Raw genomic sequence first — 144,179 nt, 5'->3', positions numbered from 1 at the left:
GTTAGTTTTAAACACGCAGTCGTTCAGCCTTTACTGAAGAAGCCTGGCCTCGACAACACTGAACTATCAAACTTTAGGCCTATCTCCAAGTTGCCATTTGTCTCCAAGATCCTGGAGAAAATTGTCTATGCACAACATTTAACTTACCTTGTTGAACATAACATTTCAGAGGTTTTTCAGTCTGGTTTTAAAATGTTGCATAGCACAGAAACTGCCCTTTTAAAGGTTTTTAATGACATTTTAATGGCAAATGATAGTGGTAACCATGTCATTCATGTCCTGCTTGACCTGACTGCTGCTTTTGATACAATTGACCACAACATACTGATAAATCGTTTGCAGCAGCTTGTGGGCATCGGTGGTAGTGCTCTGGACTGGTTCCGGTCCTACTTAACTGTTAGGACTATGTGCGTTGGCCTCGGGGTTTGTGAGTCCTCCTCCGCTCCACTTTTATATGGGGTCCCACAGGGTTCAATTCTTGGACCCCTACTCTTCTCCCTGTATTTGCTTCCCCTGGGGTCCATTCTCAGAAAGCATGGCATTAGCTTCCACTGCTATGCTGATGACAGCCAGCTATATGTCCCCCTAAAGAAAAATGATGCCTCTTCTCTTCAGCCCCTTTTGTCCTGTCTTGAGGATGTTAAAGCCTGGATGGCATTGAATTTTCTTAATTTTAATGAAAAGAAAACGGAGGTGATTGTTTTTGGCCCTAGCAGCTCCTGTTCTTCCTCACCTGTCAGTCTGGGGCCTTTGTCAGCCTTTTCGAAATCTACTGTCACAAACTTGGGTTTTAAGATGGACAACAATTTTAAACTGGACCACCAAATCAGTGCAGTAGTCAGCTCGAGTTTCTTTCACTTAAGGCAGCTTGCTAAGGTTAAGCCTTTTCTTGCACATCAGCACTTTGAAACAGCAATCCATGCTTTTATTACCTCCCGGCTGGATTACTGTAATGCTCTTTATTATGGAATTAGCCAGTCCTACCTTGAACGTCTCCAGCTAGTTCAGAATGCTGCTGCCCGTCTGCTAACTGGTGCACGTAAGAGGGAGCACATTACACCTATCCTGGCCTCCCTCCACTGGCTGCCTGTGCATTTTAGAATTCATTTTAAGATTTTTATTTGTTTTTAAATCTTTAAATGGCCTTGCCCCGCCCTACCTCTCTGAGCTGTTTCATTGTTACGCCCCTGCTCACCACCTCCGGTCAGCTGATCAGCTCCTCCTGGAGGTGCCGAGGTGCAAGCGTATGCTCAGAGAGGACCGAGCTTTTTCTGTTGTGGCTCCAAAGATGTGGAACGAGTTACCGCTCCACATCAGGCAGGCCTCTTCACTTTTTGTTTTTAAAACTAATCTTAAAACCCACTTTTATGCACTGGCTTTTAACCCGGAATGAGATCTTGATCTGTTTTGGTTGTTTTAACTGATTTGACTTGTTTTAGTTAAATTTTTTTTGGGGGGGGGGCTTGTTTTTTTTATTTGTACTTTGTGGTTTGTTACCTTTTATATGTCCCCTTGTGTACAGCACTTTGTTTCAGCTGCAGCTGTTTTTTTTTTTAAAGTGCTTTATAAATAAAGTTGATTTGATTTGATTTGAACATGCACACAATATAATAAAATGAGCGCACATTCTCTCCACATGCAAAACATTTTGCGATGACACTTCCAGGGCTCCATAAATGCCTGTTTTTACAAATAAAAAATGGAATATTTTACAAAAGCACATTTATCTGTAAACACCAACACACGACACACGTCACATTGTGTTGGTTTACATAATGAATGACTCAACCAATCATTGGTTAGCAGAGGCACATTTTACCCAAAATCCTTTGCGATCTGTCTGTGCTTGTTACAAAACTTCAGAATTAGTGCATTATTCAACATTAAAAGATATATGTTATATTTTAACTTTGTACAAATGACAGAATTGACATTAATGGAGTTATTCTATCAGTATTAATTTTATTTATACACCAAACCTTAACTCATCATTGCTTTATTTTCCAAGACCTCCGCCTGACCAGAGCGTTGTGATTAGGTAGAGAGCTGGGCTTTGTGGCTCCGCTCAGCTTGCTTCTGTGCTGGAAGCCATGTAGTAAACAAAAGCTTCCAGCAGGAAGCAAGATGTTCAAAGACAGAAGTGTGGGCTCATTGTTTGGGTCTGTTGTCGCTTTTGATGCTACCAGAAGTGATTGTGGTGTTAAAACTCAAATTCAGGTTGTTAGTAGTTGCAAAGGTACCAGAGACAATACTTGAATTTATCGGTTGTCTGTAACTTCTGATACATTTTTGGGTGGTTTAACATTTTATCTTTATCAAAGATAACTTTTCAGTTATCTGATTATCTGTTATCGAAGTTAATTTTTTGGTTATCTGTGCCCACCACTGTACTTCACTATACTATTCTTAAGTATGTAAAATATAGTTTATAAAAAGTCACCTTCAAGTACACTTCCTCAATTTTAGTAAAAAATAAGTATACTCATAGTACACTTGAATAAACTTCTTTTTGCTAAGGGATCTCTTCACTAGCTTCCTGTCTCTGGGAGATCAGATTTTAAGGTTCTGCTACTAACCTATAAAATTGTTCACAGACTCCACCATTGTTCACAGACAGCACCTCCCTATTTAGCTGATCTAGTCAAGCCCTACATACCTGCCTGGGCTCGGCGTTCTCAGGGTGCAGGGGTGTTTTGGTTTCCTAGGGTGAATAAAAAGTCTGTGGGTCACGGAGCTTTCTCTTATAGTGCCCCAGTTCTGTGGAATGATCTCCCTGCATTAATAAAACAGTCAGATTCTGTAGAGACTTTCAAGTCCAGATTTAAGATGCACTTATTTTCCATTTTGTATGGCTAGCATACTGACATAGTGTGTTACTATGCTTCCTACCCTTGTAAATTAATTTTATTAGTAAACAGAGCAGGTCTCTGCTTCAGCTTTGTCTAAAGGGAGGTGATGGTCTAGCGGTTAATGCGTTGGGTTTGAGACCACAAGATCCTCAGTTAGAGTAAGGATCCTCGGTTCAAAATCCCAGGCTGACTGGAAAATCACTAAGCCTAACCCTTGGGCAAGGTCCTTAATCCCTAGTTGCTCCCGGTGTGTAGTGAGTACCTTATATGGCAGCACCCTCACATCGGGGTGAATGTGAGGCATTATTTGTAAAGCGCTTTGAGCGTCTGATGCAGATGGAAAAGCGCAATATAAATGCAGTCCATTTAAAGTCTGTGTCTGTTAGTGAAGCTTACCTGTTGCTTAATGCTGGTGAATTATACCTTAAGTGTAGCTTTTCTGTTCTGTAATGGATGCAGAACAGACTCTGCCCCCCCTCCCTAACAGTGGACTGGATACCTGTATGGACTCTCATCAAGTGCTGTTGTGTTGTGTTCTGGATTGTAAACCTTTTTGGTAGAATGGCCTAAACAGTGGGTCACCCCTTTGAGTCTAGCCTGCTTGAGGTTTCTTCCTCAGTATCATCAGAGGGACTTTTTTCTTATGGCTGTCACTTGTGTTCTTGCTCTAAGGGGTCAATAAGGTTGGACTTTACTTGTGTGAAGTGCCTTGAGGCAGCTTTGTTTCATGCTTTCATCAGCTCCAGACTTGATTATTGTAATGCACTTTATTCAGGCATTAATCAGTCGTCTCTTGCACGTCTCCAGTTGGTGCAGAATGCTGCTGCTCGTCTTTTAACAAACACTTTTAGACGTGAGCATGTTACGCCCGTCCTGCACTCACTCCATTGGCTTCCAGTTCATTTTAGAATTGATTTTAAAATTTTAAAAGTTTGTTTTTAAAGCTATTTATGGCCTTGCACCTCCCTACTTGTCTGAAATTTTAACTTTGCACACTTACAGTAGGACATTAAGGGCATCTGGCCAGCTTTACTTAGATGTTCTGAGGTCAAGCTATAAACGCTGGGGTGATCATGCTTTCGCGGTAGCTGGCCCCAGACTGTAGAACAACCTACCTCTTGAGTTACGTATTATTCCTGACCTAGCACTTTTTAAATCTAAGTTAAAGGGTTATTTATTTAAACTCGTTTTTAACACTTAGTGGGGAGGTGACATGTTCTGTTTTTTATGTGCTGTTTTAAAATTTTATTCTATATGTGTTTCATTTTTGTGAATTTGTGTTTTTAATGTTAAGCAGTTTGGATACCAGTCAGTGCTGTAAAGCGCTTTATAAATAAATGTTTATTGATTGATTGACTTGTTGCGATTTGTCGCTATATAAGCTAAATAAATGTAAAATTTAGCAAAGCAACTAAATTGGGGGATCAGGGTGAGAAAATAATCCGACATCAAAACCCCAAGATTTTGAGCAGAGCCCCTGCTGACAACAGTCCACTTTCACCAAAAAAGACCTCACTTATTTCAGATCCTAGCTACAGGCCTGAGATTGTATTTGGTACTGAATGAAGTAATTACTGTAGATAAGTGGTGCCCATAAATTGTGTTTATCCTGAAGTATTTAAATAATGTGGAGATTAAAGTTTTCTACAATATGATGCTGCATTAATCAAGAGCAGCAACAGTTCATGAGTGCAATAGAATCTGTTCACAGCAGGACAACAATTTGCTCTTTTCTTAGCTGTCTCCACCTTGTTTTACCTTAAACTCTAGGACGCCATCACAAAAGGGTTTCTAGAAAAAGATCAATGATGAACAGTTTATGATTTGGCCGTGAAAAAAAAATTCAGTCCGATTTATTTATTTTTTGCTTTAATCCCTGTCTCCAGCATGGGAGGTGGATGCTCTGACCAGTTGGCCAAAAACCTGGGCTGTGACCTGAGTCGCCAGAGTGTCCTTTGGCTGGGTAGTGAGGCCTATTGACAACCACATGCAGTGACCCCTGCTGGTGGCCTCTGTCACATCACTGAAACTGTGTGCTTTGGTAAATGGTGTAGTAACACACACTGCCAGCAGGGGATAACAGTCATGTGGTTACTTTCCTTTTCCAGGGTATTTACACTTAAATGTTTCTCTGTAAGTGTAACAGAGTTAGAAATGACCTCTGCTGAATTTCTACAAAATTGATGTGAATGTTTTTCTATATGTTTTGTATTCGCCATCTGGTGGTTAAACCGCGCAACTGCAGCTGCAGGGCTCTGGGCTGTTTGCCATTTGACCTCAGCAAAGGAAATCTCTCCTGAGCTGATGGTAGGTGTGTGTGTGTGTGTGTGTGTGTGTGTGTGTGTGTGTGTGTGTGTGTGTGTGTGTGTGTGTGTGTGTGTGTGTGTGTAATGCTCAGATCGATGTTTAATATTTAAATTCTTTAAAGTTGTTCTAGGAAGCTTCTGTTACATGCATGTTGACTATAAATACAAGTGGAATTTAACGTAGAAATAGTTACTTTATTGACGAGCTACACTTTGTGTCTGAGCCGAGCTAATGCTAACTAGCTTAGCATGTGTCTGATGCCTCGTGTGCAGCCGTGATTCACATGTTACAGATGGTGATCTTTTGTCTGCATTATACAGATGTGTGCCTGTTGCAGTTGCATTGAACAGCACTAATGACTGCACTGCTGGTTTTTACACCAGTGGGGAAAAAAAAGTGAACCAGGCTGAGAGCAGCTCCTGTGTGGCCGTGATGTCCTTCCTGCACCATAGACACGAGTGACATCGTCTATAGTCCAGTCAGATAGACAACACCAGTATATGAGGGCCGAGCACTCATAGCAGCATGGTGGATTAGTGGTTAGCACTGTTGCCTCACAGCAAGAACATCATAAGATTGATTCCCACCGGGTGGCCTTTCTGTGTGGAGTTTGCATGTTCTCCCTGTGTTCGTTTGGCTTCCGACTGGGTGCGACATGTAGGTTAGGTGAATTGGACACTTTAAATTGTCCGTAGGTGTGAATGTGTTTGTTTGTCTATATCTGGCTCTGTGACAGACTGGCATCCTGTCCAGCGTGAACCCACCTCACGCTCTATGATTGCTGGGATTGGCTCCAGCCCCCTTGTGACCCTTAATAAGAGTAAGCGGTCAAAGATGAGTGAGTGAGTGCGTGAGTGAGTGAGTGTCTCTCTGTACAACTTACAAGAACAAGTTTATGGACAAGATTAGATTACTCGTTACTGAAAAAAGCGGTCAAAAAAGAGTAATGCATTACTAAGTAAGGTGTCCTGTTTTTGGTCTTCCTCCTCTTCTTGTCATCATCTGATGACAGATGACAGATGATACAGTAAAATAAATTACCTTTGGTGTACAACCCAGTACAGTTTGAAAATTTGCTGTCTGAAAACTTTGTATTTTCACCACTTATGACAAGACAGAAAAAGCTGTCAAGATGCATAAAGGTTAAAGGTAAGACATCTTTTACTTTGTAAAGACACAATTAAGGGCAACCAATAATTTAATGCCTTAATCTATTCTCTTTATCTATTTATGGAGGTGGGCTTCATAGATAATTGGCAAAGCTTCTGGGGAAAACCTGGTCTTGTTAGGAGAGACGGCATCCATCCCACTTTGGATGGAGCAGCTCTCATTTCTAGAAATCTGGCCAATTTTCTTAAATCCTCCAAACCGTGACTATCCAGGGTTGGGACCAGGAAGCAGAGTTGTAGTCTTACACACCTCTCTGCAGCTTCTCTCCCCCTGCCATCCCCTCATTACCCCATCCCCGTAGAGACGGTGCCTGCTCCCAGACCACCAATAACCAGTAAAAATCTATTTAAGCATAAAAATTCAAAAACAAAAAATAATATAGCACCTTCAACTGCACCACAGACTAAAACAGTTAAATGTGGTCTATTAAACATTAGGTCTCTCTCTTCTAAGTCCCTGTTAGTAAATGATATAATAATTGATCAACATATTGATTTATTCTGCCTTACAGAAACCTGGTTACAGCAGGATGAATATGTTAGTTTAAATGAGTCAACACCCCCGAGTCACACTAACTGCCAGAACGCTCGTAGCACAGGCCGAGGCGGAGGATTAGCAGCAATCTTCCATTCCAGCTTATTAATTAATCAAAAACCCAGACAGAGCTTTAATTCATCTGAAAGCTTGACTCTTAGTCTTGTCCATCCAAATTGGAAGTCCCAAAAACCAGTTTTATTTGTTGTTATCTATCGTCCACCTGGTCGTTACTGTGAGTTTCTCTGTGAATTTTCAGAACTTTTGTCTGACTTAGTGCTTAGCTCAGATAAGATAATTATAGTGGGTGATTTTAACATCCACACAGATGCTGAGAATGACAGCCTCAACACTGCATTTAATCTATTATTAGACTCAATTGGCTTTGCTCAAAATGTAAATGAGTCCACCCACCACTTTAATCATATCTTAGATCTTGTTCTGACTTATGGTATGGAAATTGAAGACTTAACAGTATTCCCTGAAAACTCCCTTCTGTCTGATCATTTCTTAATAACATTTACATTTACTGTGATGGACTACCCAGCAGTGGGGAATAAGTTTCATTACACTAGAAGTCTTCCAGAAAGCGCTGTAACTAGGTTTAAGGATATGATTCCTTCTTTATGTTCTCTAATGCCATATACCAACACAGGGCAGAGTAGCTACCTAAACTCTGTAAGTGAGATAGAGTATCTCGTCAATAGTTTTACATCCTCATTGAAGACAACTTTGGATGCTGTAGCTCCTCTGAAAAAGAGAGCCTTAAATCAGAAGTGCCTGACTCCATGGTATAACTCACAAACTCGCAGCTTAAAGCAGATAACCTGTAAGTTGGAGAGGAAATGGCGTCTCACTAATTTAGAAGATCTTCACTTAGCCTGGAAAAAGAGTCTGTTTCTCTATAAAAAAAGCCCTCCGTAAAGCTAGGACATCTTACTACTCATCACTAATTGAAGAAAATAAGAACAACCCCAGGTTTCTTTTCAGCACTGTAGCCAGGCTGACAAAGAGTCAGAGCTCTATTGAACCGAGTATTCCTTTAACTTTAACTAGTAATGACTTCATGACTTTCTTTGCTAATAAAATTTTAACTATTAGAGAAAAAATTACTCATAACCATCCCAAAGACGTATCGTTATCTTTGGCTGCTTTCAGTGATGCTGGTATTTGGTTAGACTCTTTCTCTCCGATTGTTCTGTCTGAGTTATTTTCATTAGTTACTTCCTCCAAACCATCAACATGTCTATTAGACCCCATTCCTACCAGGCTGCTCAAGGAAGCCCTACCATTAATTAATGCTTCGATCTTAAATATGATCAATCTATCTTTATTAGTTGGCCATGTACCACAGGCTTTTAAGGTGGCAGTAATTAAACCATTACTTAAAAAGCCATCACTTGACCCAGCTATCTTAGCTAATTATAGGCCAATCTCCAACCTTCCTTTTCTCTGAGAAATTCTTGAAAGGGTAGTTGTAAAACAGCTAACTGATCATCTGCAGAGGAATGGTCTATTTGAAGAGTTTCAGTCAGGTTTTAGAATTCATCATAGTACAGAAACAGCATTAGTGAAGGTTACAAATGATCTTCTAATGGCCTCAGACAGTGGACTCATCTCTGTGCTTGTTCTGTTAGACCTCAGTGCTGCTTTTGATACTGTTGACCATAAAATTTTATTACAGAGATTAGAGCATGCCATAGGTATTAAAGGCACTGCGCTGCGGTGGTTTGAATCATATTTATCTAATAGATTACAATTTGTTCATGTAAATGGGGAATCTTCTTCACAGACTAAGGTTAATTATGGAGTTCCACAAGGTTCTGTGCTAGGACCAATCTTATTCACTTTATACATGTTTCCCTTAGGCAGTATTATTAGACGGCATTGCTTAAATTTTCATTGTTACGCAGATGATACCCAGCTTTATCTATCCATGAAGCCAGAGGACACACACCAATTAGCTAAACTGCAGGATTGTCTTACAGACATAAAGACATGGATGACCTCTAATTTCCTGCTTTTAAACTCAGATAAAACTGAAGTTATTGTACTTGGCCCCACAAATCTTAGAAACATGGTGTCTAACCAGATCCTTACTCTGGATGGCATTACTCTGACCTCTAGTAATACTGTGAGAAATCTTGGAGTCATTTTTGATCAGGATATGTCATTCAAAGCGCATATTAAACAAATATGTAGGACTGCTTTTTTGCATTTACGCAATATCTCTAAAATTAGAAAGTACTTGTCTCAGAGTGATGCTGAAAAACTAATTCATGCATTTATTTCCTCTAGGCTGGACTATTGTAATTCATTATTATCAGGTTGTCCTAAAAGTTCCCTGAAAAGCCTTCAGTTAATTCAAAATGCTGCAACTAGAGTACTAACGGGGACTAGAAGGAGAGAGCATATCTCACCCATATTGGCCTCTCTTCATTGGCTTCCTGTTAATTCTAGAATAGAATTTCAAATTCTTCTTCTTACTTATAAGGTTTTGAATAATCAGGTCCCATCTTATCTTAGGGACCTCATAGTACCATATCACCCCAATAGAGCGCTTTGCTCTCAGACTGCAGGCTTACTTGTAGTTCCTAGGGTTTGTAAGAGTAGAATGGGAGGCAGAGCCTTCAGCTTTCAGGCTCCTCTCCTGTGGAACCAGCTCCCAATTTGCTAAAGCTTATAGTTAGGGCTGGATCAGGTGACCCTGAACCATCCCTTAGTTATGCTGTTATAGACTTAGACTGCTGGGGGGTTCCCATGATGCACTGAGTGTTTTTCTCTTTTTGCTCTGTATGCACCACTCTGCATTTAATCATTAGTGATTGATCTCTGCTCCCCTCCACAGCATGTCTTTTACTTGGTTCTCTCCCTCAGCCCCAACCAGTCCCAGCAGAAGACTGCCCCTCCCTGAGCCTGGTTCTGCTGGAGGTTTCTTCCTGTTAAAAGGGAGTTTTTCCTTCCCACTGTCGCCAAGTGCTTGCTCACAGGGGTCATTTTGACCGTTGGGGTTTTTACGTAATTATTGTATGGCCTTGCCTTACAATATAAAGTGCCTTGGGGCAACTGTTTGTTATGATTTGGCGCTATTTAAATAAAATTGATGATGATTGATGATCTTTTATGGTTATTGAACCTGACACTCTGGATGACCAGGTCAAAGCTGCCCTTTGGTCACACTGTTCATAACATATGTGAGTTGGTGGCCAAAGTCTTTCCAAACCTCCACTGTAACTACCAGAACCACAACTGGCTGAGCGGGTGTGCTATCCTTGCTCCAAAGAACTTGGCAGTGGTGACGTCAATGCTAAGCTTCTGACCCAGCTTCCAGGACAGGCCTCCAGCTATATGTCAATTGACACAGTGCCTGATCCAGATGAGGTGGGCCTCCCACCACACAGCTTGGTGCTCAAAGTTGGTGCCTCAGTCACGCTCCTGCGGAATCTCGACCCACCCAAGCTCTGCAATGGAACGTGACTCACAGTTAAGAAGTTGATGCCAAGAGTCCTGGAGGCCACAGTAATAACAGGCAAGGCCAGGGGAGAAGATGTCTTTATACCATGGATTCCACTTTTCCCATCAGACATGCCATTTGAGTTCAGGTGTCTGTAGTTCCCAGTCAAATCCAGCTTTGCATTGTCCATCAACAAGGCTCAGGGACAGTCCCTTAAGGTGGTTGGACTGAATCTGGCAGCGCCTATGTTCTCCCATGGCCAGTTGTATGTCAGGTGCTCCAGGGTTGGTAATCCAGAACAGCTGTACATCCACTCGCCAGGTGGCATGACAAGGAACATTGTCTATCAAGAGGCTCTTCGAAACTAATGGTCAGAAAACACTAAGTGAATTTCATGAAGAAATATATCTCCATTCTAATATTTACATTTGCTATTTGAATCCATTTTATGTTTGTAAAATTTCAATGTAAAAACAGTGAAATACACCACTACCTCAATTATGATTCATTGATATTTACATTTACTGTTACCTATCTTTTGTGTGTAATTTTGTTATAAATTTGATTGCAAAACAAAGTTTGCATGAAGGACTTCAAATGTGTTTGTCTTTTAACCAAGTATTTCCACTTAGTTTGGGGAGTTGACCTCTTATACCTCTTTCTGTTAAAAGGGAGTTTTTCCTTCCCACTGTCGCCAAGTGCTTGCTCACAGGGGGTCGTTTTGACCGTTGGGGTTTTTGCGTAATTATTGTATGGCCTTGCCTTACAATATAAAGCGCCTTGGGGCAACTGTTTGTTGTGATTTGGCGCTATATAAATAAAATTGATTGATTGATTGATTATAGTTCTGCTGGACAAACTTTAGCCCATTAAATATTACATTTGTAAGACATCAGCATTACAAAAACAAATGTTGGGCAATTGTTTTGATTAAAATGATTGCCATTTGGCTTATGTCTAAAACAGGTTAACCGGGCAATGCCGGGTACCCCAGCTATATATATATTGTTATGACCGGCTCAAAGCCATAAAACAATGGAGACCATACTGGAGTAGCGTGCACAAAATAAGAATTTATTTAACAAAAACAAAGATGAGGTGTGAGTGTCAGTGTCAGTGGTGAAGGCAGGTGTTTGGATGTATTGTGCGTGTATGTGTGAGAAGATGTATGGTATGTGAAATTAAAAAACAAACACAAAAGTGCATGTCAAAGGACCCGGAGCCTGGCAGCAGCACATCAGGACCCGAGGCAGCAGAGAGGGAGACATAAGCAGAAGAACAGGCGGAGTTTTATAGTGCGTCTTCCGGAAATGAGCACCCTGCAGACAAAGAAGAGGGCAGAAACAAACACAACCAAATACCCAGCCCACAAGGCCCAGAGCCATAACTACATATACATATATATATATATATATATATATATATATATATATATATATATATATATATATATATATATATATATATATATATATATATATATATATATATATATATATAGGTACCAGAAATAATCAAGTTATCTTGATTTGCTTCATTATGCGTCTTAGCTTGTAAATTTTGTACACTCATAAAATTTTGCTGCTTAAATAATGCACTACATTCCTTCCTCAAAATATGAAACATTCATGGACTCAATTAATTGGAAAAGCATTTACCATTAATCACAGAATCTTACTGAATTGAGCAACAGGAAAAGCCACATTTTATGTGTTGTTCTCCAAAAGATTTCACTACAAACTCTACATCCTTTGTCCACAGCCTTTGAACTGGCGATTTGTGCAGTTTATAGCTGCACGTGCAGGCACTTTGCAGCAAAATCGCCAGGGAGTGGTTTCAAGAGAATGGTAATATGGCAGCCACGCCGCTTCAAAAATATTACTCATTGCTAATTAGCTTGTTAGCAGCTCTCGAGTAAGCAAACAAAAATACAGTTACTGCTTGTTTCACTGCTTACTGTATTTTCCGCTGTTCCCCTCTCCTCATTGGCATGGATGCGTTGTTCCTGAAATGTTCCTGTACACCATTTCAGCCATCCTGTTGATGATGACATAACAGCGAGACGGAGAGCATTCAAGCGGCGCATACGCAGGGCGCGGCACCAGTGGTGGTCCTTGGGAAATAGTCTTCATTTTAGAAAAGTTCACAAAAAGGCTTAACTAGCTAATATGATGAAGGCAAAGCCTTTGACCAAGCAGCTTCTCTATTGAAAAATATTGAAATTGACTGATTGAAATTGAAGATTCAATTGGGCAATATTATTTTAATAAATTTCTTCAGGGGTTGATGATTTAATTAAAAAAGTGATGTTTACACAACAAAAGATATTTATTCTCCTGACTTATGTGACACTGACAACATGTATAACATGTATTATAGTCCCTGCCATTATGAATAAGCAACAAATTATGAACAGTTCGTACTATTTCAGTATATATCATAGAAATTTGATTCTTTCTTCAAGAGCTGTAATCAATGTCACAATATTTATGCCTAATTCACAAATTTGATTAGAAATGACTAATTACCACTGAGCACTTTTTAAGAAGCTGATCCATTATAGTCAGATTTCAGGTGGATTCCTGGGATATTTCGACACTGAGAAGACGTATGCGATACATGAATAGATTACTAACAGGGCCTCATATTTATACTTCCTTTATATCTGACTTTCAGATAAAAACATTACTAACCTGAATGTAGGTCCAGAGGGCAGTTTCATTATTGTTCCGTTGCCTTTTAATTAGTACGCAAACGGCTCATTAATAGCCTGATAATTTTGTTACTTTGTTAACACTGGAAGTGGCTTGTCATAGAATGGGGCGTATGTGGTACAACTACTGACTTTAGAAATGTTTTCATACCATTTTATGTCCACAGTCTAACTTCTTTCAGCTCTTTAAGCTGTTATGTTGCTTCAAAAACACTGTCTTTTTACCAGCGTGAACTGCGTCGGCAGCATGTTTGTATGCATTGACCTGTGAACCGAAAGTGTTAGCTAGCTCACTGCGCATTACCATCGGTATTAGCAACTGTGTGAATTATACATGCATTGCACAACTGGTAAATCATTTATCCAGACACTTCCTAATCATTAATACATGTCTAAATCATGGCGTAATAACACATACATACATGGAAGGCAAGGCAAGTTTATTTATAGAGCACAACTTATACACAAGGCAATTCAAAGTGTTTTACAGTTACAGAAATTTACAGTCAGATATAATCAAATCAAATCAATTTTATTTATATAGCGCCAAATCACAACAAACAGTTGCCCCAAGGCGCTTTATACTGTAAGGCAAAAGCCATACAATAATTACAGAAAAACCCCAACGGTCAAAACGACCCCCTGTGAGCAAGCACTTGGCAACAGTGGGAAGGAAAAACTCCCTTTTAACAGGAAGAAACCTCCAGCAGAACCAGGCTCAGGGAGGGGCAGTCTTCTGCTGGGACTGGTTGGGGCTGAGGGGAGAGAATCAGGAAAAAGACATGCTGTGGAGGGGAGCAGAGATCAATCACTAATGATTAAATGCAGAGTGGTGCATACAGAGCAAAAAGAGAAAGAAACACTCAGTGCATCATGGGAACCCCCCAGCAGTCTAAGTCTATAGCAGCATAACTAAGGGATGGATCAGGGTCACCTGATTCAGCCCTAACTATAAGCTTTAGCAAAAAAGAAAGTTTTAAGCCTAATCTTAAAAGTAGAGAGAGTGTCTGTCTCCCTGATCCAAATTGGGAGCTGGTTCCACAGGAGAGGAGCCTGAAAGCTGAAGGCTCTGCCTCCCATTCTACTCTTACAAACCCTAGGAACTACAAGTAAGCCTGCAGTCTGAGAGCGAAGCGCTCTATTGGGGTGATATGGTACTATGAGGTCCCTAAGATAAGATGGGACCTGATTATTCAAAACCTTATGAGTAAGAAGAAGAATTTTAAATTCTATTCTAGAATTAACAGGAAGCCAATGAAGAGAAGCCAATATGGGTGAGATATGCTCTCTCCTTCTAGTCCCTGTCAGTACTCTAGCTGCAGCATTTTGAATTAACTGAAGGCTTTTCAGGGAACTTTTAGGACAACCTGATAATAATGAATTACAGCAGTCCAGCCTAGAGGAAATAAATGCATGAAGTAGTTTTTCAGCATCACTCTGAGACAAGACCTTTCTAATTTTAGAGATATTGCGCAAATGCAAAAAAGCAGTCCTACATATTTGCTTAATATGCGCATTGAAGTACATATCCTGATCAAAAATGACTCCAAGATTTCTCACAGTATTACTGGCGGTCAGGGTAATGCCAGCCAGAGTAAGGATCTGGTTAGACACCATGTTTCTAAGATTTGTACAATAACTTCAGTTTTATCTGAATTTAAAAGCAGGAAATTAGAGGTCATCCATGTCTTTATGTCTGTAAGACATTTCTGCAGTTTAATTGGTGTGTGTCCTCTGGCTTCATGGATAGATAAAGCTGTGTATCATCTCCGTAACAATGAAAATTTAAGCAATGCTTTCTAATAATACTGCCTAAGGGAAGCATGTATAAAGTGAATAAAATTGGTCCTAGCACAGAACCTTGTGGAACTCCATAATTAACCTTAGTCTGTGAAGAGGACTCTCCATTTACATGAACAAATTGTAATCTATTAGATAAATATGATTCTGATATGATAATCAATTCATAAAATCGAAATAATCATTAAAAATTACATTAAAAGGAAAACGTGCAGATAAAATACTTTCAATCGTCATATGCACAGGAAAAATAAACTGTTTTCAGCCTGGATTTGAACATTGTCAGAGTTGAGGCCTGTCTATCCATTTCTGGAAGTTTGTTCCAGATTTTAGCTGCATAAAGCTGAAACGCAGCCTCTCCGTGTCCTGACTCCGGGAACCAGCAGGAGACCACTTCCTGAGGTTCTCAGAGCCTGAGATGGTTTATATGGTTGTAACAGGTCACAGATGTACTTTGGGGCCAGACCATGAAAAGATTTGTAAAGAAGCAAAGCTGTTCTGAAATCTATTCTGTTAGCGACAGGAAGCCAGTGCAGAGACCTGAGACCTGGACTAATGTGGTCGTATTTCCTGGTTCTAGTCAGGACTCGAACTGGAAAAGCATTCTGCATTCTGAATGTACTGCTGCTGTCGCACAGCTCGTTCAGAGAGGCCAGTGAGTAGGCCATTACAGTAATCTAATCTACTGGAGACGAATGCCTGAATGAATCTCTCTAAGTCTGGTTTAGACATTATGTTTCTGATCTTAGCAATGTTTTCAGATGGTAAAAAGCTGTTGATGCTATTGATTTAATATGGCTGTTTGGATTCAGTTCTGAGTCCATGATTACTCCTAGATTTCTGACCTGGTTTTTAGGTTTTAGAGACAGAAACTCAAGGTAACTGATAATACCTTCCCTTTCTTTCTGTGGACGAAAAACAATGATCTTAGTTTTGTCTGAGTTTAGCTGGAGAAAGTTGTTTTGCATCCACACACTTATCTGTTCAATGCAGCTACAGAGTGAATACAGGCCCATGTTCACCTGCCGTCAGTGACACGTAGATCTTAGTGTCATCTGCATAATTGTGGTAGGACACATTGTTGCTGCATATTAGCTGACCCAATGGAAGCATATATATAGATTGAACAGGAGGGGTCCCAAAATAGACCCCCTGCGGAACTCCACAGGTCACAGCCATTTTGTCTGAGACATAGTTACCAATTTCAACAAAGTACGTCCAGTGTGACTGGAGGGTTTGTCAGTCTATTTACTGTGGCAAACAGGACTCTGGAATTATTGCTGCACTTTGTAATGATATCGGAAAAATAGCTCTCCCTTGTTCCACGCAAAGTTTGGTTGAACACACAGCATTTCTTCATATGTTTCATAATGACTCTGAAACTTTGACTTGTGCCATTTCTGCTCGGCTTTCCGGCACTCCCTTTTTTGTGCCCTCGCCAAGTCATCATTTCTCCATGGTGCCTTTTGCCTATTTTTAACTATTCTAACCTTAACAGGAGAAATGATGTCCAAGACATTAGAAACACTTGATGCATAGTAGTTCAACACTTCATCATCATTAGAACATGGGCGGTTTTCAAGACTGATCATTTCCATAAACTGTATTTATTCATTTATGTGTCTTCTCTGGATCCCTGCAGACCCAAATGCTGGTTTAGGTGCAACAGACAGGTCAAAGAAGACACAGAAATGATCAGATAAAGCAACATCAACAACATTCACATTTGAAATATTGACACCTTTTGTAGTGAGAAGATCTAGTATGTTGCCTCGGGGTTGGGTGGCCTCAGTCACATGCTGAGTTAGACCAAACATTTCAAGAACAGCACTAAGTTCTTTAGCTTGACTATCGTCCACTACAGTCACATGCACATTAAAGTCACCCGTCAACAACAAGCACTCAAATTCTGTGCACACAATTGAAAGTAATTCAGTAAAATCATCATCAAAACAATTCTGAGGTGTAGATGTGTTGTGTGGGCCGCTGAAGAGGAGGTACTGCTGGCCCACCACCACCAGAGGGCGCCCTGCTTGGAGTGTGGGCTCCAAGCACGAGAGGGCGCCAGACCCAGAAGAAGTGACAGCTGTCACTCATCCTCTGCACCAGCTGTCACTCGTTCATCATCACCACCATAAAAGCCGGACTGCAACTCCACCTCCCCGCCGAGAAATCGACTACCATTACCAAGGTAATTTCTCTGTGAACTTAAGACTGTGTATCTGTCTAAACTCTTCTTTGCAGCCGTTTTCCTGTCGGTGAGACTCGTCTGTGGAGGTGGCGTTTGAGGTGTTCAGCGACGGCTTCGCAACACCTCCCATCCAGATACGTGCTCAAACAGGAGATGCACGAGTGTGTGCTTGGAGGTGGAGGCGCTTCCTCCCTCGCTAACTGTGGATTTACTGAGTGTGCGGACTCACACTCACTCATCATATTTCTGCTTTCTGCCAGCAGTACCAGGGTCGACAGCCGAAGACAGAGGCCACCTGGGGACTCGGGACTTGGCGGCTCCGGTGTTCTTCAGACCGTTGGTGGTGAAAGCCGTGTGGGACGCAGCTTCTCTCTCGTCGGGGGTCTTCTATCTTCGAGCCTGCCCACACGTCACCTGGTGTTAAATTGACTGTGCAGATTACAGTACGTTTCGTTGTGTATTATCACAACATTAAATTGTTACCTTTTTGGCTTATTCATTGTCCGTTCATTTGCGCCCCCTGTTGTGGGTCCGTGCTACGACACCTTCCCAACAGGATTTCTCGGCCATCGTCATGGATTCCGAGGGGCGTCAACCCGAGCTTGAACGGCCAATGGAAGAGCCAGGAGCGCAGGCATCAGCGGGAGGCGTGTTGAGTGAGCTGCAGCAGATCTTAACCGCCTTCACGGCTCGGTTAGATTTAGTGACCGAGCAGAATGTCCTCCTTAATCGGAGGGTGGAGGCTCTCACCGCCAGGGTGGAAGCGCGCGATCAGGGCGCTGCTGCAGCCACTCCTCTGGCTGGTCCTGGACCTGTATCAGACGTTCCACTGGTCGTTCAACGAACCCCCCCACCGTCCCCTGAAGCATACATAAGCCCTCCGGAACCGTACGGGGGCTGTGTCGAGACGTGCGCGGACTTCCTCATGCAGTGTTCGCTCGTCTTTTCACAGCGCCCTGTCATGTACGCATCAGACGCTAGCCGGGTGGCTTATGTTATTAATTTGCTTCGAGGAGAGGCACGCGCATGGGCTACGGCGCTTTGGGAGCAGAATTCACGGCTCCTAACGTCTTATACTGGGTTTGTACGGGAGTTCAAACAAGTGTTTGATCATCCCAACAGAGGCGAGACCGCTTCGAACGTGCTGCTGTCGATGAGACAGGGGCGCCGTAGCGCAGCCGAGTATGCAGTCGACTTCCGCATCGCAGCAGCGAGGTCCGGCTGGAATAACGTTGCGCTCTGCGCCGCCTTTGTAAATGGACTGTCCCCGGTCCTTAAGGAGCACCTACTGGCTAAGGAGGAACCGCGGGATTTTGACGGGCTTGTCGATTTAGTTATACGCTTAGACAACCGTTTAAACGAGCATCGTCGGGAGCAGGCCGGGGGGCATGACCGGGCACGAGCCGTCCCTCCCCCTTCCGGTTCCGACAAGGTGGCGTCGTCCCCACGCTTCACTGCCAGAGGGCTCCGTGTGGCTACAGCTCCCCCTGCTGAGGAGGCTATGGACACGAGCAGGGCCAGATTAAAATCAAATATCAGACAAAGGAGGCTGGCCCGCGGGGAGTGTTTTGTCTGCGGCTCTTGCGAGCACATGCAGAAGGACTGCCCCAAAACGGTCAAACTACAACGCCCGTCCTTAGAAACTGGGCTAAGGGTGGGCCATAACACGCACGCGGGAAAACCCCGCAAATCTGCACGAATCCCAGTAACAATCCTTTGTGGGGATTTAACCCTTCACGCCCCAGCACTGGTAGACACAGGGTCTGAAGGGAATCTGCTGGACAGCAGATGGGTAAAGGAAGTAGGGCTCCCTCTGGTGGCTCTGCCAGCACCATTGCGGGTGTGAGCACTAAATGGCACCCTGCTTCCATTAATCACACATCAGACACAACCAGTGACTTTGGTTGTGTCTGGGAATCACAGGGAGGAGATAGTGTTCCATGTAACACCATCTACCTCCCGAGTGATTTTGGGCTTTCCATGGATGGCGAAGCACAATCCCCGGATAGATTGGCCGTCCGGGGTTGTCACGCAGTGGAGCGAAACCTGCCACCGGGAGTGTTTAGGATCCTCGGTCCCTCCCGGCACTATGGCTAATGAGGAGGTCAAAGTCCCCCCCAATCTATCGGCGGTGCCAAAGGAGTACCATGATCTTGTGGACGTTTTCCGCAAAGATCTGGCGCTCACTCTTCCCCCGCACCGACCGTATGATTGTGCCATCGATTTGGTCCCGGGCGCTGAGTACCCGTCCAGTAGGTTGTACAACCTCTCACGTCCGGAACGCGAATCAATGGAGACCTACATCCGGGACTCCTTAGCTGCCGGGCTGATCCGGAACTCCACCTCCCCGATGGGTGCTGGTTTCTTTTTTGTGGGTAAAAAAGACGGCGGACTCCGTCCATGCATTGATTACAGAGGGCTGAACGAGATCACGGTTCGCAACCGATACCCATTACCTCTGTTGGATTCAGTGTTCACGCCCCTGCATGGAGCCCAAATTTTCACTAAATTGGATCTTAGAAACGCGTACCACCTGGTTCGGATCCGGAAGGGAGACGAATGGAAGACGGCATTCAACACCCCGTTAGGTCATTTTGAGTACCTGGTCATGCCGTTCGGCCTCACTAACGCCCCCGCGACGTTCCAAGCTTTGGTAAATGACATCTTGCGGGACTTCCTGCATCGGTTCGTCTTCGTATATCTGGACGATATACTCATCTTTTCCCCGGACCCTGAGACCCATGTCCAGCATGTGCGTCAGGTCCTACAGCGGTTGTTGGAGAACCGGCTGTTTGTGAAGGGCGAGAAGTGCGAGTTCCACCGCACTTCTTTGTCCTTCCTGGGGTTCATCATCTCCTCCAACTCCGTCGCCCCTGATCTGGCTAAGGTTGCGGCGGTGAGAGATTGGCCCCAACCAACAAGCCGCAGGAAACTACAGCAGTTCCTCGGCTTTGCAAATTTCTACAGGAGGTTCATTAAAGGTTACAGTCAGGTAGTTAGCCCCCTGACTGCCCTGACCTCCACCAAGGTCCCCTTCGCCTGGTCGGATCGGTGCGAAGCCGCGTTCCAGGAGTTGAAACGCCGGTTCTCGACTGCACCAGTTCTGGTGCAGCCTGATCCTGATCGCCAGTACATAGTAGAAGTGGACGCCTCTGACTCAGGGATAGGAGCCGTGCTGTCCCAGAGCGTGGAGGCTGATAAGGTTCTCCATCCTTGTGCCTTTTATTCCCGGAGGTTGACCCCCGCTGAACAGAACTATGACGTCGGCAATCGGGAACTTCTTGCGGTAAAGGAGGCTCTTGAAGAGTGGAGACACCTGCTGGAGGGGGCATCGTTGCCCTTCACGGTTTTCACGGACCATCGGAACCTGGAGTACATCCAGACGCCAGGCGGCTGAACCCCAGGCAAGCCTGCTGGTCTCTGTTCTTCGGGCGCTTTGACTTCCAGATCACGTATCGCCCCGGGACCAAGAACCAAAAACCAGATGCATTGTCCCGGGTGCACGAAGAAGAAGCCAAAGCGGGGCTGTCGAACCCCACCGAGACCATCATCCCCGAGTCCACTGTCGTGGCCACCCTCACCTGGGACGTGGAGAAGACCGTCCGGGAGGCCCTGACAAGGAGCTCGGACCCGGGGACTGGCCCCAAGAACAGACTGTACGTCCCACCAGAAGCAAGAGCTGCCGTATTGGACTTCTGTCATGGGTCCAAGCTGTCCTGTCATCCCGGAGTGCGTAGGACCGTGGCAGTAGTCCAGCAGTGCTTCTGGTGGGCGTCCCTGGAAACCGACGTCCGGGACTACGTCCAGGCCTGTACCATCTGCGCCAGGGGCAAGGCAGATCATTGGAGGACGACGGGCCTCCTCCAACCCCTGCCAGTGCCTCATCGCCCCTGGTCTCACATCGGCCTGGATTTCATCACGGGCCTCCCGCCGTCCCAGGGCAACACCGTGATTCTCACGATAGTGGACCGGTTCTCCAAGGCGGCCCACTTCGTGGCCCTCCCGAAGCTCCCGACGGCCCAGGAGACGGCAGACCTCCTGGTCCACCACGTCATGCGGCTGCATGGGATACCATCGGACGTTGTATCAGATCGTGGTCCCCAGTTCTCTTCACAGGTGTGGAAGAGTTTCTGCAAGGAGCTGGGGGCCACCGTGAGTCTCTCGTCCGGGTACCACCCCCAGACCAATGGCCAGGCAGAGCGGGCCAACCAGGAGTTGGAGCAGGCCCTTGGGTGTATCACCTCCGCGCATCCGGCGGCCTGGAGTCACCATCTGGCCTGGATCGAGTATGCCCACAACAGCCAAGTTTCGTCTGCTACCGGCCTCTCCCCTTTTGAGGTATGTTTGGGGTACCAGTCCCCATTGTTCCCGCTGGTGGAGGGAGAGGTCGGTGTGCCCTCGGTCCAGGCCCACCTCAGGAGGTGCCGCCGGGTGTGGCGGACCGCCCGCTCTGCCCTATTACAGGCCCGGACGAGGGCTAAGACCCATGCGGACCGCCGACGTTCCCCGGCCCCCACATACCGGCCCGGGCAGGAGGTGTGGCTTTCAACAAAGGACATCCCCCTTTGTGTGGACTCCCCTAAGTTAAAGGACAGGTACATTGGACCATTTCAAATCCTCAAGATCATCAACCCGGCCGCAGTGAAGCTCCGACTCCCGGCTTCACTGCGGATCCACCCTGTATTCCGCGTGTCCCGCATCAAGCCATACCGCACCTCGCCCCTCTGTGCACCTGGACCTACGCCGCCTCCTGCCCGGCTCATCGACGGGGAGCCTGCTTGGACGGTCCGCAGGCTCCTGGACGTCCGTCGTAAGGGCCGGGGGTTCCAATACCTGGTGGACTGGGAGGGGTATGGACCTGAAGAACGCTCCTGGGTGAAGAGGAGCTTCATCCTGGACCCGGCCCTCCTGGCCGAGTTCTACGCAAGACACCCGGACAAGCCTGGTCGGGCGCCAGGAGGCGCCCGTTGAGGGGGGGGTCCTGTTGTGTGGGCCGCTGAAGAGGAGGTACTGCTGGCCCACCACCACCAGAGGGCGCCCTGCTTGGAGTGCGGGCTCCAAGCACGAGAGGGCGCCAGACCCAGAAGAAGTGACAGCTGTCACTCATCCTCTGCACCAGCTGTCACTCGTTCATCATCACCACCATAAAAGCCGGACTGCAACTCCACCTCCCCGCCGAGAAATCGACTGCCATTACCAAGGTAATTTCTCTGTGAACTTAAGACTGTGTATCTGTCTAAACTCTTCTTTGCAGCCGTTTTCCTGTCGGTGAGACTCCTCTGTGGAGGTGGCGTTTGAGGTGTTCAGCGACGGCTTCGCAACACCTCCCGTCCAGATAAGTGCTCAAACAGGAGCTGCACGAGTGTGTGCTTGGAGGTGGAGGCGCTTCCTCCCTCGCTAACTGTGGATTTACTGAGTGTGCGGACTCACACTCACTCATCATATTTCTGCTTTCTGCCAGCAGTACCAGGGTCGACAGCCGAAGACAGAGGCCACCTGGGGACTCGGGACTTGGCGGCTCCGGTGTTCTTCAGACCGTTGGTGGTGGAAGCCGTGTGGGACGCAGCTTCTCTCTCGTCGGGGGTCTTCTATCTTCGAGCCTGCCCACACGTCACCTGGTGTTAAATTGACTGTGCAGATTACAGTACGTTTCGTTGTGTATTATCACAACATTAAATTGTTACCTTTTTGGCTTATTCATTGTCCGTTCATTTGCGCCCCCTGTTGTGGGTCCGTGCTACGACACCTTCCCAACAAGATGGTCATATAAAGTATGGAAGACTGTTTTATCTCCATTTTAAAAGACACATACTCAAATGATGAAAACGACCCAAATGATAATTTGTGGGTGGGTATGTGGTCCCTGAAAATGGCAGAAACACACCCACCCTGTTGATTCTGTCGTGTTTTAGACACAAAATTGAAATGAGGTGGATTACATTACTACGGTCTTTGTTTAGCCATGTCTCAGTTAAAAACATAAAATCAAGATTATTAGAGGAAATAAAACTATTAATTAAAAAAGATTTGTTACTTAAAGACCTGACATTGAGTACAGCATGTTTGAAATTAATTTGTGTTTGACTGGAAGTAATCTTCTTACAAGAGATATTAACAATGTTTCTCTTTTCGGACATTCTGACTGCCCATATTTTATCTAATCTGTGTTCTGGCAGTAGGAATTGTTTTCGAATAAAGAGAAACACTTCCCTCTCTGGACCTCTGGTCGACATGGAAGCTGCTATGTATGGTAGCTACGCAGAGGCCCTTAGTGCCCTAGACAGCAGCAGTGACGCTGTTGGAGAGAGCAGCATGTACAAATAGTTTATTCATGGTTTATTAAGTTTGAAAACAATGAGTAAACACATAATGCAAAGCAAAGCATTAATTAAATGTATTACTTAATTACTTATTTAGTATGAGTCATTCTTAATTAATTATTTGTTACTAATTCATTATATATTTATTCATGCTTCATTTAGGCTAAATAAGGTATAAAGTGCTACCTAATAGTCATTATGCCAACTTCCCATAAAGACACAAATACATGTATATTTTGTTAATGTCAAGTTGTCATAATAAGGACATCCCAAACAAATTTAATGTCAAGTTGTCATGACAAAGACATTATCTGGTAATGTCACTTTGATTAATTGACTAGAAGGAGAGAGCATATCTCACCCATATTGGCCTCTCTTCATTGGCTTCCTGTTAATTCTAGAATAGAATTTAAAATTCTTCTTCTTACTTATAAGGTTTTGAATAATCAGGTCCCATCTTATCTTAGGGACCTCGTAGTACCATATCACCCCAATAGAGCGCTTCGCTCTCAGACTGCAGGCTTACTTGTAGTTCCTAGGGTTTGTAAGAGTAGAATGGGAGGCAGAGCCTTCAGCTTTCAGGCTCCTCTCCTGTGGAACCAGCTCCCAATTCAGATCAGGGAGACAGACACCCTCTCTACTTTTAAGATTAGGCTTAAAACTTTCCTTTTTGCTAAAGCTTATAGTTAGGGCTGGATCAGGTGACCCTGAACCATCCCTTAGTTATGCTGCTATAGACGTAGACTGCTGGGGGGTTCCCATGATGCACTGTTTCTTTCTCTTTTTGCTCTGTATGCACCACTCTGCATTTAATCATTAGTGATCGATCTCTGCTCCCCTCCACAGCATGTCTTTTTCCTGGTTCTCTCCCTCAGCCCCAACCAGTCCCAGCAGAAGACTGCCCCTCCCTGAGCCTGGTTCTGCTGGAGGTTTCTTCCTGTTAAAAGGGAGTTTTTCCTTCCCACTGTAGCCAAGTGCTTGCTCACAGGGGGTCGTTTGACCGTTGGGGTTTTACATAATTATTGTATGGCCTTGCCTTACAATATAAAGCGCCTTGGGGCAACTGTTTGTTGTGATTTGGCGCTATATAAAAAAAATTGATTGATTGATTGATTGATTAATGTCAAGTTGTCATAATCAAGACAACCCAAAAATGTCAATTTGTCATGACAAAAACTGAATGACACTTAATGACAGCACTTACGAGGTCTGTCAATAAAGTATAGGTCCTGGCGCTTTGTTTGATCAAAATTTTTTCTAAACCTGTGAGGCACATTGAAGTGGACACGGTTCGAAAAATTAAGCTGGTTTTCGGTGAAAATTTTAACGGCTGATGAGAGATTTTGAGGTGATACTGTCGCTTTAAGGACTTCCCATGGAGCGGGACGTCGCGCAGCGGTCCCAGGCGCCGTCGTCAGCCTGAAAACCTCCACATTTCAGGCTCTATTGATCCAGGACGTCGTGAGAGAACAGAGAAGTTTCAGAAGAAGTCAGTTTCAGCATTTTATCCGGATATTCCACTGTTAAAGGAGATTTTTTTAATGAAAGACGTGCGGGCGGATTGCAGCGTCGGCTCGCAGCCGCTGCGATGCTCCGCCACAGGAAAAACACCTCTGTTGGAAGCCTTAAGGACAAGTTGGAACATGTCCAGCTATTAAACAATTTCTCATATACTCACTCCACTGAAAGCCATCAAAAGCCGCCTGGATTTTACAAATGGTTATCAACACGGAGGTGTTTTTCCTGTGCCGCTGCACCGCGCCGGCTGCTTCCCGACGCGCAGACCCGTCCGCACGTCTTTCATTAAAAAAATCTCCTTTAACAGTGGAATATCCGGATAAAATGCTGAAACCGATTTCTTCTGAAACTTCTCTGTTCTCTCACGACGTCCTGGATCAATAGAGCCTGAAATGTGGAGGTTTTCAGCTTGAAACAGGATGACGACGGCGCCTGGGAGTGCTGCACGACGTCTCACTCCGTGGGAAGTCCTTAAAGCAACAGTATCACCTCAAAATCTCTCATCAGCCGTTAAAATTTTCACCGAAAACCAGCTTAATTTTTCGAACCGTGTCCACTTCGATGTGCCTCACAGGTTTAGAAAAAAATTTTGATCAAACAAAGCGCCAGTCTCTCAGCAACTTCTCAGACAAAGGAATTCCGACGAGGGGCTGGACGACTCCTCCCACAAGGAGTGCTCACAGGCGAATGACATCACCGACAGGCGTGGAAAAACTCACACGTGCACGAGGGTTCAAGCATGTGTGACGTAAAAACATATGAATGAAATCCATATAGTTTTTGAAAAAAAATAAAAAGGACCTATACTTTATTGACAGACCTCGTATAAGCATTTATGATATTGACATAATGTTTATGACACTTCCATGACTGTGTCATGTCACAATTATGACGATACTAGGGTTTGTAAGAGTAGAATGGGAGGCAGAGCCTTCAGCTTTCAGGCTCCTCTCCTGTGGAACCAGCTCCCAATTCAGATCAGGGAGACAGACACCCTCTCTACTTTTAAGATTAGGCTTAAAACTTTCCTTTTTGCTAAAGCTTATAGTTAGGGCTGGATCAGGTGACCCTGAACCATCCCTTAGTTATGCTGCTATAGACGTAGACTGCTGGGGGGTTCCCATGATGCACTGTTTCTTTCTCTTTTTGCTCTGTATGCACCACTCTGCATTTAATCATTAGTGATCGATCTCTGCTCCCCTCCACAGCATGTCTTTTTCCTGGTTCTCTCCCTCAGCCCCAACCAGTCCCAGCAGAAGACTGCCCCTCCCTGAGCCTGGTTCTGCTGGAGGTTTCTTCCTGTTAAAAGGGAGTTTTTCCTTCCCACTTTGCTCCACAGCCTGTCTAGTGGATTTTTATTTTATTTTAGCACTGTTGTCGTGCGTTACCTGTGCTGCTCCACAGCCTGTCTAGTGTCGGATTCCCTGTTTGGGAATCCGCTAGCTTAGCGTAGCTACTAGCGCTTAGCCGTTTTAGCATGGCGGCTTCTCCTGTCTCTCCCGTACTTTTCTGCTCTGGGTGTGAAATGTTTAGTTATTCCTCGGCCTCTTTTAGCAGTAACGGTACATGTAATAAGTGCAGCTTATTCGTAGCTTTGGAGGCCAGGCTGGGCGAATTGGAGGCTCGGCTCCGCACCGTGGAAAATTCTACAGCTAGCCAGGCCCCTGTAGTCGGTGCGGACCAAGGTAGCTTAGCCGCCGTTAGTTCCCCCCTGGCAGACCCCGTGCAGTCGGGAAGGCAGGCTGACTGGGTGACTGTGAGGAGGAAGCGTAGCCCTAAACAGAAGCCCCGTGTACACCGTCAACCCGTTCACATCTCTAACCGTTTTTCCCCACTCGACGATACACTCGCCGAGGATCAAACTCTGGTTATTGGCGACTCTGTTTTGAGAAATGTGAAGTTAGCGACACCAGCAACCATTGTCAATTGTCTTCCGGGGGCCAGAGCAGGCGACATCGAAGGACATTTGAAATTGCTGGCTAAGGCTAAGCGTAAATTTGGTAAGATTGTAATTCACGTCGGCAGTAATGACACTCGGTTACGCCAATCGGAGGTCACTAAAATTAACATTGAATCGGTGTGTAACTTTGCAAAAACAATGTCGGACTCTGTTGTTTTCTCTGGGCCCCTCCCCAATCAGACCGGGAGTGACATGTTTAGCCGCATGTTCTCCTTGAATTGCTGGCTGTCTGAGTGGTGTCCAAAAAATGAGGTGGGCTTCATTGATAATTGGCAAAGCTTCTGGGGAAAACCTGGTCTTGTTAGGAGAGACGGCATCCATCCCACTTTAGAGGGAGCAGCTCTCATTTCTAGAAATCTGGCCAATTTTTTGGGATCCTCCAAACTGTGACTGTCTAGCGTTGGGACCAGGAGGCAGAGCTGTGGTCTTATACACCTCTCTGCAGCTTCTCTCCCCCTGCCATCCCCCTATTACCCCATCCCCGTAGAGACGGTGCCTGCTCCCAGACCACCAATAACTAGCAAAAATCTATTTAAGCAGAAAAATTCAAAAAGAAAAAATAATATAGCACCTTCAATTGCACCACAGACTAAAACAGTTAAATGTGGTCTATTAAACATTAGGTCTCTTTCTTCTAAGTCCCTGTTGGTAAATGATATAATAATTGATCAACGTATTGATTTATTCTGCCTAACAGAAACTTGGTTACAGCAGGATGAATATGTTAGTTTAAATGAGTCAACACCCCCGAGTCACACTAACTGTCAGAATGCTCGTAGCACGGGCCGTGGCGGAGGATTAGCAGCAATCTTCCATTCCAGCTTATTAATTAATCAAAAACCTAGACAGAGCTTTAATTCATTTGAAAGCTTGTATCTTAGTCTTGTCCATCCAAATTGGAAGTCCCAAAAACCAGTTTTATTTGTTATTATCTATCGTCCACCTGGTCGTTACTGTGAGTTTCTCTGTGAATTTCAGACCTTTTGTCTGACTTAGTGCTTAGCTCAGATAAGATAATTATAGTGGGCGATTTTAACATCCACACAGATGCTGAGAATGACAGCCTCAACACTGCATTTAATCTATTATTAGACTCTATCGGCTTTGCTCAAAAAGTAAATGAGTCCACCCACACTTTAATCAATCAATCAATCAACTTTTTTCTTGTATAGCGCCAAATCACAACAAACAGTTGCCCCAAGGCGCTCCACATTGCAAGGCAAGGCCATACAATAATTATGAAACACAGTCTACGTCTAAAGCAACATAACCAAGGGATGGTCCAGGGTCACCCGATCCAGCCCTAACTATAAGCCTTAGCGAAAAGGAAAGTTTTAAGCCTAATCTTAAAAGTAGAGAGGGTATCTGTCTCCCTGATCTGAATTGGGAGCTGGTTCCACAGGAGAGGAGCCTGACAGGCTGAAGGCTCTGCCTCCCATTCTACTCTTACAAACCCTAGGAACTACAAGTAAGCCCGCAGTCTGAGAGCGAAGCGCTCTAATGGGGTAATATGGTACTATGAGGTCCCTAAGATAAGATGGGACCTGATTATTCAAAACCTTATAAGTAAGAAGAAGAATTTTAAATTCTATTCTAGCATTAACAGGAAGCCAATGAAGGGAGGCCAACACGGGTGAGATATGCTCTCTCCTGCTAGTCCCCGTCAGTACTCTAGCTGCAGCATTCTGAACCAACTGAAGGCTTTTAGGGAACTTTTAGGACAACCTGATAATAATGAATTACAATAGTCCAGCCTAGAGGAAACAAATGCATGAATTAGTTTTTCAGCATCACTCTGAGACAAGACCTTTCTGATTTTAGAGATATTGCGTAAATGCAAAAAGGCAGTCCTACATATTTGTTTAATATGCGCTTTGAATGACATATCCTGATCAAAAATAACTCCAAGATTTCTCACAGTATTACTAGAGATCAGGGAAATGCCATCCAGAGTAACGATCTGGTTAGACACCATGCTTCTAAGATTTGTGGGGCCAAGTACAATAACTTCAGTTTTATCTGAGTTTAAAAGCAGGAAATTAGAGGTCATCCATGTCTTTATGTCTGTAAGACAATCCTGCAGTTTAGCTAATTGGTGCGTATCCTCTGGCTTCATGGATAGATAAAGCTGGGTATCATCTGCGTAACAATGAAAATTTAAGCAATACCGTCTAATAATACTGCCCAAGGGAAGCATTTATAAAGTGAATAAAATTGGTCCTAGCACAGAACCTTGTGGAACTCCATAATTAACTTTAGTCTGTGAAGAAGATTCCCCATTTACATGAACAAACTGTAATCTATTAGACAAATATGATTCAAACCACCGCAGCGCAATGCCTTTAATACCTATGACATGCTCTAATCTCTGTAATAAAATTTTATGGTCAACAGTATCAAAAGCAGCACTGAGGTCCAACAGAACAAGCACAGAGATGAGTCCACTGTCCGAAGCCATAAGAAGATCATTTGTAACCTTCACTAATGCTGTTTCTGTACTATGATGAATTCTAAAACCTGACTGAAACTCTTCAAATAGACCATTCCTCTGCAGGTGATCAGTTAGCTGTTTTACAACTACCCTCTCAAGAATCTTTGAGAGAAAAGGAAGGTTGGAGATTGGCCTATAATTAGCTAAGATAGCTGGGTCAAGTGATGGCTTTTTAAGTAATGGTTTAATTACTGCCACCTTAAAGGCCTGTGGTACATAACCAACTAACAAAGATAGATTGATCATATTTAAGATTGAAGCATTAAATAATGGTAGGACTTCCTTGAGCAGCCTGGCAGGAATGGGGTCTAATAAGCATGTTGATGGTTTGGATGAAGTAACTAATGAAAATAACTCAGACAGAACAATCGGAGAGAAAGAGTCTCTCCGATCTCTTTAATCATATTTTAGATCTTGTTCTGACTTATGGTATGGAAATAGAAGACTTAACAGTATTCCCTGAAAACTCCCTTTTGTCTGATCATTTTTTAATAACATTTACATTTACCCTGATGGACTACCCTGCAGTGGGGAATAAGTTTCATTACACTAGAAGTCTTTCAGAAAGCGCTGTAACTAGGTTTAAGGATATGATTCCTTCTTTATGTTCTCTAATGTCATATACCAACACAGAGCAGAGTAGCTACCTAAACTCTGTAAGGGAGTTAGAGTATCTTGTCAATAGTTTTACATCCTCATTGAAGACAACTTTGGATGCTGTAGCTCCTCTGAAAAAGAGAGCTTTAAATCAGAAGTGTCTGACTCCGTGGTATAACTCACAAACTCGTAGCTTAAAGCAGATAACCCGTAAGTTGGAGAGGAAATGGCGTCTCACTAATTTAGAAGATCTTCACTTAGCCGGGAAAAAGAGTTTGTTGCTCTATAAGAAAGCCCTTCGTGAAGCTAGGACATCTTTCTACTCATCACTAATTGAAGAAAATAAGAACAACCCCAGGTTTCTTTTCAGCACTGTAGCCAGGCTGACAAAGAGTCAGAGCTCTATTGAGCTGAGTATTCCATTAACTTTAACTAGTAATGACTTCATGACTTTCTTTGCTAACAAAATTTTGACTATTAGAGAAAAAATTACTCATAACCATCCCAAAGATGTATCGTTATCTTTGGCTGCTTTCAGTGATGCCGGTATTTGGTTAGACTCTTTCTCTCCGATTGTTCTGTCTGAGTTATTTTCATTAGTTACTTCATCCAAACCATCAACATGCTTATTAGACCCCATTCCTGCCAGGCTGCTCAAGGAAGTCCTACCATTATTTAATGCTTCAATCTTAAATATGATCAATCTATCTTTGTTAGTTGGTTATGTACCACAGGCCTTTAAGGTGGCAGTAATTAAACCATTACTTAAAAAGCCATCACTTGACCCAGCTATCTTAGCTAATTATAGGCCAATCTCCAACCTTCCTTTTCTCTCAAAGATTCTTGAGAGGGTAGTTGTAAAACAGCTAACTGATCACCTGCAGAGGAATGGTCTATTTGAAGAGTTTCAGTCAGGTTTTAGAATTCATCATAGTACAGAAACAGCATTAGTGAAGGTTACAAATGATCTTCTTATGGCTTCGGACAGTGGACTTATCTCTGTGCTTGTTCTGTTGGACCTCAGTGCTGCTTTGATACTGTTGACCATAAAATTTTATTACAGAGATTAGAGCATGTCATAGGTATTAAAGGCATTGCGCTGCGGTGGTTTGAATCATATTTGTCTAATAGATTACAGTTTGTTCATGTAAATGGGGAATCTTCTTCACAGACTAAAGTTAATTATGGAGTTCCACAAGGTTCTGTGCTAGGACCAATTTTATTCACTTTATACATGCTTCCCTTGGGCAGTATTATTAGACGGTATTGCTTAATTTTCATTGTTACGCAGATGATACCCAGCTTTATCTATCCATGAAGCCAGAGGATACGCACCAATTAGCTAAACTGCAGGATTGTCTTACAGACATAAAGACATGGATGACCTCTAATTTCCTGCTTTTAAACTCAGATAAAACTGAAGTTATTGTACTTGGCCCCACAAATCTTAGAAGCATGGTGTCTAACCAGATCGTTACTCTGGATGGCATTTCCCTGATCTCTAGTAATACTGTGAGAAATCTTGGAGTTATTTTGATCAGGATATGTCATTCAAAGCGCATATTAAACAAATATGTAGGACTGCCTTTTTGCATTTACGCAATATCTCTAAAATCAGAAAGGTCTTGTCTCAGAGTGATGCTGAAAAACTAATTCATGCATTTATTTCCTCTAGGCTGGACTATTGTAATTCATTATTATCAGGTTGTCCTAAAAGTTCCCTAAAAAGCCTTCAGTTGGTTCAGAATGCTGCAGCTAGAGTACTGACGGGGACTAGCAGGAGAGAGCATATCTCACCCGTGTTGGCCTCCCTTCATTGGCTTCCTGTTAATGCTAGAATAGAATTTAAAATTCTTCTTCTTACTTATAAGGTTTTGAATAATCAGGTCCCATCTTATCTTAGGGACCTCATAGTACCATATTACCCCATTAGAGCGCTTCGCTCTCAGACTGCGGGCTTACTTGTAGTTCCTAGGGTTTGTAAGAGTAGAATGGGAGGCAGAGCCATCAGCTTTCAGGCTCCTCTCCTGCGGAACCAGCTCCCAATTCAGATCAGGGAGACAGATACCCTCTCTACTTTTAAGATTAGGCTTAAAACTTTCCTTTTCGCTAAGGCTTATAGTTAGGGCTGGATCGGGTGACCCTGGACCATCCCTTGGTTATGTTGCTTTAGACGTAGACTGTGTTTCATAATTATTGTATGGCCTTGCCTTGCAATGTGGAGCGCCTTGGGGCAACTGTTTGTTGTGATTTGGCGCTATACAAGAAAAAAGTTGATTGATTGATTGACTGTAGCCAAGTGCTTGCTCACAGGGGGTCGTTTTGACCGTTGGGGTTTTACATAATTATTGTATGGCCTTGCCTTGCAATATAAAGCGCCTTGGGGCAACTGTTTGTTGTGATTTGGCGCTATATAAAAAAAAAATTGATTGATTGATTGATTGATACCTTCAAGGTCAGTATTACAGTTTTTTTCTTGTAAATGTGCATGTTTATTGTTGTATATTTGTGACTTTAAACTCAAAAATATATTATCAGATTTTTTTTCATCTTTGAATGGCCCTGATACTCTGTGGTACACCAGCGCTTGCTCTTTCCTAAATATGGAGGTATTGGAGGTATGCTAGGAATCATGGGTAACCACTCCCAGAATGGAAAGGGGTCTCTTTACAGGCACATAGATTGTCATCAAAATCCTATAAAGATTTAATATATTTAAATGTTACTTTTGTTTCTCCACTAATCATAATTCAAGGAGCAGAACATAAAACAAGCATTCTTCCTTTACTTTTTCCTTTTTCCTTTCCTTAACGTGTCGTGCCGTTCCTATCCTCCTCCTGCCCCCTCTCGACTGACGTCGTGTTTTGCAGTGCGCAGCAGCTTGGATACAGACCTGAACCGCAGAGGAAACGTGCTTTGCCTCGAGGTCTGCTGCAGATGATGCGCAGTGCACAAACTGCCGCATAAACACAGAAAGGCCAGACAAGGCAGCATCCGTTACCATGTAACCCTCGGAGCGTCGTGTTTCGTGCGCAGCGGTTGTGCGCCGCCGTGGCTGACAGACACCTTCAGAAGATGCATCATGTGCTTCCCGTTCTCTCGCGGCTGATCGTGAGCTGATCATTCTCTTCAGAGACTGTTGTTTGCCACGACGATCAAGATGAAGTTTCCCACCGAAAACCCACGAAAACCAGGGACCATGAACCCTCCGCCAGGTCGGTTTTCAGTGAGTGATGTTGATCACATTTATTTTTCTCAGAGTGTCGCAGCGTGTGTTCAGTTTTGTGTTGATGCTGCAGAATGAACTTTACTTTCAGTGGCACGTGCACGCGCTGTGGCCGTGCAGGGGAAGCCAAACGGAAGCTTTCAGACAACAGAAATGATATTATGTGGTGTGTGGTTATGACGTCATCCAACGTGGGGAGCGCGTTTCCCTAAAATCCCGCATGTTTGTCACGTGCACATCGTCACCGTGATCGTGTGGTGCTCGTGCTGTTTTGACCTTCTGCAGACAAACTGCCTGTCTGAGTCGAGATTTTATGATCCATTTCTTCAGGTTTATCTGAATGCACAAACTCGAACCCTGACAGAAAGCAGAAGATTGTATTGATTATACATTTGCAATATTGATCAGTGTTACATAATATTTACTAAACAGAATGAGAAATGCAAACTTAGTTATTCACACAAAGTTGTTGCTGCAGCAAGTTAAGAACTACATGCTTTTTGGCGGGTAGTAGATTTGTTCCAAAATTTACAATTTAATTACAGGTTCTTTCTCGAATCTGTTTTAGTTTGCTCATTTTCATGTCTGCTGTGACAGAACAGAGTTATGGTCAGAGGTGGGAAACCCAGCTTCAGCGAGTTAAAGTCTGACCACGTGTCGCTTCTGCCTGTTCAGCAAAAACAGGTGATTTCGTTAAGCTTGTCTACATGCTGAACTAATTACAATTTGCTGATTTAGTGGGAGGATGGAACAAATACTCACTGAAGGCCAGGCTTTCCACCCCTGTTTGAGGCTTGCCCTATAGTGTCCAGTGGGCTGACCTTAAGACCAGTGTGCAGCTATCAATCACTACCAAAGACTAAATGATGGTGGGGCGTGGTCAAATAGGACAGGAGTGGAACACACACAGTGAACTTCACCGTGCTTGTAGAGCACAAACCTCCGCCAACCTAGTTTCCAATTCCACAAATTTTTACCTTGCAAAAATTTTTCAAGGTCAAAGTCCTGTTAGAAGTAACATTTCAGAAGCTAAAACATAATACAAATTATAGATCAAAAGGGCTTTTCAATGTTAAAATCAAATATCCACTAAATCCGCAATATGGATCAGATGCAGATCAAACTTTGTCTATTCAATGAGTGTCGATTTGCACCTCATTGTCACAAATGAGAGTGATTGAAGCATTTTTGATTGACACATGAAGCCCTGCAACAAGAGAGAGCATCGCTAGCAGGGTTAGCTAGCATCCGCAGCGACATACAGAGTTTGAAACAGGACTTAGGGGACAACTTCAACATGTTAAAACAGGAACTGAAGCAAAACATGGCTACTTTTAGACAAGAAATAGATAAAAAAAAAAACCTTGTTGAAAGTACAATGAAGATGCAGCTACAAAAAAACGAAACTTTCAGAGGTTCAAACACAGATTTCAGAGCTGGAGGAATGGAGCATTGAAGCCGGGGATGCTTTGACAGAGCTGTGGGGAAACTTACCCGTAGGTTGGAAGAAAAAGTCATCGACTTACAACCCCAGTTCCAATGAAGTTGGGACATTGTGTAAAATGTAAATAAAAACAGAATACAATGATTTGCAAATCCTCTTCAACCTATATTCAATTGAATACACCACAAAGACAAGATATTTAATGTTCAAACTGATACATTTTATTGTTTTTGTGCAAATATTTGCTCATTTTAAAATGGATGCCTGCAACACGTTTCAAAAAAAGCTGTGACAGTGGTATGTTTACCACTGTGTTACATCACCTTTCCTTCTAACAGCACTTAATAAGCATTTGGGAACTGAGGACATTAATTGTGAGTGTCATGATTGAGTATAAAAGGAGCATCCCCAAAAGGCTCAGCCGTTCACAAGCAAAGATGGGGTGAGGATCGCCACTTTGTGAACAACTGTGTGAAAAAAATAGTCCAACAGTTTAAGAACAATGTTTCTCAACGTTCAGTTGCAAAGAATTTAGGGATTCCATCATCTACAGTCCATAATATAATCAGAAGATTTAGAGAATCTGGAGAACTTTCTATACATAAGCAGCAAGGCCAAAAACCAACATTGAATGCCCGTGACCTTCGTAGCACTGCATTAAAAACTGACATCATTGTATGTAGGCTCTTACTGCGTGGGCTATAGAACACTTCAGAAAACCATTGTCAGTTAACACAGTTTGTCGCTACATCTACAAGTGCAAGTTAAAACTCTACCATGCAAAACGAAAGCCATACATCAACAACATCCAGAAATGCCGCCGCCTTCTCTGGAAACGCAAAGTGGAAAAGTGTGCTGTGGTCTGATGAGTCCACATTTCAAATTGTTTTTGGAAATCATGGACGTCGTGTCCTCTGGACAAAAGAGGAAAAAGACCATCCAGATTGTTACCAGTGCAAAGTTCAAAAGCCAGCATCTGTGATGGTATAGGGGTGTGTTAGTGCCCATGGCATGGACAACTTACACATCTGTGATGGCACCATCAATGCTGAAAGGTACATCCAGGTTTTGGAGCAACATCCAAGCAACGTCTTTTTCAGGGACGTCCCTGCTTATTTCAGCAAGACAATGCCAAGCCACATTCTGCACGTGTTACAACAGCGTGGTTTCGTAGTAAAAGAGTGTGGGTACTAGACTGGCCTGCCTGCAGTCAGTCAATCAATCAATCAATCAATCAATTTTATTTATATAGCGCCAAATCACAACAAACAGTTGCCCCAAGGCGCTTTATATTGTAAGGCAAGGCCATACAATAATTACGTAAAAACCCCAACGGTCAAAACGACCCCCTGTGAGCAAGCACTTGGCGACAGTGGGAAGGAAAAACTCCCTTTTAACAGGAAGAAACCTCCAGCAGAACCAGGCTCAGGGAGAGGCAGTCTTCTGTTGGGACTGGTTGGGGCTGAGGGAGAGAACCAGGAAAAAGACATGCTGTGGAGGGGAGCAGAGATCAATCACTAATGATTAAATGCAGAGTGGTGCATACAGAGCAAAAAGAGAAAGAAACACTCAGTGCATCATGGGAACCCCCCAGCAGTCTAAGTCTATAGCAGCATAACTAAGGGATGGTTCAGGGTCACCTGATCCAGCCCTAACTATAAGCTTTAGCAAAAAGGAAAGTTTTAAGCCTAATCTTAAAAGTAGAGAGGGTGTCTGTCTCCCTGATCTGAATTGGGAGCTGGTTCCACAGGAGAGGAGCCTGAAAGCTGAAGACTCTGCCTCCCATTCTACTCTTACAAACCCTAGGAACTACAAGTAAGCCTGCAGTCTGAGAGCGAAGCGCTCTATTGGGGTGATATGGTACTATGAGGTCCCTAAGTTAAGATGGGACCTGATTATTCAAAACCTTATAAGTAAGAAGAAGAATTTTAAATTCTATTCTAGAATTAACAGGAAGCCAATGAAGTCCAGACCTGTCCATACATATTAACTTTATACAACATGAAATAAAGGAAATGATCATTTAAAAAGGCTGGCAAATGAAGGTGTTTGTTAGAGGAAAGCATGTCTGGTTTGATCGTGATTATCTCACCCAAGTTGTCCTGAAGAGAAAAACATACAACAAGATGAAGAAGTTAAAGGAAAATCTATCTGTTTTCAAACAACATTCACGAAAATGAGGATTCTTTGGAGCAGCGGAGTCCGCACATATGAGACAGCCAGGAAGGCAGTATTGGACAAGAGGGAATGGGGATACCAGATCAAGGTTCAAAGCGAGGTTACACGTGTTTCAGCGAAGATGACTGCGGGATAGCTACGTGTAACAGACCGGTGTCCTGACCAGAATACCACTGAGAGCGATGGAAAAACTTCAGGACGACCAACTGGTTAAATGATTCCAGCTCGCAGGCCCAACAATAATCATCACACCTTGTCTGATTTGTGAGGGAGCTATGCAGGCCACACATAAAAAAGGGAATAAAAAAGTCATACATAATATAGATAAACAATGATGAGGGAAAAGGGGAAAGACGGAAAATAAATATATGTGTGGTTGGAATGTTATTCCTAATCCGACTGAGAGAGCATGTTTGGAGTTGTTGGAGTTACCCAGAATTAGTGGAACTTTTTGGACTCACAAGTCTAGGGGAGAGCCCCCGCTTCAGGTGAGCATTCACCCTCCACCCACCAGCAGGGAGCAGAGGAGGGTAAGGCAAACTCTCCTTCAATGGAAGCAGGGAGCTCGCTCATGGTGCACTGTGTCTATAACAGGAAGTGCCAAATTTTGAGTCCCCAATAAAACAGGAAATGTCAAATGTTGAACACTTTTTGGATCAGAGCTTCCTGGATTGACAGTAGATGAGATCTCGTGGGAATTTGGTGGCGAGTTGAGACTGAAACAGGAAGTGCCAAAGTTTGAGTTCACAATGAAACAGGAAATGACAAATGTTGAACACTTCCTGGCATGGGCAGAACTAGAGGGGAGGCCAGGATGTCACTGGACTTCCCTGAAATCTGATTGGACACCCCAGGTGCCACCCCAGATGATTGACATGTCATGGCACTGCACGTCTGGTTGAAAAGAGCCAGCTGCATTTTGAAATCGGTGACACATATTGACTTCTAAGACCCTCCTGTACAGTAGTTGGCACTGTGTACCACAAAAAGTTCAAATCCACCTTAATAGATGAAGGAAAATCTTCAAGCCAGATTTGAACCTGAACACGTTGTCCGAACCATGGACTCCTAATGATACCAAAGTTATATCGGTGAGTGCAGGACCATATTTTATGCCAGAAATGTGGTCCAGGTTGTTAAAAGTGGCATTTCGCCTTTAATTCAGGTTGCCTTATACAGTTGTATGTAAAAGTTTGGGCACCCCTGGTGCAACTTCAACTTTGTCACTGATTCATGAACATTGTTCTCAAGAATCTGTTGATATTGACTGGAATCCATGTGACCCTCAACTTTAACAAGATTCCCAGTACCTGCACTGGTGACACAGTCCCATAGCATGATGGAACCACCTCCAAATTGTACTGTAGGTAGCAGTTCTTGGAATGCTGTGTTCTTTTTCAGCCATGCATACCGCCCCTTGTTATGTCCAGATAACTCAGTTTTAGTTTCATCAGTCCACAGCACCTTATTCCAAAATGAAACTGGCTTGTCCAAATGTGCTTTGGCATGCCACTAAATGTGTTTTAGTATGCAGAAAAGGCTTCCTCTGCATTACAGCATCATACAGCATCCCTTTGTGCAGAGTGCGCTGTATAGTTGAACGATGCCAGAGACACGATCTGCAGCAGGATCATGTTGTAGCAGGTCGGTGGGTTGACTATGACTGTTCTCAGCATCCTTTGCTTCAGCATATCTGAGATTTTTCTTGGCCTGCCACTTAAGGCCTTAACTAGTACTGTGCCTGTGGTCTTCCATTTCTTCACTATGTTCCTTGCAGTGGAAACTGATATGCAGTGGAAAAGATATATATATATATATATATATATATATATATATATATATATATATATATATATATATATATAAAAACACAAGTATTGACACAACTGTTTACCACCAAAAATACTGCAGATCAAATCTAAATTCATTCATTTGTAATATGAAGGTAATACAAAATTTTGGAGTCATGATTACACAAAATGTAATTTTGTGTGAAACAATCAATCAATCAATCAATCAATTTTTTTATATAGCGCCAAATCACAACAAACAGTTGCCCCAAGGCGCTTTATATTGTAAGGCAAGGCCATACAATAATTATGTAAAACCCCAACGGTCAAAACAACCCCCTGTGAGCAAGCACTTGGCTACAGTGGGAAGGAAAAACTCCCTTTTAACAGGAAGAAACCTCCAGCAGAACCAGGCTCAGGGAGGGGCAGTCTTCTGCTGGGACTGGTTGGGGCTGAGGGAGAGAACCAGGAAAAAGACATGCTGTGGAGGGGAGCAGAGATCGATCACTAATGATTAAATGCAGAGTGGTGCATACAGAGCAAAAAGAGAAAGAAACAGTCCATCATGGGAACCTCCCAGCAGTCTACGTCTATAGCAGCATAACTAAGGGATGGTTCACGGTCACCTGATCCAGCCCTAACTATAAGCTTTAGCAAAAAGGAAAGTTTTAAGCCTAATCTTAAAAGTAGAGAGGGTGTCTGTCTCCCTGATCTGAATTGGGAGCTGGTTCCACAGGAGAGGAGCCTGAAAGCTGAAGGCTCTGCCTCCCATTCTACTCTTACAAACCCTAGGAACTACAAGTAAGCCTGCAGTCTGAGAGCGAAGCGCTCTGTTGGGGTGATATGGTACTACTAATATGCGCTTTGAATGACATATCCTGATCAAAAATGACTCCAAGATTTCTCACAGTATTACTAGAGGTCAGGGTAATGCCATCCAGAGTAAGGATCTGGTTAGACACCATGTTTCTAAGATTTGTGGGGCCAAGTACAATAACTTCAGTTTTATCTGAGTTTAAAAGCAGGAAATTAGAGGTCATCCATGTCTTTATGTCTGTAAGACAATCCTGCAGTTTAGCTAATTGGTGTGTGTCCTCTGGCTTCATGGATAGATAAAGCTGGGTATCATCTGCGTAACAATGAAAATTTAAGCAATACCGTCTAATAATACTGCCTAAGGGAAGCATGTATAAAGTGAATAAAATTGGTCCTAGCACAGAACCTTGTGGAACTCCATAATTAACTTTAGTCTGTGAAGAAGATTCCCCATTTACATGAACAAATTGTAATCTATTAGACAAATATGATTCAAACCACCGCAGCGCAGTGCCTTTAATACCTATGGCATGCTCTAATCTCTGTAATAAAATTTTATGGTCAACAGTATCAAAAGCAGCACTGAGGTCTAACAGAACAAGCACAGAGATGAGTCCACTGTCCGAGGCCATAAGAAGATCATTTGTAACCTTCACTAATGCTGTTTCTGTACTATGATGAATTCTAAAACCTGACTGAAACTCTTCAAATAGACCATTCCTCTGCAGATGATCAGTTAGCTGTTTTACAACTACCCTTTCAAGAATTTTTGAGAGAAAAGGAAGGTTGGAGATTGGCCTATAATTAGCTAAGATAGCTGGGTCAAGTGATGGCTTTTAAGTAATGGTTTAATTACTGCCACCTTAAAAGCCTGTGGTACATAGCCAACTAACAAGATAGATTGATCATATTTAAGATCGAAGCATTAAATAATGGTAGGGCTTCCTTGAGCAGCCTGGTAGGAATGGGGTCTAATAAACATGTTGATGGTTTGGATGAAGTAACTAATGAAAATAACTCAGACAGAACAATCGGAGAGAAAGAGTCTAACCAAATACCGGCATCACTGAAAGAAGCCAAAGATAACGATACGTCTTTGGGATGGTTATGAGTAATTTTTTCTCTAATAGTTAAAATTTTGTTAGCAAAGAAAGTCATGAAGTCATTACTAGTTAAAGTTAATGGAATACTCAGCTCAATAGAGCTCTGACTCGTTGTCAGCCTGGCTACAGTGCTGAAAAGAAACCTGGGGTTGTTCTTATTTTCTTCAATTAGTGATGAGTAGAAAGATGTCCTAGCTTTACGAGGGCTTTTTTTATAGAGCAACAGACTCTTTTTCCAGGCTAAGTGAAGATCTTCTAAATTAGTGAGACGCCATTTCCTCTCCAACTTACGGGTTATCTGCTTTAAGCTACGAGTTTGTGAATTATACCACGGAGTCAGGCACTTCTGATTTAAAGCTCTCTTTTTTAGAGGAGCTACAGCATCCAAAGTTGTCTTCAATGAGGATGTAAAACTATTGACGAGATACTGTATCTCACTTACAGAGTTTAGGTAGCTACTCTGCACTGTATTGGTATATGGCATTAGAGAACATAAAGAAGGAATCATATCCTTAAACCTAGTTACAGCGCTTTCTGAAAGACTTCTAGTGTAATGAAACTTATTCCCCACTGCTGGGTAGTCCATCAGAGTAAATGTAAATGTTATTAAGAAATGATCAGACAGAAGGGAGTTTTCAGGGAATACTGTTAAGTCTTCTATTTCCATACCATAAGTCAGAACAGTGTTGAGGCTGTCATCTCAGCATCTGTGTGGATGTAAAATCGCCCACTATAATTATCTTATCTGAGCTAAGCACTAAGTCAGACAAAAGGTCTGAAAATTCACAGAGAAACTCACAGTAACGACCAGGTGGACGATAGATAATAACAAATAAAACTGGTTTTTGGGACTTCCAATTTGGATGGACAAGACTAAGAGTCAAGCTTTCAATGAATTAAAGCTCTGTCTGGGTTTTTGATTAATTAATAAGCTGGAATGGAAGAGTTGCTGCTAAGCCTCCGCCCCGGCCCGTGCTACGAGCATTCTGACAGTTAGTGTGACTCGGGGGTGTTGACTCATTTAAACTAACATATTCATCCTGCTGTAACCAGGTTTCTGTAAGGCAGAATAAATCAATATGTTGATCAATTATTATATCATTTACCAACAGGGACTTAGAAGAGAGAGACCTAATGTTTAATAGACCACATTTAACTGTTTTAGTCTGTGGTGCAGTTGAAGGTGCTATATTATTTTTTCTTTTGAATTTTTATGCTTAAATAGATTTTTTGCTGGTTATTGGTAGTCTGGGAGCAGGCACCGTCTCTACGGGAATGGGGTAATGAGGGGATGGCAGGGGGAGAGAAGCTGCAGAGAGGTGTGTAAGACTACAACTCTGCTAACCCTAACCCTCCAGCAGAACCAGGCTCAGGGAGGGGCAGTCTTCTGCTGGGACTGGTTGGGGCTGAGGGAGAGAACCAGGAAAAAGACATGCTGTGGAGGGGAGCAGAGATCGATCACTAATGATTAAATGCAGAGTGGTGCATACAGAGCAAAACGAGAAAGAAACAGTGCATCATGGGAACCCCCCAGCAGTCTACGTCTATAGCAGCATAACTAAGGGATGGTTCAGGGTCACCTGATCCAGCCATAACTATAAGCTTTAGCAAAAGGAAGTTTAAGCCTAATCTTAAAAGTAGAGAGGGTGTCTGTCTCCCTGATCTGAATTGGGAGCTGGTTCCACAGGAGAGGAGCCTGAAAGCTGAAGGCTCTGCCTCCCATTCTACTCTTACAAACCCTAGAACTACAAGTAAGCCTGCAGTCTGAGAGCGAAGCGCTCTATTGGGGTGATATGGTACTATGAGGTCCCTAAGATAAGATGGGATCTGATTATTCAAATCCTTATAAGTAAGAAGAAGAATTTAAATTCTATTCTAGAATTAACAGGAAGCCAATGAAGAGATTTTTATGCTTAAATAGATTTTTGCTGGGTTATTGGTGGTCTGGAGCAGACACCGTCTCTACGGGGATGGGTAATGAGGGGATGGCAGGGGGAGAGAAGCTGCAGAGAGGTGTGTAAGACTACAACTCTGCTTCCTGGTCCCAACCCTGGATAGTCACGGTTTGGAGGATTTAAGAAAATTGGCCGGATTTCTAGAAATGAGAGCTGCTCCATCCAAAGTGGATGGATGCGGTCTCCTCCTAACAAGACCGGTTTTCCCCAGAAGCTTTGCCAATTATCTATGAAGCCCACCTCATTTTTTGGACACCACTCAGACAGCCAGCAATTCAAGGAGAACATGCGGCTAAACATGTCACTCCCGGTCTGGGAGTGACAAATTATCACAATATTACCAAAGAAATCCAAAAACATTTACAAAGATGGTACACATTACCTTTAGACTTCAAGTTTGAAAATAGAAATTATAAGAATGAATGTTTTTCTGGGGCTTCTCAATTTATTACAGCCTTACCAGTGAGGAGTGAACGGAAGTTACGGTAAGGTGTATAAGGTGATCCTTTGTTATAACAATTTTATAAGTTACACAGTAAAATCACCAGTGTAAAGCTGACACTGGCAGTGTTAAATTGACACTGCCGGTGTATATATGGTACTACTCTGGTCAGAGTGGGACCATATGTTCACTGTCAGTGTTAATTTAAAACTGACAAGGAAGTCAGTGGAGAGAGGCCAGCACCGGGATAATATGCTCATATTTCCACAATCACAACGAAATTTGAGGATGCACAAGCAAATTTCGTTGTGTTGATCGTTGTGCAATGACAATAAAGGTGATTCTGATTCTGATTCCCTGCTTTTGTCAGAATACGAGCAGCAGCACTTTGAACCATCTGCAAGGCACGAAAGCTTTTCTTCAGGAGTCCTGACAGAAGCACATTGCAGTAGTTCAGGCGAGATGTCACAAAAGCATGAATGAGGACTTCTGCATCCCTAACCCTAATCTTAGCAATCCTAAGATTAAAGAAAGATGCCTTTGACACCTCCTTGATGTGTTTGTCAAACACAAGAGTCTGGTTAAATATAACCCCAAGATTTTTCATTTTTCACTGCAGTGAACCACACAATCATCCAGAGAAAGAGTAACATTTTCAAATAATTGATGTAAATTCTGAAGTGAAATGTTCATCATTTCAGTCTTTGTGTCATGGTCTGCCCTGATCCTTGGCTCTTTTTAACCTTGTGTGTAGTTTGTTTTTCCACCAGATTGTGCACTACAGAGCAGAGGCACACCTGCAACTCATCTTCTCCTCGCACCTGAAGCTTATGATTGGCTCATCAGGAGCAGGCTACTTGAACCCTGGTTTTAAGCACAGTCTTTGGTGGATTCTTGCATGTCCTTTCCTGAGTCCAGATTCATCCATGACCTTGACCTTGTCTTTGCTGCCACTTCCATACGCTCTGATGTTGGAGCTTTCCGCAGCTCGTTTCAAGGTAACCTGGCCAGCTCTAATTCCCGTATTAGAGCTTGTTGATTTCTCTGGTGTTTCCAAACACTCTCCTGCGTAGCTTACATGTCGCATATGCTATCAACTATCTGCACCACGTCACTTTGGAACTCTCCTGCTCTCAGCTACAGAGCGCGTAGCTCTGCCACACAACTGCAACTGTCTCCAAGAACTATTTCCAAGAACTGTTTTCTAAGAGCTGTATGAACTCTGATATTGAGCCACAAGAACTTTCCAAGTCGTTTCTAAGTCAAGTCCTGCTTAATTGGAACTGCATCACCAGACGCACAGCACTTGACCTCTGACCTCTGAAGATAACTCATGAACTGTGAACGATTCCTGAACAGCAAACCTTATTTCCTGGACTGTGAACATTATTTCCAGAACTGTGAACATTCCTGTTTTAAGCCTACAGTGAACTGTTTGTTATTAAAGGCTTCAGTGTTATTGAGTGCAAGCCCTCTCCATTCTACTAGTTCCCGTCCTTGGCTCTGTGCACCCACCTGGCTCTGGATCCAGTTCCCATATACTCCAGGATTCCTGCTTGTTCTCAGACTCCCAAGTCTGTCCGTGTGTGCACTGCAGCTCCCAGATGTTCCACCGCTACAAGTGGGCCCTGTCTTGAGTCAGCAGGCCATCTAACCATTGCAGCATTGTTCACTTGTTTAAATCTCTTTTCGTTCACAACCATTTCTGTTTCTTGCTCCCAGCGTTTAAGTCCATTACCTGTAACGGTCCAGTTCCGTTCGGACCCCTAACATAACAGAAGAATCCGGCCAGAAATATGGACTTAGCGGGAGCAGATTCAGTCCAGCAGGCTCTCAGTCTTCAAGGTAAATTCCTGGGAGAAATACAGCAATCCATAGATTCCATGGGGGACCACGTTCCGAACCTCTCAGCCCAGGTCACACACTCTGACACACTCATTTTACAACTCGCTGCTCAAATCACTCAGTTGGACACTCGCTTAACTCAGCTAGCTCTCTCAACTCTCTGATTCCTCTGCCACACCGGCTTCTGTGTCTACATCCGCCTTGAAAATAGTTCCCTCATCTGCGTCAGTTAATGTGGCTTCCGAGCCATGTCTCTGTCATCCAGAACCTTATGCTGGTTCTGTAGAAACGTGTGCAATTTTTTTGATGCAGTGTCCTCTCGTTTTTCCAAGAGACCCTCGCAGTATTCACGTGGCATTGGTTCCAGGTCCGCATGTTTCTGTCTGCATTTAGTTCCTAGGTTTTTTGTTGTCTGGTTCTCAGACCAGTCCTAAGGTTTTGTCCCCTGGTTCCCAGACCAGTCTTAGGATTGTTGTTTCTGGTTCCCAGACCAGTTCTAGGTTTTTTGTTCCCCTGGTTCCCAGACCAGTTTATTGGCTGGTGGGTGCTGCAGTGCATTTTTTTTAAGGGGGGGGGGGGGGGGGGGGGGGGGTCTGTTCCTCAAATTTATCTATTCCCTTAAACAGGACAGTTTTTTTTTTTTTTTGGCTGGTTTGGTTCCCGGTCATTTTTTTTTTCAGGACAGTTCAATCCACTATCCCACAGGTGACAGTGGGCCTCAAACCCCCCCCAGTCATGGGCGTGCTTTTCCAGGAGGTGGAGGATTTCGTCTGGAAGCATTGGATGGACTCCCCACAAGTAACCTTGGGCCACATTTTCCCCGGATAGGTGAGTGTTTTTCTGGGAGCATTGGATTGTTGTCCTGGACCCTGAACTTTTTTTTCCTTGGCTGACCTAACCTCCAAACAGTTCCTGTTCCCCTGTGGGCCCTGGAGAGCTGCTCGACCTCTGTGTTCTTCGCTGTGGGCTCTGGGTGGTTCTGTCCTGCCCCGTTTAGTCGCCAGGAGGCGCTCTTTGAGGGGTGGGGTGGGGGGTACTGTCCTGGTCTGCTTTAGTCCTTGGCTCTTTTTTAACCTTGTGTGTAGTTTGTCTGTTTTTCCACCAGATGGCGCACTGCAGAGCCGAGGCACACCTGCAACTCATCTTCTCCTCGTACCTGAAGCTCATGAGCGGCTCATCAGGAGCGGGTAACTTAAACCCCGGTTTTAAGCTCAGTCTTTGCCAGATTCTTCCATGTCCTTTCCTGAGGCCAGATTCATCCATGACCTTAACCTCATCTTTCCTGCCGCTTCCATGCGCTCTGATGTTGAATCTTTGCGCAGCTCATTTCAAGGTAACCTGGCCAGCTCATATTCCTGTATTAGAGCTTGTTGATTTCTCTGGTGTTTCCAGACACTCTCCTGCGTGGCTTCCATGTCGCATATGCTCCTGGCTGCATGACTATCTGCACCACGTCACTTTGGACCTCTCCGGCTCTCAGCTACAGAGTGCGCAGCTCTGCCACGCTTCAGTTAAGTTCCTTCATGTTCTGTGGGATTCCGCTGTCACGCAACTCCTGTCTGTGCATGATTAAGAACTGTCACCAAGAACTATTTCCAATAACTGTTTTCCAAGAACTGTATGAACTCTGATATTGAGCCACAAGAACTTTCCAAGTCGTTTCTCAGTCAAGTCCTGCTTAATTGGAACTGTGTTACCAGACACACAGCACTTGACCTCTGACCTCTGAAGATAACTCATGAACTGTGAATGATTCCCGAACAGCAAACCTTATTTCCTAGACTGTGAACATTATTTCCAGAACTGTGAACATTCCTGTTTTAAGCGTACAGTGAACTGCTTGTTGTTAGATTTGATTAGTGAGGACGACGCCACTGAAGCGCCGACGATGTAACCACCAACGTGCATGAGGAGGCGGGGCTGGCAGGTGTCTTTGTGTATGTAGATCCAGATGATTCCACGAGAGATACTGCAGCCAGACGCACTGAAGCTGAGCTGGCAGGAGCAGCAGAAGATGTGGAGGTTTCCAGGGCGGATGGGATCATGGTTCTTTTGGTCAGAACCACAGGTCGTGACTTGCACGTTCCCAAAGGCCCAACTGGCAACTTAGCGATCTTGGACTGTCCCAAAGGACTGCTGGGTATGGCTGCCAGCGGGAGGTCAGGCAAAGCTGGTGCATCGGTATTCATTGACAGAGCAATCTCCGAGGCAGGTGCCAGCGATGCCGGCTGGGGCGCCCGTTCTTTCCGAGGCGCAGGAACTGGGATGTCGTGGAACTGACGAGCTGCGGTGCTTGAGACCGGGACGTGCTGCTCCGCTGGATCAGAAGGCATGACTTGGGACATCACCCGGCTTCTTCGTGGAGCAGGTTTTGGAGGAATCTGGAGCGAGGCTGGCTTCACAGAGTGCATTTCTGGAACTGACGGCAGGAGGTAAGTGGTCAGCTTCTGTGTTTCCGCATGCCGATGAGGTGCAATGGCGGCATCTGAGAGTGTGATTATACGTGGTTCATCACAGTAAGCGGCAGTAATTTCAGACTCAACCAAAAAGTCCATCAAGTCTTCTATACATCGAGGCACCCAACCCTGCTGGAACTGCGTTTTAATGTCCTTCAGTTCTGGGAAATTGATTAACAACTCAGGCTCAGAATAAATGATCTGTTCAAGAGCTGAGAGAATCTTCTGTGTGCTCCACTGACTGCGGCAGTCCTGATACTGAAAATATAAGTCCTGTATTTTAAATAATACAGTAGCCATGTCCTGGAGTGCTGTCTGCTCTGACTCTGAATTATTATCCTCTTCCATATCAACCCAATCAGTTTCATCATCAGGCAGGTAGGCCTCGGGGTGCTTCATTCAATCTGGGAGTTTTTGTTCACAAAAAAACATCATCTAGGCTCAGTAGCTCAGGGAAAAAGTCAAAAAGCCATGGGTGTGAATTCACCAACTCCCAGGCTTGCTCCAGATAATCAAACTTTTCTGTGGGTGCATAACAGTCATGAAAACAGATTTAAAAAAAAATGAGAGGTCAGAAAAAATCCTCTTCGTCTCCTGAATGTCTGGATTCGTGGCAAAAGCATCTGTGGATGGAGTGGAGCCTGTGGGGACCATGTTATGACCAGTTTCTTCTGTCAGGACGGGCGGCTGCCCAACAACCATAGTGGCTGGACTCGCAATGCAGACTCCCAAACACGGCTTTGGTGTGAAAGAAATCTTTGTCTTTATTCCAGGCTTAGGTTCGGTGCACAGGCAATCAAGCAGCGAAGCGTAGGTACAAACAGGATCAGGCATAAATGCAGTCATGGTACAGCAAGGGTCAGAGGCACAAGCAAACACAGTTGTCAGGGATGAAGCAAAAGGCGTGGTCGAGGAATACAGAGCAAAACACGATACATGGCAAGGCAAGAAATCAGGACTGAATACAAAGGGCTGGGATGTGTTCATGAAGCGACAACAAACTGGCAAAAGTGTGGTTGCCAGAAGGAGATGAAATAGGTAGGTGTTAAGAAAGTGCACGTGAGGAGAAGATCTAGAAAGGGGGCGTGGCTAGTGAACAAAGGGTATGGATGGGGCAAGATGGTGAGGAAGGGAGTGTGCAAAATGAAGTGATGTAATAGACAAAGACACGTGAGCTGGTGCAAGAGCGTGAGTGAATGGAAACAAAACAGACTGAATCAAAGTGAGGGAAAAAACATAATGGTGCAGGATGTGGCGTGAACATAATTAACTGGGCGTGAGGGAAACTGAGAACTATGGACAAAAGTAAAATAAAAACTGAGGGCAGAATAACATAACCAAGAGCAGGGCATGAACATGAGAACTGAAAATGGAACATAAATACTTAAGCAAAACTAAACTAGGAAAACAAGGTGGTAAACAAGCTATAAGAAAAACAAACTACCTGAAAACAAAGCAAAACAAACAAGTGATTAACAATGATCAGTAATGCAAACACAAACCGGCAGAGCAAAACTAGAATGGAACTGGACAATGAATGAAAAGAATGAAAAGTAACAAAACAAAGTAACACAGCAAAACGAGAACAGAAAATAACCACATGATGAAAAAAATAACTAATACATCAAAGCTGGGGCAGGAGGTGAGCCAAAGGGAGAGGCAAAATAAGGAGTAAGGCCTAAACCCAGGCCGGGAATGACAGTTCTCAGACTTCCAAATCTGTACGTGTGTGCACTGCAGCTCCCAGAGGTTACACCACTACAATCGGGCCCTGACTTGGCTCAACAGGCCATCTAACCAGCGCAGCATTCTTCACTTGTTTATTGTAAATAAATCTCTTTTCGTTCACAACCAGTTCTGTTCCTTGCTCTCAGCATTTAAGTCCATCACCTGTAATGGTCTGGTTCCATCCGGACCCCTAACCATAACACTTTGCAGAGTTAAGGAACAAAAAATTCTTAGAAAACCACCTCCTGACAGCCGAAAGACATAGCTCAATTTAGACCCATTTTCACAATTTACAGGCATATATAGTTGCAAATCATCTGCATAACAGTGAAAACCAAAAACAAAAGAACGTAATAATTGACCAAGTGGTGCAAGATAAAGAGAGAAAAGCAGTGGACCCAAAACAGAGCCTTGAGGAACCCCATGCCTGACTGCACAAGGCTCAGACAGAACACTATTAAACAGAACACACTGAGATCTGTTTGATAAGAAAGATTTCAACCACATCAGCACCTTTTCCGAGATGCCGAACTGTTGTTATAATCTATCCATGAGAATATAATGATCGACCGTATCAAACGCAGCACTGAGGTCCAGCAACAAAAGAGTAGAAGCACGATCAGAATCAGCGTTTAACAACAAATCATTCACCACCTTTGTCAGCTCAGTCTCTAAAGGCAGACTGAAGATGTTCAAAGAGAGCTGTTAAATACTCAACAAGCTGATTGGAAACCACTTTTTCAAACACCTTTGATAAAAATGCAAGGTTTGAAACAGGTCTGTAATTTAATAGCCTATCAACATCAAGTCCAGGCTTCTTTAGCAAAGGTTTTACCACGGCAGATTTAAAACACTCTGGAAAAATTCTTGAAGACACCGAATGATTTAAAATGGATAAAATATATGGACTAGTGTATGCCAAAGCTCTTTAATAACCCAAGAAGGAAAAGGGTCCGAGGAGCAGGTTGTTGAGTGTGCTGGTGTAACAGTCTTTGACAGTCCAGGCATTGAAGGGAGCTGGAAATCCATCAGTGCCTGTCCACTATTAATAGGAGGAACAGGAGCACATGCTACATCATAGTGGTTAGGGTTAGGGTTAGTAGTTAGTATTTGCAGTCTGATGTCCTCAACCCTGTCATTAAAAAATGAAAGAAATTCCTGTGCTGTCAGTTGAAAGCAGCTGGCCACCTGATTGGTCTGGGTGAGTTTTGATACTGTATCATACGGCAGCTTTAAATCATGCCTATTACTCTCAGTTAAATGAGAATAGAATGATGCCATTGCAGCTGACATGGCAGACTGATATGCAGTCAAACTGCCCTTCCAGGTGTCATAAAATACATTCAGTTTGGACTGACACCACTGACGTCAAACGGAACTGAAATAACTGAAATGTTTACTGCTGGTGTAAGCAGTAGTGGGCACAGATAACCAAAAAATTAACTTTGATAACAGATAATCAGATAACTGAAAAGTTATCTTTGATAAAGATAAAACGATAAACCACCCAAAAATGTATTGAAAGTTACAGATAACCGAAAAATTCCAGTATTGTCTCTGGTACATTTGCAGCTACTAACAAACTGAATTTGACTTTTAACACCACGATCGCTTCTGGAAGCATCAAAAGTGACAACAGACCCAAACAATGAGCCCACACGTCTGTCTTTGAACATCTTGCCTCCTGCTGGAAGCTCTTGTTAACCAGGTGGCTTCCAGCACAGACGCAAGTTGAGAGCAGCCACAAAGCCCAACTCTCTACCAATCACAATGCTCTGGTCAGGCGGAGGTCTTGGAAAATAAAGCAGTGCTGACTTATGGTTTTGATTTATAAATAACATTAATACCGATAGAATAACTCCATTAATGTCAATGTCAAGTAAATATATAACATATATCTTTTAATGTTGAATAATGCACTAATTCTGAGGTTTTGTAACAAACACAGACAGATTGCAAAGGATTCTGGGTAAAATGTGCCTCTGCTAAACACTGATTGGTTCAGTCATTCATTATGTAAACCAACACGTTAATGTGATGTGTGTCGTGTGTTGGTGTTTACAGATAAATGTGCTTTTGTAAAATATTCCATTTTTTTATTTGTAAAAACAGGCATTTTTACGGAGCCCTGGAAGTGTCATTGCAAAATGTTTTGCATGTGGAGAGAATGTGGGCACATTTTATATTGTAAAACGTGCACTCAATATTGTCTTGACACATAAATGTTGGCTATTCGCCCTATTGATGTTTCAAATCCCGCAAAACCTTGGAGAGGTCACCGCACTGCGAGATCTCAGTAACATTGAGAACTGCACTGAGATGCTCTGATCACGCTGCACTTTAACCTCTGCACACAGACAACACCATTAACATCACAACATAAAACTATTTTTATATTGTGCCTAAAACTCTTGTGAATATATTCTCTGGGTTTATAGACGTTGTTATTGTGTTTGTTTTATGTAAACATGTGAGAATCACAGTCTGTCTCTGTTATTTTCAGTGGGAGCTGCTGTGAGCTACAATCGCTTCCTGATCATGTTGTTCTGGGGGAAAGTGAAGTTTGCTCTTTAACGTCTTATTGTTCTTTACAACACTGTTTGTCCTGTCTGAAATTTGGTTTGCATTTATTAAATTCCACGCAGATTAAACATAACAGACACGGATTATTTGTTATAATTGTTTTGGCAAGTTTTCAGGGTATCATGCAGCAGTCTCTTATTAATGTGACGAAAAGCATAAAAAATACATTTTTGTAGTATAATATTAATTTACAACTGTCATCGTGTTGATTCTCTATATGTTGTTGTCGACTGCAGCGACTCTCTGGCACGCAAGGGATTATGGGATATGTCAATAGGGCGAATGAACACTACTGGCCAGTAGATGGCAGCAGAGACCTTGAAAACTTGCCAAAACAAAATTCCAGATATTCCCTGTCTGCTACATTTAAGATGCGTGGAATTTATTAAACGCAGACACACTAACAATGTCTATAAACCCAGAGAATATATTCACGAGAGTTTTAGGCACTAGAGTTTAATGCTGTTGTCCATAGAGCCTGATCAGAGTGTTTCAAATGTATTTCTCATGTCGTGAACGTACTGAGATTACCCTAACCTACCCATAATGCACTGCTGGGCACAGCATATATCCACACTAAAACCTTAAAAATTAGCGCATTACTTTAAAACTAAAACATATATCTGATATTTTCACTTTAGAAAACTTCAGACACGACATTAATTTAAATAACTTGTCCAACATTAGTTTGGTTAAAAGTTGAACCATAAGTTAAAAATGTATGCCTCTGGATGACTTGGGTGATATTGCCCGTGTATCAGTATGGGGTTAAGAGAAATGAGTTTTTTTTTTTTTTTGGACCAGTTCTCCTTTGTCTTCAGAGGATGGAGCGGTTTCTTCTTAAAGCAGCTCTTCTCTGTTTTGCAGAGGGTAGATCTACACTTCAGCTATGAAACATTTAACAACTGATTTTAAGTTTTATAAATATTTGTAGCTGTTCAATTTTATTTACCACGTTATCAGTCCAAACATTATCGGCCAAAAATTTATCGCCAGATAATTAGTCCGATAATATACAATTATAGACTTTTGATGAGGTGTACCCGTGATTATGCGGACCTGGTCTGGATGGGGTTCACCGAGGCCAACCCCATCTTGACCAGGTCCGCATAATCACGGGTACACCGAAATTAAAAGTCTATAACTGTTTTATTATCTGGTAAACAAGAAAATTGGGAGTTTCTCAAACATACTAAAACTGAAAAATCAATCTCAAGTTTCAGCTCTTTATTATTACTGTCATACTGTACCAACAGGTCCAAAATACTTCATGAGCACAATCTCTAAAGCCCCTTTCACACCGGGGCTGCCTCGAGCTTCCTGTGGCGTCATGACGACGCAGGAATGTCTGCGTCAGGTGCGCGCTGCAGGGGGCAGAGAGGAGGTGAGAGCACAGAGTCTGCATGCAGGTTCTCTGCACAGAAGAATCAGAGTGCACTTTGGCTGCAGACAGACTGTGCACTCTGATTTATCTTCTAGTTTATATTTGTGCTGAGTTGCAGGTCTGTGCTCTGAGTTCTGTTATAGTTTCTTTCCTACTTTCAAATCAAATCAAATCAATTTTATTTATATAGCACCAAATCACAACAAACAGTTGCCCCAAGGCGCTTTATATTGTAAGGCAAGGCCATACAATAATTACAGAAAAACCCCAACGGTCAAAACGACCCCCTGTGAGCAAGCACTTGACGACAGTGGGAAGGAAAAACTCCCTTTTAACAGGAAGAAACCTCCAGCAGAACCAGACTTTGGGAGGGGCAGTCTTCTGCTGGGACTGGTTGGGGCTGAGGGAGAGAACCAGGAAAAAGACATGCTGTGGAAGACAGCAGAGATCAATCACTAATGATTAAATGCAGAGCGGTGCATATAGAGCAAAAAGAGAAAGAAACACTCAGTGCATCATGGGAACCCCCCCAGCAGTCTAAGTCTATAGCAGCATAACTAAGGGATGGTTCAGGGTCACCTGATCCAGCCCTAACTATAAGCTTTAGCAAAAAGGAACATTTTAAGCCTAATCTTAAAAGTAGAGAGGGTGTCTGTCTCCCTGATCTGAATTGGGAGCTGGTTCCACAGGAGAGTCTTTGACCACGAGATGCGCGTGTGAGATGCACGTGCACACGTGCGCGAACGAACCTGAGTAAATGTGGAGATATCTGGCGTTATACATGATGTGGACATGTCCTGTCAATCAGTCTGTGAGCAGGACTTTTATGGACTGTATTCAAACACATTTGTGAGAGAAGACCGAGGAGCTGCTGCAGCCAGCAGCGTTTCTTTTCTGTGCCCTTAGTTTTTACTGCATTGTGTACACGGCGTCGTCATGACAACGCACGATGCAACTCGAAGCGGGCCAAAGTAGGCGTTGTATCGCGTTATCGATAGAAGGCGTCGTTCAATTGGCTAGCACTACGCTGCACGTGAGGTTTACTCAGCTCTACCAGCAGTCAACTCGGCATGTGGTACAGCTCAGAAAGTGGCGAATGGGACCATCAGAAGTTGGCAAAATCACATACCATATAATAATGATTTTTAAAGTTATCTAAAAAGATAATTCGATAATGAAAACATTATCTTCGATAATTATCGGTTATTGGATTATCGGAACTGTGCCCACCACTGGGTGTAACCCAAACTATAAAGCAAAGTGGAAAGATATAGAAAAATATGTGGACAATATCCCAATAGAGAACAATACAATAAATTGAGAAGAATTATAGAGTTATATAAAATAAATAAACTACAGAAACATATGAACGCATTAAACTGGATAGCATATGTTACTAGTTTCAAACCTATTCAAGGGCTGGGATTTAAGCAATGGCTAATAAAAGGAATCACAACGTGGCGGCTGTTGGAAAAGGAGGGTGAACTAATGAGTTTTGAGGAGATGAAAAATAAATTTAGTTTTGATAAATATGATTTTTTTTTTCATTATTTGCAAGCAAGAAATGATTATAACAGGGAAATCAAAATGAATCCTTCCATGGAAGAGAATACAGTGATCAAAATGATGAATAAAGCATATATGAAGGAAAGATGAGACTTGTATTCAAATTTTTCCAAGCACTCATAATGAATACAGAACATAGACAGTGAGGAAAAGGAATTAACTACTGAAATAACCAGTAATGATTGGCAAAAAGTGGGAAAACCACCAAACAACCACTGGTTCTCAAAATGGAGGGAGTTTTCATGGAAAAACCTGATCCGCTTTTTTATTACACCTAAGATAAAAAGTAAATATTTGAATCAACTTCCATGTTGGAGAAACTGAGGATTAGTAAATATAAATCATAGCCATCTATTCAGGAAATGTTCAAAAATAAATAGCCACTGGGAAAACTTTGGCCACAATTAAAAAAATTGTTCCTATAGAAGGAATCGCGATGATGACACGCGCCAGGCGGGGCCACACCGGTAGGCAGAAAGCTGTTAATGCAGCCACTGACTGTGTGCACTTGGTGATCCATCACACGCTGACAGATCAGCGCCGTGCATAAAAAAAACACATCACATGCAGATGGATGACAGTGCATTTGAAAAATTTTAATTTTGCAGCATTTAGTCTCAAGGATCAGATGTGGTTTGGCTCAGAATTGTGTCCAGTACAGGTGGAAGATGGATCACATGAGCTCACCCTGTGTTCCAATAGAAATCACTGGTTCCAACACATCACATTAAAAACAAACCTCCCCTTCTGTATTTTTTTTCTTTTTTCCTTTGGTTTTCTCTGTGCAGCTCCACATTTAGGCGATAAGCTGTGACTTAAGTTATTATAAGGGGTGCAAACTAACAGTCTGATTTTCGTTTCATTTTGAAATCAAACACAGTTTAACACGTGCATAAAAGCGATTTTGCAGACAAACGGATGAACACAAAGTGTAAAGTTGGACTCACCGCGTCAAAATGACTGTAAGCCGCGGAAGAAATAAAACCGGCAAGAAGAAACACAGAGGAGACTGTCCAGGAACCCAGGGTTCGGTTCTAGCTGGTCTGGTGGCTTTCAGGTTGTTAAAATGTATAAATGTATGAATACATACATCACACACACACACACACACACACACATATATAATTTTTGGGAAGTCGTGTGATCCACACAGGTGTATGTACCGTGCGGGTGTACATAATTAAAGCTGCCACCTCCTTATGGTGGCTTTTTTTTTTTTGGTCAAAGAGAAACCTTTGGTTCATTGTTTTTTCTCCATCACTTTTTCAACCATGGACGCACATGCAGAACTGCATTTAATGACTCTGTCAACACAGGTGAACTGCAGCCTGCATGGTTGGGTAGGATTATTTTGAAATGTAATCCAAAAGTAATCCAAAAGTAATCAGATTACAAGTAATCCAAATGTATGTACATACATACATGTGTTCTTTCAAAGTAATCCTACTCAACCTTGAGCCTGACACACAATGTGCACACCGGCCAACTGTGCACCAGTGTGTTTTTTGGACCACGTTTAAAAAGTTCCTCAACTTCAGAGCACGTCCTGCTATGAAGGGTCAAAGTGATCAAAATTAATTGAAATATTGAATGTGGTAAATATGAACGCAGTAAAACAGAGTGTGGTAAAATGAAAGCAGTAAAACTTTGAATGTAGTGAAAATGAAAGCAGTAAAACAATGTGGTTAAAAGTGAAAGCAGTAAATACTGAATGTGGTTAAAAAATCAAAAGGGTAAAACTGGAGCTGATAAAAATGGAAGGTGTGAAGTACTAAACATGAAAATGAGTGATGTAAAAAAAACATCTGATTAATATTGCCCCTTTGAAAATTAGAATTGTTAAATTTGCATGCCATTAAAATGACTTAAAAATATAACATTGGTTAATTTAATTCACTGCCTCGATTTTAGTACCCCTACTTTACCCACTTCAATTGTATCATTTGCTGTACTCAATCCAATGTTGAATGTTTTCATTCACTGCCTCAATTTTAGCAGGTCCACTTTACACACTTCAGTTGTATCATTCACCGCGTCAACTGTGCAATTTTGCTCACTTCCGGTGGATCGGAATACGGCAGCAGCCACTGTTGGGACAGCGGAAATTTGTAGTCCAGAGCCACTGCGCATGTCACTGACCACGGGGTGGCGCCATTGGGAGTCGCAGGCGAAGAGCGCCCAAATCTAAAAGCGCTTTTCTACTTCACAAAAGTAGCACTACTCGGCTCGATTCCAGGCGCATCCTTTTCCACTACAAATAGTACCTCCTCGACATGGGCGGGGTCAGCAGAGCAAACTGCAGTGACGTCGTTTTATACGCGACACAAATATGAACAATGGTGGACTCCGTGTGATTGCTGCTCTGTGAGTTTTTAAGAGAAAGTTGCTGGCGACGAGACGAAACGCCTGAAAAGTACAGAAGACTTTGGGAATTCATACAATATGAAGATGAGAAGATACGAGCTGCTACAGACGAAGAGACAAAGCATGACGGTAAGCTAATCGTTAGCTCATAAGTAATAACTGCAGGCTGTCGCTATTAAGTATTAAAATTGTGGTTGTCAAAATAAAGCGTTAATTTAGACTAATTCATTACATCACCTATCACACCTTCAGTCACTTTGCTCCATTTTGTTTAGACGTCAGTGACTTGGTCTGTAAATAAAGACGCGTTTCTGAGAGCAATAAATGTCTTAGATGTCAATACTTTTTATACTGAAGTAACTTGCTTTGATAACTATTGTTAAAAATCAAACATGGGAGTTTGTGCATTTACTGACGTTCATGCACAAAATGTTAATTGGGTTTTAATGACCGTTAATTAACGTCGTCACTAAACTCGAACAGGTTAAAACGCATTAAAAACGTTTGATTTGTTTTTCATCCAGATTTTAATGTTCAATGGACAAATTTAAATATGAAATTTCATAAGATAATTATTAAAGGCGTCATATTGTGCAGAAAGAATCAGCCTCGAAACTCCCACAATTCTGTTTTTATAGGCATTCTTTATAATACAGCCTTTTATTGTCATTGTACACATAAATACAATGAAATTTGTCTGCATTTAACCCATCCAAATTACAGATAGACACTTCTCCCACTTTAAGATCAATTTACAGCTTAATACCTGCTTGATGTGTAACAGAAATAACCCACACCCTGTTTACAGATTATTAAATGCCCCAAACACAGATTTTTTTTAAAATATACCTGCAATTAAATGATTCATTTTGATTAACTAATCACAAACCCTGTAGTCAATTACATTATTTTTAATAACCTGACAGAACTAATTAAAATATGTATGTGTATGTTTCAGATGGTTTTCTCAGAGACACCACTGCAAAAGTTCATGCCACGGAATGGGATACCTGTCATCATTTGCCTACACGTTATGCACTGGTTATGTTTCACTGTGAATTTTGATTAAACGTTTGTACTTTTTGCTAAAATGTCTCCACTTTTGTGTAACATCACAAAACTACTTTTTGATTTGTAAAAGTTACCAAGGTTTACTGATTTAAATTAAATTCTAACAATTTGAAAAGCCGTTTAAGCAAAATCCAGTAGTAAAACAAGTTTTACATTTAACAGGGCCATAAATGTAAATGGAAGTAAACAGACAGTAAAACTGGTTGTTCAAAATATCTGAATTAATTACTTCTGGTTTGGTATAAGTTATCCAGCAGAATTATACACCACAGTACAATAGTTTGTGGTAAAATGTTACACCAGTCCCACCAGTAACCAGTCCCAGCAGAAGACTGCTACTCTCTGAGCCTGGTTCTGCTGGAGGTTTCTTCCTGTTAAAAGGGAGTTTTTCCTTCCCACTGTCGCCAAGTGCTTGCTCACAGGGGGTCATTTTGACTGTTGGGGTTTTTCTGTAATTATTGTATGGCTTTTGCCTTACAGTATAAAGCGCCTTGGGGCAACTGTTTGTTGTGATTTGGCGTGATAGAAATAAAATTGATTTGATTTGATTTAAAATTGAGGCAGTGAATGAAAACATTCAATCAATCAATCAATTGAATCAATCAATGAAAACATTCAACATTAAATCGAGTACAGCAAATGATACAATTGAAGTGTGTAAAGTAGAGGTACTAAAATCGAGTGAATTAAATTAGCCAATGTTATATTTTTAAGACATAATATGTATAAGATTAATATTTACCATAATGTGATTTTAATGGCATCCAAATTTAACAATTCTAATTTTCGAAGGGACAATATTAATCAGATGTTGTTTTTTACGTCACTCATTTTCATGTTTAGTACTTCACACCTTCCATTTTTATCAAGTCCAGTTTTACCCTTTTGATTTTTTAACCACATTCAATATTTACTGCTTTCACTTTTAACCACATTAATTGTTTTACTGCTTTCATTTTCACCACATTCAAAGTTTATTGCTTTAATTTTTAAAACACTCTATGTTTTACTGCGTTCATATTTACCACATTCAGTATTTAAATTAATTTTGATTCAAATTTCAAATGTATTAATTTATATAGCGCCAATTCACGTCAAAATCGTCTCAAGGCGCTTCACAACATAAAAAACAATTAAAAATTTAAAACACAATAAAAACAACCATAAAAGAAAAACAGCAGTAAAAGAATACAAGATTAAAAACACATCATAACACTAATGATAAAACAGGGAAAATAAATGAGTCTTTAAACGTGATTTAAAGGTCTCCACAGTGTCCGACTGCTGAATGTGTGCCGGCAGATCGTTCCACAGAGCTGGGGCACAATAGGAAAAAGCTCTGTGACCGGCAGACTTTTTATTCACCCTGGGAACACACAGAAGTCCTGCACCCTGAGAACGCAGGGCCCGAGCCGGTACATAGGGGCTTATCAAGTCAGCCAGATAGGGAGGTGCAAGTCCATGAACAATTTTATAAACTAAAATCAGTACTTTAAAATCCGATCTTGCAGAAACAGGAAGCCAGTGCAGGGACGCCAAGATTGGCATAATGTGGTCAAACTTTCTGCTCCGTGTCAAAAGTCTGGCAGCAGCATTCTGAACCAATTGAAGACCCCTGATCCTGGACTGCGGTAAGCCAGAGAATAGAGCATTACAATAGTCCAATCTAGAAGAGACAAATGCATGAATCAAAGTCTCAGCATCAACCATAGACAGAATAGGACGAATCCTCGCTATATTTCGCAAATGGAAGAAGGCAGTCCTTGTAATGTCTCTAATGTGGAGATCAAAGGACAACGCTGGATCAAAAATTACTCCAAGGTTCCTCACTTTATCCGTATGATGTATAACACACGGACCTAAGCTAAATGCTAGCTGATCAAATTCAATCAATCAATCAATCAATCAATTTTTTTATATAGCGCCAGATCACAACAAACAGTTGCCCCAAGGCGCTTTATATTGTAAGGCAAGGCCATACAATAATTATGTATTATGCCGATATCTCACTGGACCAAAAACCATAACTTCAGTCTTATCAGAATTTAAAAGTAGGAAGTTACTAGACATCCAACTTCTTACTGATGCAAGACAATCTTCCAAGGATTTTATGTGAGTAAGATTACCAGCAGTTATTGGCATATACAATTGAGTGTCATCAGCATAGCAATGAAAGGGAATCCCAAAATGCCGCAGTATATTCCCGAGGGGTGCTACATAAAGAGAAAAAAGCAAGGGGCCCAAAACGGATCCCTGAGGAACCCCAAACTTCATGTCTCTATGATCGGAGGAGGTTCCATTACACAATACACAGTAGGAACGACTGGACAGGTACAACGTCAACGTCAACCATGCAAGAGCAGTTCCAGTAATCCCAAAGTGATTCTCCAGCCTACTGAGTAGAATATGGTAATCCACAGTATCAAATGCAGCACTAAGATCCAGCAGCACCAGGACTGTAGTGATATCCGAGTCCATTGCTCGCAAAAGGTCATTCACTACTTTAGTAAGTGCTGTCTCTGTGGAGTGAAATTTTCTAAAAGCAGACTGCAGTGGCTCAAAAAGATTATTCTCAGTGAGGTAGTCCACGAGCTGTCGCGAGACTACTTTTTCCAGGATTTTAGAACAAAATGACAGATTTGATATCGGTCTGTAATTCTTCAATACACTAGGGTCGAGATTAGATTTTTTAAGTAATGGTTTGATCACTGCAGACTTAAAACACTTAGGAACAGATCCAGAAGTTAATGAGAGATTTATAATTTCCAGCACATTTGGTCCAAGAATGGGCCACAGGTCCTTAAACAGTTTTGTTGGTATAGGATCAATTAAACAGGTTGTGCTTTTAGTAGACGTCACGAGCTTCGTCAGTGCGCCTAGCAAGATACCATCAAAATCTGTAAATCTGGATACCACCTCAGTGGGCGCATCCACCTCCACAGCAGTATGCAGTGGTTGAGCCAAAGCCTGCTGAGATATACTTAACCTAATATCCTCAATTTTCTTCTCGAAGTAATCCAAGAAGTCCTGTGCTGAGAAAGGAGAGTGAATAACAGGTGGCTGTCCATGAATAAGAAGTGCTACAGTTTCAAACAAAAACTTGGAATTATGCTTATTTTTATTAATCAAATCAGAATAATAGGCACGCTTTGTAGCCAGTAGTGCCTGCTTATAATCCAAGACAGCATCTCGCCATGCAAGATGGAACACCTCTAACTTAGAACTACGCCATTTCCGTTCAAAACCTTGAGCCTTCTGCCTAAGGTCACGCAGGTAACCATTAAACCAAGGTGAGTATGCCTTGGGAAGGCGTGTCCTTAAGAGAGGAGGCACAACCTTGTCCAGTGTGGCCTTGAGTGCTGAGTTCAAGCCATCCGCAAGACTATCCACTGATTGAATATTCTCTAACCCCGAGGCCAAAATTTCAGGCAGTCTGGCTTCGAGTTCTATCATAATTGAAGGAGTAATGCGTCGCCGCAAAGAAAGACAAGGCTTTCGATCCACTAGGCGCGGCAACATAAATGCATACCTAACAAATGAGTGGTCAGAGATCACCGAGGCAAGAGGCAAAATGTCAGTGTTTGTGACAGCAAGGCCACATGTGAGTACCAGATCAAGGGTATTTCCACTAGTATGCGTTGAATCCTGAATGCATTGCTGGAATCCCAGCGCATCCACAAGTTCCATAAATGACTTGCAAAGGGGATCAGAAGGCTTATTTATGTGAATATTAAAATCACCAATAATCAAAATGTTGTCCACACTAGCTGACAGGCTAGAGATGAATGCACCAAATTCATCTATATGGGCCAGGAGGCCTATAAACAGTGACAACATGGCATGACTGATTTCCATACTTCTGACCCTGACAATATGTAGCATCATGGGCAGAGCAGAGAGTCAGATGCTCAAACGAATTATATTTATGCCCCCCGACAGTCAAGAAGGTAAACTTGGATTTATAGATAAAAGCAACACCCCGCCTTGCTTCGCACGAGACGTGACTGAATGTGTACCCTGGTGGGCAGGCCTCATTCAGAGGAAGAACAGCTGTGGGTTTGAGCCAGGTTTCCCATAACCCAATCATGTCTAAATGATGATCCATAATTAGATCGTTAATCAACAGCGATTTTGAGGACAAAGATCTGATGTTAATAAGACCCAAACTGAAGACTTCTGTCGGTTTGACAGACTGACATCTTTGAATAGGCCTGAGTATCTTAAAATCCACTCCACGTTTTCCATCCAGCGCCCGGAGAGTGTCAAGAACCGCTGTCGTCACATCAGGACTACAATTCCCAGAAGCTGCAGCGCTCTGATGACGTGGGCGCCGAGCGCCAATGCGCTCAGCTGACCAGATTACCAGCACAGAGGACCCAGTTCGATGGAACACAAACTTTCTACGGGAGCCTCTGTGGACACAGCGACGTCGGCGGAACAAGCCAAGCTCTCTGATAGCGAGAATGTCCTGAGGGACATTATTGTTGTTCAAGCTTCATAGCTCAGCTGCAGAGTAGCTTAGCATCACGCCAGCCGAGGGAGTGAAATGCGGCATCGTACAGCGCAAAGCAGGCAATAAACAATCAAAGATAACTAAAAATGCACACTGAAGGACCAAAAACCACGTTAAGTACATATCCAAAATAAAAATTACACTCAAGCCACTAAAAACCGAATTACACACGAGAAAACTGGAGAAAATCAGACGAGCGGCGAACACACAACGCCAGCAATGTCACTTGTTTGATCACTTTGACCCTTCATATCCTGCTGCTGCACTCAGCCCATACAGATGGAACCAGACAGCAGAAAGAACTCAGACATCAGTAGGCTGATAACAGCGATCCCTCACGTGACCACTGATAAAATAACTGTATGTCTCCAGAAACTTGAAATCCTTCATGGACGTCGTCTCCAAGATTGAATTTCTCACAATATCGCTAATAATATATTTTCTAATAATATATTTTCTCATCGCATCTGCTTGGTGTCTGGAGTTTTCTGTCTACTGGTCTGTGTGCGCATGTGCTGGAAAAGGCAGAAGTAAATAACATCAGCGATCCCTTCTATATAATATAATTCACAAGTTTTAAATTCAGAATTGCATCAGAAATGACAGACATTAAAATGCATCAGCAAAGCAAATAGTAGAATTTAAACTAACATCATTTTGGATGGCACTTGGACATGGGGGAGGGGTGAGAGAGGCAAACCTGATTGCATTTGATGGATGTCTAAAAAATGTAAAAATGTGTATTAAGTTTTGATGATGAATTGTTGTGGTTTCTATCATGGTTATCACCAGGGATGGCTGGCATAAACGGGTTAACAGGGCTAAGTGATTATTGATGTATTGTGATAGCTTATCACAAAACATCAGTCATTTTATAATTAAATAGTGAGGTGCCCACCCCTAATGGTTTAGATTATAAATTGATGTGGTTTCTGTTGTAATTATCAACATGCTGTATTGTGACTATATGTGTGCAGTTTTTAATTTTTTTTTTGTTGTATCCTTTCATACAGTGGCAGTCCAGACGAACTTGGTACCTCCAAAGAAAGTGGGACCAGGTATGCTTCAGTCTAGCCTGGTTCATGCCAGTGTGGCCACCATGCAGAACCCCATGGGCTGCCCTGTTCCACGGCTCTCAATCTGCTCACGTCCTGCTGCTATGGTGGGCAGTATGGAGGCAACAGCTGATGGTTCTGCCCCTTTCACCATGATGAAATTGAAAACCGTTTTGGCTGTTTTTGTTGTGGTGGTTACATATCTGGTGGCTGGAGGCCTAGTGTTCCGAGCACTGGAACAGCCCTTTGAAAACAACCAAAAGATCACTATCACTGCGGAGAAAGCAGCCTTCCTCCAAAAGCACCGCTGTGTGCTGCCAGAAGAGCTCGAGGCCATCATCAAGGTAAGACGGCACCTAACTTGCAAGTCAGTGCTCGATATTCCAGGATTTCCTCTGGTGTAGATTTGTTCCCAAGTGAGGGCTCACATTTCTTGAAAACTGAGCTTTCTTATTGATCTTCTTACATTCATGTTCCACACAAAACCCAAACTCTGCCGGACACCACTGAAGTTTGTTCAAACCAAACTGAAGTGCAGATTATTTCATAACATCTCTGGAAGTTAAAAGATCATTTTCAAAATATTTTTTTGAGTGTGGTGACCAAGCAGTTAGTGCACTTGTTAGTGCACTTGGAAAATGCACCGGTCTAGTCTTATTAGAGTAGACCGGTGCATTTTCCTTGGCATTTGACACTGTCGATCATAAAATCCTACAAACAAGACTGTGCAATTCGGTCGTTTTGTCAAGGACTGTTCTAGCGTGGTTCACCTCTTATTTGTAGGGTTGTAGTTTTAGTGTCACTGCAAATCAGATCATTTCTGACTCTGCCAGTTTGATGTGTGGTGTACCCCAGGGTTCCGTTTTGGGCCCAATTTTGTTTCTGCTCTATGTTTTCACTTTGGAAAATTTATCCAGGATTTTGTTGATATTTCTTATCATTTATTTGCTGATGACATCCAAATTTACTGCTCATTTAAAGCCTCTGAGATCCAGAAATTGGACTCTTTACTGAACTGCCTTGAGAAAATAAAACAATGGCTCTGGGCAAATTCCCTACAGTTAAATTTGGATAAAACCAAGGTGCTGGTGGTTGCCCCCGAAGATGTCATTCCAGGGATTAACAGTATTTAGGTCTTTTGAGCTCATCTGCAAAATCAAGCGTTCAAGTGTTATCTTCGATAAAGAAATGTCATTTGAGCATCATTCCAAGCAGCAAACCAAAAACCAGTTGAGGAAGATTTCCAAACTCAGATCAACTGTTTCAAAAGATGATCTTGAGTTGATTATTCATGTGTTTGTATCTTCTCGTTGAGACTACTGCAACAGTTTGTTTTCCTGTCTAAACAAAAAGGAGCTGTCCCGTCTGCAGCAGGTCCAAAATTCTGCAGCAAGGCTGCTGTCTCACTCGAACAGAAGGACTCATTTTTCTCCTATTTTAAAGTCTCTTCATTGGCTCACAGTGTCGTTTCGTTTAGAGCTTTGTATGGCCAGGCTCCCTCCTACATTAGAGACCTGTTATGTCCCTACACTCCCGCTCGGAGCCTGAGGTCAGTGGATCAGAACCTTCTGATGGTCCCTCGTACCCATTTTAAGACCCGAGGAGATCGCTCCTTCCAGGCCGATGCGCTGAGGCTCTAGAATGATCTCCTTTTGTCTCTTTGTTCACTGGACTCTGTTAATGTTTTTAAGAGCAAACTTAAAACCCATCTGTTTCCCCAGGCATTCAAACCATAGCAGTGAGAGGGCTCTTTTATGACCACTGTGTGTGTCTTAATGTTATTTTATTGTGATGTTAATTGTATTTTTCACAGAATTTTTATCTGCGTGTGCCTTTTGTAAAGCACTTTGTGACTTTCTTTGTCTGTGAAAGGTGCTATATAAGTAAAAATTACTTACTTACTTACCTAAGCCCCCCTGACATGAGCATGCCTTTGACTCACGCAGTAGCACGACGTGTGTCGTGCTGGAGAGTAAACTCGTCTTTAATGGGTGCAGACAGGACGCCAGAGGGGTGCCGGTGCGTGCTATTGCGCACAGAGAATTTTGAAATGGTCATGCGTCATGAAGTGGGTACCCCAAAAAGGTGGATTTGTCACACCTGAAAATTTTTTGGGGCCAAAAAATTCAAAATTCATAACCAAAAACCAGGCCTATAATAGCAAATAAGGTGTCAATTTATAGCTTTGGATCTTTCCTTTCAGATGGTATTAAACTCACACCTCTCTGCAGCTTCTCTCCCCCTGCCATCCCCTTATTACCCCATCCCCGTAGAGACGGTGCCTGCTCCCAGACCACCAATAACCAGCAAAAATCTATTTAAGCATAAAAATTCAAAAAGAAAAAATAATATAGCACCTTCAACTGCACCACAGACTAAAACAGTTAAATGTGGTCTATTAAACATTAGTCCCTGTTAGTAAATGATATAATAATTGATCAACATATTGATTTATTCTGCCTTACAGAAACCTGGTTACAGCAGGATGAATATGTTAGTTTAAATGAGTCAACACCCCCGAGTCACACTAACTGCCAGAACGCTCGTAGTACGGGCCGAGGCGGAGAATTAGCAGCAATCTTCCACTCCAGCTTATTAATTAATCAGAAACCCAGACAGAGCTTTAATTCATTTGAAAGCTTGACTCTTAGTCTTGTCCATCCAAATTGGAAGTCCCAAAAAACAGTTTTATTTGTTATCTATCGTCCACCTGGTCATTACTGTGAGTTTCTCTGTGAATTTTCGGACCTTTTGTCTGACTTAGTGCTTAGCTCAGATAAGATAATTATAGTGGGCGATTTTAACATCCACACAGATGCTGAGAATGACAGCCTCAACACTGCATTTAATCTATTATTAGACTCGATTGGCTTTGCTCAAAATGTAAATGAGTCCACCCACCACTTTAATCATACGTTACATCTTGTTCTGACTTATGGTATGGAAATTGAAGACTTAACAGTATTCCCTGAAAACCCCCTTCTGTCTGATCATTTCTTAACATTTACATTTATTCTGATGGACTACCCAGCAGTGGGGAATAAGTTTCATTACAGTAGAAGTCTTTCAGAAAGCGCTGTAACTAGGTTTAAGGATATGATTCCTTCTTTATGTTCTCCAATGCCATATACCAACACAGGGCAGAGTAGCTACCTAAACTCTGTGAGTGAGATAGATTATCTCGTCAGTATTTTTATATCCTCATTGAGGACAACTTTGGATGCTGTAGCTTCTCTGAAAAAGAGAGCCTTAAATCAGAAGTGCCTGACTCCGTGGTATAACTCACAAACTCGCAGCTTAAAGCAGATAACCCGTAAGTTGGAGAGGAAATGGCGTCTCACTAATTTAGAAGATCTTCACTTAGCCTGGAAAAAGAGTCTGTTGCTCTATAAAAAAACCTCCGTAAAGCTAGGACATCTTACTACTCATCACTAATTGAAGAAAATAAGAACAACCCCAGGTTTCTTTTCAGCACTGTAGCCAGGCTGACAAAGAGTCAGAGCTCTATTGAGCCGAGTATTCCTTTAACTTTAACTAGTAATGATTTGGCGCTATATAAATAACATTGATTGATTGATTGATTGATAATTTTAGAGATATTGTGCAAATCCAAAAAAGCAGTCCTACATATTTGTTTAATATGCGCATTGAATGACATATCCTGATCAAAAATGACTCCAAGATTTCTCACAGTATTACTAGAGGTCAGGGTAATGCCATCCAGAGTAAGGATCTGGTTAGACACCATGTTTCTAAGATTTGTGGGGCCAAGTACAATAACTTCAGTTTTATCTGAGTTTAAAAGCAGGAAATTAGAGGTCATCCATGTCTTTATGTCTGTAAGACAATCCTGCAGTTTAGCTAATTGGTGTGTGTCCTCTGGCTTCATGGATAGATAAAGATGGGTATCATCTGTGTAACAATGAAAATTTAAGCAATGCTGTCTAATAATACTGCCTAAGGGAAACATGTATAAAGTGAATAAAATTGGTCCTAGCACAGAACCTTGTGGAACTCCATAATTAACCTTAGTCTGTGAAGAAGATTCCCCATTTACATTAACAAATTGTAATCTATTAGATAAATATGATTCAAACCACCGCAGTGGAGTGCCTTTAATACCTATGGCATGCTCTAATCTCTGTAATAAAATTTTATGGTCAACAGTATCAAAAGCAGCACTGAGGTCTAACAGAACAAGCACAGAAATGAGTCCACTGTCTGAGGCCATAAGAAGATCATTTGTAACCTTCACTAATGCTGTTTCTGTACTATGATGAATTCTAAAACCTGACTGAAACTCTTCAAATAGACCATTCCTCTGCAGATGATCAGTTAGCTGTTTTACAACTACCCTTTCAAGAATTTTTGAGAGAAAAGGAAGGTTGGAGATTGGCCTATAATTAGCTAAGATAGCTGGGTCAAGTGATGGCTTTTTAAGTAATGGTTTAATTACTGCCACCTTAAAAGCCTGTGGTACATAGCCAACTAATAAAGATAGATTGATCATATTTAAGATCGAAGCATTAATTAATGGTAGGGCTTCCTTGAGCAGCTTGGTAGGAATGGGGTCTAATAGATATGTTGATGGTTTGGAGGAAGTAACTAATGAAAATAACTCAGACAGAACAATCGGAGAGAAAGCGTCACTGAAAGCAGCCAAAGATAACGATACGTCTTTGGAATGGTTATGAGTAATTTTTTCTCTAATAGTTAAAATTTTATTAGCAAAGAAAGTCATGAAGTCATTACTAGTTAAAGTTAAAGGAATACTCGGCTCAATAGAGCTCTGACTCTTTGTCAGGCTGGCTACAGTGCTGAAAAGAAACCTGGGGTTGTTCTTATTTTCTTCAATTAGTGATGAGTAGTAAGATGTCCTAGCTTTACGGAGGGCTTTTTTATAGAGCAACAGACTCTTTTTCCAGGCTAAGAGAAGATCTTCTAAATTAGTGAGACGCCATTTCCTCTCCAACTTACAGGTTATCTGCTTTAAGCTGCGAGTTTGTGAGTTATACCACGGAGTCAGGCACTTCTGATTTAAGGCTCTCTTTTTCAGAGGAGCTACAGCATCCAAAGTTGTCTTCAATGAGGATGTAAAACTATTGATGAGATACTCTATCTCACTTACAGAGTTTAGGTAGCTATTCTGCACTGTGTTGGTATATGGCATTAGAGAACATAAAGAAGGAATCATATCCTTAAACCTAGTTACAGCGCTTTCTGAAAGACTTCTAGTGTAATGAAACCTATTCCCCACTGCTGGGTAGTCCATCAGAGTAAATATAAATGTTATTAAGAAATGATCAGACAGAAAGGAGTTTTCAGGGAATACTGTTAAGTCTTCAATTTCCATACCATAAGTCAGAACAAGATCTAAGATATGATTAAAGTGGTGGGTGGACTCATTTACATTTTGAGCAAAGCCAACTGAGTCTAATAATAGATTAAATGCAGTGTTGAGGCTGTCATTCTCAGCATCAGTGTGGATGTTAAAATTGCCCACTATAATTATCTTATCTGAGCCAAGCACTAAGTCAGACAAACAAAAAGTCTGAAAATTCACAGAGAAACTCACAGTAACGACCAGGTGGACGATAGATAATAACAAATAAAACTGTTTTTTGGGACTTCCAGACTAAGAGTCAAGCTTTCAAATGAATTAAAGCTCTGTCTGGGTTTTTGATTAATTACTAAGCTGGAATGGAAGATTGCTGCTAATCCTCCGCCTCGGCCCGTGCTACGAGCGTTCTGGCAGTTAGTGTGACTCGGGGGTGTTGACTCATTTAAGCTAATCCTGCTGTAACTAGGTTTCTGTTAGGCAGAATAAATCAATATTTTGATCAATTATTATATCATTTACTAACAGGGACTTAGAAGAGAGAGATCTAATGTTTAATAGACCACATTTAACTGTTTTAGTCTGTGGTGCAGTTGAAGGTGCTATATTATTTTTTCTTTTTGAATTTTTATGCTTAAATAGATTTTTGCTGGTTATTGGTGGTCTGGGAGCAGGCACCGTCTCTATGGGGATGGGGTAATGAGGGGATGGCAGGGGGAGAGAAGCTGCAGAGAGGTGTGTAAGACTACAACTCTGCTTCCTGGTCCCAACCCTGGATAGTCACGGTTTGGAGGATTTAAGAAAATTGGCCAGATTTCTAGAAATGAGAGCTGCTCCATCCAAAGTGGGATGGATGCCGTCTCTCCTAACAAGACCAGGTTTTCCCCAGAAGCTTTGCCAATTATCTATGAAGCCCACCTCATTTTTTGGACACCACTCAGACAGCCAGCAATTCAAGGAGAACATGCGGCTAAACATGTCACTCCCGGTCCGATTGGGGAGGGGCCCAGAGAAAACTACAGAGTCCGACATTGTTTTTGCAAAGTTACACACCGATTCAATGTTAATTTTAGTGACCTCCGATTGGCGTAACCGGGTGTCATTACTGCCGACGTGAATTACAGTCTTACCAAATTTACGCTTAGCCTTAGCCAGCAGTTTCAAATTTCCTTCAGTGTCGCCTGGGTTAGGGTTAGGGTTAGGGTTAGGGTTATCTCTGCTCCCCTCCACAGCATGTCTTTTTCCTGATTCTCTCCCCTCAGCCCCAGCCAGTCCCAGCAGAAGACTGCCCCTCCCTGAGCCTGGTTCTGCTGGAGGTTTCTTCCTGTTAAAAGGGAGTTTTTCCTTCCCACTGTCGCCAAGTGCTTGCTCACAGGGGGTCGTTTTGACCGTTGGGGTTTTTACGTAACTATTGTATGGCTTTTGCCTTACAATATAAAGCGCCTTGGGGCAACTGTTTGTTGTGATTTGGCGCTATATAAATAAAATTGATTTGATTTGATTTTGATTTGCCTTCAGTTTGTTATGTCACAGCTCCAGTCTGATGAAGCAAAAAAGTCAGGTGGATTTTTTGTGGCAGAATGTGGCGGAGGTGGTGGACAAAATTCTGAACTGAAAGATAATGCACAAAGCCTTTCACATTGCCCTTTGTAGTTCCTTAAAATCATGCCAGGTGTCTCTACTGAATTTCTTAATTGGCAATTAGTATCAATTAGTGTCACTTAAATTCCATGTGCTCTGGAGAAGCCATCTTTGTTTTTGGAGTGGAAAGTTTTCACCACATTTTTTTGGTGAATTTCACTTATCGAAGGTATGTAAACTTTTTTTTTCTGCTTATTTATTGTAAATAGTGGTCAAGACCCTAATAGAATGCAAGTTTGCATGAAACAAATCTGTTTATAATGATGAAAACTTTAAAAACGTATGAAGCTTGTGGTTAGGTCAGTGGTGGTGAACTTGTTGGCCAGCCAGCCACGTGGACCACATCTAATTTCCTGAACAGTTTCTTTGCACATGTTGCATGCTGAAGTTAGAATAGTCCTGTACTCTTTAAAAAAAGACTTTGTCATCATCATATTTGAATTAACCCTTTTTAGTCTAAATCACTATAGCCTTTTGTCGTTGCTTCACTGGTGACATGTCCAGAGCTCAGAGTGACCAGACAAATGTATTGTGCCTTTTTTTTAGATGCCCAAAACACAGTTTTGCTGTGATGTGTGTGACAAGATCTTTAAAAGGAAAGACAGCCTGAAGAGACATTACAAATTACATGACCCTGGTAGTGCCGAGAAGCAGCATTTGTGTGACGTTTGTGGACTTGCATTTACAAGAGCTGATCTCCTTAAGAAACATGTGGTTTCTCATTCATCAGAGACATCCATCTACAAGTGCAAATGTTGCAAAAAAACTTTTTCTCATCGAGACAACTTGATTAGGCATGAGAAAATTCATGCTGCAGAAGTGAAGTGTAAAAAGTGTGGCATCCAATTCAGTACTCAAGTCGAATTAACCTCTCATATTTCTCAATGTAAAACCAGAAATGACTGTGACATTTGTGGGAAAATTTTTACCTGAAGTGACACTTTTCAGAGGGTGCTGGAGGCATAAAATTACTAAATATATATATATATATATATATATATATATATATATATATATATATATATATATATATATACACTCAACAAAATATGAACGCAACACTTTTGGTTTTGCTCCCATTTTGTATGAGATGAACTCAAAGATCTAAAACTTTTTCCACATACACAATATCACCATTTCCCTCAAATATTGTTCACAAACCAGTCTAAATCTGTGATAGTGAGCACTTCTCCTTTGCTGAGATAATCCATCCCACCTCACAGGTGTGCCATATCAAGATGCTGATTAGACACCATGATTAGTGCACAGGTGTGCCTTAGACTGCCCACAATAAAAGGCCACTCTGAAAGGTGCAGTTTTATCACACAGCACAATGCCACAGATGTCGCAAGATTTGAGGGAGCGTGCAATTGGCGTGCTGACAGCAGGAATGTCAACCAGAGCTATTGCTCGTGTATTGAATGTTCATTTCTCTACCATAAGCTGTCTCCAAAGGCGTTTCAGAGAATTTGGCAGTACATCCAACCAGCCTCACAACCGCAGACCACGTGTAACCACACCAGCCCAGGACCTCCACATCCAGCATGTTCACTTCCAAGATTATATTATTTTATATACACAGCGTACAATGCAGACCACGTGGCAGCTGGTAGAACAAAGAACAGCGCCCAGCTGGGAACACAGCGGGTGGGATCATCACGACGACGGGGGTGCAAGTGCGTGAATCAAAGTCATGCTCCTGTCAGGGGGCCTTTACTTGTTTCCAAAGCAGAAGGTTCCTGGTTGAAAACCACCCCTGCTCCTTCTCCATGTAATAAGTTGCATCAGGAAGGGCATCTAGTGTAAAATTTGTGCCAAATCCACATGCAGATCCACATCTGATCTGGTGTGGTGACCTCCAAGGGAAAAAGAGAGAAGCTGAAAGCATTTACTTATTGAAACATGAAAGTCTAAACATGATGGAACAGAAAGCATCTTTATAAATGTAAATAAATATGATTGAATAATTTACACCTTATTGAGTTCTCATACAAATCCTGCTCATCCTAAAAATAAGAAATGCAATATCTCAACTGAAATTCATTCATTTTCTGATGCTTATCTTGGTTCGGATCATGGTGGTAGTACACAAAGCAGCTCACACCACACTTCCTTATCCTCGGCCAAGTCCTCTAACTTTGCCCAGGAAATTCTGAGGCATTCCCAAACCAGCTGGGAAATCTAATCCTTCCACTATGTCCTTTCCTGTGGCCTCCTCCCAGTTGGACATGCCTATAAGAGTTCTCTAGGGAGATGACCAGTGGACGTCCTCACCAGAAGCCCGAACCACCTCATCTGGCTCCTTTCAGTGTGAAGAAGCAGTAGCTGTACTCCGCAGAGTCCTTTGATTGAGAGAGTAACGACATGATGGGTGAAACAAAAAGGTCACGTGACTCGTGGTGCCATCTTGGGTACAAAATAGCATTGGCTGATAATGTGTCTGCATGTAAAAAATGCCAGGTTGGAGGCACAAATAGACACAACAAGGGCTTCAAGATGTACAGATTTGCTTCAGATCCGAACAGAAGAAAAATTTGAGAAAATAAAGTCAGCCGTGTGGGATGGAAGCCGACATCATCATCAAAGCTTTGAGAGGTAAATTTATTGTTTAGTCCCATGTACAGTAAAACGTCCCTACCCTGTCATCGTATAAACCAGATATTCACAGCCACCGGTCAAAAAAGTCCCAAAGTTTTCCATTGCTTTTTATTGTTTTATTGTTTTCCATGTAATAAACACTGTATATAACAGATTTTGTATAATGGATTTTTCGCTCACATCAGATAAAGTGTTCCGTCTGATCTTAATGTATTCCCATTAAAAAACCCGAGCAGTTCAGCGCTGACACTTGCCGATTTGAGTAAAGTGGGACTGGAGTCATTTCTGTGATTAAAGTCTGACCATTTATTCTTTTCACACAGTGTTCAGACTGGGGGCTGAAGCCTGGATGTGCACCTTTTAAAGCAGACACAAAAGGCTGTGATTTGACACTTTTCTGCCTTCACTCCTTTGTCTGCCATCATATTTTAATAGTTTTTACAGTGTGCACACTGATTACAAATGGATCAGAAAAGTCCACAACTTTATAACACGGCGTCTGAAAAAGAGGAAATTGTACAGCTTACCTTTGATTTGGAGGTGATGATTGTAGAAAGAAAAGCTTGTTGAGGGTCAAATTAGTCCAGAATAAAGCAAAATCCAGAGACGGAGAACTTTAAAACTCCTACACACGTCATTGTATGACACAGAGTTACAGAGCTGCAGAAGCATAAATCAGGCTTTAAATTAATTGAATAAATCATCATAAATTGTAAATTTATGTAAATTTGAAAGCTTAACTATTTTATGTTTATTTTGATAGCACCTGGACCTGGATGTGTTGCTGTATGTAGTTAAATGATTTAAAAAATGTTGAAAACATAAAAGGTTCATTCAGTAGTTCAGCACAGTTGGAACCAAAATGACACCATGTTCTAAGCTGACATTACTCTCCTTAATCAGGGGACTCTAGTACTCCATACCCCTCCCAGAGTATAAGCCCAGATACCCGATGGAAGAATTTAATTTCCCCCACTTGTATCCATGACCTTATTCTTTCAGTCTTTTACCAAAGGTAAAAGACCACAGGTAAAGATAGGAGCGCAAATTGAGAGTCTCGCCTTCTGGCTTAGTTCTTTCTTAACCACAACGCACAGCGTGCAGCGTCCACAATACATCACATGCCACTCCAATCTGTCTGTTAATCTCACAGTTCAGTTTACCCCCACTTGTAAACTAGAGATACTTAAACTCCTCCACTTGGGGAAATAACTCCCATGAGCCGAGATTTGGAGATGCTGATTCTCATCCCAGTCACTTCACACTCAGCCTCAAACCTACAGAATGTGAATCAGAGGTTACTGCCTGATGAACCAACAGAACCACATCATCTGCAGACAGCAGCGATGCAGCGATCTGATATCACCAAAATGGACACCCTCCTGTCTCTGACTGTACCTTGAAGTCTTGTCGATGAACATCACAAACAGGATTACATCACAGTAGAGACGGTGTCTGCTCCCAGACCACCAATAACCAGCAAAAATCTATTTAAGCATAAAAATTCTCTTCATTGGCTTCCTGTTAATTCTAGAATAGAATTTAAAATTCTTCTTCTTACTTATAAGGATTTGAATAATCAGATCCCATCTTATCTTAGGGACCTCATAGTACCATATCACCCCAATAGAGCGCTTCGCTCTCAGACTGCAGGCTTACTTGTAGTTCCTAGGGTTTGTAAGAGTAGAATGGGAGGCAGAGCCTTCAGCTTTCAGGCTCCTCTCCTGTGGAACCAGCTCCCAATTCAGATCAGGGAGACAGACACCCTCTCTACTTTTAAGATTAGGCTTAAAACCTTCCTTTTTGCTAAAGCTTATAGTTATGGCTGGATCAGGTGACCCTGAACCATCCCTTAGTTATGCTGCTATAGACGTAGACTGCTGGGGGGTTCCCATGATGCACTGTTTCTTTCTCGTTTTGCTCTGTATGCACCACTCTGCATTTAATCATTAGTGATCGATCTCTGCTCCCCTCCACAGCATGTCTTTTTCCTGGTTCTCTCCCTCAGCCCCAACCAGTCCCAGTAGAAGACTGCCCCTCCCTGAGCCTGGTTCTGCTGGAGGTTTCTTCCTGTTAAAAGGGAGTTTTTCCTTCCCACTGTAGCCAAGTGCTTGCTCACAGGGGGTCGTTTTGACTGTTGGGGTTTTACATAATTATTGTATGGCCTTGCCTTACAATATAAAGCGCCTTGGGGCAACTGTTTGTTGTGATTTGGCGCTATATAAAAAAAAAAATTGATTGATTGATTGATTCAATGGACAGCTCCTGCAAAATTACTCAGGAGGGGCAATTTTTCTGAAAATGATTAAAGGCCCCTTCACACATAGTGCGAATAGTGGACGACGTTTGGACAAATACGGTGAAACAGTGTGAAGCACTTCAAATTTGCGTACCGCAAAACATCGTGCTAACGGGCAGGCATGCACGACGCCGGCGCCATGGTTTCTGCACGCAACGGTGTCTGTCAAGCAGGAACAGCAGCTCACACTGCTGCAGTGGCTCGCATTGTGTTCCATGGGACGAGCTGCACCACAGCGCGCTGCTGATTTGGAGGAAAATGAAATAAAAACCAGTTGTATAATTAGTGAATATCACTGGGTTGATATAAATAATGCATAAAGGGGACGCAATACAGAAGCGGTTAAACAACCATGGTTAAAAAAAGAAACAACACCACTCATAAGATTTGAATCAACGCCATCTGATTACCAGACAGCAACTCTACCACTGCGCCACAATCACTGTCTCATAAAAGGAGCGTGAAATGGCTCTAATTAATAAGCAGACAAACGTATTTTCTAAATAACAGACGAAAAGCGCTGTGATAGCTGACCAAACAGCATTTGCTATGGTGTATTTCTGCTGATATGTCACTGAAAGTGGCATATTTGTCGTACTGTTGGCCTGTCATATGGTCCTGTCAGACAGACGTGACGTTCAGATCGCCTGCTGCGTGTCGACATAAACTAACGGTCCAGATGGAGATGGACTGGACTGTACATATGTATGTAAATTTATACATATACCCATGATACTTAATACAAAGTATAAATTAATCCCTAAACTAAAATTTCAAGAACACAAACATTCAAACAGCAGTGCACCAAAAACAACAAAAAAAGCAATAAACCTAATTCATCATGCTATAGCAAGTAATCAAATAATTTTTTTTAAAGTCGACCAAATTACCAAGTGATTTTATGTTATCCGGACAATTATTCCAAATATTAACATCTTTCAAAGAAACACAATGACTTTTTACGGTAGTTCGAATATTTGATTTCTGAAATAATAATGTTCAAATTATAACTGGAGTCTCTCATTTTAAACAGGTTCTGGACATGTTGTGGTAAAAGTTTGTTTTTTACTTTAAACATAATTTGTATTATGATGTAATCAATCAAATCCCAGAATTTTAAAATATGCAAACGGACAAACAATGGATTATTGGCTCATGATATGGTTTCTTACTAATAATTATAATTTTCTTTTGAAGTAAAAATATAGGATTTGTGTTAGTTTTGTAGGTGGTTCCCCAAACTTCAATACAGTAGGTCATGTATGGAAGAAGTAATGAATGATATAAGGTAACTAATGAGTGTTGGGAGAGGACGTCTTGTGCTTTATACAGAATGGCAATGATCTTTGACATTTTAGATTTAACATAATTTATATGTGTTTTCCAACTTAGATTATCATCAATAAAGACCCCAAGAAATTTAGTTTCATTTACAAGTTCAATTTCAACATTGTGTACTAATAAATTTTTACATAAATTCCTGGGCTTATTTCTAAAAATGATACACTTTGTTTTACCAAAGTGAAGCGACAATTTGTTTGAATCAAACATTCTTTAAACCTCTGTAGTTCTCTCTCCATCATGTCCAGAACCTGTCCCAAATGGTCCCCACTACAAAACACATTTGCATCATCAGCAAATAAAATACAACTCACACACTTAGAAACTAAACATATGTCATTAATATATAAAAGAAACAACAAAAGCCCAAGGACTTAGCCCTGGGGCACCCCACAAGTACACCTCAAAAATACAAAATTTATCCCAACCCTAACTCAATATGAACACATTGATACCTATTGTAGAAATAAGTAGCTATCCAATTATGAGTTAATCCTCTGATGCCATACTTCCATAATTTATCAAATAATAAGGTATGATCTATGGTACAGTCGTCCCTCGCTATATCGCGGTTCACCTTTCGCGGCCTCACAGTTTCGCGGATTTTTTTAGTGCAATTTTGCATGCTTCTTTTTTTTTAACAGCGCATTGTGTTCTGCGTCCTCATCAGGTGGGCCGGTTGGCATCACTGCGATTGCTCTCACTGCCTCCGATGCGCTTACCGAGTCTGCGGGCTCGGTAAGCACTGCAGCGGGCCACTCACACCGCCCCACTTTCTGCTGTGCTGAGTTGCAGCAAAAATCTGGCAACAGGTCCAGAGACTACGCTTGCTGTTTTGGTGCAGAGCGCTCCAGCAGCCCACAAGGATAGAATTCAGCAGCGCTGCATGGTCTCAGTAACGGCAGCCGCAGAGCTCTGTGGCCACTGAGAGAAGTTTGTTTCTTTTTAATGACTTGGATTCTTTGCGGGTCCCGCATCCGTCCCGCAACAGTAACACCGGAGGCAGTGAGCGAAAAAAGAGCACGTGCATTGTGTTCTGCGTGTGTCTGTTTATAAGAATCTTCTCGCCCAGAAGAAAAAAAGAGCGCCAACAACTACCCATAACTGTGTTCTTCACTCGGAAAAAGATACCTGCACTGAGGTGTGACTCAGTGGAAAAACACGCTGCACAGCGGCGCCAGGACGAAGAGGCGCGATCAGAGGAACTGTGAAATACTGGTCAGTCACTATTAATAATTTCTTATGTGTCCAACCTCGTAGGTTGATCGTTAACCCCTTAACGCCCATCATCGCATATATGCTACAATCTCTGACTCAAATATGCAACTTACCAAATTGACCTGTATGCCCGTTGTTGCAAATTTGCAACATGCCATCATTATTATTATAACATTATAACATAAAGTCATTACCAGAATACCCTATATTACTATCTAGTTTTTGTGCAAAAGTGAAATTAATAATCTCAACATTATTTACCATCTACTTGAAGGCAAAAACACACACAAAACATTTTTTTATATACAGCAATATAAATTCGGGCGTTAAGGGGTTAAAATTAAATTTGTTAGTTCTAAAAGCCATCATAATTAATTATAGAAAAACGTTCTATTTTTATTTCTCAAACAAATGTTTGGGCCTGAAAACAGGTTTTGATCTTTGGTTTCATTCTATAATACTGGTCTTATTTTTCTGCTAAGGTTTGAACTTTGAGAGTGTTTACACAGGAGAGAAAAGTGAGAAAATGTGTGTAGTGAGGGGTTTTACAGCCTTAAAACATCTATAATAATTGTAAAAAATAACGCTGACTACTTCGCGGATTTCACCTATCGCGGGCTATTTTTAGAACGGAACTCCCGCAATAAATGAGGGACCACTGTATTTCACATTCATCAGTTTCTCTTTTAAATATTGAATCTGAAAGGTTATTACTTGTTGCTCTGTTATCCCAAGAAGTCATATTAGAAGGTACAATTGAATTTGCTAAATTTGTCCCCACATTGGAAAAATAATCATTAAAATGATCTACTATGGCTTTCTTTTCCTTAATAATTGTATCAGTATTTGAGTAAAAATATGTTGGATAATCTTTGACAATAAATTATTTAATTTAAGATCTTCCAAGTACCTTTGATGTTTGTTTTTTTCTAATAAATCGCTGTAATACTGTCTTTTGCAAGATTGCATAATACGAGGTCTGTCCGTAAAGTATAGGTCCTTTTTATTTTTTTCAAAAACTATATGGATTTCATTCATATGTTTTTATGTCAGACATGCTTGAACCCTCGTGCGCATGCGTGAGTTTTTCCACGCCTGTCGGTGACGTCATTCGCCTGTGAGCACTCCTTGTGGGAGGAGTCGTCCAGCCCCTCGTCGGAATTCCTTTGTCTGAGAAGTTGCTGAGAGACTGGCGCTTTGTTTGATCAAAATTTTTTCTAAACCTGTGAGACACATCGAAGTGGACATGGTTCGAAAATTAAGCTGGTTTTCAGTGAAAATTTTAACAGCTGATGAGAGATTTTGAGGTGATTCTGTCGCTTTAAGGACTTCCCACGGTGCGAGACGTCGTGCAGCGCTCTCAGGCAGCGTCATCAGCCTGTTTCAAGCTTAAAACCTCCACATTTCAGGCTCTGTTGATCCAGGACGTCGTGAGAGAACAGAGAAGTTTCAGAAGAAGTCGGTTTCAGCATTTTATCCGGATATTCCACTGTTAAAGGAGATTTTTTTAATGAAAGACGTGCGGGCGGATTGCAGCGTCGGCTCGCAGCCACCGCGACGCTCCGTCACAGGAAAAACACCTCTGCTGGAAGCCTTAAGGACAAGTTGGAACATCTCCAGCTGATAAACAATTTCTCATATACTCACTCCACTGAAAGCCATCAAAAGCCAACTGGATTTTAACAAATGGTTATCAACACGGAGGTGTTTTTCCTGTGCCGCCGCACCGCGTCGGCTGCGTCCCGACGCGCGGACCCGTCCGCACGTCTTTCATTAAGAAAAATCTCCTTTAACAGTGGAATATCCGGATAAAATTGTTGTATGGCTGGGGGGCCTGGCTGCCTTTTTGTTTCTGTCTTTTGTTTTTCCTTCCAGGTGGCTTGCATTTGGGACTGAGTGGCTGTGTAGCTGAGTTTATCAGGACCTCACCCTGATCACCTGCGGCTCGTCAGGACTCACAGCTGTGGTGCATCTACATGGATTGGAACATGGTGGCATTTAAGACTGGAGTACACAGTGTGTATTTGCCAGAGACTCGACCTTGTGACCAGACGGGTGAGATCGTCGTCTCGGGAGCCATCTCATCATCAGTGGATGCAGAGAACGTCCAGGTTTGATGCATGGTCTGTGAAAGAGGAGAGGGTGAGGTCTCACGCTCGTCAGCACACTTCCTGAGACTCGGTTTGTCGCGGCCACCTGGGGGGTGTCGGCGGGGTCCTTGGGTCCGAACCAGTTCTGGCTCCGGACCGTTAGCGCTGCTGGGAGCGCACCGCAATCCACCATGCCAGACCGCGCACTTTTATATTTTTCACAGCACTGTTATGTTCATTAAACTCTGTTATCCTTTGTACCGTGCTCTGCTTATTTTATACTGGGTCCTTCAAACGCTGGTCAGTTCTCCGGGCTGCGTCCGACACATAACAGTAGTCTCTGGCCAAACATCACGGACCCAGCGGTAGCAGAGACGGTAACGCGCCGGGAAGGCGGCAGCAGACGTTCAGAAGTTATCTGGATCAGTTGCGGGTGCTCTCCGCCCGGATGGTGCGCGTTGGAGAACCCATTACCGAATACTGATTTGAGCGCTCATGCAGCCGTGTTCCTGTGTGTGCCTTATCCGAGGGTCGTGGTGGAGTGTGACTGGCGACGGCTTCGCGTCACGCTCCGACCGGATAAGAGGTTTAAACGGGAGCTGCAAGAGTGTGTCTGTAATGGGTGCACGCGCACGGCGGAGCTCTGTGGCACGGGTCGCTGTGCTTCCCGTGTGACAGTTGTAGCCCCGTTTCCCCGGATGAAGATAACTACTGCGTCTGTTGTGTCAGCTCCGGTGTTATTTAGTTGAATCACATTTTTGGTTGTGTGCTGCTCACAGGAAAGCAGCATGAATTATTTTCTGTCACCAAAGGGGGTTTTTCATTTTTAGCACTTTGGCTCCCTCTTTTGGTGACTGAGTCACATTACCGTCAAGCTCTTAAGTTGGAACAGGTGTGTTCCATTTGTTTGAGCTTGACGGTATAAATCACTTATTAGTTTTGTGTGTGTTCATTTTTGTGTGGGTGTTTTTTGAGTTGGTTTTTGTGTGGGTTTTTATTTGTACACTATTTAGTGTCTGGGGTCGTGACCCTGCAGTTCTGTCAAAAAAAAAAAAAAAAAAGAAAAAGGACCCAAGCAACCTTATGTTAGTCTGTTAGTCTTTCTTTTTATTTCTTTCAGTTTCACCTCCCAGGGTTTGATGGGACAGTCCCCTGGGGGGTCATGGGGGGGTAATTGGGTTGTTTTTTCTTTTTTTTTGTTTTGTTTTTTGTTATGCCCTCTCTTCTCCTCTGACTCCAGCCGGGTGAGTCGTAGAGTCGGCATTGCTGGAGTGGTGCAGTTTGGTTATGCTGGGCGTTTCCCAGGTAACCTCTGCACCCGGGAGGGGAGGGGGGGGGGTTTGGGGTGTTTTCTTTTGTTCCCTCTCTTCTCCTCTGGCTCCAGCCGTGTGAGCCGTAGTGTCGGCGTTGCTGGAGTGGTGCAGTTTGGTTATGCTGGGCGTTTCCCGGGTAACCTCTGCACCTGGGGGGGGGGGGGGGATGTTTTGTTTGTTGTTTCCCTGTTCCACCTCCGGCTTCAGCACGCCTTTGAGCCGTCTGCCATCGGCGTGGCTGAGGTTTGGGGCAGTGGGATATACCCGCAGCTGGTGGCTGGTTTAGAAGTCGGAGGAGTGGCGCCCTTTTGTGCCGTCTGCCATAACCGCTGTTCCACTCCTCCCGGTTGGCTTCTGGGGTATAGTCACGGTTGGTGACACTGGACGTGCTTCCAGTTTCCACTGCGCCAAGGGGGTGGGGTTGGGGTTGTTTTGTTTGTATGTTTTTTTTTCTCCTTTTGTTTTTCCCCCCAGTTTCCGCCCTCAGGGTTTGACTGTGGTGTCCTCTGGGGGGGAAAGGGCTGTGGGTCCATCTAGCCATAGATGGCCGGGGCTGGGTCCGTTGGTCATGAGGGGAGGCGTCTCCTGGGGTTGATGGAATGGTCCTCTGGGAGGCGCTGGGAGTCCCCGTGGGTGACGTTGGATCCCAGAGGGACCTCGGCTGTGGTTATTACTCCTGGAGCTGGCGGGATGTCTCTGGGGGGTGTTGGTCCCTACATGTCATTGGGGGGGAGGGGGGGGGGTGTTAGCAGTTTTATTTGCAAGCTTAAGTTTGGGTTGTTTTTCTTTTCTCCCCTTTGATGGAACGGTCCTCTGGGGGGGGGGTAGTGTTTTTATTTGTTAGCTTAAGTTTGGGTTGTTTTTCTTTTCTCCCCTTCCCGGGGTTTGATGGAACGGGCCTCTGGGGAGGGGGGGGGGGTGTTTGGTTGTTTGTGTTTGTCTTTTTTGTTTTATGACTAATCAGACTGTGAACATGGTTGGACAAAGGCTGACCGCACAGGTTCAAGAACTCCTGGCCACACCTGTGCTAATTGACTGATAGAAACAAGGGCAAAGATGCAGCCAGAGGAGAAGACATCTACCGTTCTGTAGATGAAGATTCTGTTGGAAGATGAATGCGGATACGGTTTCCAGCCATGGTCCCTGGAGGGGGGTGTTTCTCCTGGGCCAGGTTTGTGTGGTCGCCGGGATGCTTCCCATGAGGGTGGGGTACTGTTGTATGGCTGGGGGGCCTGGCTGCCTTTTTGTTTCTGTCTTTTGTTTTTCCTTCCAGGTGGCTTGCATTTGGGACTGAGTGGCTGTGTAGCTGAGTTTATCAGGACCTCACCCTGATCACCTGCGGCTCGTCAGGACTCACAGCTGTGGTGCATCTACATGGATTGGAACATGGCGGCATTTAAGACTGGAGTACACAGTGTGTATTTGCCAGAGACTCGACCTTGTGACCAGACGGGTGAGATCGTCGTCTCGGGAGCCATCTCATCATCAGTGGATGCAGAGAATATCCAGGTTTGATGCATGGTCTGTGAAAGAGGAGAGGGTGAGGTCTCACGCTCGTCAGCACACTTCCTGAGACTCAGTTTGTCGCGGCCACCTGGGGGGTGTCGGCGGGGGTCCTTGGGTCCGAACCAGTTCTGGCTTCCGGACCGTTAGCGCTGCTGGGAGCGCACCGCAATCCACCACGCCAGACCGCGCACTTTTATATTTTTCACAGCACTGTTATGTTCATTAAACTCTGTTATCCTTTGTACCGTGCTCTGCTTATTTTATACTGGGTCCTTCAAACGCTGGTCGATTCTCCGGGCTGCATCCGAACATACAAAATGCTGAAACCGACTTCTTCTGAAACGTCTCTGTTCTCTCACCGACGTCCTGGATCAATAGAGCCTGAAATGTGGAGGTTTTAAGCTTGAAACAGGCTGATGACGCTGCCTGAGAGCGCTGCGCGACGGTCTCGCACCGTGAAAAGTCCTTAAAGTGACAGAATCACCTCAAAATCTCTCATCAGCTGTTAAAATTTTCACTGAAAACCAGCTTAATTTTCGAACCATGTCCACTTCGAGGTGTCTCACAGGTTTAGAAAAAATTTTGATCAAACAAAGCGCCAGTCTCTCAGCAACTTCTCAGACAAAGGAATTCCGACGAGGGGCTGGACGACTCCTCCCACAAGGAGTGCTCACAGGCGAATGACGTCACCGACAGGCGTGGAAAAACTCACGCATGCGCACGAGGGTTCAAGCATGTCTGACGTAAAAACATATGAATGAAATCCATATAGTTTTTGAAAAAAATAAAAAGGACCTATACTTTACGGACAGCCCTCGTATTAGTTATAATTTGTTTTTATATGTCTCATATTTACTCTCAGCTTCAGTTGTTCTGTTTTAAAAATTGCTTGTACAACCCTAATTCCAGTGAAGTTGGGATGTTGTGTAAAATGTAAATAAAAACAGAATACAATGATTTTCAAAACCTCTTCAACCTATATTCAATTGAATACACCACAAAGATAAGATATTTAATGTTCAAACTGATAAACTTTATTGTTTTTGTGCAAATATTTGCTCATTTTTAAATGGATGCCTACAACAGGTTTCAAAAAAGCTGGGACAGTGGTATGTTTACCACTGTGTTACATCACCTTTCCTTCTAACAACACTCAATAAGCGTTTGGGAACTGAGGACACTAATTGTTGAAGCTTTGTAGATGGAATTCTTTCCCATTCTTGCTTGATGTATGACTTTAGTTGTTCAACAGTCCGGGGTCTCCGTTGTCGTATTTTGTGCTTCATAATGCACCACACATTTTCAATGGGCGACAGGTCTGGACTGCAGGCAGGCCAGTCTAGTACCCGCACTCTTTTACTATGAAACCACGCTGTTGTAACACGTGCAGAATGTGGCTTGGCATTGTCTTGCTGAAATAAGCAGGGACGTCCCTGAAAAAGACATTGCTTGGATGGCAGCATGTGTTGCTCCAAAACCTGGATGGACCTTTCAGCATTGATGGTGCCATCACAGATGTGTAAGTTGTCCATGCCATGGGCACTAACACACCCCCATACCATCACAGATGCTGGTTTTTGAACTTTGTACTGGTAACATTCTGGAAGGTCTTCTTCCTCTTTTGTCCGGAGGACACGACGTCCATGATTTCCAAAAACAATTTGGCGGCGTTTCTGAATGTTGATGTTTGGTTTTCGCTTTGCATGGTAGAGTTTTAACTTGCACTTGTAGATGTAACGACAAACTGTGTTAACTGACAATGGTTTTCTGAAGTGTTCCTGAGCCCATGCGATAAGATCCTTCAGACAGTGATACCGGTTTTTAATGCAGTGCCACCTGAGGGATCGAAGGTCACGGGCATTCAATATTGGTTTTGTCCAGCCAGTGAAATGGAGGAACTTGCTGCTAATTGACTGCTTCCTTTTCCATGTGCACGAAGGAGGCGGGGACCAGCTAGCATTTCAAGGCAGGAAATGATTGGGCTTAACCAGGTTTCACATAAGCCAATCAGATCAAAATATTCCAAAATTAGGTTGTCAATCAATCAACAAATATTACAAGGTCAATGACCTTATATTAATGAAAGACTAGACTACACTAGACTAAGAATCTTACTAGGATTGGCAATTGAACAAATCTGAACCAGCTTACTGCATTGGAGTCATCTGGGCCTACTCTTGTGTGTCCTCATGGGCCTCTTTCACCTGAGGTTAATTCAAAACCTGTCAGCTGTCATTCTGCACATTTGTGGAGCTTTGTGTCTGTTCAGTCTGCTCAGTGCGGTTATAGAAACAGCTTTGAAATGATTGTAAATGTTAAAAATAAAAGGGAAGATGAAGCCTGTATGTAAAAGCCATCAGCACACCATTAGCACAGATTGCGCATTAATGTGACATCAGAGAATACAAAAAACAGTGCTAGTTGGTCACCACTTGATTCCGGTCTGCTTGAGGTTTCTTCCTCAAAACCTGCCTGAGGGAGTTTTCCTACCCACTGTTGCGTACGTGCTTGCTCAAAGGCTTGGTAATGTTAGACCTTACCCTTGCAAAGGGTGGTTTGTGTTGTGATTTGGCACTATATAAATAAAATAAATTGAACTGGGTTTATACCAAGTTTCACTTTGCACTTCTTGTCCTGCCTTCCCAGCACTCTGTGGATGCTGTGAATGCTGGTGTGAATCCCGTTGGAGATACTTCATATAACTCCAGCCACTGGGACCTGGGTAGCGCCTTCTTCTTCGCTGGAACTGTCATCACCACCATAGGTATTGTCACAGTGTGATAACTTACCTGCTTTATCCAGACATGAAATATGTACTCAGGTACACCATGGTTATCTTCTGTCCTGTTTTTGTATCCTATATATATGAATAAACACAAGAGCGGTCATCGAGCTCCTTTCTGTGACATTTTCATTCACCATCTTGGGAGAGAAATGGCCACACTTTTGTAACCCATTACTATACTGACAGCAACACCAAGATCCATAACTCAAGTTGATAACTCAGATAAATTTGTTGCACAAAACCTGCCATTTGATAGCAAAGACTACAAAACTCTGCATCAGGGGTTCCATCAGGATGTTGCATTGTGTTACGTTACGTTACCGTAACACCACCACTTCATAGAACATACTTCATACCATAACCACTTCATAAAAAGGAAGCAAAATTAATTGAATTGCCACATTATTTATTCATGAAGCACACACGTGTTAATCAATCAATCAATCAATCAATCAATTTTTTTATATAGCGCCAAATCACAACAGTTGCCCCAAGGCGCTTTATATTGTAAGGCAAGGCCATACAATAATTATGTAAAACCCCAACGGTCAAAATGACCCCCTGTGAGCAAGCACTTGGCTACAGTGGGAAGGAAAAACTCCCTTTTAACAGGAAGAAACCTCCAGCAGAACCAGGCTCAGGGAGGGGCAGTCTTCTGCTGGGACTGGTTGGGGCTGAGGGAGAGAACCAGGAAAAAGACATGCTGTGGAGGGGAGCAGAGATCGATCACTAATGATTAAATGCAGAGTGGTGCATACAGAGCAAAAGAGAAAGAAACAGTGCATCATGGGAACCCCCAGCAGTCTACGTCTATAGCAGCATAACTAAGGGATGGTTCAGGGTCACCTGATCCAGCCCTAACTATAAGCTTTAGCAAAAAGGAAAGTTTAAGCCTAATCTTAAAAGTAGAGAGGGTGTCTGTCTCCCTGATCTGAATTGGGAGCTGGTTCCACAGGAGAGGAGCCTGAAAGCTGAAGGCTCTGCCTCCCATTCTACTCTTACAAACCCTAGGAACTACAAGTAAGCCTGCAGTCTGAGAGCGAAGCGCTCTATTGGGGTGATATGGTACTACGAGGTCCCTAAGATAAGATGGGACCTGATTATTCAAAACCTTATAAGTAAGAAGAAGAATTTTAAATTCTATTCTAGAATTAACAGGAAGCCAATGAAGAGAGGCCAATATGGGTGAGATATGCTCTCTCCTTCTAGTCCCTGACAGTACTCTAGCTGCAGCATTTTGAATTAACTGAAGGCTTTTTAGGGAACTTTTAGGACAACCTGATAATAATGAATTACAATAGTCCAGCCTAGAGGAAATAAATGCATGAATTAGTTTTCAGCATCACTCTGAGACAAGACCTTTCTGATTTTAGAGATATTGCATAAATGCAAAAAAGCAGTCCTACATAAGATCAGCATAAGATCAACAAACTCAGGCTTTCTTTGTGTGGGCTGACTCGACAAAACCTAAAAAGGTGCTACCACAGCTAACTGGTCCCACATTTTATGTATTATAAGAGAGCATATAACACACCACTTGAAGTTTCTTGAATTTTAGCCAGGAGCAACAAGTTTTTATGCAGAGATAGCTGTGGCTGTGAGCTGCATGCTTTCAGTGTCAGAATGATGCTCTACACCCAGTGTCTTAGCTGTTAAGCAAATTATTACATGGTTTAGGGTTATGATTATGTTAATAAGCACAGCTAACGAACTATATTATACTTTGTAAAAAACACAAGTTAACTGCTTCTTATAGCCACTGAACAGATAATCAGGTGAATGTGCAGCACATTTCACGCTTTACTTTATTTATTTATCACACAAACACCATTTTAGTGATCAGAAGCTAAGAGCTAATGATTGTTAATAATAATTTCCTTTATTGTCATTGTACATTCACACAATGAAATTTGTCCTCTGCATTGCAGCAATCTTCCATTCCAGCTTATTAATTAATCAAAAACCCAGACAGAGCTTTAATTCATTTGAAAGCTTGACTCTTAGTCTTGTCCATCCAAATTGGAAGTCCCAAAAACCAGTTTTATTTGTTATTATCTATTGTCCACCTGGTCGTTACTGTGAGTTTCTCTGTGAATTTTCAGACCTTTTGTCTGACTTAGTGCTTAGCTCAGATAAGATAATTATAGTGGGTGGTTTTAACATCCACACAGATGCTGAGAATGACAGCCTCAACACTGCATTTAATCTATTATTAGACTCTATTGGCTTTGCTCAAAATGTAAATGAGTCCACCCACCACTTTAATCATACCTTAGATCTTGTTCTGACTAATGGTATGGAAATTGAAGACTTAACAGTATTCCCTGAAAACTCCCTTCTGTCTGATCATTTCTTAACATTTACATTTACTCTGATGGACTACCCAGCAGTGGGGAATAAGTTTCATTACACTAGAAGTCTTTCAGAAAGTGCTGTAACTAGGTTTAAGGATATGATTCCTTCTTTATGTTCTCTAATGCCATATACCAACACAGTGCAGAGTAGCTACCTAAACTCCGTAAGTGAGATAGAGTATCTCGTCAGTAGTTTTACATCCTCATTGAAGACAACTTTGGATGCTGTAGCTCCTCTGAAAAAGAGAGCTTTAAATCAGAAGTGCCTGACTCCGTGGTATAACTCACAAACTCACAGCTTAAAGCAGATAACCCGTAAGTTGGAGAGGAAATGGCGTCTCACTAATTTAGAAGATCTTCACTTAGCCTGGAAAAAGAGTCTGTTGCTCTATAAAAAAGCCCTCCGTAAAGCTAGGACATCTTACTACTCATCACTATTTAAAGAAAATAAGAACAACCCCAGGTTTCTTTTCAGCACTGTAGCCAGGCTGACAAAGAGTCAGAGCTCTACTGAGCCAAGTATTCCTTTAACTTTAACTAGTAATGACTTCATGACTTTTTTTGCTAATAAAATTTTAACTATTAGAGAAAAAATTTACTCATAACCATCCCAAAGACGTATCGTTATCTTTGGCTGCTTTCAGTGATGCCGGTATTTGGTTAGACTCTTTCTCTCCGATTGTTCTGTCTGAGTTATTTTCATTAGTTACTTCATCCAAACCATCAACATGTCTATTAGCCCCATTCCTACCAGGCTGCTCAAGGAAGCCCTACCATTATTTAATGCTTCGATCTTAAATATGATCAATCTATCTTTATTAGTTGGCTATGTACCACAGGCTTTTAAGGTGGCAGTAATTAAACCATTACTTAAAAAGCCATCACTAACCCAGCTATCTTAGCTAATTATAGGCCAATCTCCAACCTTCCTTTTCTCTCAAAAATTCTTGAAAGGGTAGTTGTAAAACAGCTAACTGATCATCTGCAGAGGAATGGTCTATTTGAAGAGTTTCAGTCAGGTTTTAGAATTCATCATAGTACAGAAACAGCATTAGTGAAGGTTACAAATGATCTTCTTATGGCCTCAGACAGTGGACTCATCTCTGTGCTTGTTCTGTTAGACCTCAGTGCTGCTTTTGATACTGCTGACCATAAAATTTTATTACAGAGATTAGAGCATGCCATAGGTATTAAAGGCACTGCGCTGCGGTGGTTTGAATCATATTTATCTAATAGATTACAATTTGTTCATGTAAATGGGGAATCTTCTTCACAGACTAAGGTTAATTATGGAGTTCCACAAAGTTCTGTGCTAGGACCAATTTTATTCACTTTATACATGCTTCCCTTAGGCAGTATTATTAGACGGCATTGCTTAAATTTTCATTGTTATGCAGATGATACCCAGCTTATCTATCCATGAAGCCAGAGGACACACACCAATTAGTTAAACTGCAGGATTGTCTTACAGACATAAAGACATGGATGACCTCTAATTTCCTGCTTTTAAACTCAGATAAAACTGAAGTTATTGTACTTGGCCCCACAAATCTTAGAAACATGGTGTCTAACCAGATCCTTACTCTGGATGGCATTACCCTGACCTCTAGTAATACTGTGAGAAATTTGGAGTCATTTTTGATCAGGATATGTCATTCAAAGCGCATATTAAACAAATATGTAGGACTGCCTTTTTGCATTTACGCAATATCTCTAAAATTAGAAGGTCTTGTCTCAGAGTGATGCTGAAAAACTATTCATGCATTTATTTCCTCTAGGCTGGACTATTGTAATTCATTATTATCAGGTTGTCCTAAAAATTCCCTGAAAAGCCTTCAGTTAATTCAAAATGCTGCAGCTAGAGTACTGACGGGGACTAGAAGGAGAGAGCATATCTCACCCATATTGGCCTCTCTTCATTGGCTTCCTGTTAATTCTAGAATAGAATTTAAAATTCTTCTTCTTATAAGGTTTTGAATAATCAGGTCCCATCTTATCTTAGGGACCTCATAGTACCATATCACCCCAATAGAGCGCTTCGCTCTCAGACTGCAGGCTTACTTGTAGTTCCTAGGGTTTGTAAGAGTAGAAGGGAGGCAGAGCCTTCAGCTTTCAGGCTCCTCTCCTGTGGAACCAGCTCCCAATTCGGATCAGGAGACAGACACCCTCTCTACTTTTAAGATTAGGCTTAAAATTTTCCTTTTTGCTAAAGCTTATAGTTATGGCTGGATTAGGTGACCCTGAACCATCCCTTAGTTATGCTGCTATAGACTTAGACTGCTGGGGGGTTTCCATGATGCACTGAGTGTTTCTTTCTCTTTTTGCTCTGTATGCACCACTCTGCATTTAATCATTAGTGATTGATCTCTGCTCCCCTCCACAGCATGTCTTTTTCCTGGTTCTCTCCCTCAGCCCCAACCAGTCCTCAGGGAGGAGACTGCCCCTCCCTGAGCCTGGTTCTGCTGGAGGTTTCTTCCTGTTAAAAGGGAGTTTTTTCCTTCCCACTGTCGCCAAGTGCTTGCTCACAGGGGGTCGTTTTGACCGTTGGGGTTTTTACGTAATTATTGTATGGCCTTGCCTTACAATACAACCCCTGGCAAAAATTATGGAATCACCGGCCTCGGAGGATGTTCATTCTGTTGTTTAATTTTGTAGAAAAAAGCAGATCACAGACATGACACAAAACTAAAGTCATTTCAAATGGCAACTTTCTGGCTTTAAGAAACACTATAAAGAAATCAAGAAAAAAAGATTGTGGCAGTCAGTAACGGTTACTTTTTAGACCAAGCAAAGGAAAAAATATGGACTCACTCAATTCTGAGGAATAAATTATGGAATCACCCTGTAAATTTCCATCCCCAAAACTAACACCTGCATCAAATCACATTCTGCTCGTTGACATTAACCCTATGGCATGAAATTGACCCTATGTGTCTTTTTGCAAGGAATGTTTTCACAGTTTTTGCTCTATGGCAAGATGCATTATCTTCTTGAAAAATGATTTCATCATCCTTAAACATCAGAAAAGTGTCCAAAATATCAACGTAAACTTGTGCATTTATTGATGATGTAATGACAGCCATCTCCCCAGTGCCTTTACATGACATGCAGCCCCATATCATCAATGACTGTGGAAATTTACATGTTGTCTTCAGGCAGTCATCTTTATAAATCTCATTGGAACGGAACCAAACAAAAGTTCCAGCATCATCACCTTGCCCAATGCAGATTCGAGATTCATCACTGAATATGACTTTCATCCAGTCATCCACAGTCCACGATTGCTTTTCTTTAGCCATTGTAACCTTGTTTTTTTCTGTTTAGGTGTTAATGATGGCTTTCGTTTAGCTTTTCTGTATGTAAATCCCATTTCCTTTAGGCGGTTTCTTACAGTTCGGTCACAGACGTTGACTCCAGTTTCCTCCCATTCATTCCTCATTTGTTTTGTTGTACATTTTTGATTTTTGAGACATATTGCTTTAAGTTTTCTGTCTTGACGCTTTGATGTCTTCCTTGGTCTACCAGTATGTTTGCCTTTAACAACCTTCCCATGTTGTTTGTATTTGGTCCAGAGTTTAGACACAGCTGACTGTAAACAACCAACATCTTTTGCAACATTGCGTGATGATTTACCCTCTTTTAAGAGTTTGATAATCCTCTCCTTTGTTTCAACTGACATCTCTCGTGTTGGAGCCATGATTCATGTCAGTCCACTTGGTGCAACAGCTCTCCAAGGTGTGATCACTCCTTTTTAGATGCAGACTAACAAGCATATGTGATTTGATGCAGGTGTTAGTTTTGGGGATGAAAATGTACAGGGTGATTCCATAATTTATTCCTCAGAATTGAGTGAGTCCATATTTTTTTCCTCTGCTTGGTCTAAAAAAGTAACCGTTACTGACTGCCACAATTTTTTTTTCTTGATTTCTTATAGTGTTTCTTACAGCCAGAAAGTTGCCATTTGAAATGACTAGTTTTGTGTCATGTCTGTGATCTGCTTTTTTTCTACAAAATTAAACAACTGAATGAACATCCTCCGAGGCCAGTGATTCCATAATTATTGCCAGGGGTTGTATGTTGTTGTCATTAAAAGACTATCAATAATATTACAGTGGAAAAAGCAGCAAGGTAAATGAGCACAATGGCAAGACATGTATGTATGGGTTTGTTAGAGCTTTTAATCAGCTTGAATACAACTTGCAAGGCTTCATTTATAAAAATCCATTGAGAATTATGATGACAGGAAAAAACCATCACAGTAAATGAACAGAATGGCATATTTTCCCCCAAATTTCCACACTTTACTTAAAACATTTTTTTTTCTACCCAGACATGTATGGGTTCATTAGAAAGATAAATTAAAGGGCTTTAAAACAAGCCTACTTTTATTAAAATCTGTTAACAAGTAGCGACAATAGAGAGAGAAAAGCAGCACAGTTTGTCATAGTTTCCCCAAATTTCTGCATTTTACATAAAAGTTTTTTTTTTCACCCACACATGCATAGGTTCATTGGAAAGAGCTTTCAAAGGGCTTTAAAACAAGCCTACATTTATTAAAATCTGGTAAGAAATAGTGACGCTAGTGCAAAAAAAAACAGTCAGTTTATTATTGATGATCGGCACATCTCCACCCTTAGTAATGGCGCCTTCCTGTCCTGAGCGACACTAATAGATTGAGGTACGCACGTCCATTCCAGGTCTATATTTCCATGGACCTATGCACCTGTTTTTGCAGTTGTGGAAAAATAAACTCTTGTAGTTTTGAAACAAGTTTTGAGTTCTTACTGACCTGCATTTTGGGGCTCTACTCTCTTGGCTGGTAGTCCAAACCGTAACACATTCACTATTTTGTGCAGTTTGTTTCTCTGTTTAATGTTCAAATTTTCATACTACATGATCATATGAAATGCTAAAATACTTTCCACCAGGGTGTTATATACTGTTTCTAAAATAGCTTGACTCACTCCAAAATTGTTGAGCTTGCAAAGCAAGTAGAGGCGTTGTGAAATTTTTTTTTTAAATGTGATCCATATTGATTTGGAAATTAAGACTGCTGTCAGTGTATGTACCAAGTATTTAAAATCATCAACCATCTCGACCTTTTGGCCATGTATGATTACTGGCTTCATCATATTCTTGTTATTTTGGAGGACCACCTCCTTGGTCTTTACAATGAAAGTTATGCATGTAACTACGGTTCTATGAATCCTGGATGACCGCCAGAGCACTTGGTCCCTCGGAATCCTCGTTTGCTCGCGAGAAGGTTTAAGGGACTGAGCTTCTGGTGTCATGTGACTTATATAGGGTCATGTAGGTCACCTGACGGTCACATGTGACTTTGTTTATATTTATTCTCGACCTGCTTTTGTACAAAGGTGATCATTCTATCAGGTCTCAGCGATGGTTTAGGCAGGACGCAAATGCAGGACTCGGACAACAGGCTCTGTGTGTAAAAGCAGTTTACTGAAACAGCAATTGGGGTCTGGTACACAGTAAGGCAGTCCACCAAGAGCAACAAAACCAGGAACATTAGGCAAACGTGTGGTCTGGGATACAGGCAGGTGGTCGTAATACACGAGAAGCAGGCAGAATGAGAATACAAGATACAGAGCTCGAGAGAAGGGACTAGGCGCGCCAATCTGGCGAAGGACTAGGGAAACTGGAGAGCTATTTAAACACCCAGGTGATCAGGTGTGCATGGAATGCACCAGAATGTGGGAGTGGCCAGAGAGGAGGAGACGCCCACCACCAAGAGTCGGCAGAGACAGACAGACCCAAACAAAAAGAACCCAACAAGAGAATACAGACACAGAAAATCAACAAAACATAACCAAACAAAACCATGAAAATAAAACCAGACAAAACTCACATCCTGACACATTCAGTGCTTATGCACTACCTCTGGCAGTCAGGAAGGATGAAATAGAACATTTATTTCTAAGGAGCTGCTTGAACACCAATTTTGAAAGCTCAGTACATGGTTAAAATACAGATTTTCTCTTTCAGTGTCACCCTTCTGCAGTAGAGCAACCAACGCCATATCATCTGCGTACTTAAATAGATGAAAAAATACATGACTGATATTAAACTCATTTGTGTACACAGAAAAAGAGAGGGTGGAAGATTGTACCCTGTGGTGCTCCTGTGTTCAATGCCATCTCCTCTGAAATACTACCATTTACAAGGACTCTTTGTGGGCCATCAGAGAGGAAATCTCTGATCCAATGAATAATGCCACCGTTAACCCCTAGATCTATGAATCACTGCAAAAGGACATATATTTGCATAGTATTAAAAGCAGATGTAAAATCAATAAAAAGAATTCTAACATAGTGTGAGGGAGCTTGTAGGTGCTTTGTTGTGAACAAGGTTACAGTCGCATCATCTGTTTTTATATGTGAACTGTAAGTGGTCAAGGCCTTTTGATATAGAGGCTGCCACACATCTACTGAAAACTCTCTCTATGCACTTACCTAAAATAGATGTGAGTGCAATGTTTCTGTGTAGGCTCTCAGTTGTCCAGGTGGTTTCCATAGTAGAGAAGCTTGAATCTTCAACTGGACCGGGTTGCTTGACGCGAGGATGTTTTGCTTCTAATCGCAGAAGCTTCCTCAGCTAAAATTCTTGCTCTGGTAGTCTGACTTCCGTCTTGACTCTTGTAGAGAAGAATAAAACAGAAGCCAACAAAAGCTGGAGTTTGAATGTAGTGGGCCTAAAACCTTGGGCAAATGGGCAAAAGCTGAGTGCAATGGGCCTAAAACCTTGTAATTCTGAAGCCCCTGGCTTTTTAGGAATGGACACAATACTTGACGTACTCCAAATTTTGGGTACTGTACACAAGTCAAGCAGGAACTGAAATAGTTTAGTCAAGACTCCTTCTCCAGTCTTTTCAAAGATAAAGAATTTTGATTCTTTGTCTCAAAATCCAGGTGTAATTACCCAAAACACATGTAGGTTTAAGTGTAATTTTTTGTGTGTGTGTGAATAGTGGGTGCCTTGTGGAAGGAATGTGCCAAGTTTCAATGCTGTCACATCCACGACCCCTGAGCAAAAAACTTGTAATGGCTGCAAAGCTACAAGACAAATGTGTGTGTGTGTGTGGGGGGGGGGGGGGGGGGGCTTCATGGATAGATGCACCTGACAACAAGGAACACAAGAAAAATGAACTGATTCTATGATGTATAGTTCAGTTGTTATTTCCAAAAGCCTGTTGTGATGGTTGTAGCACCCCATCAGATTACATAAGGTATGAGTTTTTGTAAATGTCCAAATTGATCATGTCCACCAAGTTTGATTTCAAAAGAGCAATTCATTCATGAGCTACAAATGTTGTAAACCGCACACACTCAAATTTGGTAGCCAGTTGCAGTGAAACAGAAGGGTTAAGGTTAGGGTCAAAATAAATGATTTACCACCCCCTGCTGTAATGGCAGATTTGAACACACAGATGCCCACAGGCATTATGAGTAAACTGAACATCCGCTAATACTGAGTGGTTGACTAATTCATTCTATTTACAGGGGACCCCTGTTCATTTAATTAACAGGGGTCCCCTGTACAATTAAATTAAATTAACAGGTAATGACTTTTGTTTTTTGTGGCAACCTGGTGGCCAGGCCTCTTCTGCTGGGGTAGAGTTGACCTCAGCTCTTCTCAGCTGCTGCACTGCTGCAAAATACATAGCAGACAGGAGCCAACAGGGTTTAGAAATGTTTTTCACTGTTACTATGTAAAAAACATTAGTGGTCTAAAAGTTATCAGAACTAAATTGATGCTTGATATTGCAAGATTGTATTGTAAAAAAGGGGCAGAATATATAAGACTTCTTCTTCCAATCTGCTCCTTTTCATTCAATGGTTTGTAATGTTTTGTTATTTCTGCTTTTCTGTTTTTTCTTTTAAATGAATGAAATAAAAAAAAAATTATCGGAAGCTAACTGTTTCTCTGATGGTTTTTGAAGTTGGTTGAAAAGCTAATCTGCTAACAAAAAAGTTAGCTTCGCTAATTAGCAGTTAGTGGAACTGTGCCCACCACTGAAAACAACCTTTCTTCTTCTCCTCTTCTTCCTCCTCTAGGGTATGGAAACATTGCCCCCAGCACTGAGGGAGGGAAAATCTTCTGCATTTTGTACGCCATCTTTGGGATTCCACTCTTTGGGTTTCTCCTAGCAGGTGTTGGGGACCAGCTTGGTACCATATTCGTCAAATGCATTGCCAAAGTGGAGAAGATGTTCCGAGTGAGTCACTGGTTTCCCATCATCTATATTTGTTTGATCTCATGAGAAAGAGTGGTGATATGATTTTTGCAACTTTTTAGATGATATAATAGAAGATGACAACCGTGAGCTTCAGTTGAGTTAGACATTCTGTCAGGAATCATGGTGGCATGGCACAAACAGGTGGCAGACAGAAATGCAGACTCACAGGCAGAGGAATGGGAGCAATCAAAAAAGGTTTTATCTTGAGATGAGGCAGAGGTACGGTACACAGAATGACAGTCAGTGATGCTAAGGTAACAGTCGTTAGACACAGGCAAGGTACCAAAAAAAGCAAGGTTCAGAAACACAGCAAAACAGAGTTCAGAGGGAGAGGCTAAGGCCACAAAGGAAGACAGGTAAGGATCTAGGGGACCCTGCCTATAGCAAATGGGACATGAAGCAGTCGGCTTTATGGCCAATGGAAAACTGAAAGGCTGACAGGAGGGTGACTGTGCAGCAGGCAAAGGTCAAATCGAATGCTGGGAGGAAGTCAAAGGCAGAGTCCAGAACGGAGTCAGGGCAGAGACTGTGAAAGTCATTACTGTCCATGGAAGAGTCAGGAGATGGGCCGTGAGGCCCGGTAAAGTTTACAGTTGAGTCAGGTGGCGTGGTCAGAGAGAGGACAAAGGTCAGACACATGACATAAAATGTCAGAAACAGAGGAATGGACTTTCTGAGCTGGTAGCCAGCAAAAGGGAAAAATGACCTGAACAATAGAACCGAGAGAGAAGAGACCTTGCTTAGGGCCTCTTCAGACATAGTGCCAATTTGGTCGAAGTGTGCATGAAGCAGGAATTGTATGCAAAATGTGTAAAATTGTAGCTTCCTGGAACACCTCGTACACCTGTTGCTACAACTATTTGAACACACCAGCGGCTGAAAGACAGCGTGTGCACTGTGAGAGCCCACCGAACCCTCTCAAGGCAGGTGTTGGCCAAATTCCAGGTGACACACATGAACATCTAACACCGCTCCTTTGGCACTCAGAAAATATGTGGCCATTCATACTATCATCACAAAAACAGTCATAAGATGATCACTGTCAAGCTGGATGTGAAATTTGTCCAAGCGTGCCACGACTGTGGAGTTGCAAAAAGCCACACATGTGGTGCATGTGTCTTGTGCATGTGTTGTGCCCCCCTCCCCACTTCCCCCAACACATCTGACTTGCTGGGGTGGCATACTTGCATAAAATGCTTATATGTATGTACAGATCTGATCACATGGGGGCCGGACAGCCAGGTCTGATTGCACACAGCAGGGGGAGGGGCCTGTTAGCTGATCACAGCACACTGAGCTGGATGGCAGCTCAATGCACACATTACAAATACAAACACCACTGCCAGGGCAGTTATATAAATAATTACGACAATACCTACATATGCAATTAGATAACAAATAACGAAAATGAATAAACACATAAAACAGAGAGTGACACGGTGATCTGTGCGCTGAACGGACGGGGGGGGATGTCTGCTCACAGTCGCGGCTGTAAGGATCTCTGCTCCTGGACTTCCCAGCTTGAGTTCCGTGTTTGGAAGGACATGAACTTATTACATTCCTCTGTGAGGTGCGTGTCTCTGCCTGCTGTCCTCAAGTGGAAATATATAAAACATCTTTTACCTTCATTCCGGGCTGCAGTGGCCAGACACAGCGCACTACCTCCATGTCTTTGTTGATTTCAGGCATTTTTCCGCACTGATTACAGGCCAGTGATGGTAGTGCAGTGGTAAAGTTTCCGTCTGGTAATCAGAGCTTATATTCACTAATTATACAGCTGTTTTTTATTTTATTGTTCTCCACATCAGTGGCGTGATGTGGTGCAGCTGCTCACACTGTGTTCATGCTCGAAAGACACCATCGTGTGCATGAACCGTAGCACTGGGATCGTGCATGCCTGCCCGTCGGCATGCACGTGCTGCAGTCTGATACTGGAGTTCCTCAAATTGTTTCTTCTTTTGTCTGATTACCTCCTCAGTTGAGTCCCATCCTTACTGTAGACAGCTTGGATGGTTCCCTGTTTTCCTCTCCTCCATGGTTACTCCGAACTCCTCCCTCACCCACTGCTTTGCTTTCCTCACAGCAGAGGCTGCCGCCCATTGGGCCTGTCTGTACGTTACAGCTGCCTCAGGTGTCCCGGAAGGAGTCCTTCTTCAGTCAGACAGCTTCCCTGACCACCGGTGTCCACCATGGTGTTCGAGGGTAATGGTCCCTTGAGGCACCTAAGACCTTCAAGCCACAGCTTCCCTCTGCAGCTTCAGCAATAGAAGCTTTGAACATTGTAAGAGTAGAATGGGAGGCAGAGCCTTCAGCTTTCAGGCTCCTCTCCTGTGGAACCAGCTCCCAATTCAGATCAGGGAGACAGACACCCTCTCTACTTTTAAGATTAGGCTTAAAACTTTCCTTTTGCTAAAGCTTATAGTTAGGGCTGGATCAGGTGACCCTGAACCATCCCTTAGTTATGCTGCTATAGACGTAGACTGCTGGGGGGTTCCCATGATGCACTGTTTCTTTCTGTTTTTGCTCTGTATGCACCACTCTGCATTTAATCATTAGTGATCGATCTCTGCTCCCCTCCACAGCATGTCTTTTTCCTGGTTCTCTCCCTCAGCCCCAACCAGTCCCAGCAGAAGACTGCCCCTCCCTGAGCCTGGTTCTGCTGGAGGTTTCTTCCTGTTAAAAGGGAGTTTTTCCTTCCCACTGTAGCCAAGTGCTTGCTCACAGGGGGTCGTTTTGACCGTTGGGGTTTTACATAATTATTGTATGGCCTTGCCTTACAATATAAAGCGCCTTGGGGCAACTGTTTGTTGTGATTTGGCGCTATATAAAAAAATTGATTGATTGATTGATTGCCCATTCTGGGACAATGCCCCCAACTTCCACAGGGATGCCAGAAAAGCTCTGCCGGAGGTGTGAGTTGAAGAACTGCTGGAAAGTGGTATCTTCCAGACATTCCCAGTTCACTCGCACTGTCCGTTTTGGTTTACCAGGTCCGTCCAAATTCCTCCCCCACCCTCTGATCCAACTCACCACCGGATGGATCAGTTGACAGTTCTGCCCCTCTCTTCACCCAAGTGTCCAGAACATGCGGCCTCAGATCAGATGATATGATCACAAAGTCGATCATCGACCTTTGGCTTAGGGTGCTCTGGTACTGTGTACACTTATGAGCATCCTTAGTTTGAACATGGTGTTCATTATGGGCAGTCCATAACTAGCACAGAAGTCCAAGAACAAATGACTGCTCAAGATTAGATCACTGAGGACGTTACTCCCAATCACGCCTCTCCAGGTGTCTCTGTCATTGCTCATCTATGTGTTGAAGTTTCCCAACAGAACAATGGAGTCCTGTATAGGGTTCCAGTGGAAGGTTGAGTACTCTGAACTGCTGTTTGGTGCATACAGACAGACAACAATCACAGCCCCCCACCACCACCACCCAAAGGCGCAGGGAGGTGACCTTCTCATCTACTGGGGTAAACTCCAACTTAGTGGTGCTCAGCCGGGGACCCGTGAGTTCTAGGCTGCTAAACCTTTGTTGTGGCGTGGTGTCCATCAACAGCGTCGACGTCATCCATTTATTGTGATATCTCAGAAACTGTCTATTTTTTTTCTAATTTGGCAAGGGTGTAATATGTGTCATTGACATTCTTCCTGTCTAAAAATCACATTCATTGATTCATTTGTTTTATGCCAAAAATAGCCACTTTGAGAACTTAAATGCTGTTTTCGCAAAAACTGTGTAACTTTTTTCTGTTTGACATATTTCATGTCAAAAAAATTATAGTCATAATTCGTTCATTTGGAAATAGCTGCCATTTTTATTCCCACAACAGATAGATAGATAGATAGGTAGGTAGGTAGGTAGGTAGGTAGGTAGGTAGGTACTTTATTGATCCCAGAGGGAAAATCAAGGTATCCAGCAGCTTACACATTAGACAAGACACACACATTGCACCAGACACACAAAAATAGGGTTAAGTAAATAAAAGAAAAATAGACTAATCAATAAAAGCTACTAACTAAAAATAAAAATAAAATTTGTGTGCAAGTACAGCATCCAGTCTCAGAGAATATGACGGAGGAGTAAACGTAGTAGTGCAGTAGTGAGGAGGTAGCACAGATGTAAACAGTACACAATGTGAACAGTGTAGGTTATGCAAAGAAGTAAGCAGTGTAAACAGTGTTGGTAGTGCAAAAGAAAGCAATAAAAAGGTCAAACAGATGTGTCACAGGATTATTTCTTACTGAGATGGGAAGAGTTGAACAGTCTGATGGCCTGAGGGACAAAAGACTTCCTGAATCTGTCCATGTGGCAGGACTGGGACAGCAGTCTGCCGCTGAATGAGCTCCTCTGCCTGATGATGGCGCTGTGCAGAGGGTGCTCAACATTGTCCATGATGGCCAGCAGTTTACTGAGGGTCCTTCTCTCTGCCACTGATATTAGTGTCTCCAGCTCTGTTCCCAGCACCAGCTTTCCTCACCAGCCTGTCCAGTCGCCCGGCGTCCCTCCTCTTCATGCTGCTCCCCCAGCAGACCACCACAGAGAAGAGGACACTGGCTACCACAGACTGGTAGAACATTCGCAGGAGTTTATGGCAGATCCTGAAGGACCCTAACCTCCTCAGGAAGTACAGTCTGCTCTGTCCCTTCCTGTAGAGGGTGTCAGTATTGGCTGACCAATCCAACCTATCGTCCATAAGTGTCCCCAGATATTTGTAAGTCTGGACCACCTCCACATCGATCCCCTCAATGGAGACTGACTGCAGAGTGGGCCCGGACCTTCTGAAGTCCACTACCATCTCCTTTGCTTTGTTTTTTTAGGTTATTTGGACCCACTTTTCACAAAAACTGTCCGATAAATCAAATCAAATCAATTTTATTTATATAGCGCCAAATCACAACAAACAGTCGCCCCAAGGCACTTTTTATTGTAAGGCAAAAGCCGTACAATAATTACAGAAAAACCCCAATGGTCAAAACGACCCCCTATGAGCAAGCACTTGGTGACAGTGGGAAGGAAAACTCCCTTTTAACAGGAAGAAACCTCCAGCAGAACCGGGCTCAGGGAGGGGCAGTCTTCTGCTGGGACTGGTTGGGGCTGAGGGGAGAGAATCAGGAAAAAGACATGCTGTGGAAGAGAGCAGAGATCAATCATCAATGATTAAAAGCAGAGTGGTGCATACAGAGCAAAAAGAGGTGAATAAAATGAAACACTAGGTGCATCATAGGAAACCCCCCAGCAGTCTAAGTCTATAGCAGCATAACTAAGGGATGGTTCAGGGTCACCTGATCCAGCCCTAACTATAAGCTTTTTCAAAAAGGAAAGTTTTAAGCTTAATCTTAAAAGTAGAGAGGGTGTCTGTCTCCCTGATCCGAATTGGGAGCTGGTTCCACAGGAGAGGAGCCTGAAAGCTGAAGGCTCTGCCTCCCATTCTGCTCTTAAAAACCCTAGGAACTACAAGTAAGCCTGCAGTCTGAGAGCGAAGCGCTCTATTGGGGTGATATGGTACTATGAGGTCCCTAAGATAAGATGGGACCTGATTATTCAAAACCTTATAAGTAAGAAGAAGAATTTTAAATTCTATTCTGGAATTAACAGGAAGCCAATGAAGAGAAGCCAATATGGGTGAAATATGCTCTCTCCTTCTAGTCCCTGTCAGTACTCTAGCTGCAGCATTTTGAATTAACTGAAGGTTTTTCAGAGAACTTTTAGGACAACCTGATAATAATGAATTACAGTTGTCCAGCCTAGAAGAAATAAATGCATGAATTAGCATTTCAGCATCACTCTGAGACAAGACCTTTCTAATTTTAGAGATATTGTGCAAATGCAAAAAAGCAGTCCTACATATTTGCTTAATATGTGCATTGAAGGACATATCCTGATCAAAAATGACCCAAGATTTCTCACAGTATTACTGGAGGTCAGGGTAATGCCATCCAGAGTAAGGATTTGGTTAGACACCATGTTTCTAAGATTTGTGGGGCCAAGTACAATAACTTCAGTTTTATCTGAATTTAAAAGCTAGAAATTAGAGGTCATCCATGTTTTTATGTCTGTAAGACAATCCTGGAGTTTAACTAATTGGTGTGTGTCCTCTGGCTTCATGGGTAGATAAAGCTGGGTATCATCTGTGTAACAATGAAAATTTAAGCAATGCTTTCTAATAATACTGCCCAAGGGAAGCATGTATAAAGTGAATAAAATTGGTCCTAGCACAGAACCTTGTGGAACTCCATAATTAACCTTAGTCCGTGAAGAAGACTCCCCATTTACATGAACAAATTGTAATCTATTAGATAAATATGATTCAAACCACTGCATCGCAGTGCCTTTAATACCTATGGCATGCTCTAATCTCTGTAATAAAATTTTATGGTCAACAGTATCAAAAGCTGCACTGAGGTCTAACAGGACGAGCACAGAGATGAGTCCACTGTCTGAGGCCATAAGAAGATCATTTGTAACCTTCACTAATGCTGTTTCTGTACTATGATGGATTCTGAAACCTGACTGAAAGTCTTCAAATAGACCATTCCTCTGCAGATGATCAGTTAGCTGTTTTACAACTACCCTTTCAAGAATTTTTGAGAGAAAGGGAAGGTTGGAGATTGGCCTATAATTAGCTAAGATAGCTGGGTCAAGTGATGGCTTTTTAAGTAATGGTTTAATTTCTGCCACCTTAAAAGCCTGTGGTACATAGCCAACTAATAAAGATAGATTGATCATATTTAAGATCGAAGCATTAATTAATGGTAGGGCTTCCTTGAGCAGCCTGGTAGGAATGGGGTCTAATAGACATGTTGATGGTTTGGAGGAAGTGACTAATGAAAGTAACTCAGACAGAACAATTGGAGAGAAAGAGTCTAACCAAATACCAGCATTACTGAAAGCAGTCGAACATAAAGATATGTCTTTGGGATGGTTATGAATAATTTTTTTCTCTAATCGTTAAAATTTTATTTGCAAAGAAAGTCATGAAGTCATTACTAGGTAAAGTTAAAGGAATACTTGGCTCAATAGAGCTCTGACTCTTTGTCAGCCTGGCTACAGTGCTGAAAAGAAACCTGGGGTTGTTCTTATTTTCTTCAATTAGTGATGAATAGTAAGATGTCCTAGCTTTACGGAGGGCTTTTTATAGAGCTTTTTTTTTTTTTCCAGGCTAAATGAAGATCTTCTAAATTAGTGAGACGCCATTTCCTCTCCAGTTTACAGGTTATCTGCTTTAAGCTGCGAGTTTGTGGGTTATACCACGGAGTCAGGCACTTCTGATTTAAGGCTCTCTTTTTCAGAGGAGCTACAGCATCCAAAGTTGTGCTCAGTGAGGATGTAAAGCTATTGACGAGATAATCTATCTCACTCACAGAGTTTAGGTAGCTACTCTGCACTGTGTTGGTATATGGCATTGAAGAACATAACAAAGAAGGAATCATATCCTTAAACCTAGTTACAGCGCTTTCAGAAAGACTTCTAGTGTAATAAAACTTATTCCCCACTGCTGGGTAGTCCATTAAAGTAAATGTAAATGTTATTAAGAAATGATCAGACAAAAAGGGCTTTTCAGGGAATATTGTTAAGTCTTCAATTTCTATGCCATATGTGGGCTCATTTACATTTTGAGCGAAGCCAACTGAGTCTAATAATAGATTAAATGCAGTGTTGAGGCTGTCATTCTCAGCATCTATGTGGATGTTAAAATCGCCCAGTATAATTATCTTATCTGAGCTAAGCACTAAGTCAGACAAAAGGTCTGAAAAATCACAAAGAAACTCACAGTAATGACCAGGTGGACGATAGATAACAACAAATAAAACTGGTTTTTGAGACTTCCTATTTGGATGGACAAGACTAAGAGTCAAGCTTTCAAATGAATTAAAGCTCTGTGTGGGTCTTTGATTAATTAATAAGCTGGAGTGGAAGATTGCTGCTACTCCTCCTCCTCGACCTGTGCTTCGAGCATTTTGACAGTTAGTGTGACTCGGGGCTGTTGACTCATTTAAACTAACATAATAACTGCTTTTAATTTAACAAGGGCATAATATTGGTCGTTGGCATTGTTCCCGTCCCAAGATTATTTGCATAGATTCATTTATTTGGAAATGGCTGAAAATAGCCATTTTGAGCATCTTAGGGCAGTTTTCTCAAACACTGTCAACTTTTCTCTTAAATTGACATCAATCAATCAATCAATCAATTTTTTTTTTATATAGCGCCAAATCACAACAAACAGTTGCCCCAAGGCGCTTTATATTGTAAGGCAAGGCCATACAATAATTATGTAAAACCCCAACGGTCAAAACGACCCCCTGTGAGCAAGCACTTGGCTACAGTGGGAAGGAAAAACTCCCTTTTAACAGGAAGAAACCTCCAGCAGAACCAGGCTCAGGGAGGGGCAGTCTTCTGCTGGGACTGGTTGGGGCTGAGGGAGAGAACCAGGAAAAAGACATGCTGTGGAGGGGAGCAGAGATCGATCACTAATGATTAAATGCAGAGTGGTGCATTGACATGACCATACAATGACATTAATCCTGTCCATAGATGAAATGCATGGATTCCTTCATGTCAAGTTTTCACCGGTAACATACAAGAGCATTTTTGCCGAACATTCTCTCCATGAACATATTCCCCCCAGTGTGTCCAGTGACTTTGTTATACATGATCGTACGTGTGAGATAATACACTGATCAGTGAGGTGTGATATCACAAGCTGAGATCGGATAATGATATCACACTGAGCATGATCAGTGTAACTCCCGAGACTATACCTAGATGGGAAGTAGTGACATTAACACTGTCAAATATCTGATATCACCCCTAGGGGCTATAGTCAGAGGGACCACTCCACCAAGCCATTTTACAGAACAAATTAATTTATACAACTGTTGAAGTGACATAGTGCCCAATTGCTGCAACATTGAAAATATGACCAAAGATAATTTGGTGGGAAGTGTATTGCTGCCATATCTGAGTGTGGATGTGGACAATTGCTTTCATTTGCTGGATTTCACCTCTGAACCTGATTTTAAGAATCTTCTCGGGTTTCATAGGCCTGTTTTTGAGACCATTTTGCTTTGGCTTTAATTGAACCAGTAACCCACAGGGTCCTTGGTGCTCTAGTTTTGTTTCTAATCAGTAGTAGTTGCATGACAATGATGTCAGCTGGAGAGTTTGTAGTACTAGAGTTGTGCACAAGGCATAATGGATCTGTCATAGTCTGGCACTAAACGGGTGAGTTATTTGTAATGAAATGGACATTTTAATGAAATACATGGAGGGGTGGTGTTATTCTGATGAATAAGCACATCCGCCCAACCACTTTTCAGGCACAGTTTCACCATGGGCGTTCCAACAGGTGCACTCACAATAATTTCACTGTCGATAACTGACACACAAGCATTCACACCCTGATAAAGCAGCATTTCATCAGAGAGGCAACTTCATATAATGCAGGGGTGAACCATAACATTCAGATAAGCATTTAAATCCTGCATCAGTCAAGTATATTGTGTATATTGCTCTACTATGAGTCACATTTGGCTCATACCATTAAGAATGTATAATGCTGTAATACTGCAGCGACAATTTACTTCCACCATTTCCCTCCATAAATTAAGCAGATAATGCAGAAAAAAGAAAAAAAAAAAAAAACACGAGGCAAACAGTGAAAATAATAATAATAATAATAGTGATTATAATAGTGATAATAATAATAATAGTGCACAATGTAAGTAATTCCCTTCAGCTTCTCTATTGTTTTCACCTTCTTGATGCAACTCAATGTTACATGGAGAATGGGCAGGGGTGGCCTTGAACATGGAGCCTTCCACACTGGGAACAGATGCACATAGAATAGAATAGAGCCTTTGTTGTCATTGTAGATATACAAGGTCTATTAGAAAAGTATCCAACCTTATTATTTTTTTAAAAAACCATATGGATTTGAATCACGTGTGATTGTGTCAGACAAGCTTGAACCTTCGTGCGCATGCGTGAGTTTTTTCACACCTGTCGGTTGCATCATTCGCCTGTGAGCAGACTTTGAGTGAGGAGTGGTCCAGCCCCCTCATCGTTGTTTCATTGCCAGGAAATGGCGGAATGATTGCCATGCCAGAACATGTCCTGTGAGGCTTCATCACGGCGTTGCTGTGCGCCATGCGGCAGTGCCATGATGCGCGGAATTCCTCCGCACATCTGTCTCAATGTGCCGAAAAAGTGCTGATGTCCACGTCTTTTCACAATTCCTGTGCTAGTCAGACGACGTCCCAGATAAAACACAGTGTCCAGTTTGGAAATGAATGGCACATTCCACTGTTACAGGAGTTTTTGTCATGGAAAGAGGAGCGGAGGCTTCGCGCGTCGCGGCGGTGCCGCATGGCGCACAGCAACGCCGTGATGAAGCCTCACAGGACATGTTCTGGCATGTCCAGGCACATCCACAATTTCTCGGATAATCACTCGATGGACAAACCACCGACAGCTGTCTGAACGCCATCTTAAAGCCATTCTGTGAGACCAAAACAGAGGTGGTTTTGTCTTGCTCCAGTAGCGAATCCATCGTGACGCGCGAAGCCTCCGCTCGGCTTTCCATGACAAAATCTCTTGTTAAAAGTGAAAATGGTTGATGTCCAGCTCTTGTGATAACCAGAGAAATGGCACACGATGGTCACGGATGCAGACAGCCATCCGTTTAGAAATGAAATGGTCGTTCAGCCTGTCGATGGCGGCTTCGGAGCGCGGCGCGCCCCACAGCCGCTGGGGGCCGTCCTTAAAGTGACAGTAACAGTCCTTATTCTCTACCAAGCCCGTAACATTTTCACCGAAAGCCAGATAAATTTTTCTAATGGTTTCCAGCTGCCAGTCTCTAACAGTTTCTGAAAAAATTCTGATGGAAAAAAAGCCCAAATCATTCCGCCATTTCCTGGCAATGAAACAACGACAAGGGGCTGGACCACTCCTCACTCAAAGCCTGCTCACAGGTGAATGACGCAACCGAGAGGCGTGAAAAAACTCACGCATGCGCACGAAGGTTCAAGCTTGTCTGACGCAATCACACGATTCAAATCTATATGGTTTTTGAAAAAAATAATAAGGTTGGATACTTTTCTAATAGACCTCGTATACATACAATGAATTTTGTCCTCTGCATTTAACACATCCTAATTAAAGTTAGACACAATCCAACCACTAGGAACAGTGGGCAGCCACAGTTTGTCACCCAGGGACCAACTCCAGATGTAAAGACTCTGCCTTGGACAGGGGCAGAGAAAGGTGCAGACCGTAAATAAGCATCTTTTTTGATTATGGGAGGAAACCGGAGTGCCCGGAGAAAATGCACGCAGACACGGGAGAACATGCAAACTATACACAGAAAGGGCGGGAACTGATCCCATGACCTTCTTGTTGTGAGGCACCAGTGCTAACTACTAAGTCACTGTGCTGCCGCGCTTGGCCACCACGCTTTCCACAACACAGACAGAACAAAAAAGAAGCTGAGCATGTTTTAATGTAAAGGTTACATAGAACTGTTAGTACATCAGCAGCAACACATATCAAACTCAAAACGTGCGACTTAGAAGTACAAGTGATGGATGTACAACCCCTGGCAAAAATTATGGAATCACTGGCCTCAGAGGATGTTCATTCAGTTGTTTAATTTTGTAGAAAAAAAGCAGATCACAGACATGACACAAAACTAAAGTCATTTCAAATGGCAACTTTCTAGCTTTAAGAAACACTATAAGAAATCAAGAAAAAAGATTGTGGCAGTCAGTAACGGTTACTTTTTTAGACCAAGCAGAGGAAAAAAATATGGAATCACTCAATTCTGAGGAAAAAATTATGGAATCACCCTGTAAATTTTCATCCCCCAAATTAACACCTGCATCAAATCAGATCTGCTCATTGACATTGACCCTATGCCATGACATTGACCCTATGTGTCTTTTTGCAAGGAATGTTTTTGCAGTTTTTGCTCTATGGCAAGATGCATTATCATCTTGAAAAATGATTTCATCATCCCCAAACATCCTTTCAATTGTCCAAAATATCAACATAAACTTGTGCATTTATTGATGATGTAATGACAGCCATCTCCCCAGTGCCTTTACCTGACATGCAGCCCCATATCATCAATGACTGTGGAAATTTACATGTTCTCTTCAGGCAGTCATCTTTATAAATCTCATTGGAAAGGCACCAAACACAAGTTCCAGCATCATCACCTTGTCCAATGCAGATTCAAGATTCATCACTGAATATGACTTTCATCCAGTCATCCACTGTCCACAATTGCTTTTCCTTAGCCCATTGTAACCTTGTTTTTTTCTGTTTAGGTGTTAATGATGCCTTTCGTTTAGCTTTTCTGTATGTAAATCCCATTTCCTTTAGGCGGTTTCTTACAGTTAGGTCACAGACGTTGACTCCAGTTTCCTCCCATTCGTTCCTCATTTGTTTTGTTTTTCGTTACAGCCTCACGAAATTTGGTACACACATACATCTTCGGAGTGAGATTGCATCAGAATTTTGGCTTACACAGAGACTGCTACCTGCTGCTTTGGACTTTGAACTAACAGTCTTTTTCAAGACTTTTTTACTTTTTTACCTTTTTACTTTTTTTACTTTTTTACTGTGCTCCAACGCCTAAGCAAGACCTCTAACGGTCGAAACATCGCGACGGAGCACTTTTATCAGCTAACTTTCATCAGCGTTGGCAAGCTAACTAGCTTGCTAAAGCTTTCGTTTTTATTTTATTTTATTTTATTTATTTTTATTAGCACTGTTGTCGTGCGTTACCTGTGCTGCTCCACAGCGTGTTTAGTCGATTTTTATTTTATTTTAGCACCGTTGTCGTGCGTTCGCTGTTGTTGTGCGTTACCTGTGCTGCTTCATGGCCTGTTTGGTGCTTTAATTAAGGCACTCCTTCTGCTGAATCACCTCTAAATTATTTACACATTATTCACTTTGTGTGTTTTTAGGAATCCGCTAGGTTGCGTAGCTACTAGCTCTTAGCCGATTTAGCATGGCGGCTTCTCCTGTCTCTCCCGTACTTTTCTGCTCTGAGTGTGAAATGTTTAGTTATTCCTCGGCCTCCTTTAGCAGTAACGGTACTTGTAATAAGTGCAGCTTATTCGTAGCTTTGGAGGCCAGGCTGGGCGAATTGGAGACTCGGCTCCGCACCGTGGAAAATTCTACAGCTAGCCAGGCCCCTGTAGTCGGTGCGGACCAAGGTAGCTTAGCCGCCGTTAGTTCCCCCCTGGCAGATCCCGGGCAGTCGGGAAAGCAGGCTGACTGGGTGACTGTGAGGAGGAAGCGTAGCCCTAAACAGAAGCCCCGTGTACACCGTCAACCCGTTCACATCTCTAACCGTTTTTCCCCACTCGACGATACACTCGCCGAGGATCAAACTCTGGTTATTGGCGACTCTGTTTTGAGAAATGTGAAGTTAGCGACACCAGCAACCATTGTCAATTGTCTTCCGGGGGCCAGAGCAGGCGACATCGAAGGACATTTGAAATTGCTGGCTAAGGCTAAGCGTAAATTTGGTAAGATTGTAATTCACGTCGGCAGTAATGACAGTCGGTTACGCCAATCGGAGGTCACTAAAATTAACATTAAATCGGTGTGTAACTTTGCAAAAACAATGTCGGACTCTGTTGTTTTCTCTGGGCCCCTCCCCAATCGGACCGGGAGTGACATGTTTAGCCGCATGTTCTCCTTGAATTGCTGGCTGTCTGAGTGGTGTCCAAAAAATGAGGTGGGCTTCATTGATAATTGGCAAAGCTTCTGGGGAAAACCTGGTCTTGTTAGGAGAGACGGCATCCATCCCACTTTGGATGGAGCAGCTCTCATTTCTAGAAATCTGGCCAATTTTCTTGGATCCTCCAAACTGTGACTGTCCAGCGTTGGGACCAGGAGGCAGAGCTGTGGTCTTATACACCTCTCTGCAGCTTCTCTCCCCCTGCCGTCCCCTCGTTGCCCCGTCCCCGTGGAGACGGTGCCTGCTCCCAGGCCACCAATAACTAGCAAAAATCTATTTAAGCATAAAAATTCAAAAAGAAAAAATAATATAGCACCTTCAATTGCACCACAGACTAAAATAGTTAAATGTGGTCTATTAAACATTAGGTCTCTCTCTTCTAAGTCCCTGTTGGTAAATGATATAATAATTGATCAACGTATTGATTTATTCTGCCTAACAGAAACCTGGTTACAGCAGGATGAATATGTTAGTTTAAATGAGTCAACACCCCCGAGTCACACTAACTGTCAGAATGCTCGTAGCACGGGCCGGGGCGGAGGATTAGCAGCAATCTTCCATTCCAGCTTATTAATTAATCAAAAACCTAGACAGAGCTTTAATTCATTTGAAAGCTTGTCTCTTAGTCTTGTCCATCCAAATTGGAAGTCTCAAAAACCAGTTTTATTTGTTATTATATATCGTACACCTGGTCGTTACTGTGAGTTTCTCTGTGAATTTTCAGACCTTTTGTCTGACTTAGTGCTTAGCTCAGATAAGATAATTATAGTGGGCGATTTTAACATCCACACAGATGCTGAGAATGACAGCCTCAACACTGCATTTAATCTATTATTAGACTCTATTGGCTTTGCTCAAAAAGTAAATGAGTCCACCCACCACTTTAATCATATCTTAGATCTTGTTCTGACTTATGGTATGGAAATAGAAGACTTAACAGTATTCCCTGAAAACTCCCTTCTGTCTGATCATTTTTTAATAACATTTACATTTACCCTGATGGACTACCCTGCAGTGGGGAATAAGTTTCATTACACTAGAAGTCTTTCAGAAAGCGCTGTAACTAGGTTTAAGGATATGATTCCTTCTTTATGTTCTCTAATGTCATATACCAACACAGAGCAGAGTAGCTACCTAAACTCTGTAAGGGAGTTAGAGTATCTCGTCAATAGTTTTACATCCTCATTGAAGACAACCTTGGATGCTGTAGCTCCTCTGAAAAAGAGAGCTTTAAATCAGAAATGTCTGACTCCGTGGTATAACTCACAAACTCGTAGCTTAAAGCAGATAACCCGTAAGTTGGAGAGGAAATGGCGTCTCACTAATTTAGAAGATCTTCACTTAGCCTGGAAAAAGAGTTTGTTGCTCTATAAAAAAGCCCTCCGTAAAGCTAGGACATCTTTCTACTCATCACTAATTGAAGAAAATAAGAACAACCCCAGGTTTCTTTTCAGCACTGTAGCCAGGCTGACAAAGAGTCAGAGCTCTATTGAGCTGAGTATTCCATTAACTTTAACTAGTAATGACTTCATGACTTTCTTTGCTAACAAAATTTTGACTATTAGAGAAAAAATTACTCATAACCATCTCAAAGATGTATCGTTATCTTTGGCTACTTTCAGTGATGCCGGTATTTGGTTAGACTCTTTCTCTCCGATTGTTCTGTCTGAGTTATTTTCATTAGTTACTTCATCCAAACCATCAACATGTTTATTAGACCCCATTCCTGCCAGGCTGCTCAAGGAAGTCCTACCATTATTCAATGCTTCAATCTTAAATATGATCAATCTATCTTTGTTAGTTGGTTATGTACCACAGGCCTTTAAGGTGGCAGTAATTAAACCATTACTTAAAAAGCCATCACTTGACCCAGCTATCTTAGCTAATTATAGGCCAATCTCCGACCTTCCTTTTCTCTCAAAAATTCTTGAAAGGGTAGTTGTAAAACAGCTAACTGATCACCTGCAGAGGAATGGTCTATTTGAAGAGTTTCAGTCAGGTTTTAGAATTCATCATAGTACAGAAACAGCATTAGTGAAGGTTACAAATGATCTTCTTATGGCTTCGGACAGTGGACTTATCTCTGTGCTTGTTTTGTTGGACCTCAGTGCTGCTTTTGATACTGTTGACCATAAAATTTTATTACAGAGATTAGAGCATGTCATAGGTATTAAAGGCACTGCACTGCGGTGGTTTGAATCATATTTGTCTAATAGATTACAGTTTGTTCATGTAAATGGTGAATCTTCTTCACAGACTAAAGTTAATTATGGAGTTCCACAAGGTTCTGTGCTAGGACCAATTTTATTCACTTTATACATGCTTCCCTTAGGCAGTATTATTAGACGGTATTGCTTAAATTTTCATTGTTACGCAGATGATACCCAGCTTTATCTATCCATGAAGCCAGAGGATACACACCAATTAGCTAAACTGCAGGATTGTCTTACAGACATAAAGACATGGATGACCTCTAATTTCCTGCTTTTAAACTCAGATAAAACTGAAGTTATTGTACTTGGCCCCACAAATCTTAGAAGCATGGTGTCTAACCAGATCGTTACTCTGGATGGCATTTCCCTGATCTCTAGTAATACTGTGAGAAATCTTGGAGTCATTTTTGATCAGGATATGTCATTCAAAGCGCATATTAAACAAATATGTAGGACTGCCTTTTTGCATTTACGCAATATCTCTAAAATCAGAAAGGTCTTGTCTCAGAGTGATGCTGAAAAATTAATTCATGCATTTATTTCCTCTAGGCTGGACTATTGTAATTCATTATTATCAGGTTGTCCTAAAAGTTCCCTAAAAAGCCTTCAGTTGGTTCAGAATGCTGCAGCTAGAGTACTGACGGGGACTAGCAGGAGAGAGCATATCTCACCCGTGTTGGCCTCTCTTCATTGGCTTCCTGTTAATTCTAGAATAGAATTTAAAATTCTTCTTCTTACTTATAAGGTTTTGAATAATCAGGTCCCATCTTATCTTAGGGACCTCGTAGTACCATATTACCCCATTAGAGCGCTTCGCTCTCAGACTGCAGGCTTACTTGTAGTTCCTAGGGTTTGTAAGAGTAGAATGGGAGGCAGAGCCTTCAGCTTTCAGGCTCCTCTCCTGTGGAACCAGCTCCCAATTCAGATCAGGGAGACAGATACCCTCTCTACTTTTAAGATTAGGCTTAAAACTTTCCTTTTCGCTAAGGCTTATAGTTAGGGCTGGATCAGGTGACCCTGGACCATCCCTTGGTTATGCTGCTTTAGACGTAGACTGTGGGGGGGTTCCCATGATGCACTGTTTCTTTCTCTTTTTGCTCCGTATGCATCACTCTGCATTTAATCAACTGTTTGTTGTGATTTGGCGCTATATAAGAAAAAAGTTGATTGATTGATTGATTGATTGTACATTTTTCGATTTTTGAGACATATTGCTTTAAGTTTTCTGTCTTGACGCTTTGATGTCTTCCTTGGTCTACCAGTATGTTTGCCTTTAACAACCTTCCCATGTTGTTTGTATTTGGTCCAGAGTTTAGACACAGCTGACTGTGAACAGCCAACATCTTTTGCAACATTGCGTGATGATTTACTCTCTTTTAAGAGTTTGATAATACTCTCTTTTGTTTCAATTGACATCTCTCATGTTGGAGCCATGATTCATGTCAGTCCACTTGGTGCAACAGCTCTCCAAGGTGTGATCACTCCTTTTTAGATGCAGACTAACGAGCAGATCTGATTTGATGCAGGTGTTAGTTTTGGGGATGAAAATTTACAGGGTGATTCCATAATTTTTTCCTCAGAATTGAGTGATTCCATATTTTTTTCCTCTGCTTGGTCTAAAAAAGTAACCGTTACTGACTGTCACAATCTTTTTTCTTGATTTCTTATAGTGTTTCTTAAAGCCAGAAAGTTGCCATTTGAAATGACTTTAGTTTTGTGTCATGTCTGTGATCTGCTTTTTTTCTACAAAATTAAACAACTGAATGAACATCCTCCGAGGCCGGTGATTCCATACTTTTTGCCAGGGGTTGTAATATTGCTAACTGGTCAGGACAGGTATAAGTTCATCAAATCCAGAAAACAAACTTTAATCACTTAAACAGCAGTGAAGCTTCATTTTGCCTCTACTGGTGGTTGGCTCTCACTGCGGTATTGTATCACTTCCTGTTCCGGAGCACAGCGGTGTTTTTCTGTATCTGTTAGCTGTTTAATCTGCGCAGTTAGATTGATCTAGTTATCTAGATTACGATTTGTTTCCCAGTGTAATCTTTACGTGCCTTAACTAAAGCACTCCTTCAGCTGAATCACCTCTAAATTATTTACACATTATTCACTTTGCGTGTTTTTAGGAATCCGCTAGCTTAGCGTAGCTACTAGCTCTTAGCCGATTTAGCATGGCGGCTTCTCCTGTCTCTCCCGCAGTTTTCTGCTCTGGGTGTGAAATGTTTAGTTATTCCTCGGCCTCCTTTAGCAGTAACGGTACTTGTAATAAGTGTAGCTTATTCGTAGCTTTGGAGGCCAGGCTGGGCGAATTGGAGACTCGGCTCCGCACCGTGGAAAATTCTACAGCTAGCCAGGCCCCTGTAGTCGGTGTGGACCAAGGTAGCTTAGCCGCCGTTAGTTACCCCCTGGCAGATCCCGAGCAGCCGGGAAAGCAGGCTGACTGGGTGACTGTGAGGAGGAAGCGTAGCCCTAAGCAGAAGCCCCGTGTAAACCGCCAACCCGTTCACATCTCTAACCGTTTTTCCCCACTTGACGACACACCCGCCGAGGATCAAACTCTGGTTATTGGCGACTCTGTTTTGCAAAATGTGAAGTTAGCGACACCAGCAACCATAGTCAATTGTCTTCCAGGGGCCAGAGCAGGCGACATTGAAGGAAATTTGAAACTGCTGGCTAAGGCTAAGCGTAAATTTGGTAAGATTGTAATTCACGTCGGCAGTAATGACACCCGGTTACGCCAATCGGAGGTCACTAAAATTAACATTAAATCGGTGTGTAACTTTGCAAAAACAATGTCGGACTCTGTAGTTTTCTCTGGGCCCCTCCCCAATCAGACCGGGAGTGACATGTTTAGCCGCATGTTCTCCTTGAATTGCTGGCTGTCTGAGTGGTGTCCAAAAAATGAGGTGGGCTTCATAGATAATTGGCAAAGCTTCTGGGGAAAACCTGGTCTTGTTAGGAGAGACGGCATCCATCCCACTTTGGATGGAGCAGCTTCTCTCCCCCTGCCATCCAAAAGCCCCTGCTTTTTTGCATTTACGCAGTATCTCTAAAATCAGAAAGCTCTTGTCTCAGAGTGATGCTGAAAAACTAATTCATGCATTTATTTCCTCTAGGCTGGACTATTGTAATTCATTATTATCAGGTTGTCCTAAAAGTTCCCTAAAAAGCCTTCAGTTAATTCAAAATACTGCAGCTAGAGTACTGACGGGGACTAGAAGGAGAGAGCATATCTCACCCATATTGGCCTCTCTTCATTGGCTTCCTGTTAATTCTAGAATAGAATTTAAAATTCTTCTTCTTACTTATAAGGTTTTGAATAATCAGGTCCCATCTTATCTTAGGGACCTCGTAGTACCATATCACCCCAATAGAGCGCTTCGCTCTCAGACTGCAGGCTTACTTGTAGTTCCTAGGGTTTGTAAGAGTAGAATGGGAGGCAGAGCCTTCAGCTTTCAGGCTCCTCTCCTGTGGAACCAGCTCCCAATTCAGATCAGGGAGACAGACACCCTCTCTACTTTTAAGATTAGGCTTAAAACTTTCCTTTTTGCTAAAGCTTATAGTTAGGGCTGGATCAGGTGACCTTGAACCATCCCTTAGTTATGCTGCTATAGACGTAGACTGCTGGGGGGTTCCCATGATGCACTGTTTCTTTCTCTTTTTGCTCTGTATGCACCACTCTGCATTTAATCATTAGTGATCGATCTCTGCTCCCCTCCACAGCATGTCTTTTTCCTGGTTCTCTCCCTCAGCCCCAACCAGTCCCAGCAGAAGACTGCCCCTCCCTGAGCCTGGTTCTGCTGGAGGTTTCTTCCTGTTAAAAGGGAGTTTTTCCTTCCCACTGTAGCCAAGTGCTTGCTCACAGGGGGTTGTTTTGACCATTTGGGTTTTACATAATTATTGTATGGCCTTGCCTTACAATATAAAGCGCCTTGGGGCAACTGTTTGTTGTGATTTGGCGCTATATAAAAAAATTGATTGATTGATTGATTGATTGATTTTAGTTTCATCAGTGTCATTGTGATAATCGAACCTAATGGTAAGACGATTGCACCATGTGACTAATTCATAAAACCAAAGTGATCATAGTCTCATCACAGTTAGCTCCCCGCTGAAAATGCATATGTTCATGAGGTCAGGTATGACCTCAAATACTTAAACTGTTTATGTGGCTTTCTGTCACAGAATAAACCCAACCAGATCAGTCAGACCAAAATCCGTGTGGCCTCAACACTCCTTTTCATCCTGGCTGGGTGCATCCTGTTTGTCACCATCCCAGCTGTGATTTTCAAACACATTGAGGGCTGGACGGCGCTGGAGTCAACATACTTTGTTGTCATTACTCTGACAACAGTGGGAATAGGTGACTATGTGGCAGGTGAGAGTTTATATTTCATATTCAAGAAAATACAGAACAATTCTTTTATTGAAAAAAAATGCATGAATGTTTATTTCTTCTCTTTAATTACCAACAGTTAGGTTGAAACATGTCTCAAACGAGGTGTGGCAATGGTGATGGTAGTAGTAGTAATAATGATAACAACGTGTTGGTCCTTGTTGGTTTACACCCCTGTCCACTGCCCATCGAGCAGCACACCAGATCCTACCTGGTACCACTTTGCCATGGGGCCCTACCAGGAGCTGATGCTCCAGGCAGCACAACTTCAAGAATCACTGGAGCTCACAAACCCTGGACACTTCAACATGGTGGAGGGGTTTGTGAGTCCCAATGAGCTTCAACCTATAGTTGCCCAATGTTGAACAGATTGCCATCAAGACTGTATCTGATGTGAACTCCATCCTTGTCATCTAGATTTTCAACATCTTGCTTGAGCATCCTGGTGAAGAAAATGCTGAAGAGAGTCAGTGCCAGAATGTGACCCTGTTTCACACAGTTTATGATTGGAGAGGTCTCTGAAAGGTCACTCCTGAGTCTGACTTGGCCGCATTGATTTTCAAGCAGGTGGATGACCTTGTTGAGGAAATTTGGGGACAGCCAAGATGTTCCATGATCTGCCACATTAATTTCCTGCTGACAGTGTCAAACACTTTGATCAGGTCAACAAATGTTACTTATAGTCCTTTGTTTTGCTCCTGGCAAAACAAAGGAGCTGCCTGAGAATAAATACCATGTCAGTAGTGCACCTATTGGCTTCGAATCCATGCTGGCTGTCAGGGAGGTGGTCTCCAGTAATCGTAGGTACTACTCTGTTCAGTAGTATCCTTACAAAGATTTTTCTTGCAATGCAGAGCAGAGTATGTGCTGATAGTTGGAGCAGTCTGACTCATTCCATTTGTTCTTATGCAGGGTGACAATGACTACATCATGGAGATCTTGTAGTAGTTTGACCTTCTCCCAACAAATGGTAAATGGATTGCATTTATATAGTGCTTTTCCATCTGGATCAGCTGCTCAAAGCACTTCACAGTTATGCCTTGCATTCAGCCATTCACTCAGACACACACATACACACACACACACACACTGATGTCAGGGTGCTGCCATGCAAGGTGCTCACACACTGGGAGCAACTTGGGTATTAAAGACCTTGCCCAAGGGCCCTTGGTGACTTTCTGTTTAGGCTGGGGTTTGAACCGAGGATCCTCTGGTCTCAAGCTCAATGCTTAACCACTAGACTAGCACCTTCAGGTTGTTTTCAGTGATTTTTTTCTCTCTCTCTGAAAGAAGGTGTTTGTGACGATGAGTTTTTGCTCTGCAATGACCATTGTCATTGCAGTTTCTAATGCCGTGTTTCCCTGAGTACTCCTTTCCAGGCTTCTGAATCTCAGGCCATTTTGGCATTAAAGTCATGAAAGATTATGTCCTTGTCATTTGTAGGAATGCCTTGTACTAGGGATGGGTATTGATAAGATTTTATCGATATCGATGCCATTATCGATTCTGCTTATTGATCCGATTCCTTATCGATTCCGTTATCGATACCTCTTGTGAATTTTGTACTAAAAGTAGGCTTTACAGGTTTTCTGTGTATTTCATTGAGTCTTAAAGTAAATAAATATGAAATTGGTCACTGTATCCTTGATCTCTGGACATAAATAAAAATAAACAAAACGGTGTTTCGCTTTGAAGTTAATAATTCCGACTGGACTCTATCGTTCTAACTTGACTCGGCAGAGAGCTGCGCAGTGTTTGGAGCTGTGTGAACAGAACAGAGGACGATTCTCGTTTCTTTCTCGCAATAATACAGGAGTCCCAGTTAGTAACTTTAATCAGCACAAAAGTGACTCACAATTTAACATATTCAGGGATGAAAGTGGTGAAAAACAAAAAAAAAAGCTGAAACCCAAAATTACCCCCCAACACCACGTGCACGAAAATGTTTGAATTGTAGAAGCTTTGAAATGCAATCTGGGACTATTCCAGACAATAAACTGCAGTGAGTGCAGCATCCATTTAGGTGAGAAAAAAAACAACTTTCCTTATTCAAATTCATTCCAGTAGTATTCTGCTCTTACTAGGATGCAGCAGTTTTCTAGTTTGGCAGATAGTTCTGGAGGAAATCACTGAAGAAATTAACACATTGAAAATATGGTTTGACCGAAACAAACTGTCATTAAACTTAAATAAAACAGGGATGAAGTGGAGGTGTAAGAGTCACTAGGTGTTCACAGGAAACATTTATTTCTGTATGTATGTATGTATTTATTTATTTATTTATTTATGTTCATTATCAGTTGGTTTTATATTTTCTGTTGTGTTTTTATTCAGGTTCTTTTTGTCTCTTTCTCTAAAATTGTATATAATCATTAGATTAGTTATTATTACTATTATTGTTATGCTTGCTATTATTATTAATATATAAACAAAAATAAATTGAAAAAATATTACAATTTGTAATACATTTGACTCTTTTACGACAATAAACGCTTGACAGCTGCAACTGCTTAATGCTAACATTAACATTGAAAATGCCATAGACATGCTAACGTGTTAGCATCGGTCCTGTTTTTAAGTTATAAAATACATCTATTAACTATTTCAGAAGACCATAACAGGTCGGTTTAACATAAAAAAGGTAAATAATACTCACAGCCATATGCTCTTTAGGGTTTTAGTGGGGGAAAGTGAAAGAAAAAAATTTATCAACGAAGCAATGATCGAAGCACTGCTTCCATCTGCGAATCACTGCTTCGATTGGTTGAAGTTCAAAGCAAAGCCGCGCTGCAGAAAAGTTGATTACAGACCCGCTGCAGGGTCTGTAATCAATGTAGAGAAATTATAATTTTCCTAACAAACACCCCCAAAAACAACAGCCAATCTGAAGGACCGATAAGGGAATCGTTAAGTAAAAAGGTTATTGATGTCGGTGGATCGAATCATTTCTTAACGATACCCGAAAGAAACCGGTTCTCGATACCCATCCCTATAGGAGATGGAGTAGAGCCTGACCTTTTCTGTAGAGTCTGTCTGATGAGTTGGAGAGTACACACTGAAGAGTAGCATAATGCTGGTCTTTCAGTGGCAGGCGCATTGAGGAGATGTAGTGAGAATGACCTGTTGGAAGATTTTCAAGCTTTGAAGCAATGGAGATTCTGAACCATGAAGCAAATGCCTGAAAGGCATCTCTGTGTCGCTGGTTTTTCTGACCACTAGACGATGAATCTGGTGCTGTGTTCTTGGAGGTTGCCTTCCTCTAGAAAGCGGATTTTGTTGAGGGCAGCTAACCATAACACCTCTTTCTAATCAACCAGCTTGCCTGTCTAAATTATACACATTGTTATCTTCAAAGGTGTGTCCTTCACATGCTGGTAGATCAGTGAGACCTGGCCAGAGGAATGAAGAAAGATTGAACCTAGAAAAAAATCTCCTCAAAGACTCATTCTTTTATGGATACTGCCTTTGTTGCAAATCATGATTAAAATCACCTGTTTGAAATATTAATTTATGTATGTATTACCAGAATTGTCCTCCTCCCAACTTTTTGTGATGTGTTGCAGGCCTTAAATGCAGGAATGGATGTATATTAACAAATGAAATGAAGTTGACCACATAAAACATTAAATATTTTGTACTGTCTGCAACTTAAGTCAAAGTAAATATGAGTCACTGCAGAATTTTATTATTATTATTATTGTTATTATCACTCACTCATCTTCAACCGCTTTTCTGGGTTCGGGTCGCGGGGGCAACAGGTCCAGCAGGGGACCCCAGACTTCCCTTTCCCATGCCACATTGACCACCTCTGACTGGGGGATCCCGAGGCATTCCCAGGCCAGTGTGGAGATATAATCTCTCCATCTAGTCCTGGGTCTTCCCCGGGATCTCCTCCCAGATGGACGTGCCTGGAACACCTCCCCAGGGAGGCGCCCAGGAGGCATCCTTACCAGATGCCCGAACCACCTCAGCTGGCTCCTTTCAACACGATGGAGCAGCGACTCTACACCAAGCTCCCCACGGATGACCAAACTTCTCAACCTATCTCTAAGGGAGACACCAGCCTCCCTCCTGAGGAAGCCCATTTCGGCCGCTTGTAACCGTGATCTAGTTCTTTCGGTCATGATCCAACCGTCATGAGCATAGGTGAGAGTAGGAATGAAGATTGACCAGTAGATTGAGAGCTTTGCCTTTTGGGTCAGCTCCCTTTTCGTCACAACAGTACGGTAGAGCGACTGCAATACCGCCCCTGCTGCGCCAATTCTCCGGCCAATCTCACGCTCCATCGTCCCCTCACTCATGAACAAGACCCTGAGGTACTTGAACTCCTTCACTTGGGGCAAGCACATATTCCCTAACCATCCCTTAGTTATGCTGCTATAGACTTAGACTGCTGGGGGGTTCCCATGATGCACTGAGTGTTTCTTTCTCTTTTTGTTCTGTATGCACCACTCTGCATTTAATCATTAGTGATTGATCTCTGCTGTCTTCCACAGCATTCCTTTTTCCTGATTCTCTCCCCTCAGCCCCAACCAGTTCCAGCAGAAGACTGCCCCTCCCTGAGCCTGGTTCTGCTGGAGGTTTCTTCCTGTTAAAAGGGAGTTTTCCTTCTCACTGTCGCCAAGTGCTTGCTCATAGGGGGTCGTTTTGACCGTTGGGGTTTTTCTGTAATTATTGTATGGCTTTTGGCTTGCAATATAAAGCACCTTGGGGCAACTGTTGTTGTGATTTGGTGCTATATAAATAAAAATGATTGATTGATTGATTGATTCCCTACCCGGAGTAGGTAATTCATCGGTTTCCTGCTGAGAACCATGGCCTCAGATTTAGAGGTGCTGATCCTCATCTCAGCCACTTCACACTCGGCTGCGAATTGATCCATTGAGTGTTGGAGGTCACCGGCCGATGAAGCCAACAGGACCACATCATCTGCAAAAAGCAGTGATGAGACCCTGAGCCCACCAAACTGGAAACCCTCCTCCCCCCAACTACGCCTCGATATCCCGTCCATGAATATCACAAACAGGATTGGTGACAAGGCGCAGCCGTGGCAGAGGCCAACCTCCACCGGAAACGAGTCTGACTTACTGCTAAGCACCCAAACACAGCTCTCGCTTTGTGAGTATAGAGATTGGATGGCCCTGAGAAGGGACCCCCTCACTCCATACTCCTGCAGCACCTCCCACAGCATCTCCCGGTATCTTCAAGTCCACAAAACACATATAGACTGGATGGGCATACTCCCAGGCACCATCCAGGATCCTTGTGAGAGTAAAGAGCTGGTCAGTTGTTCCACGACCATGACGGAACCCGCATTGTTCCTCTTCAATCAGAGGTTCGACTATCGGCTGAACCCTCCTTTCCAGCACCCTGGAGTGGACTTTACCAGCGAGGCTGAGTAGTGTGATGCCCCTGTAGTTGGCACACACTCTTTGGTCCCCCTTTTTAAATATGGGGACCACCACTCCAGTTTGCCACTCCTTAGGCACTGTCCCAGACCTCAATGCAATGTTGACGAGACATCTCATCCAAGACAATCCCTCCACACCCAGAGCCTTCAGCATTTCTGGACGGATCTCATCAACCCCTGGGGCCTTGCCACTGTGGAGTTTTTTTGACTACCTCAGTGACTTCCACCAGGGAAATTGATGAAAATCGTCCATCAGCTTCCAGCTCTGCCCCTACTATAGAGGGCGCTCCAGTCTGATGCTGGAGTTCCTCAAAGTATTCCTTCCAGTGCCAGATTACATCCTCAGTTGAGGTCAACAGAGTCCCATCCTTACTGTAGACAGCTTGGATGGTTCCCTGTTTTGCCCTCCTGAGGTGCCTCACGGTCTTCCAGAAGCACCTTGGTGCCGACTGAAAGTCCTTCTCCATGGTTGCTCTGAACTCCTCCCACACCCACTGCTTTGCCTCCCCCACAGCAGAGGCTGCTGCCCTTCGGGCCTGTTGGTGCCTTGCAACTGCCTCTGGAGTCTTCTGAGATAACAGATCCTGGAAGGACTCCTTCATTCGGACGGCTTCCCTGACCACCGGTGTCCACCATGGTGTTTGTGGGTTGCCGCCCCTTGAGGCACCTAAGACCTTCAGGCCACAGCTTCCCGCTGCAGCTTCAGCAATGGAAGCTTTGAACATTGCCCATTCTGGTTCAATGCCCCCAACCTCCACAGGGATGCTAGAGAAGCTCTGCCAGAGGTGTGAGTTGAAGATCTGTCGGACAGTGGGCTCCTCCAGATGTTCCCAGTTCACCCGCACTATCTGTTTGGGCTTACCAGGTCTGTCCAAAGTCCTCCCCCACTCTTATTATTATTATTATTATTATTATTATTATTGTTATCTGAATTTCCCATGTTGTTCCAATTTTTCTGATTTGGGGTTGTAAGTTTGTCTTGAATACAAGTACTAATGGCTACTTACTTGTAATTAAGTTGGAGGTTTTTGTGTTAACTGAAATGTACTTTTTTTTTTTGTTCTAATCAGGGGGAGACCGGAGGATTGAATATCGTAAGTGGTACAGACCACTTGTGTGGTTCTGGATCCTGGGCGGTTTGGCCTACTTTGCTGCAGTACTAAACATGATTGGTGACTGGCTGAGGGTCCTGTCCAAAAAGACAAAAGAAGAGGTATAGTCCCATATTTATAGATAAACACATTTGAATTTTAAAGTCCATGTTTATTCAGTGATCGGTGTTCAGTTTTAGAGTTATGTTTTCACTTCTGTCATACAGTGTCATCTTTATTAATAACCAGAAGGAATTTTGGTTTGAACATGTGTCAGACACTGGACATAAAAAACAGTAAAACAATCAACTCAAATAAAAATCTCACAGAAAGATCACATCAGGAATGGATAAAAGAAATGGAAAGTTTCACTACTTACACAAGTAAAACATACAAACTCTGAGGTGCAATAAAATGTCAATTAACATCAAATACCACAAAAATATTTTGCAATGACAAAGCAAACTACAGTGAAGCATGTAATTTATAGGCACCAATGGGATTAAATGACTGACTTATTGTATCCTGATTTTAGTCATTCTAAAACAGCCAGAAAATGAAGAAGAAGAAGAAAATAACAAATTCCCAAGACAGATGAGTGTGGAGTCTAACTTTGCTAATGATCCACGTGTAATAAATGTTAAAGCTGGTCAAATTGCATGTCAATCACTTTGGATGCCCCTTTTCGAAGCCTAGCCAGGCTTATGCCACCAAACCCAGCAGTACAGTGCTGTGACAATAATGTCAAACACTGTTTTAAAGTGAAAAGAAGTCAGAGACACCACTGATTTGACACTTAATAAATGTGAAATTGCACTGAGCATTCACTTTAATACTTTTCTGGTAGGGGTCTTTATAACTAACTCTACCCTGTCTGGTGGAGCACTGCAACATGAATGATTGTCACCAAATGCTCCATGAGGGCAGTACGGCTTCTGCCACAGCTGTTAGGATCACATGTGGAGGGCCTCAGTTCCAAAGATCATAGTTAATTCAAATCATAAGTCATCACAAAGTGCTGTACATGAGTGGTATGCTTTCTGATTTGCTTGAAATGACTAAAAATCAATACAGTACATGAAAGAAATAGAATTATAATAAATTAAATAATAAAATAAAGTATACCACCCTGCTTTTGTTTGGGAGCGTTACAATCCTCCTCCGGCTCTACTCTGTCTTGAGTGTTGTAAACACAATTCTTACTAAAGCAGTTGGTGGAATGCCACTGAATGATGGCACACATATGAAGATGCGTATGAATCAAATCAAAATCAAATCAATTTTATTTATATAGCGCCAAATCACAAAAAACAGTTGCCCCAAGGCGCTTTATATTGTAAGGCAAAAGCCATACAATAATTACAGAAAAACCCCAACGGTCAAAACGACCCCCTGTGAGCAAGCACTTGGCAACAGTGGGAAGGGAAAACTCCCTTTTAACAGAAAGAAACCTCCAGCAGAACCAGGCTCAGGGAGGGGCAGTCTTCTGCTTGGACTGGTTGGGGCTGAGGGGAGAGAATCAGGAAAAAGACATGCTGTGGAAGAGAGCAGAGATCAATCATCAATTATTAAAAGCAGAGTGGTGCATACACAGCAAAAAGAGGTGAATAAAAAGAAACACTCGATGCATCATGGGAACCCCCCAGCAGTCTAAGTCTATAGCACCATAACTAAGGGATGGTTCAGGGTCACCTGATCCAGCCCTAACTATAAGCTTTAGCAAAAAGGAAAGTTTTAAGCCTAATCTTAAAAGTAGAGAGGGTGTCTGTCTCCCTGATCCGAACAGGGAGCTGGTTCCACAGGAGAGGAGCCTGAAAGCTGAAGGCTCTGCCTCCCATTCTACTCTTACAAACCCTAGGAACTACAAGTAAGCCTGCAGTCTGAGAGCGAAGCGCTCTGTTGGGGGTGATATGGTACTGTGAGGTCCCTAAGATAAGATGGGACCTGATTATTCAAAACCTTATAAGTAAGAAGAAGAATTTTAAATTCAATTCACCCATATTTAAATTTTAAATATGGGTGAAATATGCTCTCTCTTTCTAGTCCCCGTCAGTACTCTAGCTGCAGCATTTTGAATTAACTGAAGGCTTTTCAGGGAACTTTTAGGACAACCTGATAATAATGAATTATACTCAACAAAAATATAAACGCAACACTTTTGGTTTTGCTCCCATTTTGTATGAGATGAACTCAAAGATCTAAAACTTTTTCCACATACACAATATCACCATTTCTCTCAAATATTGTTCACAAACCAGTCGAAATCTGTGATAGTGAGCACTTCTCCTTTGCTGAGATAATCCATCCCACCTCACAGGTGTGCCATATCAAGATGCTGATTAGACACCATGATTAGTGCACAGGTGTGCCTTAGACTGCCCACAATAAAAGGCCACTCTGAAAGGTGCAGTTTTGTTTTATTGGGGGGGATACCAGTCAGTATCTGGTGTGACCACCATTTGCCTCATGCAGTGCAACACATCTCCTTCGCATTATCCGTGAAGAGAACACCTCTCCAACGTGCCAAATGCCAGCGAATGTGAGCATTTGCCCACTCAAATCGGTTACGACAACGAACTGGAGTCAGGTCGAGACCCCGATGAGGACGACGAGCATGCAGATGAGCTTCCCTGAGATGGTTTCTGACAGTTTGTGCAGAAATTCTTTGGTTATGCAAACCGATTGTTCCAGCAGCTGTCTGAGTGGCTGGTCTCAGACGATCTTGGAGGTGAACATGCAGGATGTGGAGGTCCTGGGCTGGTGTGGTTACACGTGGTCTGCGGTTGTGAGGCTGGTTGGATGTACTGCCAAATTCTCTGAAACGCCTTTGGAGATGGCTTATGGTAGAGACATGAACATTCAATACACGAGCAACAGCTCTGGTTGACATTCCTGCTGTCAACATGCCAATTGCACGCTCCCTCAAATCTTGCGACATCTGTGGCATTGTGCTGTGTGATAAAACTGCACCTTTCAGAGTGGCCTTTTATCGTGGGCAGTCTAAGGCACACCTGTGCACTAATCATGGTGTCTAATCAGCATCTTGATATGGCACACCTGTGAGGTGGGATGGATTATCTCAGCAAAGGAGAAGTGCTCACTATCACAGATTTAGACTGGTTTGTGAACAATATTTGAGGGAAATGGTGATATTGTGTATGTGGAAAAAGTTTTAGATCTTTGAGTTCATCTCATACAAAATGGGAGCAAAACCAAAAGTGTTGCGTTTATATTTTTGTTGAGTATACAATAGTCCAGCCTAGAGGAAATAAATGCATGAATTAGTTTTTCAGCATCACTCTGATGCTGAAAATTCCTGTCTCATATCTTCTGTTATGATCCAGGCTAGAACTGAGTCCAAATAGAACCCAAATTAGGCAGGCAGTCAGGACACAAAACTGAGTTTACAAAAACAACGGTGCTTTAATAATCCATGAGTGCGAACTCAAGAACACACAAGCAGGAACGAACATACAAAAAAATCCCATACAAAAACACCAGGCAGAGATAACCTGGGAAGTGCAAAGGGGTGACTTCAACTTCAACTTTTTTCTTATATAGCGCCAAATCACAACAAACAGTTGCCCCAAGGCGCTCCATATTGTAAGGCAAGGCCATACAATAATTATGAAAAACCCCAACGGTCAAAACGACCCCCTATGAGCAAGCACTTGGCAACAGTGGGAAGGAAAAACTCCCTTTTAACAGGAAGAAACCTCCAGCAGAACCAGGCTCAGGGAGGGGCAGTCTTCTGCTGGGACTGGTTGGGGCTGAGGGAGAGAACCAGGAAAAAGACATGCTGTGGAGGGGAGCAGAGATCGATCACTAATGATTAAATGCAGAGTGGTGCATACAGAGCAAAAACAGAAAGAAACAGTGCATCATGGGAACCCCCCCACAATCTACGTCTAAAGCAGCATAACCAAGGGATGGTCCAGGGTCACCCGATCCAGCCCTAACTGTAAGCCTTAGCGAAAAGGAAAGTTTTAAGCCTAATCTTAAAAGTAGAGAGGGTATCTGTCTCCCTGATCTGAATTGGGAGCTGGTTCCACAGGAGAGGAGCCTGAAAGCTGAAGGCTCTGCCTCCCATTCTACTCTTACAAACCCTAGGAACTACAAGTAAGCCCGCAGTCTGAGAGCGAAGCGCTCTAATGGGGTAATATGGTACTACGAGGTCCCTAAGATAAGATGGGACCTGATTATTCAAAACCTTATAAGTAAGAAGAAGAATTTTAAATTCTATTCTAGAATTAACAGGAAGCCAATGAAGAGAGGCCAACACGGGTGAGATATGCTCTCTCCTGCTAGTCCCCGTCAGTACTCTAGCTGCAGCATTCTGAACCAACTGAAGGCTTTTTAGGGAACTTTTAGGACAACCTGATAATAATGAATTACAATAGTCCAGCCTAGAGGAAATAAATGCATGAATTAGTTTTTCAGCATCACTCTGAGACAAGACCTTTCTGATTTTAGAGATATTGCGTAAATGCAAAAAGGCAGTCCTACATATTTGTTTAATATGTGCTTTGAATGACATACCCTGATCAAAAGTGACTCCAAGATTTCTCACAGTATTACTCAGTATTAGATCAGGGAAATGCCATCCAGAGTAACAATCTGGTTAGACACCATGCTTCTAAGATTTGTGGGGCCAAGTACAATAACTTCAGTTTTATCTGAGTTTAAAAGCAGGAAATTAGAGGTCATCCATGTCTTTATGTCTGTAAGACAATCCTGCAGTTTAGCTAATTGGTGTGTATCCTCTGGCTTCATGGATAGATAAAGCTGGGTATCATCTGCGTAACAATGAAAATTTAAGCAATACCGTCTAATAATACTGCCTAAGGGAAGCATGTATAAAGTGAATAAAATTGGTCCTAGCACAGAACCTTGTGGAACTCCATAATTAACTTTAGTCTGTGAAGAAGATTCCCCATTTACATGAACAAACTGTAATCTATTAGACAAATATGATTCAAACCACCGCAGCGCAGTGCCTTTAATACCTATGACATGCTCTAATCTCTGTAATAAAATTTTATGGTCAACAGTATCAAAAGCAGCACTGAGGTCCAACAGAACAAGCACAGAGATAAGTCCACTGTCCGAAGCCATAAGAAGATCATTTGTAACCTTCACTAATGCTGTTTCTGTGCTATGATGAATTCTAAAACCTGACTGAAACTCTTCAAATAGACCATTCCTCTGCAGGTGATCAGTTAACTGTTTTACAACTACCCTCTCAAGAATCTTTGAGAGAAAAGGAAGGTTGGAAATTGGCCTATAATTAGCTAAGATAGCTGGGTCAAGTGATGGCTTTTTAAGTAATGGTTTAATTACTGCCACCTTAAAGGCCTGTGGTACATAACCAACTAACAAAGATAGATTGATCATATTTAAGATTGAAGCATTAAATAATGGTAGGACTTCCTTGAGCAGCCTGGCAGGAATGGGGTCCAATAAACATGCCGATGGTTTGGACGAAGCAACCAATGAAAATAACTCAGACAGAACAACCGGAGAGAAAGAGTCTAACCAAATACCGGCATCACTGAAAGCAGCCAAAGATAACGATACATCTTTGGGATGGTTATGAGTAATTTTTTCTCTAATAGTCAAAATTTTGTTAGCAAAGAAAGTCATGAAGTCATTACTAGTTAAAGTTAATGGAATACTCAGCTCAATAGAGCTCTGACTCTTTGTCAGCCTAGCTACAGTGCTGAAAAGAAACCTGAGGTTATTCTTATTTTCTTCAATTAGTGATGAGTAGAAAGATGTCCTAGCTTTACGGAGGGCTTTTTTATAGAGCAACAAACTCTTTTTCCAGGCTAAGTGAAGATCTTCTAAGTTAGTGAGACGCCATTTCCTCTCCAACTTACGGGTTATCTGCTTTAAGCTACGAGTTTGTGAGTTATACCACGGAGTCAGACACTTCTGATTTAAAGCTCTCTTTTTCAGAGGAGCTACAGCATCCAAAGTTGTCTTCAAAGAGGATGTAAAACTATTGACGAGATACTCTAACTCCCTTACAGAGTTTAGGTAGCTACTCTGCTCTGTGTTGGTATATGACATTAGAGAACATAACGAAGGAATCATATCCTTAAACCTAGTTACAGCGCTTTCTGAAAGACTTCTAGTGTAATGAAACTTATTCCCCACTGCAGGGTAGTCCATCAGAGTAAATGTAAATGTTATTAAAAAATGATCAGACAGAAGGGAGTTTTCAGGGAATACTGTTAAATCTTCTATTTCCATACCATAAGTCAGAACAAGATCTAAGATATGATTAAAGTGGTGGGTGGACTCATTTACTTTTTGAGCAAAGCCGATAGAGTCTAATAATAGATTAAATGCAGTGTTGAGGCTGTCATTCTCAGCATCTGTGTGGATATTAAAATCGCCCACTATAATTATCTTATCTGAGCTAAGCACTAAGTCAGACAAAAGGTCTGAAAATTCACAGAGAAACTCACAGTAACGACCAGGTGGACGATAGATAATAACAAATAAAACTGGTTTTTGGGACTTCCAATTTGGATGGACAAGACTAAGAGACAAGCTTTCAAATGAATTAAAGCTCTGTCTAGGTTTTTGATTAATTAATAAGCTGGAATGGAAGATTGCTGCTAATCCTCCGCCACGGCCCGTGCTACGAGCATTCTGACAGTTAGTGTGACTCGGGGGTGTTGACTCATTTAAACTAACATATTCATCCTGCTGTAACCAGGTTTCTGTTAGGCAGAATAAATCAATACGTTGATCAGTTATTATATCATTTACCAACAGGGACTTAGAAGAGAGAGACCTAATGTTTAATAGACCACATTTAACTGTTTTAGTCTGTGTGCAATTGAAGGTGCTATATTATTTTTTCTTTTTGAATGTTTTAGTCTGTGGTGCAATTGAAGGTGCTATATTATTTTTTCTTTTTGAATTTTTATGCTTAAATAGATTTTTGCTGGTTATTGGTGGTCTGGGAGCAGGCACCGTCTCTACGGGATGGGGTAATGAGGGGATGGCAGGGGGAGAGAAGCTGCAGAGAGGTGTATAAGACCACAGCTCTGCCTCCTGGTCCCAACGCTGGACAGTCACAGTTTAAACTACCAAAAACAAAAGACTAATTTGTGCCTAACAAACTAAAAAAATACTTGAATGATAAAGGAGGCTGATGAGAATGATAACGGAATGACACAGGAGCTGACATATCAATTGCTTGGCAAATGGAAAGACAAACAGATTTCTACCCTTTTAAATTAATTTTATTAGTAAACAGAGTGGATCGCAGCCTCAACTTTATCTAAATTCTAGGTCTTTTAGTGAAGCTTAGGGCTAGTGGCCGGCAATCACCTTAATGTTTCTTCTGTTTTTCTTGTTGTTTAATGCTGGCAAATTATACTGTATTAGTTGTCTTTCTGATGCCTGGTTCTGTTTTTTATTTGTCTCTGTTTGAGGTGTGGCTCCATCCAGAGATGTGAGTGGGTGTCTTCTTCTGCAAGCCTCACATCCTGTGTACCAGCATGGATTCCCAAAATTTCCTGTATATTCGTATTGTTAATTGTCTCAGTAGCCTGGCCCAAGCAGAGGGTCACCCCTTTGAGTCTGGTCTGCTTGAGCTTTCTTCCTCAAATCATCAGAGGGAGTTTTTCCTTACCACTGTCACCTGTGTACTTGCTCTAGGTCAGGGGTCTCCAACCTTTTTGAAAGTGAGAGCCACTTCATCAATATGGAGTCATACGAAGGGCTACCAGTTTGATGTGCTCTTCTGAAATAACAAATTTGCTCAGTTTGCCTTTAGTTATACATTATTAATAATGATTAATGATACTCATTTATGGGAAGACACTGATCACGTTAATGGTTTCTCACAATAATTATCAGCAGTGACAACAAAGTGGGAAACAGATATCAATATTCAGCACTTTATTTCTATTAATCTCAGTAATTGTTAAATTTTCAGATGATCACTTCTGTCGCTACATTTCATAAGCCACTGACAAACCCTTTTAAGAAACCATGAACTATGTTGCACCATGTTTCAAAAAGTTATCAGTTATGTAATGTTAAAGAAATATCAACTTACATTTGAAAATAAATCTTGTCACATTTTGAACTAATGACTAAATCTGCTGCATTTTTAACAAAATTCTAACTGTTACATGTCATGAACACACTTTTAAATTGAACACAGTTCTTCAATATTTTAATTCAACTTTGCCACGTTGCCCCTGACAACATCTGGTATCTGTTTCTTTGTTAGTGAGAAGAGTGACATTGCAAGCTGTTCACCAGTATATTGTAATCTGGTGTGTAACTTGATACTGCAACTGTGAGTGAGTCTTTCAAATGTGCATCAGTGAGGTGTGTTCTGTGTTTGTTCTTGATGACGGTCATGTCACAAAATGCTGATTCACAGAGACAGGTTGAACCAAACAGGCTGGCAACCTTCATAGCTGCTGTGCACACGCCACTGTACTTCTCTGTGTCAACAAGGCACCAAAAGTTTGGTGCAGCCTGGTAAGCTTTGAGGTGGAGGTCATTTTGCAATGTTATGATTTCAGTCTCCACCTGTCCAGCATCCAAGCTGAATGTTGCACTTAGTTGCTCAGCAAACCATGTTGTGTCCACATTCATGAAAGGATTGGAAATGAATGACACACATGGTTCAAGCTGATCAAGGTCACAAAACCTATTCTCAAACTCTTGCTTAAGTCTGTTTATGACTTCACAGTAATTTTCTGCAACTTTGTCAAATGTCTCTGATGCAGAAGCATTGTCTTTCAGCACTGACTGCACAGAGGGAAAGTGCAGCACCTTTTTTCTCTGTAAATCGACAGATAAAATGTTCATCTTGGCTTTAAATGCATTTAAAGCACTTATCATATCAGCAACAGTCTTACCTTTGCCTTGCAGCTCGCAATTCAAGTGGTTTAGTTTCCCAGTAATGTCCGTCAAAAAGGCAAGGTCAAGTGTCCACTCTGTGTCCTCCAGCAGTGAGACGTCTTCGCCTTTGGACTGCATGAACTCTTTGATTTCACCAAAAAGTGACAAAAAAACAGTAAAACTCGTCCTCTGCTGAGCGGTCGGATTTCTGTGTGTAGCAGCAGGTCACCATATTCAGCTGACTTCTCCTCCAATAGCACCTTGAAAATCCCGTGCTGTTTTGCTTTGGAGCGGATGTTGTTTATGATTTTGACAACGGGAGTCATCACGTGCCCAAAGCCGATCACTTTTCCACATAACGCCTGCTGGTGAATGATGCAGTGGTAATGCAGAAATTTTGGGAAGTCTGGGTCATCTTTACAGTGAGTGATGAAACCTGTATGTGGGCCGATCATAGCAAGAGCCCCGTCTGTAGTCGCCGCTACCAGCTTTTCCAATGGTACCTTTTTCTGCATGAAAAACTCCTTCACCGTGTTATAAATGTCAACTCCCCCCATAGTTGTCTTTAAGGGCAGTAGTGCCAGGAGTTCTTCTCTTGTGGAAAAATCATCAAACACCATCCAGATAAAAGCCAACAGCTGCGCTGTACCTCTGCTGTCCACGGACTCGTCGCACTGGATGTTAAACCACCTGCACTTAGCCAGATCCCGGTCCAGCTGATCGACCAAGTCACCAGACATAGCTGACACTCGTCTAGCCATCGTAGATGCCCCCAGTTGGACGTTGGAGAGAGTGGAGATTAGATCAGTTCCATTTTTCTCGTCTTTAAGTACAGTGTTAGCAATTATCATCATTGCTTCTTTGACAACTTCTCCATTTGAAAATGCCTTCTTCTTTTTGATCAGAAAATGTGTAGCTCTGAATGAGGCTTCGGTTGCTTTTTGTGACTTTTTCACTGGGCTCGTGAAAAAAGACTGTTGCTTGCCCAAAGCTGCCTTTTGCTCACAGATTTTTCTGCCCTTAGTGCACTTCCCGGTGGGTAGTTAGCATGATAGCTTTTGTGACACGTTATGAAGTGTCTCTCCACATTGTGCCGCTTTGCTGTCGCCACAGTCGCCCCGCAAATGAGACACACGCAGGTTTCTTTCACAGTAATAAAAAAGAACTCTTCCTCCCATTCGTTGTGAAAGTAAGTTTTCTTTCTTTTGTCTGCCATGTTTTGGAGGTAAGAAACTGCATTCAGTGCTCATCTTCGCTGCACCTGCTACGTCACACGCACAATACTTACCTTTGAACTAGAGTAGGTCAGAGTTCACCTAAACCTTTCTAAACTTCATGTATAATAAACAGATTTTTGAGATGTTGTGATTTTTAAATCAATATAAATGCAAGTATGATTTAAAAAGAATAGCAACAGAATAAAATTAATTTAAAAATTAAAAATTAAATTTTAGATGCAGTTCACTCGTGAGTTGTGCTATTTTTAGAACATGCCTGCGGGCGACTCATGTGGTCCTTGGGGGAGACCTGGCGCCCGCGGGCACCGTGTTAGTGACCCCAGCTCTAGGGGTTGGTAAGGTTAGACCTTACTTGTGTGAAGCACCTTGAGGCAATTTCGTTGTGATTTGGCGCTATATAAATGAAATGAAATGAAAACAGGTGAGACTGTAAACATGAGAACTAATGAGTGACAGGTGCAGGAGAAGCAAAAACAGAAATGCTGAGACACAAGAAGAAATAAGGAACACCAAGAACTAAACAAAGCGGACATCACAGAGTGAGTGTAAATTACCCTCATCAGGAAATGTGAACCAAAAACATAAGAACACAAAATCCCAAAAAGAAACGTGAACAAAACCATAAATTACAATTACAGTTACAGCAAACAAATACTTATGGACCTGAGTGTTGGCAGAGTGACACGGGGAAATGTCCAAATACTTGTGGACTGAGTGGGATGGAGGTTGCCTAGCAACCATACTGTAAGAGGCAAAGCAATCATAGATACAATACAAAAATACCTCTTATACAGAATTACTGCAGAGCTCTATAAAAATGAATGTCACTGTTTTCATCACATGACCCAGTGCTTATCTGTTATGAACCTGAGCACAAAAAGGTAGGACACAAATGCTGAACTCACACCAAGGTGTGGGATAAGAAAAAAGGGTTTACTTCAAAATCAGGCAGAGTTCGGTACACAGAAAAGCAGGCCAAAAACAGCAGTAGTATCCAAATCATAAGACAAACTCGAGGTCGAAAAACAGGCAAATGGTTTAAAAAAATGGCTTGACAATAACAATAGGCAAGGACAAAGAGAAGGCTGGTAGCGATGACACAAAGGTATAACTAACTGTCAAAAACAGAGGAAAACAGGGAGCTTATAAATACCAGGTAATGAGGGACAAATTAGGAACAGGTGTGAGAGAACACTCAGGAAAGAGGCATGGCACACAAAAGGAAAAAACGCACATAGACCCCAACCCCAGACACAAGACCCCAACCCAAGACACAAGACAAGCGAGTGCAGTAACGAAAACACAAAATAATATAAAACCCAAAACTGAACCCAAATGAATACAAAAAGCCAAACAAGAACATTAAGCAATACAAAATGCCAGGCATGAACATAGTGCCACATGATACTTACCTAACCCTTACCTAACCCCACTTACCTAACATCTCTCTCTGGTTGGAGATGATAGTGGTTTTGCATTTGGCAGCACCAAACAGGACTTTCCTTTACAGCAATATGGAATGAACAATAGTATCAAAAGCTGGACTAAGGTCCAACAGTAACAGAACTGAAGTAATGTAACTACGAGGTCTGTCCATAAAGTATAGGTCCTTTTTATTTTTTTCAAAAACTATATGGATTTCATTCATATGTTTTTACGTCAGACATGCTTGAACCCTCGTGCGCATGCGTGAGTTTTTCCACGCCTGTCGGTGACGTCATTCGCCTGTGAGCACTCCTTGTGGGAGGAGTCGTCCAGCCCCTCGTCGGAATTCCTTTGTCTGAGAAGTTGCTGAGAGACTGGCGCTTTGATCAAAATTTTTTCTAAACCTGTGAGACACATCGAAGTGGACATGGTTCGAAAAATTAAGCTGGTTTTCAGTGAAAATTTTAACGGCTGATGAGAGATTTTGAGGTGACACTGTCGCTTTAAGGACTTCCCACAGTGCGAGACGTCGCACAGCGCTCTCAGGCGGCGTCATCAGCCTGTTTCAAGCTGAAAACCTCCACATTTCAGGCTCTATTGATCCAGGACGTCGTGAGAGAACAGAGAAGTTTCAGAAGAAGTCGGTTTCAGCATTTTATCCGGATATTCCACTGTTAAAGGAGATTTTTTTAATGAAAGACGTGCGGACGGTCCGCGCGTCGGCTCGCAGCCGCCGCGATGCTCCGCCACAGGAAAAACACCTCTGTTGGAAGCCTTAAGGACAAGTTGGAACATGTCCAGCTGTTAAACAATTTCTCATATACTCACTCCACTGAAAGCCATCAAAAGCCGCCTGGATTTTACAAATGGTTATCAACACGGAGGTGTTTTTCCTGTGCCGCCGCTCCGCGCCGGCTGCGTCCCGACGCGCAGACCCGTCCGCACGTCTTTCATTAAAAAAATCTCCTTTAACAGTGGAATATCCGGATAAAATGCTGAAACCGACTTATCCAAAAAATGAGGTGGGCTTCATAGATAATTGGCAAAGCTTCTGGGGAAAACCTGGTCTTGTTAGGAGAGACGGCATCCATCCCACTTTGGATGGAGCGGCTCTCATTTCTAGAAATCTGGCCAATTTTCTTAAATCCTCCAAACCGTGACTATCCAGGGTTGGGACCAGGAAGCAGAGTTGTAGTCTTACACACCTCTCTGCAGCTTCTCTCCCCCTGCCATCCCCTCATTACCCCATCCCCGTAGAGACGGTGCCTGCTCCCAGACTATCAATAACCAGCAAAAATCTATTTAAGCATAAAAATTCAAAAATAAAAAATAATATAGCACCTTCAACTGCACCACAGACTAAAACAGTTAAATGTGGTCTATTAAACATTAGGTCTCTCTCTTCTAAGTCCCTGTTGGTAAATGATATAATAATTGATCAACATATTGATTTATTCTGCCTAACAGAAACCTGGTTACAGCAGGATGAATTTGTTAGTTTAAATGAGTCAACACCCCCGAGTCACACTAACTGTCAGAATGCTCGTAGCACGGGCCGGGGCGGAGGATTAGCAGCAATCTTCCATTCCAGCTTATTAATTAATCAAAAACCCAGACAGAGCTTTAATTCATTTGAAAGCTTGTCTCTTAGTCTTGTCCATCCAAATTGGAAGTCCCAAAAAACAGTTTTATTTGTTATTATCTATCGTCCACCTGGTCGTTACTGTGAGTTTCTCTGTGAATTTTCAGACCTTTTGTCTGACTTAGTGCTTAGCTCAGATAAGATAATTATAGTGGGCGATTTTAACATCCACACAGATGCTGAGAATGACAGCCTCAACACTGCATTTAATCTATTATTAGACTCTATTGGCTTTGCTCAAAAAGTAAATGAGTCCACCCACCACTTTAATCATATCTTAGATCTTGTTCTGACTTATGGTATGGAAATAGAAGACTTAACAGTATTCCCTGAAAACTCCCTTCTGTCTGATCATTTCTTAATAACATTTACATTTACTCTGATGGACTACCCAGCAGTAGGGAATAAGTTTCATTACACTAGAAGTCTTTCAGAAAGCGCTGTAACTAGGTTTAAGGATATGATTCCTTCTTTATGTTCTCTAATGCCATATAACAACACAGTGCAGAGTAGCTACCTAAACTCTGTAAGGGAGATAGAGTATCTCGTCAATAGTTTTACATCCTCATTGAAGACAACTTTGGATGCTGTAGCTCCTCTGAAAAAGAGAGCTTTAAATCAGAAGTGTCTGACTCCGTGGTATAACTCACAAACTCGTAGCTTAAAGCAGATAACCCGTAAGTTGGAGAGGAAATGGCGTCTCACTAATTTAGAAGATCTTCACTTAGCCTGGAAAAAGAGTCTGTTGCTCTATAAAAAAGCCCTCCGTAAAGCTAGGACATCTTTCTACTCATCACTAATTGAAGAAAATAAGAACAACCCCAGGTTTCTTTTCAGCACTGTAGCCAGGCTGACAAAGAGTCAGAGCTCTATTGAGCTGAGTATTCCATTAACTTTAACTAGTAATGACTTCATGACTTTCTTTGCTAACAAAATTTTAACTATTAGAGAAAAAATTACTCATAACCATCCCAAAGACGTATCGTTATCTTTGGCTGCTTTCAGTGATGCCGGTATGTGGTTAGACTCTTTCTCTCCGATTGTTCTGTCTGAGTTATTTTCATTAGTTACTTCATCCAAACCATCAACATGTTTATTAGACCCCATTCCTACCAGGCTGCTCAAGGAAGTCCTACCATTATTTAATGCTTCGATCTTAAATATGATCAATCTATCTTTGTTAGTTGGCTATGTACCACAGGCTTTTAAGGTGGCAGTAATTAAACCATTACTTAAAAAGCCATCACTTGACCCAGCTATCTTAGCTAATTATAGGCCAATCTCCAACCTTCCTTTTCTCTCAAAAATTCTTGAAAGGGTAGTTGTAAAACAGCTAACTGATCATCTGCAGAGGAATGGTCTATTTGAAGAGTTTCAGTCAGGTTTTAGAATTCATCATAGTACAGAAACAGCATTAGTGAAGGTTACAAATGATCTTCTTATGGCCTCGGACAGTGGACTCATCTCTGTGCTTGTTCTGTTAGACCTCAGTGCTGCTTTTGATACTGTTGACCATAAAATTTTATTACAGAGATTAGAGCATGCCATAGGTATTAAAGGCACTGCGCTGCGGTGGTTTGAATCATATTTGTCTAATAGATTACAATTTGTTCATGTAAATGGGGAATCTTCTTCACAGACTAAAGTTAATTATGGAGTTCCACAAGGTTCTGTGCTAGGACCAATTTTATTCACTTTATATATGCTTCCCTTAGGCAGTATTATTAGACGGTATTGCTTAAATTTTCATTGTTACGCAGATGATACCCAGCTTTATCTATCCATGAAGCCAGAGGACACACACCAATTAGCTAAACTGCAGGATTGTCTTACAGACATAAAGACATGGATGACCTCTAATTTCCTGCTTTTAAACTCAGATAAAACTGAAGTTATTGTACTTGGCCCCACAAATCTTAGAAACGTGTCTAACCAGATCCTTACTCTGGATGGCATTACCCTGACCTCTAGTAATACTGTGAGAAATCTTGGAGTCATTTTTGATCAGGATATGTCATTCAAAGCGCATATTAAACAAATATGTAGGACTGCTTTTTTGCATTTACGCAATATCTCTAAAATTAGAAAGGTCTTGTCTCAGAGTGATGCTGAAAAACTAATTCATGCATTTATTTCCTCTAGGCTGGACTATTGTAATTCATTATTATCAGGTTGTCCTAAAAGTTCCCTAAAAAGCCTTCAGTTAATTCAAAATGCTGCAGCTAGAGTACTGACGGGGACTGGAAGGAGAGAGCATATCTCACCCATATTGGCCTCTCTTCATTGGCTTCCTGTTAATTCTAGAATAGAATTTAAAATTCTTCTTCTTACTTATAAGGTTTTGAATAATCAGGTCCCATCTTATCTTAGGGACCTCGTAGTACCATATCACCCCAATAGAGCGCTTCGCTCTCAGACTGCAGGCTTACTTGTAGTTCCTAGGGTTTGTAAGAGTAGAATGGGAGGCAGAGCCTTCAGCTTTCAGGCTCCTCTCCTGTGGAACCAGCTCCCAATTCAGATCAGGGAGACAGACACCCTCTCTACTTTTAAGATTAGGCTTAAAACTTTCCTTTTTGCTAAAGCTTATAGTTAGGGCTGGATCAGGTGACCCTGAACCATCCCTTAGTTATGCTGCTATAGACGTAGACTGCTGGGGGGTTCCCATGATGCACTGTTTCTTTCTCTTTTTGCTCTGTATGCACCACTCTGCATTTAATCATTAGTGATCGATCTCTGCTCCCCTCCACAGCATGTCTTTTTCCTGGTTCTCTCCCTCAGCCCCAAGCAGTCCCAGCAGAAGACTGCCCCTCCCTGAGCCTGGTTCTGCTGGAGGTTTCTTCCTGTTAAAAGGGAGTTTTTCCTTCCCACTGTAGCCAAGTGCTTGCTCACAGGGGGTCGTTTTGACCGTTGGGGTTTTACATAATTATTGTATGGCCTTGCCTTACAATATAAAGCGCCTTGGGGCAACTGTTTGTTGTGATTTGGCGCTATATAAAAAAAATTGATTGATTGATTGATTGATAATACATCTCTAGCAGAGAAACAGCCCTTGAGTATCAAGCCATCAGGGAAGACAGCATACTGTCCTTATTGTAACAACACATATCACTTCCTTGACCACTGTTCTAACTTTGCACAGCTAACTGTTGAATAGATAACTGCTTGGATTAAAATCAACAAAAGATGTTGGCGGTGTGGCCGCTCACACCAAGCTGCACAATGCCGCCTTAAGGTTACATGTCAGAAGTGCAAAGGGAAACATCTTCAAGCTCTGCATGAAGTGAATGCAAAACCTGCAGCTGCAGATACATCCTGCCTTGTCAGTACCACCAACAAAGTCCTGTACTTGGACAGATGGTCCGGGTGCAGTCAGGTCCTGCTTAAAGTGAGTAAGGTATGGCTGAGGAATGGTAAGCATACCTTAGAGACATTCGCCATACTTGATGATGAATCTGAGCAGACTATTATTCTCCCAGCAGCAGCTCAGAGACTTAAGCTCACAGGTGAATCCAAGGATCTGCTCCTTAGGACTGTCCGTCAGGAAATGAGGACACTGCATGGGACTGCTGTGTCATTCTCCATATCCCCAGCTGACCAGTCACAGAAGTCATTCAGGATACATAAAGCATTCACTTCAGATCAGCTGGGCCTGGCTGATCACACATACCCTGTGAAAGCTCTTCAGAGAAAGCATAAGCACTTAAAGGGTCTCCCCCTCCAGTCCTTCGATAAAGTGCAGCCCCTGTTGTTAATTGGGTCAGACTACCTCCACCTGATTACTCCAGTAGAACCTGTGCACCTGGGACCACCTGGAGGATCAGCAGCAGTGAAAACTAGGTTGGGCTGGACACTTCAGGCTCAACCAAGCACATCAAACAGCAGCCAACTCAGGTGCAATGTCTGCATGTCTCAGTACACTCTCCCACTACTGACCTTCTGCAGAATGTAGAGAGACTTTGGCACTTGGATGTTCTCCCTTACAGAAGTGAGAAGCTTGTAACATGCTCCAGGCAGGATCAGGAGGCAGTCCACCTGTTGGAGACAAAGACTATATGTGTAGACATAGAAGGGATCCAACGCTATGCCACGCCTCTCCTCAGGGTGCAGAACATGCCGATGCACCCAGTGGCCACAAGTGATCTAATCCAGTGTACCATACAGTCCTTACAATAAACTGCCATAACAATCAAACATGAATTTTGGGGTATTGTCTCACAGCACACCATCACCACCAGCCACCCTTCTTGACCACAAGGTGTGTTTAGGTGTTGAATGAGTGCAGTGATATCAGCCATCATCTTAGACCAACAAAAACCACATCTAATGTGCAGCACTGCTTAGCATGACATAAATCACAATCAGGATAGCACTCTCTGTATGGCATGTTTAAATATACACTAAACACTGAATAATTCACAGTAAAATAAAATATGCAATAAGAAAAAAAATGTGTGAAACAGACAAACAAATTGAAGTTGTACATCAGGTATATCAATTAGTGCATTTTTGGCAGGTTAAAGTGTTCATCAGTGTGATGGCCTGTGGAAAGAAACTGTTCCTGTGTCTGGTTGTTTTGATGTATAGAGCTCTGTAACGTTGACCAGAGGGGAGGAGTTAAAACAATGTGTGTCCAGGGTGTGAGGGGTCTGCAGAAATGTTACCAGCTCGCTTCCTGGGCCTGGACTGGTATGAGTCCTGGATCGAGGGCACTTTTACATAAGGAGGTTCACACTTAGAACCAACTTATGTAGGCAGACCTAAGTCTTGTACAAGTGCACTAACCTCTTACAGATGAGTGGGCACGTACATATCCACTCATCTGCAAGAGGTTAGTGCACTTGTTTTGAGAGCAGAAGGTTCCCGGTTCACAACCACCCCTGTCCGTTTTCCATGTAATGTGGAGTTGTGTAAGGGATTGTATCAGGTGTAAGAGATGCCAAATCAACATGCAAATCTGCTGTGTTAAACTCAAGTGAAGAAATGGAGAAGCTGAAGGGACTTACTTACTAGTGACCCATCTACTACGTCATAAATAACAACATTAACATGCATCCAAACGTGCACAGAACTGTGGCATCTCACTGATAGGTGCATTTGGTGTGCTGCACATGATAGAACCCGCCTTTTCTCTCTCCCTCTCTCACACACACACGAACAACATTAAGATGTAAAATCCAGTTTAAGGACCAATGTGTATTCCCTTTGATCTAACTGAATCAGATGAAGCTGATATAGATACCTGTGCGGCAGCATAGTATCTAATCACTACATTTAATGTTGTTTTCTTTGTCCCAGGTTGGAGAGATCAAGGCTCATGCAGCAGAATGGAAAGCTAATGTGCGAGCAGAGTTCCGTGAGACACGTCGGCGCATGAGTGTAGAGGTTCATGATAAGCTGCAGCGAGCTGCTACAATTCGAAGCATGGAGAGACGGCAGCTGGGTCTGGACCAGCGTGCTGTGTCCCTGGACATGCTCTCCCCTGAGCGCCGTGCAATTTTCAACAGCTTGGACAACAGCAGCTACAAAACCTCCTCTCAGGAAAGCATCGACACTAAGCTGAACAACCTTCTCCTACGAGGGGCTGAACAATGTGAGCAGCAGGCCAACCACCATACCATATCTGAGGACAACATCTTTAACCGCCTTGGCTCTGTCACTAAGCTGGCTAAGCGTAACAGGAATCGAGACCTGAAGAAAAACATCCCTGATGAAACCCGCCGTCCTCACAGTGAGGCCTATGGCTGCAGCACATCCACGTTCGACTACAGCACAGCTGTCATGGAGGACAGGGGAAAAAGGGAGGAAGGAGGGGATGAGAATGAAGACAAGGAATGCAACACTAGCTTATCTGATTTTCCTTTGTTTGTGGAAATTTCTAAACCACAGAATGGATTTATCATGGAGCAGTCCAAAGAGAATGAGAACACATTAGCAACCAAAGACCTGGATATTCAGAAGAGCCTATAGTCAGAGCTTCCTCTTACCACAGATATGTGTAAAAACTACCACCAAGTGCCTTATGGCTCGTACATTGTCTCTTTGAGCTCTATGCTCTGTTCACCATATTCACTGAGATGTAACAGACACTTCACTGTAAACACTGTATGAAGAGCAAATTCAAACCATAAGTTTAATAACTAGTTTACTCAAGAACATATCCATTTTATCACCACTTGGGCCTTGATTTGGTAGGATTGTCTTTTATGCACACACCAGTAAAGATAATGTTATTCTCTGTAACATGAAGGTGTAACATTTCCACAGTTTGTGGAAATAAATTCAGCAGGATTATGTCATCAACTTTATTCAGATGTAAAGCAGCTGAAATTCTACATGTTGTCCTTCCATGCAGTGGAAAGCTAAACTGTAAAGCTGTAAGAAGATTTTGTCCAAGGTGAAACAAAATGTTTTTCATGCTCTGCAGAATAGAAAAAACCTCAGCAAAAATTTTCAGAGCATAAATGTTGCAATTAAGCAACCATATTCAGTCCAGTGCTCACAATAATGGATAGTTGAAAAGACAACTAGGAGGTGAATATTATTTTCCCAGTTGAATAGACTGCATTAGTAAAGCTGTGGTTCTATTGATGCCAGATCAGTAATTGAAATGGAACAATTTCCAGTTCTTACCCTAACTAACTGCAGTTTTCAGCAAGAATGCAGCTGCCGCCCTGCATTTGAGAGTGACTGAGATTTTGGTGCAACAAGTACCCTTGTTTTGTTCACAAATAAAGCAACAGTCATTGAAATACAGTTGATCAGCGGTGTCCAAAGACATTCCAGAAGGAGCCAAGAAGGTCCAGGTTTTTTGTAGCCACTGACTCCACCAGGTGGTTTCACTGATGAACTCATCCCATCTGCTGAAAGTGATGTTCAGCAGTGAAATCACCTGATGGAGTCAGTGGTTGCAATGAAAACCTGGCCCCTCTTGGCCTTTTCGGCAATGTCTTTGCACACTCTTTGTCTTTGGATGTGTCTTTGATGCATCAATCATGATGCTCAATGATTTCATGGACTGGGTCTTGGGTAAGATCATGGAGTCCAGGTCCACCTTTAATTTCACAGATGATGCTGTCATCTGTGTGGAATCACTAGATGCTCTAATTACATTACTTGGGAGCTTGTGTGAGATGTAGGAACATAAAGATCCTTGAAGAATGTCATTAGTTCCTTTGTGTTTGATAACAGCTGAGTCTGTTTTCAGCAGTCACTGAAAGAGATACAACATACATTGTTCTTCAGCACCACTAGCAACAACACCCTTATCAGGCAGACATCATGGTGGCAGCATCATATACACAACTTCTCACTGCATTCTTGCCTTGTGCCTCTTGCTGTCTTAAAACCAGAAGGGTTAGAGAGTCTGCCCCTGACCAAGGCAAAGTCCAAGATCTAGGCAAGGCAAAGCTTTGTTGTGATTTGGTGCTATATAAATGAAATAAATCTGAAGTTGGTCCCAGGCACTAGACTGTGGCTGCCCACCACTCCTAATGGTTGGATTGTGCCTAACTGCAATTAGGATGGGTTAAATGCCAAGTGCAAATTTTGTTGTATCTATGTATGTACAATGATAATAAAAGGCACTTTGCTAAAGTCTGCTTCACCTTTAACCCATTGTGCTAATCAACAGAAAAACGTAATGTCCAGACTTGATCCGGTACAATCTTAAAAAGTCATGTTGGGTGCATTGTTGGGCTATTTTCTTTCTCTCTTCCATTGTAAGTTTTTTTTTTTGTTCTAGACCTGTGTGTGCTGAATAAAATCATTCATTCAAAAACCCAAACACCAGTGTCTCACTCAACCACCCAAGTGGTGAAATCAATGCAATCAGTGATTCCACAAAAATGGCAGCATCACCTGCAAAATTCAAGGTAGGCCTTTCCTCATTCAATAAGACACTGAATAACTGGACTCCTCTCACTCATCTTAAACTGCTTAGGGCATAAGGTGGGGTTCAC

General features: G+C 42.3%; 1 protein-coding gene and 1 long non-coding RNA gene across 2 annotated transcripts in view; one reads left to right on the top strand and one right to left on the bottom strand.

Annotated features, from left to right (window-relative positions):
• LOC117503194 overlaps positions 1-12,357 on the bottom strand; it is a 22,737-nt gene extending 10,380 nt beyond the window's left edge. Inside the window, exon 1 of the long non-coding RNA XR_004558514.1 lies at positions 12,239-12,357. This is a non-coding gene — a long non-coding RNA (uncharacterized LOC117503194). The remainder of the gene's footprint in view (positions 1-12,238) is intronic.
• Positions 12,358-32,792: 20,435 nt separating this feature from the next.
• On the top strand, positions 32,793-142,499 carry kcnk10a (potassium channel, subfamily K, member 10a). Its single transcript, XM_034162199.1, has 7 exons — positions 32,793-33,119; positions 63,382-63,767; positions 85,414-85,531; positions 95,982-96,142; positions 116,325-116,517; positions 123,016-123,158; positions 141,517-142,499. Exons 1-7 carry the CDS (start codon positions 33,065-33,067, stop codon positions 142,186-142,188), a joined length of 1,728 nt encoding a protein of 575 aa, XP_034018090.1. The 5' UTR covers positions 32,793-33,064; the 3' UTR covers positions 142,189-142,499.
• The last annotated feature ends 1,680 nt before the right edge of the window (positions 142,500-144,179 follow it).

Source organism: Thalassophryne amazonica, chromosome 21 (assembly GCF_902500255.1).
Source record: "Thalassophryne amazonica chromosome 21, fThaAma1.1, whole genome shotgun sequence".
Classification (NCBI taxonomy): domain Eukaryota; kingdom Metazoa; phylum Chordata; class Actinopteri; order Batrachoidiformes; family Batrachoididae; genus Thalassophryne; species Thalassophryne amazonica.
This window is presented reverse-complemented; position numbering and strand designations above follow the sequence as displayed.

Bases quoted from the DNA above. Each gene is read 5' to 3' on its own strand.
- kcnk10a (XM_034162199.1), top strand. From the start codon at position 33,065: ATGAAGTTTCCCACCGAAAACCCACGAAAACCAGGGACCATGAACCCT. The intron at 63,768-85,413 runs GTAAGACGGCAC...CTGCCTTCCCAG, and splicing joins AGCTCGAGGCCATCATCAAG to CACTCTGTGGATGCTGTGAA. The intron at 85,532-95,981 runs GTATTGTCACAG...TTCCTCCTCTAG, and splicing joins AACTGTCATCACCACCATAG to GGTATGGAAACATTGCCCCC.